Source organism: Impatiens glandulifera, chromosome 1 (assembly GCF_907164915.1).
Source record: "Impatiens glandulifera chromosome 1, dImpGla2.1, whole genome shotgun sequence".
NCBI lineage: Eukaryota > Viridiplantae > Streptophyta > Magnoliopsida > Ericales > Balsaminaceae > Impatiens > Impatiens glandulifera.
Window position 1 is genome coordinate 151,382,923 of NC_061862.1, and position 142,734 is coordinate 151,525,656.

The 142,734-nt window shown below is 32.1% G+C and overlaps 19 protein-coding genes across 25 annotated transcripts; 12 read left to right on the forward strand and 7 right to left on the reverse strand.

Moving 5' to 3' along the window:
• The first annotated feature begins 1,248 nt into the window (after positions 1-1,248).
• On the forward strand, positions 1,249-2,601 carry LOC124915342. The gene is made up of 4 exons (XM_047456043.1): positions 1,249-1,578; positions 1,861-2,067; positions 2,160-2,257; positions 2,333-2,601. Exons 1-4 carry the CDS (start codon positions 1,407-1,409, stop codon positions 2,441-2,443), a joined length of 588 nt encoding a protein of 195 aa, XP_047311999.1. The 5' UTR covers positions 1,249-1,406; the 3' UTR covers positions 2,444-2,601.
• A 6,398-nt stretch (positions 2,602-8,999) lies between these two features.
• On the forward strand, positions 9,000-10,676 carry LOC124920165 (UDP-glycosyltransferase 73C6-like). Its single transcript, XM_047460585.1, has one exon. It carries the CDS (start codon positions 9,045-9,047, stop codon positions 10,518-10,520), a length of 1,476 nt encoding a protein of 491 aa, XP_047316541.1. The 5' UTR covers positions 9,000-9,044; the 3' UTR covers positions 10,521-10,676.
• Positions 10,677-12,374: 1,698 nt separating this feature from the next.
• Positions 12,375-13,991, forward strand: LOC124915352 (UDP-glycosyltransferase 73C4-like). Its single transcript, XM_047456055.1, has one exon. It carries the CDS (start codon positions 12,393-12,395, stop codon positions 13,857-13,859), a length of 1,467 nt encoding a protein of 488 aa, XP_047312011.1. The 5' UTR covers positions 12,375-12,392; the 3' UTR covers positions 13,860-13,991.
• A 5,743-nt stretch (positions 13,992-19,734) lies between these two features.
• Positions 19,735-20,368, reverse strand: LOC124911109. Its single transcript, XM_047451556.1, has 4 exons — positions 20,340-20,368; positions 20,174-20,266; positions 19,852-20,063; positions 19,735-19,796 (listed from the first exon to the last, which is right to left on the reverse strand). The coding sequence occupies exons 1-4, from the start codon at positions 20,366-20,368 to the stop codon at positions 19,735-19,737; spliced, it is 396 nt and encodes a 131-aa protein (XP_047307512.1).
• Positions 20,369-26,976: 6,608 nt separating this feature from the next.
• LOC124915363 (UDP-glycosyltransferase 73C12-like) lies at positions 26,977-28,474 on the forward strand. Its single transcript, XM_047456067.1, has one exon. It carries the CDS (start codon positions 26,978-26,980, stop codon positions 28,418-28,420), a length of 1,443 nt encoding a protein of 480 aa, XP_047312023.1. The 5' UTR covers position 26,977; the 3' UTR covers positions 28,421-28,474.
• A 2,807-nt stretch (positions 28,475-31,281) lies between these two features.
• On the forward strand, positions 31,282-33,673 carry LOC124911118 (UDP-glycosyltransferase 73D1-like). Its single transcript, XM_047451565.1, has 2 exons — positions 31,282-32,015; positions 32,788-33,673. The coding sequence occupies exons 1-2, from the start codon at positions 31,423-31,425 to the stop codon at positions 33,671-33,673; spliced, it is 1,479 nt and encodes a 492-aa protein (XP_047307521.1). The 5' UTR covers positions 31,282-31,422.
• A 1,078-nt stretch (positions 33,674-34,751) lies between these two features.
• On the reverse strand, positions 34,752-41,160 carry LOC124920166 (girdin-like). The gene is made up of 7 exons (XM_047460587.1): positions 40,848-41,160; positions 39,795-39,992; positions 39,594-39,716; positions 39,310-39,347; positions 39,062-39,227; positions 35,228-38,358; positions 34,752-35,141 (listed from the first exon to the last, which is right to left on the reverse strand). The coding sequence occupies exons 1-7, from the start codon at positions 40,929-40,931 to the stop codon at positions 34,940-34,942; spliced, it is 3,942 nt and encodes a 1,313-aa protein (XP_047316543.1). The 5' UTR covers positions 40,932-41,160; the 3' UTR covers positions 34,752-34,939.
• A 12,816-nt stretch (positions 41,161-53,976) lies between these two features.
• Positions 53,977-56,966, forward strand: LOC124920168 (dnaJ homolog subfamily C member 28-like). Of its 2 annotated transcripts, XM_047460590.1 has the most exons (4): positions 53,977-54,255; positions 54,517-54,853; positions 55,045-55,166; positions 56,830-56,966. In XM_047460590.1, exons 1-3 carry the CDS (start codon positions 54,002-54,004, stop codon positions 55,144-55,146), a joined length of 693 nt encoding a protein of 230 aa, XP_047316546.1. In that variant the 5' UTR covers positions 53,977-54,001; the 3' UTR covers positions 55,147-55,166; positions 56,830-56,966. The 2 variants fall into 2 exon arrangements, with proteins under 2 accessions (XP_047316546.1, XP_047316545.1); XM_047460589.1 differs by lacking the exon at positions 56,830-56,966 and having other exon boundaries at positions 55,045-55,402.
• On the forward strand, positions 56,611-58,030 carry LOC124920167 (protein RGF1 INDUCIBLE TRANSCRIPTION FACTOR 1-like). Its single transcript, XM_047460588.1, has 3 exons — positions 56,611-57,009; positions 57,092-57,325; positions 57,397-58,030. The coding sequence occupies exons 1-3, from the start codon at positions 56,809-56,811 to the stop codon at positions 57,655-57,657; spliced, it is 696 nt and encodes a 231-aa protein (XP_047316544.1). The 5' UTR covers positions 56,611-56,808; the 3' UTR covers positions 57,658-58,030.
• Positions 58,031-58,223: 193 nt separating this feature from the next.
• LOC124911129 (pistil-specific extensin-like protein) lies at positions 58,224-58,833 on the reverse strand. Its single transcript, XM_047451573.1, has 2 exons — positions 58,656-58,833; positions 58,224-58,567 (listed from the first exon to the last, which is right to left on the reverse strand). Exons 1-2 carry the CDS (start codon positions 58,831-58,833, stop codon positions 58,224-58,226), a joined length of 522 nt encoding a protein of 173 aa, XP_047307529.1.
• A 3,856-nt stretch (positions 58,834-62,689) lies between these two features.
• LOC124911138 lies at positions 62,690-63,234 on the reverse strand. Its single transcript, XM_047451585.1, has 2 exons — positions 63,047-63,234; positions 62,690-62,999 (listed from the first exon to the last, which is right to left on the reverse strand). The coding sequence occupies exons 1-2, from the start codon at positions 63,232-63,234 to the stop codon at positions 62,690-62,692; spliced, it is 498 nt and encodes a 165-aa protein (XP_047307541.1).
• Positions 63,235-66,104: 2,870 nt separating this feature from the next.
• LOC124915379 (DEAD-box ATP-dependent RNA helicase 38-like) lies at positions 66,105-70,088 on the reverse strand. Its single transcript, XM_047456088.1, has 8 exons — positions 69,794-70,088; positions 69,415-69,708; positions 69,082-69,315; positions 68,441-68,506; positions 66,875-67,291; positions 66,686-66,797; positions 66,508-66,593; positions 66,105-66,412 (listed from the first exon to the last, which is right to left on the reverse strand). The coding sequence occupies exons 1-8, from the start codon at positions 70,040-70,042 to the stop codon at positions 66,344-66,346; spliced, it is 1,527 nt and encodes a 508-aa protein (XP_047312044.1). The 5' UTR covers positions 70,043-70,088; the 3' UTR covers positions 66,105-66,343.
• An 11,976-nt stretch (positions 70,089-82,064) lies between these two features.
• Positions 82,065-84,652, forward strand: LOC124920170 (aspartic proteinase 36-like). The gene is made up of 10 exons (XM_047460592.1): positions 82,065-82,463; positions 82,562-82,691; positions 82,771-83,021; positions 83,099-83,326; positions 83,523-83,685; positions 83,845-83,918; positions 84,003-84,099; positions 84,176-84,242; positions 84,329-84,400; positions 84,473-84,652. The coding sequence occupies exons 1-10, from the start codon at positions 82,216-82,218 to the stop codon at positions 84,628-84,630; spliced, it is 1,488 nt and encodes a 495-aa protein (XP_047316548.1). The 5' UTR covers positions 82,065-82,215; the 3' UTR covers positions 84,631-84,652.
• On the reverse strand, positions 84,623-85,644 carry LOC124920169 (protein CHUP1, chloroplastic). Its single transcript, XM_047460591.1, has 2 exons — positions 84,994-85,644; positions 84,623-84,920 (listed from the first exon to the last, which is right to left on the reverse strand). Exons 1-2 carry the CDS (start codon positions 85,594-85,596, stop codon positions 84,675-84,677), a joined length of 849 nt encoding a protein of 282 aa, XP_047316547.1. The 5' UTR covers positions 85,597-85,644; the 3' UTR covers positions 84,623-84,674.
• Positions 85,645-88,029: 2,385 nt separating this feature from the next.
• On the forward strand, positions 88,030-90,616 carry LOC124920173 (GDSL esterase/lipase At5g03820-like). The gene is made up of 5 exons (XM_047460596.1): positions 88,030-88,349; positions 88,539-88,669; positions 88,752-88,985; positions 89,176-89,431; positions 90,109-90,616. The coding sequence occupies exons 1-5, from the start codon at positions 88,106-88,108 to the stop codon at positions 90,300-90,302; spliced, it is 1,059 nt and encodes a 352-aa protein (XP_047316552.1). The 5' UTR covers positions 88,030-88,105; the 3' UTR covers positions 90,303-90,616.
• Positions 89,036-99,934, reverse strand: LOC124920171 (E3 ubiquitin-protein ligase UPL7). Of its 3 annotated transcripts, XM_047460593.1 has the most exons (15): positions 99,801-99,934; positions 99,482-99,604; positions 98,662-98,902; positions 97,687-98,270; positions 96,108-97,088; positions 95,677-96,011; positions 95,083-95,361; positions 94,747-94,999; positions 93,693-93,863; positions 93,381-93,473; positions 92,234-92,341; positions 91,790-91,906; positions 90,959-91,048; positions 90,752-90,858; positions 89,036-89,406 (listed from the first exon to the last, which is right to left on the reverse strand). In XM_047460593.1, the coding sequence occupies exons 1-14, from the start codon at positions 99,822-99,824 to the stop codon at positions 90,775-90,777; spliced, it is 3,483 nt and encodes a 1,160-aa protein (XP_047316549.1). In that variant the 5' UTR covers positions 99,825-99,934; the 3' UTR covers positions 89,036-89,406; positions 90,752-90,774. The 3 variants fall into 3 exon arrangements, with proteins under 3 accessions (XP_047316549.1, XP_047316550.1, XP_047316551.1); XM_047460594.1 differs by lacking the exons at positions 99,482-99,604; positions 99,801-99,934 and having other exon boundaries at positions 97,687-98,297; positions 98,662-98,802; XM_047460595.1 differs by lacking the exons at positions 99,482-99,604; positions 99,801-99,934 and having other exon boundaries at positions 97,687-98,288; positions 98,662-98,775.
• A 10,374-nt stretch (positions 99,935-110,308) lies between these two features.
• On the forward strand, positions 110,309-113,916 carry LOC124915389 (probable glycosyltransferase At5g03795). The gene is made up of 3 exons (XM_047456099.1): positions 110,309-110,728; positions 112,368-112,928; positions 113,035-113,916. Exons 1-3 carry the CDS (start codon positions 110,345-110,347, stop codon positions 113,698-113,700), a joined length of 1,611 nt encoding a protein of 536 aa, XP_047312055.1. The 5' UTR covers positions 110,309-110,344; the 3' UTR covers positions 113,701-113,916.
• A 2,745-nt stretch (positions 113,917-116,661) lies between these two features.
• On the forward strand, positions 116,662-117,481 carry LOC124911148 (photosystem I chlorophyll a/b-binding protein 6, chloroplastic-like). The gene has a single exon (XM_047451596.1). It carries the CDS (start codon positions 116,662-116,664, stop codon positions 117,241-117,243), a length of 582 nt encoding a protein of 193 aa, XP_047307552.1. The 3' UTR covers positions 117,244-117,481.
• A 9,021-nt stretch (positions 117,482-126,502) lies between these two features.
• Positions 126,503-127,760, forward strand: LOC124920174 (late embryogenesis abundant protein ECP63-like). Of its 4 annotated transcripts, none has more exons than XM_047460599.1 (3): positions 126,508-126,906; positions 126,940-127,139; positions 127,565-127,760. In XM_047460599.1, exons 1-3 carry the CDS (start codon positions 126,550-126,552, stop codon positions 127,575-127,577), a joined length of 570 nt encoding a protein of 189 aa, XP_047316555.1. In that variant the 5' UTR covers positions 126,508-126,549; the 3' UTR covers positions 127,578-127,760. The 4 variants fall into 4 exon arrangements, with proteins under 4 accessions (XP_047316553.1, XP_047316555.1, XP_047316556.1 ...); XM_047460600.1 differs by having other exon boundaries at positions 126,508-126,642; positions 126,676-127,139; XM_047460601.1 differs by having other exon boundaries at positions 126,535-126,642; positions 126,742-127,139.
• The last annotated feature ends 14,974 nt before the right edge of the window (positions 127,761-142,734 follow it).

The window sequence follows — 142,734 nt, forward strand, 5'->3', positions numbered from 1 at the left end:
AATAATTAATTTATTTGAATAAATAATAACTTTATTTTTAATTTTGAAATATAAATTTATTTTTTAAAACGTAAAATTGTATAAAATCGTAAAACTCGTAAAATCATAAAATCTTATTATTATAAATTTAAAATCTTAAGAGTTTACTTATTTAAGAGTTTACTTAAAATCGACTTGTTAATCTAATATGAAATCGTAAGATTTTAAGAGTTAACTCGAGATTTTAACAGGGAGCAAGAGGTAATATGTTACATTTGGCTTGAATTTTCAAGTTAAGTCTTCAACTAAAATTTTGAATCTCTTCTTTTAAATCTTAGAAATCTAAGCTACTTATTGTTAAAATTATATAAGATAAAATTTTGTCTTAATTTAACATTTCTAAATAAATGTTTAATGTCATCAATTTAATTATCAAACTTCAACATAAGTTTTGACTACCAAATTTAAAGAATTGATTAGGGATGACAATACGTCAGTTTTAGGTTGATGGGTTCGGGTTGACAGGTTAACTGGTTGAGCGATACTAGGTTTAGTAATTCATGTCAAAATCTCTAACATAAACACGGCCTGTTTATTTATGATTGACCCGAACACGACCTAATTGACCTAACTTAACTCAAACTCAACCCGATATAATTAATTCACATCTTTATTTCAAATTAAAATAGCATCTAAAAAACAAAAAATTGAAACTAAATCACAAATCTGTTTTAAAAATCCTACAAAGAAAAATAATTTAGTAGAAAAAAACACAAGAACTCAAAAAAATAACTCGTAAATAGTTTTATCGGGTCTACTTTGGGTCATTTCAGGTCAACCCGATTTGCCATGTTTATTAATGATCTGATTTTGACCTGAACAAAAAAATACATGACCTTAACCTAATTTTTTTGGTGTTCGGTCGTGTTTTTGTGTCTAGTTCAAAATTTTCGGCCTTAGAATTGGTAGTCAAAACTCTCGATTCGATAAAATTTATTAATTAAATTATATTACGTATACAATAAGTTAATCGCGTTTAAAGTTGTTAAAGACAAATTCTCGTTTTTGTATAATTTTAACCTTAAAAAAATACAAATTATGAGATTGAAAATTCCAAAATTGAACTTAGAAACTATGATGAGTTTTTAACAAAAGTATATGGAAAAAAAGAGATAAATTAATTGAAGTAAATATGAAACCACGGCTCTAATATGTGACTAGTCACTGTTAAGGAACAGGAAAATATATAAAGTGGGCAGCTGAAGCGGAAGGAATGGGGAATCAAATGCGGACTATTTCCATCAAATTTCACCATGAAATCGTCTCTCTTCTTCTCATTGCCATCGCCAATGTCTGTCTCTTATTAGGGCACTTTTCTTTTTCCCTCTTTATAAAACCTACGGCGCTCTCTTCCTCAATTTGAACTTATGGCCAAGAAGACTCAGATGGGGAACAAGAACAAGAACAAGAAGACACCCAAATTACATCAAATCGATCTCATACCTAAGTTTTCGCACCAACGGAGAAGCCCTGGTGGCCACAAACCTCGAACGGACTTTTCTTTTTTCTTCTGCTCATCCTCCTCCTCCTCTACTCTAGGTTTCTTATCTTCTTTCTCTATTGATTTTTGTTTTAATTCTCTTGTCTTAGATTGTATCTACCTCTGGCTTATATCTAGCTCTGAAAGTCTAAATCTTTGTCTGAATAATCAGCCAATTTAGACCCTGTTAAGGTTAATCTAGTACCCTTGATTGAATCCCATGAAACCCACCTCTTATGTTTCAAATTTATGAATGTGAATGATCAGCTTTTCTAGTTTTCTCAACTATCATTTTGTTTGTTCTACCTAGGCCATCAATTCTATTACTTTATATGTAACAGGTTTCTTACCAGATGCTTCCAATGAAGATAAGAAAGGAGAGAATGTGAACAAAATGGGAATCTCATCGAGTGATGAAGCTCCAGTTGAGAAAAAGGTTATGGGTCATCTTCAAAAGAAGAAAGTTAGAAGGAATTTTTATAAACAGACAAGTGATGATGATGTTGATTGCTTGAAGCTAACTCCTGAAAGGTCACACATTCAAGAGGGTAATGCTTCTTGAATGAATGTAATACATGCTTTATGGTTTTATGAATGAATGAATGAATGATGTATGTTGCCTTTGTTCATTTTACAACAGACAAATGGGATTCTTCGAGATCAAGCAGAATCGAAAGCGATGGTGGTCCTGACACGAGGAGAAGCAAGAGGGATAGAAAACCAAGAGTTCATTTTGATGTAAGAAGTTAATGGCTAATTTGTGTTGTTTATTCTCTTTGCCTTAAGATTTCTGATATTGTTGTTTGTGATCAGGAGTTGAGTTTGCCAGAGAAACCAACAAGGAAGGTTAGAAGGTACAGGATAATGCGGTTGCTTGGCCTTGCAGCACCTATAGGTTCGCCTTTTACTATACCTTCATTGTGAGGAAGAAGAAGAAGAAGAACACTAGATTGGGCAGAGATTGGTTGTCTTTTTCTTTCTTTCTTTTTGGTTTTTCTCATATGTTTTGTTGGAGATGTGAATCTGTAAAGAATAAACTGGATTTTCTAAATAATTCATACTATGGTGATCATTATACTCTATATATCAGTTTGTCCTAAATAGAACAAATTTTGGTCTGTTATAAAACACCAGTGATATTGATATTGAATTAAATTGATATGAACTTGTTTATACCCATCATAATTTTCACTTCAATTTAAGATATTCAACATGGAACCTAATAAAACTGAAGAAATCAAAATAGGGTTTCAAATTGTTAGCTTCTAAACTGTTAACCAATGTACTGATTTTATAAAAAAAAAATGATATATTATGTTCAGATATAGATTTGTTCAAATAATATGTTACAGTATAATGTATGATTTTTGTTAAAAGATATTTAAATTTGTTTTTTCTAACTATGTTTAATAAGACATTTTGTTTAAAATTATTATTGTGCTTTAGGTTATGTAGTTTAGTTTATTTAATTAACTTACCAAACTAATTTCAGAAAATTCAAATACATTTAATCCCTTAATCATTTCTTCTTGTACTCTTACAATCTAATACTTTTTTACAATTGATTATGATGTAATTCTCTTTCTATAATTGAGTTAGTGTTTCGTTTTGTTTGGCAAAATCTTATTAGTTAGATCGAATTTTTCATTTCAAATTTTTGTTGTTCAAATAATACTCTTAATCTTTGGTAGATCATTTGTTGCTTATATCATTTGATTGTGTTGATGATCATTTCTCGAGTCCGTATCGATCGCATTTGTTAGCCGCACAAGAGACGAAATTATAAGATTTAAAGTTATTTTTAATATTTTCAATAATAAGTTATTAGATTCCATCTTTTATATGGAGACTATTTGCATGTGTTTCGAATGAATTATACGTGTTTCTTACTATTTTGTCTATACATAAATATTGTTAATTATAATTTGGGATGACATTTTTTTGGTGTTATTTACAAATTTTTTGTTAATGATAATTTCAACCACAATCCAGAATATTTGTTAGAGAATTTTTCGAATTCAATGAGTTTCGTTATTGGAATGACCCCAACAAATTGTTTGATTATTGAATATTCTCTATTAAAAATTTTAGTTTTGTAAATTGTTTAAATAATTTGATATCTAAATAATAAATTGTTTGTATTAATTTGTATGTGTTATTTAATAATTAATTTATCATAATAACTCTAATAGAATTAATTGTTAAATTAAATCATAATTAATTTCATTTTAAAAAGTACTTAATAAATAATAAAATCTATACAAGTATTAATGGGGAATATGAAGAATAATCCCTAAATTTATCCTCCCCTTTCTCCTTTTGTTTTCTTTTTACTTTTTCATTTTCTGCTAATTAGTCACACAATTCAAATCCTCAAGATTTCTCTATAGCAAACATGACCACAAATTTCTAACACATTCAATCCACCGTAATAATTTTCTCCTTTCTAATATTCTTTTAACATTACTGTAACCTTAGAAATCGGTCCTTCCGTAGTTTAGCACGTGTCGTTGAGACAATACGAGAGAATGTTGCGGGATGACTCAATGTTCGATGCATTTCAACATTGGTTTGCGTGTCAGACATCTTTTAAAAGAAAATATTATTTAAAAAAATTGAATAATACCTAGGAGCTTTGGAATTAATCAAATAAAAATAATTAATTTTATTCAAATTTTAATAATATGGGGATAACAATTTGACTGAACCCGGTTTAAATTAATTAAACATAATTAATTTAAAAGATTATTTATTTGAAATCAGAGTCGCTAAATAATTTTATGAAAATCAATAATATGATACGTGTATAAACGTATTTATACCAGAATTTATATAAGGGGTTCGTTTTTTAATTACTCTCGGGAAAAGCTTTCACACTATGTCCTTCGCGTTCGTCAAAGGACGATTTAATTTTTTTTAAATAAACAATGTCTGATTATTTAAAATTTATTTATAATATTTATTTTATTTAATTAGTAGTCCAAGAGTCCTAAACAATGATAAATTTAGATTTCATAAATAATTGTACAAAATTATTTAGAATGGCGTAAATGCGATTGCGTTAATATAATACTACGTAAAACCTTGAAAAATATCAGAAAAGTGTTAGAATTTAAAAATAAATTTCAAACAAGGCCTTAACTAAAATATTGGGTTATGAAATATCCCGAAAATATAAAAATATAATTTTCTAATCTTTTAAGATTATTTGAAAATAAATTCGGGTTCCAAAATTACAAAAATAATTTTAGATTTTGAAAAGTGGAACCAAATAGGCCTTAGGACCAAAGTCCTAGGGTCTGGATTTGGTTTTGGTGATCTGGGCTCGGACGGGCTCGGTCTAAACTGGGGTGGTCTAGACTAGGGCTCGGACGCATGGGTCAAGGGACTGAAGGGCTCAGTCCTGGGTTCGGGATGCTTAATCCCAAACTCAGGTTGCTCAGTCCTAGGCCTGAGAGGCTCGATCCTAGGTCAAATTTATCGATCTAGGTCCTCGGTCCTAGGGTTAGGATGAAACTTAGTCCTAGATTAGAAAAATCGGTCCTAGGCTAAATGGAGTGCTCAGTCTTATGTTAGAAAAATCAGTTGGGTTTCTCGGTCCTAAGTCTCGGGTATCGGTCATGGGGCTCAGTCCTTCCTTAAGAACATCGATCGTCATCGTCGGTCCTAACTCAAGAACATCAGTCGTTATCGTCGGTCCTAGTTCAATAACACTGGTCATTGATCTCGGTCCTAACTCAAGAACACCGATCCTTAGTCTTGGTCAGGACCGAAGATTTTCAGTCCTGTTTCTCGGTCCTGGTCCTATAGGCTCGGTCCTAGGACCGAGTGTTCTTCATATAGTATGAAGAAATTGTATGTCTCATAACTTTTGATTTAGATCCTGGAATCATGATCTGTAAGTTACATTTAGTTCATATGATTATGAAGAACAAAAACTCTAACATAAATCACGATCATTGAATCTTTACAAAAATTAATTTCTAAAAACCATTTTTAGGTCAAAATTTGGGATTTTTTAAATTAGGCAATTTCAAAGTCTGATTTTTTTCCATTAACTTTAAAATAATGAATATGAACACAACCAAAACAAGAACATCATTACAACAATTTTGTAAGATGGAATCAAAACTAAAAAATTTCAAAAACACAATTTGATGAAACATGATCAAAACGATGTTATAGTTATTTGGAAATAATCCCAACATGTTTATAAACAAGTTTAACAACTATTTGAATCAAAAATCAAGAACATGAATTTTCAAAAATATAGATTTTGAAACTGATTTTTTGAAATTTTTGATTTAGGTTGATTTAATCTAATTTATTTCAACAGAAAGTTTAAACATGATATAGAGAATTATTCTAAATTAAGAAATCATATAATGAAGCCCTAGAACAGATCAAACCGATCAAACTTAAAATTTTTGAAAAAATGAAATCTTCAATCATGAATTCAATTACAAAGGTTTTGGATTCATATCAACAGCTGGAGAACACTCTTTAGATGTGTTAGAAGCTTTCCAGAAGCCTGGATTAGAACTGTGGTGGCCAAAGAAAGTTTTAAAAAAACTGTTCTTGGTCGGAATTTGAATTCCTTGATTGAGTGTGTAATATGTTGTGATTGTTTGATGATCTTGTAGAGAAACCCCTTAGGAACTATTTATACTAGCCTAACGTCGGTTGGGGAGGAGAAATTCAAGTTGAATTTTCTAATCTTGAAGCTTATCCCTAATTCTTATCCAAATTGTGGCAGTCTAGTTCTAGGGAGAGGTGTCTAACCTAGGTATAGGGCTATTGAAGTCGAAGATAAGGATGAAAATAGGGGATAAGGTTGATTATCAAAGGAACTAGAGCTTATAGAAGAAACGCGTCGATCAGTCATGATTCTGGCGAGCGTCTGACTTGGTGAAGAAGATGATCCAAAAACGGTGTTGTTTCATGGCGTCGTTAGGTGTTCCGTCCGACCCGTTAGCGTTTGGGCTAGGGGTGTTCAATATTTGGTCTGAACCGAATATCCGACCGAATTCGAATTCACCGAATTCGAATAAACCGAATTCGAAATACATTTTCGGTTTTCGAATCGAATTTTAAACCGATTCGAATTCAAATACGGTTTTCGGTTTGGTTTTCGAGTTTAGGTTTCAACTCGAAAACCAAACCGAAAACCGAATTCATTTTTATTATTTATTTTTATTATATATTATATAACTTATTACATATTTATATTAAATTATCATGCACCTCCTACTAGATCCCTACATTAAATCCATAATCCCTAATTCATTTTCCATTTCTCTAGTTGTCAACACGTCTCAACCGCCATATATTGTCGTCGGCGACACTATTTTACTTTCGTCGTTTAATTGTCGAATATATATTAGCGTTAAACTAAGTTTGCGTGATTTATATTTTTTATAATTTAAGTAGATAAGATCTCTTTAACAACTTATTTATTTTGTTAACTCTTTTAAAAAAAATTATCTTATGGGTAGGTGATGTTCTATATTTAGTCTAAACCGAATATCCGACCGAATTCGAACCGAATTCGAATTTACCGAATTCGAATAAACCGAATTCGAATTTATTCAAATCGGTTCGGTTTTCGAATTTGCTTAAAAAAAAAATAAAAATTCGAAGAACCCGAACCGAAAACTCGAAGAACCCGAAAACCGAACCGATGAACACTCCTAGTTTGGGCTAACGGGGTTAGTCCATTCCGTTAGTTAATCTAGTGGAGCGGGCGCGCATTAGCTCTGTTATAGGGGGTTGTATGACGCATTCTTGGGTGCTGGATGCAAAATCCAGTAATGATCTAATGGATCTAATGGCTGAGAGTTTTGTTGCAACCTATTAAATATAATTTCGGCTATACTAGATTATCAGTTTAATTTTTAATAAAAGAGTTATTTGAAATCGAATTTTAATTCCTTTCTTACATTTTTTTTCACCAAAAATTCCATTAAAAGTATTACTGGAAACATAATAAAAATTATGTTTATATTTTTATTTTTTTAGTATTTTTAGGAATTTTATAGTATTTATTTAATTGTTTTTAAGCAATAAATTAAACATAACTTATGTTTAAAATCTTAATTAAATAATTTCAACACCTTCTTGGGTTTAATTTGAGAGAAATAAATAAAATATTTTAACCTCAAAATATTTTGATTTGTTTTTAAATTTTCTAATTAAAGTTTACTTATCACAATAATTAATCCTTAATTTGATTTTAATTCCTATTTAGATTATTTTAAATTAAAAAATTCAAAATAATATTTTAATATTATTAAAAATAATAATGTTATTTATAAAATATGTATATCAAATTTTCATGCTTACAATTATATATTTTTTTTCCGTTCTACCAATCAAATTTGAGTTAGTATTCTGTTTTGTTAGGTATAACATCTTATTTAGTTGAATTAATTTTTTCATCTTAAAATTTTGTTATTCGAATAATACTCTCAATTATTGATGGTTTGTTTGCTACTTATACCCTATGATTGCATTGGTGACAATTTCTCGAGTTTGTGTTCGCCTCCTCCTTACAAACAATTAATGGAGACAAAATTATAAAATTTTGAGTTGTTTTTTCATATTTTCAATAACAAGTTATTTGATTTGATGTGATTTTTCATATAAAGACTCTCTTACAAGTATTCACTAATAATTTGTATGAGTTTTTCAATATTTTGGATATATATATATAGGGATGGATTCAGAAATTCGATTTGGGGTGGACTTAAAAAGATAACGAGAAAATTGTCGATAAAATGAGAGTGGATATAGGTAAGTTTCGTTTTTTAAATTATATAATAAAAATTAATGTATTTAATTAAAAATTTAAAAAATTAGGGGATAATATTATATTTGTACCGTAATTATTTTTGTTTTATTTTTTATTTTTCAGGGTGAGCATAAGATATATATATATATATATATATATATATATATATATATATATATATATATATATATATATATATATATATATATATATTATATTTTGTTTAGTATAACATTTTTAGCTTTTTTTTTAATTATTTTTAAAAATATTTGATAAAGATTTTTTGAATTCAAATGAGTTCATCTGGTTGAAATGAGTTAAATAAATTGAGTGAGAATTTTAGTTTCCATATTATTAATTGTTTGTATTAATTTTCTATTATTAATTAATTTAATATAGATAACTCTCCATAGAAAAATGGCTTAATAAATGATCTGAAAATAGAATCTAACAAGTATTAATTAGGGGATTTTGTCAATATCAAAAATAATCCCTAAATTTATCCTCTCCCTTTCTCAATTTTTGTTTTTTTTTTTACTTTTTCTTTTTCTACTCATAAGTCATAATTCAAATCCTCAAGATTTTTCTAAAGCAAGAAGCATGACCACATATTTTTTTTTATCAATGGTGGTTGTAGATAGGACTGAAACCCTTCTTTCCTTCCTTCCTTCCTTCCTTCCTTGTATATATGTCAAAGATTGACTCAAAAGCTTTCTCATAATCTCACTAACAACAATGGCTTCTAAATCTAAAACCCTTCACTTCATTCTATTCCCTCTAATGGCTCAAGGCCATATGATCCCAATGGTAGACATAGCTCAATCACTAGCCAAACGCAACATCCTCGTTACCATCATCACCACTCCAATCAACGCCAAACGATTCGAACCCACCTTTTCAAAAGCCAAACAATTAGGTCTCAAAATCCAAATCCAACTCCTCAATTTCCCATCTCAAGAAGCAGGATTACCAGAAGGATGCGAAAACATAGACATGCTTCCATCTCTAGCAAAGGAATGGTACAGTAAATTCTTCACCGCCACAGCCATGCTCAACGACCAATTCGAATCCACCATTGAAAAACTCAATCCCAAACCCAGTTGCATAATATCTGATATGGGTTTTCCTTGGACAGTAAACATAGCTCAAAAGTTCAGCATTCCGAGAATTATCTTCCATGGAACATGTCTTTTCTCTTTAGTTTGTTTCAACAAAATGATCCTTCATAGAGTTCGTGAAAGCGTTGAATCTGAATTCGATGTTTTCGTTATCCCTGATTTACCTCATAAAATCGAGCTGACCAAAGCTCAACTCCCCGGTCCACCGCCTCCTCCTGACGCCAATCTGACACCAGAAGCCCGGGAAGCAATCTTCACAGAATTCATAAAGAGCGAAAAGGGTACATATGGGACAATCGTCAATTCGTTTACCGAATTAGAACCGGATTATGTAACCGAGTACTCAAAAATCAAAGGGGATAAAGTCTGGTGCGTGGGTCCTGTTTCAATTGGAAACAGAACATCATCATCAACAGAGGAACACACCTGTCTGAAATGGCTAGACTTACAGAACCCAGGTTCCGTTATCTACGTTTGTTTAGGTTCGATATCCCGTTTGAATACAGCCCAAATGATAGAACTCAGCCTGGGGATAGAAGCTTCTAAGAGACCATTCATCTGGGTGGCAAGAACCCAATCGATTGAATTCGAGGAATGGATGATTGAACAAGGGTTTGAAGAAAGGAACAGGGAGAATGGTTTAGTGATTAAAGGATGGGCGCCACAAGTGTCAATACTATCACATAGTTCTGTTGGTGGATTCTTTACTCATTGCGGTTGGAATTCGATATTGGAGGGTGTTTGTGCGGGTTTGGCTATGATAACTTGGCCTATGTTTGCTGAACAGTTTCTTAATGAGAAGTTGGTTGTGCAGGTTTTGGAGATTGGATTGAGTGTTGGTGTTAAGATGGGGATTAAATGGGGAGATGAAGATAAAGTTGGGGTTTTGGTTGAAAAGGAGATTGTTGAGAAGAGGATAAATGAGTTGATGGATGAAGGGGAGGAAGGAGAGAAGAGGAGAGAAAGAGCTAGGGAACTTGGGGAAATGGCGAAGAAAGCTTTGGATGATGGTGGTTCTTCTCATTTACAGATGACTAAGTTCATTGAAGATATAATGGAATATGATGAGAAGAAGATGAACCAACCAATTTGAGAAAGAAAGAAACAACTGATTCCACCTCATAAACAGAATATCTAGAATTGAGACTATGTCTCATTGTAACAATGTTTATATATTTATCAATATGGAATAGTATCTTTTGTTTATGGGATATATTATGTATGGCAATGATATCCAAAAGATATGCATTAATATTTTATGGTTGAAGTCGTGTATTTTATATCGGGGATTGAAAATATACGAAACTGATAATATTATTTTTAAAAGACCAAAACAAATAAGGCCAAAGGCCTAAAGTCATCCTTTCGCTCCCTCTAGACGTAGCTCCAGTTGGTTGAGTTAGAGAGTTCTGAACCCTCTGGTCAACTTAATTACATCAACTCTGTTGCTGCGTGTTTTCATCCATTAAAGGGGTTCATTTCAGGAAGAACGCCCGATTAATGCTGCGTGTTTTCATCCATTAAAGGGGTTCATCTCAGGAAGAACTGCCGATTCTGGCTGCGTGTTTTCATCGTTAAAGGGGTTCATCTCAGGAAGAACGGTTGATTCGAGTTTTTCTTTTAACCAACAGAAAATGTCAAGTCAAATCTTCTTCATGAAAAACCATATATATAAATAAATAAATAAAGGCTAAAAACAATTTGTTGGACATTAACTTCATATATAATTTCACTGTTTTCTAATAAAGAAGTTGAATAGATATCTTATTTTTTTTAGCAAAATATTTTTATTTATTTTTTGTTTTTAAATTATTTATTTTATACATTTACATAGTGTAATAACTTGTTATTTTTTTTATAACATAAAAATTAGTAATTTGATAATAATTTTAAATAAAATTAATAATTATTTTTTATAATAATAGATATGAAATTCCATTTACATTTAACTTCAGTTTAAATTATCTTAATATTAAAAATTTTATTTTTAAATTGTTCTTTATAAATTTAATTTTTTGGTATGAAATTACTTTTTACACATTTACTTTTGTTTAAATTTTTTCTATATATATTTATTATTGTTTGAATTTATACGGTAAATATTCAAAATCGTTTAAATGTTGTAAAATCATTAATTTTGATTGAAAATATGTAAAGTTTATATGCATTTTTTTTAGTTTTACTGCAAACTAAGTTTTCACATTCATCTTGAAGTGACGTTTTTAACTTTATTTTCAAACGAAGACGCATCTACTTTATTCAATTTCTAGACATCGATGTTGCAGACAAAAACGATGACAATGTTGTTACTCATTCGTTTTTCCATATTTAAATATTGTATGTTTGTGTTGTGTTTTTAAAATTATCACAAAGTAATAAAGAATATTAATGTTGAAGTCGATGATATATTATATATATATATATATAGTCGATGATATTTTAATATTTTAATTAATAAATTGAGTAATATTATTATAGGAGTGATCAAGTGATTTTAAATAATTCATGAAGACCTAAAATATATTTTTTATTTAAAATTTATTAAAATAAATATGATATTTTAGAATTTTAATTAATCAAAAAGTGATTTGATAATGGATGAAAGTGATATAATATAATTTTTTTTTTTAATAAAATTCTAAAAAATCTATATCAAACGAGCTCAAGTCATTTTAGAATAATTTCCAATAAAACGAACGTAAGTTTTGTCTTATTAGCGCTTACGCATATGCATACGTATGATGCGAGAGATAAACGTTCGGCATACAATCTCTTGAAAAAGCTGTGTCTGTCTGTCTTGTACTCTTGTCGGATCTCAACAATGATTATTCTCGTCCTTATCAAAATATCATGATATAATCATTTACATAAATCATTTATTAATTAATTAATTAATTAATTAAAACTAACTTTTATATATAAATCCAATCCTAGCAATCTATACACATTTCAAATCTCACTTAACATGGTCCACTTCATCTTCATTCCCCTTTTGGCACCAGGCCATTTCATCCCAATGATAGACATGGCCAAACTAATCGCCGGCCGTGGCATTTCCGCCACCATTTTCGTCACGCCTCTCATAATCACTCGCTACGCCGGCAGAGCAATCCACCGCGCATCAAATTCCGGCCTCCCTATCCGTTTTATCGAAGTCCCTTTCCCATTTTCATCCGAAATCGGCCTACCACAAGGTTGTGAAACCGCGGATGCACTTCCCCCGAGCCTATGGTCCAACTTCTTCACCGCCCTAGATATATGGCTAGTCTCAGTTGAGAATTCCATCCAAAACGTCGAACCCTTTCCTACTTGCATGATTACGGATAGGTATCTTCCTGGCTTGGCCGAGACTTCGATGAAATTTGGAATCCCGAGAATTATCTTTGATGGAATGGGATGTTTTAATCTCGTGTTGAAGCACCATTTAGAACTATCGAAAGTTCAAGAAACGGTTAAGGATTCGGAATCTTTCGTGGTCCCTGGTTTGCCTGATAGGATCGAGCTAACCAAGGAACAACTACCCGCTATGCTAAAAGTGGACGCGGGCAAATGGGCGGAATATCGCGACCGGATAAAAGCGGCCGACGAACAAGCGTATGGGATCGTGATCAATAGTTTTCGGGAATTGGAGAATAACTACGTCGAGGAAGTGAGGACATTGAATAAAGGTAGAGCTTGGTGCGTCGGACCGCTATCTCTATTCAATAGAGAGACCCTGGACATAGTGGAGCGAGGAAACCGAGCTTCCATAGATGAAACAGAGTGCTCGAGATGGTTGAACGAGCGAGAACCGGGGTCTGTGATCTACGCTTGTTTTGGCAGTCTGAATAACTTAACCCTAACTCAGCTCGTGGAGCTAGGGTTAGGTCTAGAGGCGTCTAACCGTCCCTTTGTGTGGGTAATGAGGGACGGAGAGGGGAAGGAGGAGACAGAGAGATGGATTACGGAAAGTGGATACGAGGGGAGAATTCGAGGGAGGGGACTCTTAATCCGTGGATGGGCTCCGCAAGTGTTTATACTCTCGCACGAGGCTATTGGGGCCTTCTTGACGCATTGCGGTTGGAATTCGACGATGGAAGGAGTTTGCTCGGGGGTGCCAATGATAACATGGCCTTTGTTCGCGGAGCAATTCTTCAACGAGAAGTTGATAGTGCAAATCTTGAGAATTGGTGTGAGTGTGGGATCTCAAACGGCAAGGCAACCGAGTGAATTGAAAGATGGGGAAATATTGGTGGTGATAAAAAGGGAGACGATTATGAATACCATCGATAAGGTTATGGCCGGAGATGAGGAGGGGGATGCAAGGAGGAGACGTGCACGAGAGGTGGCGGAGAAGGCGAAGAAATCGGTTGAAGAGGGCGGTTCTTCTAACCTTAACTTGAGCCTCCTCATTGAAGAGGTCACCATTGAAAATCCAACTTGTTCTTCCTAATTCTTAATGCATGCATGAAGGATTCATTTATAATGTCATATGGTTTGGTTCATCATCAATTTTTCATACTTTCAATCTTTTGGTGTAACAAATAATTCAATTATTCTATCTAAGTTAGCTAACTTCTTTAAATATGTAGAAATAATAAGTTATTAATTGGATTTTGGCTCAATTGGGATGTTTTGTATTACTTTGGTTTTCATCTAGGGATTATAATTCAAGAAACCATTATATGATTTAAAAATAATTTGGATTATAATTAATAAATAAGTAATATTTTTGTATTGTAAAATGTCCATACAATGTATAATTGAAAATAGTATTTTAATATAATTTTGATATTTTAAAATTTCAACAGATTAATTTAGTTTGACACTATTTTTTTAAGATTTAAACTTTGAGGATTTATCAATCAAATTGTAGTTGCAACAAATTAAATACAAATTTCTAAATTGCCCTTTTAAATTATGTAAGTGTAATATATAAGAAAAAGAAAAAAAAAAGAAAAAGTAGTCATTCATTTCTCTTTCTCACATCAAAACTAGTTGTTTCATTTTGATTCCTCACTTTTTCAATCAGGTCTTGTTAATCCTTTCCAACATTGACGCAGTATTTATGGTGTACAACATTTACAAAAATAAAGTAAAAAAATAAACTCATTACCGAAAATGGTTGTAAGTGCTATAAAAGAAATAATTACACAAATATGAGTTACATTTATGTTTGGAGTACAAGTTAATACTTGAATTAATTAAACTACTCACATTTTTTACGGTTAAAAACAAAATAACAAAATTAACATAATCATATACAATTAATTATATAATACTTTTTTTTACCGAAGATATTGTTTATTACTCAACCATTACCCAACCATCTTCTCTTTATCGACATTTATCAACTCACTTATGTGAACAACAATCTTATTATCACACACTTAGCAATTGAGTGAAATTCGAATATTCGATCTTTATTATGTATAATGAACACTTAAGCATTACACCACTTAATATTGTTGATTTCTTTTTATAATTTTATATATGAATATATGATTAATATGACTAACAATTATATATATATATATATATATATATTTATATTTATATTTATATTTATGAGAAAATATATATAAAAAAGATTAAATTATATAAACGAATTTAAAAGTATTATTAGTTTAATTGTTTAAAATATTGAAGTTATATGGTTAGAAATGATATAAGTTCATCAATTTTAAAGTTATTAAAATATAAAGTGTTATTAGCCTAAGTGGATAAAAAGTTGAACGTATGTTTCGAGGTTGCAAGTTTGAAACTTGTGTATATCACATTTTAAATTTATTTTTGTATGTTTATGGGCGGGCGGGTCAACTCACGTCCCAACCCAAGTATCCATTACTCTCACATACATATCCAAATTAATCAAAAACTATTGACTCAACAATTCAGACACTTTGAAATTAAACATTATATATATATATTTTTTTTAAAAATGGTCAATGTATATTAAAAATGATAAGTATCGTTTAATCACACAACAAAACAAAATATATAAAGAAAAAAAATTACTCAATAGGTTATCGAACTTGTAAGTTATTAAGAAGAACGTTTAACTCATTGACCGATTTTAACGACTTTCCAGAACAAATATCATAAAACGTTATAATAATAACATTATTAATGATACTCATTTGACGAATTTAATCATTAAAAGTTCGACGATTTCTCTTTAACCAGATAGTTCACAAAAAATAATTGAAATGGTAACCCAATTATGTAGACAAGTATCAGTCGCATCAATCCAAACTTTTTAGCAACTAACCAAAGACTCAGTCATTACTCAATTAATCCCAATAATACTCCACAATAGACTCCAGATACTAGTCACACGTCGACAATGCAAAAAGTAAGTGAGTTGCCGATTCAACTTATTCATAACACATACGACAACGTTTAACCATAATACAACATTTTTCATTCACATATCATCTTTAAGATTTTCCACCATGAATAACACTTCATCCAAAAAAACAGATCTTAGATGGAATTTTAACTCCCAAAGTTTATTCCAATAAAATTAGATGGAATCATTTTAGCGAACAAATTGTAGCAATATCCCACATGGAAACTGTCTATATTTTGTCAACGCATAATGTCTTGTTCAGACGGGGACACTTGTTTGTGTCCTACTAAAAATAAAACTCTATTATGGGACGAACTCTCCTTAATGTTAATTATTTTCTATATATATTTCGGTTAGCGAAGCTATTAAACCGAGGATCAAACATATATTTAACTGTGACATTTCTACATATAACAATGAAAACAAGCTTAGAATACATCATAGCTAGACTTTTGACACTATACTAAATGTCTTCCCAAAAACTGATCAAAGAACAATCTCACATAATAAATCTAGACTGCTCACAAAAACCTTTTCACATAGAATAAATCTCCCTCAAATGTCACACTTCGATTCGAAAACCGAAAACCAATTTGAAAACCGTATTTGAATTCGAATTGGTTTGAAATTCGATTCGAAAACCGAAAATGAAATTCGAATTCAATTTATTCGAATTCGAATATTCGAATTCGGTCGGATATTCGGTTCAGACCAAATATTAAACACCCCTATTAATAGGATTGTACGTAAGCTACAAATATCATGTGATTCAAAATTGGAAATAATACTAAATTTGTATATGAACTTGGAAAGATGTCTTAAATATACCCATGTATTTTTGAAATATTCTATTTAAACCTATGAACATCTCTAAATTTATCATATTTAAAAAAAGTAACAAAAAAGTTAAAAATGTTAATATTTTTACATGTGTGTTTCACCACATAAAATTATTATTATTATTATAATTGTTACCTAGACTTGTACACATGTCATTCAAATTCAAACAAAATAAAAATATGTATCAACAAGATTCAAACACTAAACCTCACATAAAAATGAAAACTAGAATTAGAAAATATTTCACCAAGTCATCATATAATTAAATATATTTGTTTAAACTATATATTCAAATTTAACTTAAACTTTTTATAACGCAAAAAATTGACCCTTTCCGAGAAGGAGTTTTTGTTTCTCGATAACTGCGTCTCATAATTCACCTTCCTCTCGAATCTCGAGTGAGACGAGGAACCAAAATGGTAGACTTGACTGGAGTGCATTTAAAAATATCGATTTAGACTAACTTTGACTTTTTTAGAGTCGCCACCTAATTTACTACTTAAGAAATTATGAAAGAATATTTTTTGCGTTTTGAACACATTTTGTAGATTCCGTTATTGGTTCGGTACTTTGCTGCATGTGAGAATGGCTCTCACGATATGTCTCACGGTCCTGTCACATTACGGTCTATACTTTAAAGTTTTGGCCATTTAAAATAATATTATTTTACACCTTATTTATTTATCTAATACTAAGGCATGCATCTAAAAATAAGTCAAGTCTAAACATATGTATAGTTTTGTATCATTTTGTTCCTAGTGCATGCGTCTACTTCATGGTCCTAAATCTAAAGTGCAATGAAATAAAATAAAATGTTAATACTTGTGAGAAAAAAGGAGGCTCGAAAATTAAATGTACAAGTTTACTTTTCTAATCGCATGAGAATCTAATCTGTTTGTCCCTTGTACGAGCTGAGATCCCCACAATTTCCTAGAGCCGACCAAAGAAAATCTTTCATGCACCCAGATTGTGATATGTTCTTCTTCTGGTGTTTACCCTTGCATTTCCTTTTATATAATAAAGCGGAATAATCAAACTTGTGATAATAAACTATTCTCCACTTGATTGGATTTTTAGAAACGAGAAATAACAAACATAAAAGAAAATATAAATTAAACAAGAGTACCAAATGTTTAACGTGAAAACCTCATCAAATCAAGGAGTAAAAACTAAGAGACTTTTGTCGTAAAGAAGTTTCACTATAATCAAATTTAAACACGAAACAAATAAAGATAAGAGCTAAACAAATAAGAGATCTCACTATCTCTCTACAAGTGTAGATGACTTTCAGATGTGATTTGATAATTGATAAGGTCACTTCCTCCAACTTTTATAGCAAAACGAGAACAACTCAAAAGTCTTTTTCCAATAAAACAACCATGCCCCTATTTAACACAAAAGGACTCTTAGGTTTCTAAACTTCTAGGCTTCTGAGCTTCTGGACTTCTTAAACAAGCTGGGCTTATTCTTACATATAGTTGAGAGACCAAACAAATAACCAAACAAACTCTCCCATCACAACTATGGAAAGGTTGTTGTCAAACCCGTGGTTGAACAACAAAACTCGAACTTGTCTTTTGATAGTGCTTGGTCAGCATATCTGCGTCATTATCATTTGTATGCACTTTCTTTAAAACCAACAACTTTTCATCTAAAAGATCACGTATTCAATGATACCTCACATCAATGTGCTTCGATCTAGAATAAAATATTGAGTTTTTTGTAAGGTAAATCGCACTTTGACTATCACAAAAAGTACGTATTTATCCGGTAAAAAACCAAGTTCAGATAATAGTTTCTTAACCCACATTAATTCTTTACAAGCTTCAACTGCTGCAATAAGTTCAACTTCAACAGTTGACAACACAACACATTTTTGAAACTTGGATTGCAAAGCAATAACTCCCCCTGCAAAATTAATCAAATAATCAGAAGTAGATTTTCTCGAATCAACATTACCTGTCATATTAGAGTGGGTATAACCAACTAAATACGGACTCTCATTTCTAAGGTAGAGTCTCAAACTTGATGTACCTTAAAGATATCTCAATATCCACTTGACAATTTCCCAATATTTTTTTCCTGGATTGGAATGGAACCTACTCACAGTGCCAACGACATGAGCAATATCTGATCTTGTGCTAACCATGACATACATAAGACTTCCAATAGTAGTACCATAAGGAATATTCTTCATATCTTCTTTCTCATCATCGTTTGAAGGACAAAGTTCATAACTCAATTTAAAATGTCTCGCAAGAGGTGTGGAAACACTATTGGCCTTCTCCATATTGAATCTCTGCAACACTTTTTCAAAATATTATTTTTAAGACAACCATAATTTCTTTGTCTTTCTATAACGATTGATTCTAATTCCAAGAATCTGATTCGCTGGTCCAAGATCTTTCATCGCAAAAGACTCCCCTAAGTTTTGTTTCAGCCTATTAATTCTCACATCACTTTGACCAACAATAAAAATTTCATCAACATAAAGTAAGAGAATAATAAAGTCATTAAGAGAGAATTTTTGCACAAACACACAATAGTCAGAAATAGTCTTCTTTTATAGTCGTGTTCCTTAATGAACAACTCAAATATTTTGTACCATTGTCTTGGAGTTTGTTTCAAGTCATACAAGTTTTTTTTCAATCTGAAAACATAATTCTCTTTACCCTTGACCTTAAAGCCATCAGGTTGATTCATGTAAATCTCTTCTTCTAAATCACCGTAAAGAAAAGTCGTCTTCACGTTCATTTATTCAACTTTCAAATCAAGACTAGTTGACAAACTCAAGACAACTCTAATTGAAGTCATTTTACAACATGAGAAAATATTTCATCAAAATCAATACCCTTTTTTGACTAAACTCTTTGACAACCAAACGAGCTTTATGTCAAGGAGCTGAAATATGCTCATCTTGCTTCAGTCAATACACCCACCTTTTTTTCAAAGCTTTCTTTTCTTTTGGTAATTATACCAACTCAAATGTATTATTGTCATGTAAATATTCCAACTCATCTTTCATAGCATGAAAACATTCTTTGTTATCAATATCCTCTTCATATGACTTTGACTCCCCCCATCCGTCTCCAACGTATATTCATTATGAGAATATCTAGTTAAATGTGTTGATCTCTCATAGATCGTCTAAGTGGACATCATGTTCACCCTCAACATCATCTTCTTTCACCCGATTTTCTGTTGATAAAGGTGAATTAGATAAATGAACTTTATCTAAATTTTATCGGCTCACCTTTTTTCTTCAACTCATTGTCTTTAGCTTTATCACTTTTCCCATTAGTCTCATCTTCAAAGAAGATAACTTCACTACTTCTAACAAGCTTCTTTTCAACTAGATCATACAATTTGTAGCCTAACTCATCTTGAACATAACCCAAGAAGATGCACTCATAGCTTTTCACATCAAACTTTGATTTGTCACCCTGTGTAATGTGAACAAAGCACCTGCATCCAAATACTCGTAGGTGATCATAAGAAACATGCTTATTTTTCCATACTTTATTTGGAACTTCACCGTTCAAAGAAACTATAAGACTTAAATTAATAACATGTACCATCGTGTGTAATGCTTTACCCCAAAACGTTGGGGCAACTTTGTTTTTGAAAGCAGGCATCTAATCCTCTCAACAATTATTTTTTCATCCTTTCTGTAAAGTCATTCAAATCAAGAGTCTTTGGAGATGTCTTCTAGTGTCTGATCCCATATTGTTTGTAGTATACATCAAATGGACCACAATATTCATCACCATTATCACTATAAATACACTTGATCTTCTTTCTAGTCTCTCTTTCAATGAGAGGATGAAATCACATGAACTTGTTTAAAACTTTATCTTTAATTTTCAAAACATAGGTCCAAATCTTCATGGAATGATCATTAATAAACATTACAAAGTAAAGAGAACCACTAATAGTTTGTACCTTTAAAGATCCACAAACGTCTAAATGTACCAACTCTAAGAGATCTGACTTTCTTGAATGAGGATTATGCTTAAACGATGCCCGAGTTTGTTTCCCTACAAGACAATGAGAACAATTCTCCAAATTTGTCACACTTAAAACTTGAAATATCATTTTTCTTAACTAGTAAATCCAACCCCTTTTCACTTATGTGACCAAGTCTCTGATGCCATAACTTGGAAGCTTATTTACTTTGTACAACATTCACATTATCTTTATTTATCAAAGATTGCATTAAATATAAATTTAAAAACTTATCTCCTCAAGCTACAACGAGCCTACCTTTCAAAAGTTTCCATTTTCCAAAACCAAAAGAGCTTAAGAAACCATCATCATCAAGTTTTCTAGTTGAAATCAAATCAACCTCATGTTTGGAGCATGTCAAACATCTTTAAGCAACAACTTCGACTATTTGTTAGATTCTAAGCAACCGTCACCATTACCAATAACCTTACTTCCTGCATTATTATTTATCTTCGATACTTCAAAATTATCAGAAGTATAAGATTTAGAGAAATCTTTCTTTGGCGTAACATGTATGGAAGCTCCTGTGTCAAACACCTAAGTTGACTCATGGAATACAAGGTTAATTGTATTCTCGTCTTGAACAATGAAGAGATTATAGGCAGTTACTGATACATGATCATCACAATCATCTTTCTTTTTCCTAGATCCGATCGCTTCATTTTTAGCTTGTAATAATTCTTTTTCATGTGTCCACTTTTACCACAATGATAACATTCAGTTGACTTGTATTTTGACTTAGACTTGTTCCAACTCTTATGTCACAACTTATATTTCTCACCACTATTATCATGTATTTCTCGGTTTTCAACAACAAACACATTTGACTGTGATGAAGAATCTTAGATTTTCATCTCAATTCTTCATTCAAAATACCACTTTCGGCCATCTCCAATGTTACTATGCCATTAGAAATAAAGTTACAAAGAAAAACTTTAAAAGTCTCACATGAATTAGGCAAAGTAGTCAATAACCAAAGCCCTTGAACATCGTCTTTAAAGTTAATTCAAATTCATGACATTTGATTAAGAACGCCCTAAAACTCATTCAAGTAATCATCCATAGAAGCACTATCACTATATCTCAAATGAATAATATTTTAGAGCAAAAATAATTTGTTACTTCCTGTCTTTGAAGCAAACAAATTCTCAAGTTTACTACACAAAGTAGGTGCATTTGTCTCATATTGTAAGTGGTTATAAACATTCTCTTCAACAAATTGATGAATAAAACCACAATGTTCATACTAAAAATCCCAATCCACATCAGATTTAGAGATGAGTTTCTCACTACCAAAAATAGGTAAATACAAAGACTTCACAAAAATATAAGATCTTTCATTTTATCTTTCTAGATATGATAGTTTGAACCATTCAACAAAATCATTATGTTTGTTTTAATCTACATAAATCAATCAAAATAAAAACGTTTAGAACAAAGCTCTGATACCACTATGATGGGAATAAAGCGGAATCATCACACTTGTGATAATAAATTATTCACCACTTGATTGAATTTTTATAATCGAGAAACAAAAAACATAAATAGAAATATAAATGAAACAAGAACACCAAAAATTTAATGTTGAAAACCTCCTCAAACCAAGGAGTAAAAACCAAGGTACTTTTGTCCAAAAGAAGCTTCACTATAATAAAATGTTAAACACAAAACAAATTAAGATAAGAGCTTAAAAAAAGAAGAGATCTCACTATCTCTCTACAAGTGTATAATAGATGACTTCAAATGTGATTTGATAAGGCCACTTCCTTCGAATTTTATAGTTGAACGAGGATAACTTAAGAGTCTTTTTCTAATAAGACAATGATGCCCTATTTAACACAAAAGGACTCTTAGGTTTCTAGACTTTTGAGATTCTAGATTTCTAGGCTTCTGGACTTCTTAAACAGGCTGGGTTTTTTTATTACATAGTTGGGATCGTAAACAAATAACCCAACAATGTTTGCCCTTGATTTCTCCTTTTATATAATAGTTTCCTCGTGGGCCTCACGATCCTCGCACCTTTATCGTCATTTGTCTTCTTTCTTTTGTTCAAGAATTGGTAGATGAAGCTTTTCTAAATGAGTTTATGTCTTACCTTGTTTTATGGAGAGAGAAACATGCTAGAGAAGAAGGAAGGGAAAGGGGGTTCTGTTTTTGTTCTTCTCCAGTTGTCCATTCGGGAGGGAAATAGGGTTAGGTGTTGTTTTGTATTCCCCTTTTGGGGTCTAGGAATCTGCTCCTATGTCATATTGATCTTCACTTTGAAAATCAAAACAAAACAAGACAACAATACGTGTTCTTCAATACTTGGTATGCAAACAATCGCCATTTAATTCATACTTCTAGTTTGAATTTAAAATTTTTATATTTCAACTTTCATAAATTTGTATATTGTTTGGTTGTTGGATTTTAGGATTGTAAATCCATGCGAGGATGATTTCCAAGCTTTCTATTTATGTTAGAATCAATCAATCAATTTTAAACAAAATACCCAAATTTGAATTTTAAAAATACAAAAATGAGGTTTGTTGTTCTTGGGTTAATCCTCGAGAACAGGTACTTAGAAAGTATCCCAACATGTTTCTAATTATATTGGAAAACTATTTGGATCATGTTTTGATCAAAATCAAAATTTTAATAATAATTGAAAATTTTGAGTTCTAGACTTGGTCCAAACGAACAACCAATGTTCATGTTTTGGTAACAATCATAAATATGAAGTATAAGGAAGCTATTGGCTAACTCCTTACACTTCAAAACAACTTTAAAACCAAAAACCCGACTTTTGGCTACAAACTATTTTGAACGAATTGATCATCACCCAAGTCGAATATTGATACATTGGGATAATGTTCTAAATATTCCTATGAGCTTTGTGAATCTACCTAGGCCCTTGGATTGAAGAATCTAAGCTTCCATCAAAATTGAAAAACCTGTCATTTCGATGTTCTTGAGGACTGAGAATCTTCAATCCTGACTGAGAGCTCTAACTGATAAATCTAACCTAGGACCGATAAGTCCGACCGATGTTCTTCATCGAGAACCGAGAGGTCCAACCGATGTTCTTCAACTAGGACTAAGACGTCTGACCAATGATTTTTACATCCGACCAAGAAGTTAGACATAGGACCGAGGTGTCTCGCACCCGATCGAGAACTCCCGAACCTAGAACCGATGACTTCCACCTAGGACTGAGAGGCCCGACCGAGAAGTCTGACTTAGGACCGAGGAGTCTTGCACCTGACCGAGAACTCCCAAACCTTAGACCGATGACTTCCACCAAGGATCGACCGAGAATTCTAACCCAAGACCGAGAGTCATTAGCACCCATAACGAGACTTTTCAGCTAGGACCGATAGGTCCGACCGAAGATCATAAGCTCTGACCAAGAGGCTCCTGACCTAGGACCCATGGCTCTTAAGAACGGTTGCTCTTTTAGAGGATTTTATCTCGACCGATAAAATAAACCTAGGGCCTGGGACAGCGATCCTAAGGCTTGTTTGGTTCCCATTTTCATATTTCAAAATTATTTTTGTAATTTTGGAACCTCAAACAATTTCCTAAATCCCGAAAAATTAGAAAAATGACTTCAAAAATATTTTGACAAAATCTTATTTATGATTTATTTTTAAAACTCTAATGCTTTATAAATTGATGTTCTTCAGGTACTTTCTTACCTAGTCGTCATCAACAACATGTATAAGCATTTCAATAATTGTTGTTACAACTATTTAAATAACGCTAAAACCTACGCATGCCTAGGATCAGAAGAATAGTCGGTTAAAATAAAATATTATACAATCGATTTTCAAAAGCTAAATTTATAAATAGAGACCGTTTTTAAAACGAGTACGAATGATGAAGCGTGAAAGTCATTTCCCAAGTATCACCAAACTACGAACTTAAAAAACTCTAGCTAATATATTTGTACACGTATGCCATTTTTATTGATTTTTAAAAATCAATTGGTGACTCTGTTTCAAATAAATAATCTTTTAAATTAATTATTATCATAAATTTAAACAGCGGAATTCTAAAAACTCAAATTATATTTGATTACTGTAAATCCCCGGATTATTTAAAATTGAACCCAAATTAATTATTTTTAATTAATTTCAAAAGTTGTCAGAAATTATTTTAAATCATTTAAAATAATGTTTTAGTTTAAAAAGATTTCTGACATGCAAACCGATGTTGAAATTCTCGAACCTCAAGCTTCCACGGAACCAAAGGATTTTTCAGGGGTTACATTATGACATTGGGTGCTAAAATACGATTCAAGGTCTCTTGGAATCCGATTATCACTAAAATGTAATACAAATTGTCTAGATGGAAAAGTAAAATAAACTCGAAAGGGGGTCGATTAATCCTCATTAAGAGTATGCTGTAATTCATGCTTACATATATGATGTCGTTATTCATTTTTTCTAAGAGTGTAGCGGTGAAAATGGAGACAATGATGTGTAAATCTCTATGGGGGGTTCTTTAACTCATCAGTTTATCATTTAGTTAGTTGGGATAAATTTAATGTTTTAAGGATCAAGGAGGTTTGGATATTCGGGATCTTATTTTCTTTAATAAGCCTCTTTTATCAAAATTGTGTTATAGATTTGCAACGGAACTAAATAGTTTTTAGACATCGTTGATCAAATGTAAGTATGGTTACGATTGGTCCGGTTGGTTCACAAAAATGTATAATTATTCAGTATGGTATAGCATTTGGAGGGGAATTTATTCTATATGGAAAAGTTTTCGTGAACAATCAAAATTCACTGTGGGGGGTGGTTCTTCGATTTTGGGACGATAGTTGGTGTAGTATCAAAAGTCTAATTATGACGTATATTGAGATTGCTTCCATTGTTATATGAAGAAATGTCACGGTTAAGGACATGTTTGATCATTGATCTAGTGGTTTCGCTAGCTTAATTAGAATAGAAGGATATTAAACATTATGGAGAGTTTGTCTCATAAAAGAATTTTACTTTTGATAGGACGCAAACTCTGTCTGAAGATAATATTATGCGTTGACAAATGAATAGTTTTCATGTGGGGCATTGTTACAAGTTATTCCCTAAGTTTAATTCATATAATTTTTGTTGGAAGAAACTTTGAGAGTCAAATATTTCATCCAATATCTCGTTCTTTGGATGGAGCGTTATTCATGGTGGAATTCTTACGGATGATATATGTATGAAAAATGGTTTTATTATGATTAGTCGTTGTCATATGTGTCACGAGGAGGTTCCATTGGCAACTCACTTACTTTTGTATTATTGAGGGGTGGCTAATATCATGAGTCTTTTGTGGAGTGTCACTGAGATTCATTGGGTGATGCCCGAGTCTTTGAATAGTTGTTAGAAAATTTGGATTGATGCGGTTAGTATGACTGACCTACATAATTGGGTTAACATGCCAAATATTTTTTGGTACTATCTGGTTGGAGAGAAATCGTTGAACTTTTACTGATAGTAGTCGTCTGATGTGTATCATTCATAATGCTATTATAATGATATTTTCTGAAATTCATTGCGGAAAGTCACTAGAGTCCGTGAGGGAGTTAATTGTTTTTCTCGAAAACTTACAAGCTCAATTATATATTGAGTAACGTTTTTTATATTTTAGCTTCAGTTTTTATTTTTTTTATTTTATGTTAATATCATGTTTTTGTTGTTGTATTTAAACGTTTTTTTATTATTTTTAATATACATTTACTTTTTTTAAAATAAAATAAAAAATAATAGTCTTAAAATAAATATTAATATTTTAATTAATAAAAATAAAAATAAGTGATTTGATAAATACAATAAAAATTGAATAAAATTTTATAAAACCAATATGGAACAAGCTCTAAGTGATTTGAGAATAGTTTCAAATAATTTCAAGTTGTCATATTAACGCTTACGCATATGTATACGTATGTATGTGAGAGAACCGTGCAGCATACAACCTCTTGAAAAATTTGTCATGTCTCGAACTCTTGTCGGATCTCATGAATGAGTCCTTATCACAATATCATGTAAATAATTTATTAATTAATTAATTAATTAAAACTAACATTTAGGCCGTGTTATCTTTTGGTTATTTAAAAACCACACAAAATCTATTTTCCAATCAATCACTTCTCACCAATCACATCACTCATATCATTAATTAAAATACAAAAATACCTTATATTTTAAATTATTATTTTTTATTTTATTTATATATATCAATACCATTTAAATCTTTTTATCAAAAATAATCCTTACTTTCTCAAAATCATCACCCATCATCCAATTTTTCTCTCTCTTAGTTTTTTAAAAAACTCTCAACCCAACAAGGCCTTATATATAAATCCAATCCTAGCAATCTACACATTTCTAATCTCACTTAACATGGTCCACTTCATCTTCATTCCCGTTTTGGCAGCAGGCCACTTCATCCCAATGATAGACATGGCCAAACTAATCGCCGGCCGTGGCATTTCCGCCACCATTTTCGTCACACCTCTCATAAACACCCGCTACGCCGGCAAAGCAATCTATCGGGCTTCAAATTCCGGTCTACCTATCCGTTTAATCCAAGTCCCTTTCCCATTATCATCCGATGTCGGCCTACCCCAAGGTTGTGAAACCGCGGACGCACTTCCCCCGAGCTTATGGTCCAACTTCTCCACCGCCATCGATATCTGGCTAGTCTCCGTCGAGAATTCCATCCAAAACGTCGAACCCTTTCCTACTTGCATGATTACCGATAGGTATCTTCCTCGTTTGGCCGAGACTTCGAAGAAATTCGGAATCCCGAGAATTATCTTTGATGGAATGGGATGTTTTAATCTCGTGTTGAAGCACCATTTAGAACTCTCGAAAGTTCAAGAAACGGTTAAGGATTCGGAATCTTTCGTGGTCCCTGGTTTGCCCGATAGGATCGAGCTAACCAAGGAACAACTACCCGTTATGCTAAACGTGGACAGGATAAAGGCGGCTGACGAACAAGCTTATGGGATTGTGATCAATAGTTTTCGGGAATTGGAGAATAACTATGTCGAGGAAGTGAGGACATTGAATAAAGGTAGAGCTTGGTGTGTCGGACCGTTATCTCTATTCAATGGGGAGACCGTGGATAAGGTGGAGCGAGGAAACCGAGCCGCAATAGATGAAATGGAGTGCTCGAGATGGTTGAACGAGCGAGAGAAAGGGTCCGTGATCTACATTTGTTTCGGCAGTCTGAATAACTTAACCATAGCTCAGCTCGTGGAGCTAGGGTTAGGTCTAGAGGCGTCTAACCGTCCCTTTGTGTGGGTAATGAGGAACGGGGAGGGGAAGGAGGAGACAGAGAGATGGATTACGGAAAGTGGATACGAAGGGAGAATTCGAGGGAGGGGACTCTTAATCCGCGGATGGGCTCCGCAAGTGTTTATACTCTCTCACGAGGCTATTGGGGCCTTCTTGACGCATTGCGGTTGGAATTCGACGATGGAAGGAGTTTGCTCGGGGGTGCCAATGATAACATGGCCTTTGTTCGCGGAACAATTCTTCAACGAAAAGTTGATAGTGCAAATCTTGAGAATTGGGGTGAGTGTGGGATCTCGAACGGTAAGGCAACCGAGTGAATTGAAAGAAGGGGAAATATTGGTGGTGATAAAAAGGGAGACGATTACGGATGCCATCGATAAGGTTATGGCCGGAGACGAGGAGGGGGATGTGAGGAGGAGACGTGCACGAGAGGTGGCGGTGAAGGCGAAGAAATCGGTTGAAGAGGGCGGTTCTTCTAACCTTGACTTGAGCCTCCTCATTGAAGAGGTGGTCACCATTGAAAAACCAACTTGTTCTTCCTAATTCTTAATGCATGCATGAAGGATTCATTTATAAATTAATGTCATATGGTTTGGTTCATCATCTATGTCACTATGTGTAACAAATAATTTAATTATTCTATATAAGTTAACTAACTTCTTAAATATATAGAAATAAAAAAGTTATTAATCATTATAAATTATTGTTTGTGAAAAATAAAAATTTATGTCTCCTATATCAAATTTATTGTGTACTCTAGTTTCTTGTATATTTTAATGCACAAACGGAAAATATTAATTTTTGTATAGTGTTTTTATCTATCGTCGGACCAAGAATTTACACGTAGAAAAAACGTGGAAAAAATATTTAATTACTCTAAATTTAGTTATATTTAAACCAGTAACTACATAATAATAAAAAATCATCTTAAATTATGTACTAAACATTTTTTTGGGGTTATAAAATTAATAATTTTTTTAATTATTTTTAATAAATTAGTTGCCATAGTCAGAACCGCCTGTTTATCTATAAGTTCTTTTGTTTTAAAAAATAAAACTTAAGTTGGATATATATTTTTTTGTGTGCATATATATCACTAGCTAATATTCAATTTCAAAAATAAATTCATTATTAATAAATGGTTGGACCATGAAAAGAATTGACCAACCTGATTTTTGTTGGTTTAATTTGTGATACAAAAATTGTAGAATAAAGTTGTGTTTGATTGTACATAAGCTACAAACATCATGTGATTCAAAATTTATGTATAATATGACATTGGTAATAATTCAACTTAATATTCATATTAAATATTATATATCTTAGGAATAATAATCTCTTAATATGGGTTTGAGTCTTCACGTGACCATTTTTAAATGATTTAGATCGAAATTTAAACTTTTATTATTTCATTTGCAAGACTCAAAACAAAATAAATTTATAAAATTATTATTTAGTTTGTAAAATAAAAGGTGACCTCATTATTAAAATATATTAAAAATTATTATTTCATCTAAATTAATATTTAAATAAAATATTAAAAAAAATTAAACTATTTTTATTTGCCAGACAAATATCTAACTTCAAATCTTTACATTTCCAAATTGGGTATTATTTCTTTCTTAAAAAAAGATAGATCAAATTTCAATAAAGTTACACGCTAAGAGGAGTTTTTAGAATTTGTTTGAATTTTATAAAAAAATAATTATAAATTATTTTTGTATCATGTAATTATAACTCTAACTATCAAATCATTTATTTCATTAATTTACTTTATCTTTAAAAAAAATTAAATATAAAAATATATTATAACAATTTAACAAATTAAAACCTAAATAACTTATTTTTTCATCCAACAAAATCTTTAAAAAAAATTATGAAACAAACCCGAAATCCTACATAAAAAAAAATAAAAGAAAATGACAAATAATTTGATTTTGTTAGAAGACAAAAACCACTAATTTGGTATTGATGTTATCGACCAATCAAACAAGTTGCTTCGATAATTCTGATGGAAGGATGCTTTTTTTGGTGTAATTTTTTGTATTATTATATACATTTAAATTATAATTTATTGTATATAAATGTATCTTTTCTAAAATTTGAAAAAGGATAAATTCAAGCACAAAGTTTATCTGGGCTAATAGAAGATGTTCAAAGTTCAATGAATTATAAAATTTGTTTGTTTTGAGTAAAGTGAATTGACATTCAAATTGGAATTTGAACTGAATTCTGAAACTTAAATATAAAAATTATATTTTGATAAAATTAGGAATAGTGATATTTGAATTTTTTATTCTAAAATAGGTCTAATAGTAACTTTATTTTTTTAATTATAAATAACTCTTTATTTATTTTTTTCCTTCCACGTTTCCTTCTCAGTGTGTCTCAATTCTTTAGTAATTTTTATTTCTCAGTTTCTCAAATTTTAACTGTTAAAAACAAAATGTCGTTCGCCTTTTTCAGTTTTTATAAACTCCGAAGGAACATAATATTGAGAGAGGTTAATTGTTTTTTTTTTACCTCAAACAAGAACACCAATTCTTTTATCGTATTCTCTAAACACGTATTCACTATTTATATCACGCATTTCTAATTTTAAGAACATATTCTATTTATAATTTGTTTAGTAAAGTATGTTGGAAACTTAATGTTTCTCTTTATTAAAATCTGAAACAAGACATAATAATTATTTAATGGATAAATGAGATAATTAGGTGTTAATCATAATCTTTTTATAAATTATTTACATATGTATTTATTTACTCTGTTATTTTTCATATACTTAATTTATTTATAAAAAAGTCTTTATCATCTAAATATGAAAATTGAATTAGAGTTCTATAATTTTTTAATATATAAACTAAATTATAATTTAATGTCAAAAGGACGTCATTTATATTAAAAATAAGAAAATTGTTTAAATATAACGACAAATCATGACATTAAAAGAAAAAATAAGAAAAACTTAATGGGTTATCGAGCTCGTAAATCCTCGAAAAAAACGATAACTCCCCGACAAACTTTTCTGAACGATTACCAGAATTTGTCATAATAATAGTTAAATGAATGATACGTATCGGACGACTACTATCATTAAAAGTTCGACAATTTCTCTCAAATCAGATAATCTACCAGAAAATAATTTCGATAGTTATCCAAATATTTTAAGTCTCTTATATAACTATATAACTGCATACATCCAAACTTCCAATAATTCAATATAAATTATTATTAAATTGGAATTAGAATTCAAATGTTAATATATCCTAATTTAATATTTTCAAATTTACATGATTGTCTATGAAATTTAACCAAAATATTAATAGCTTTGATAAAGAAAAAAAACTTGTTAATCATAACTAAAATAAGTTTAGACAAAGATCAATTAAGGACATATAGTGAATAAAAAAGGGAATCCATTACTAAACCCTCCTTTGATCCCATAATCCAAACTTATCTTGACAATCCACACCCATATATTGTGAAGAAGATGATGATCTCCAAACACAAAAACAATCAAGAATCTCATCAATCCTCCATTAATGACAACCTCCCAATCTCAAGAACACCTTCACTTTGTTCTCATCCCCATGATGTCTCAAAGCTATCTAATTCCAATCATAGACTTCGCCAAACTACTATCAAAATCCAACTTAACCATCTCCATAATAACCACCCCAATCACTGCCCATCGTTACCAACCCACAATCGACCATGCCCGGAGCTCCGGCCACAAGATCCAACTCATCCCTCTTCCATTTCCTTCTAAAGAAGCTGGTCTACCCGAAGGATGTGAAAGCATGGACTCACTTACTTCTCTTGACCTAGTTCGTAATTTCTTTATAGCCACTTATATGCTTCAAAACCCAATTGAAAACTTAATTGCTTCCATGGATCCACCTGCAAGCTGCATAATTACAACAAATACCCTCCCATGGGTTGCGAAAATTGCTCAAAAATTCAATCTCCCTCGTTTCATCTTCCATCATATATCCTCATTTGCTCATCTTTGTTCTCATCAAATCTCTCTTACCAAAATTGACTTAAGTACCAAATCTGATACCGACCCGTTTCTTGTCCCGGGTTTACCTGATCCAATTCATTTGACTCGTGCTCAATTGCCTGATGCCGCCAGGTAAACAGATTAATTTGAAATTCAATCTGATATACTAATTAGAATTGAGTTGGAATTGAATTTGAAATTATTATTTTTTTTAATTTATTTAACATTTAAGTAATTAGTTTTTTTTTATTTCTTACAAATAATCAAATGCCTCATAATTTTAGTATCTCAAATAAATTTATTTTATTTTTATTAAGAATTAATTTTCAATAAAATAAATAGATATTTACATATAAAAAGAAATTATCTATAAAAAATCAAAATAATTGACAATTTATATATTAAATTGTATAAATACTTTACATAAATAAAATTCTCAATCCATAGATTGAAGGTCCAAAAGTTAACTATCAGAATAGAATACTTAGAGAGCTTCTAATTAGAACCGAATTATGTTTAATGGGAAAAAATTCCAAGAAAGAAAGTCCAAAAATTTGAGGGTGACTAGTTTTAAAAGAGTGGAAGGATAATTGAACTGAATTGTCCTGTTTGGGACGATTTTTCCCGGTTTGACCGATAATTGATTGGGAACGATATTTGTGTCTCAACTTTGAATTACCTCAATTTTATCTCGAACACTAAAAACACAATTAAATTAAATATAAAAAAATAGTTAGGATATAAACTGTTTCGCGAAATTCCTCTAAACTGAATAAGATGGTAACCATAAATGCACGAAATGATAAATGCATTCTCTGCCTTATCTCATTGATAGTCACCCTCGAACTATAGAATTAGATTAATATAATTCGTGTATTTAACCATTTGTTCACACTAACGACAGGAGCGAGATGACCGACATGAAGCGCGCCATGGACGAAATGAAGGCGGCGGAGATCTCCTCCGACGGAGTAATCATCAATAGCTTCGACGAATTGGAATTAAGATATGCTGAGGGATACAGTAAAGTCGTCAAGAAGGTTTGGTGCGTCGGACCGGTAGGCCGCGTCGCGGCCTCCTCCTCCGTCGCCGACGAAGAACACTATTGCTTGAAATGGCTAAATTCAAAACAAGATAGATCAGTTATCTACGTTTGTTTCGGAAGTTTATGTCATATAACAACAACTCAACTAATCGAACTAGGTTTAGGTCTCGAATCATCAAATAAACCATTTATATGGATCATAAGAAAAGAAAACAATTCAAACGATCTAAACAAATGGTTAAAACAATTCGAAGAAAGGAATACAGGAAGAGGATTAGTGATCAAAGAATGGGCACCTCAAGTAATGATACTAAACCACAAGGCGGTTGGAGGTTTCTTGACGCATTGTGGTTGGAATTCAGTAATGGAAGGTGTATGTGCTGGAGTTGTGATGATTACTTGGCCGATGTTTGCTGAGCAGTTTTATAATGAACAACTTTTGATTGAAGTTTTGAAGATTGGTGTGAGAGTTGGTGTGGATGTTAGTGTTAAATGGGGGGATGATCATGGATTAGGGTTGTTGGTGAAGAAGGGAGATGTGAAGAAGGGGGTGTTGGAGTTGATGGAGGATGGTGGTGAAGGGAGGGAGAGAAGGAGAAGGGCGGAATTGATTGGGGAAATGGCGAAAATGGCGATTGAAGAAGGTGGATCTTCTTTTTTGAATGTTCGGTTGTTTATTCAACATGCTATTATGGTGATTAATCAGAAGAAAATTTGCAGTGATTACAATGCATGTATTCATTAAGAAAGTTTTCAAATGAGTGGAATACAGGTAATGCATGTACTTTCGCATAAAAACACGTTGTAAGTTAATATATTGAAACTTGAAAGTATGTTAAATAAAGTTATAATATATAAAGAAATTTTATAAATATAATAATTTGATTTTTTATTTATTTAAAGTTTTGTTATAATAATGTTTTTTAATTAATTTTAATAATATATATTTAATTTTGACTCTATTTAAGAAGTTAATTTGTTTTCCAAAGACATTAACTTTGATTGAATTATTATGAAAACTTATGCACAAATATTTTCTGAAATATTATAGTGAGAATATAATAAGCTCATCAAATTTAATCTATATAATGCGAGTAATAATAATCCATATAAAAAAAGGTGTATTATAGCTACGTCGTGTATGTTTCTCACTTATTTTTGCATTGTCGTCTTTTGTAAAATATTATTGGGATTCATTGGTAATGTCCTAGTCTTATCTAGTTGAAGAAAAATTGTTGTATTATAATGTTTTTTTATGTTCGTTCAGGAAGGTCAATATGTAATAGAGTTATCGGCGATTTACAAACTCGATAACTTATTAAGTACTGATTTTTTTTCTTGTTATTTTCATTAATGATTTATCGTTGTGTTCTTAAACGATTTTTTTCAATATTAATATATATATACTTTTTTTAAAAAAATTATCTGTAGAAAAAAATTGATACCTTATCCCATAATAAATTTGACCCATAATAAAAATTATTATACAATTTAACCAAATAATTAAATTATTATTTTTTTAATTATATATTTTAAATACAATATAGAGTATAACCATTTAAATAAATACAAAATATGAACATCATTATTTTTTCCAACCAACAAAGTCAAGTGTAATTGAATGATCATGAGATTTGGGCTGCCCTAAACCAAAAAAAAATATACAAAATAAAAAATATTAACACATATTGTGATGTTAGGCACGAGCATAAATATACATAATTGAAGCTTTGGGAGAATATATTTTTTGAGATATTATATTGAACAACAAATGAGAAAAAAAATACTCACCAATTGATTTGAAGAGCAGTTGATGAATTATATTGGCTGAATTGGGTGTTTCTTTATTCCTGAAAATGATTACATAATATTCCAATCCTGCATATAATAATGCTCTTTTTCTCTCACACAGTGTCTAGTGAAATCTATATACAGTTTACTCATCATATAATATGGAAGTAAAAATTCATCTATGATTTAGATCATATAACTCAAAATGAAACAACCATCATCAGAACCATTTCTTTCCAGTCTTTGCTGCCTTTAGTTCCATCACAAGACCCTCTCGTTGGGACTCAACTTCTGCGTATTGAAGGCTCATATGAAGGTACCTATCTCGAAGATCCTTCAGTTCCGCCTCTAATGATGATTTTGATCGCTCAAATCGATCTTTACCTCCATTTCCATTTCCATTTCTTCCTTCAGATGAAAACCTGTATATATATATATATATGGTAGTACGAAACATTATGATAGCAGATAAAACAATAAAGATCTCCTAATTTATATTCGTAAATACCTTTGCAGCTGAAATTTGTACTTATTATTGTCCTCGATAGCTTGAGCTAGTTCACTTTCAACCTGCTGAATCTTTTCATGTAACCGTTCTTCCAAAGCAGCTTTCTTCTCTTTGCACTCTTCAAGTTCAGATGCCAAAGTACCCAACTGAGAAACTTTTTCAGTGTATGCAATTTGTTCTGCCTTAAGATCTTCGCAATCCTTTGACACCGAAAGAATTGACTTTTCCAGATTCTCCTTCTCCAGTTTGCATGAATCGAGCTCTGTTTTTAAAACCAAGTTTTCATCGGGAAGATGGGCTATCTTCTGTAGTTGAATCTTCAAGTTTGCGGCTTCTTCAAGGAGTTGTTGGCGTTCATTGTCAGAGACGGTAAACTTATGCTCGATTTCACTCAGAGCAGTCTTCAGTTTATGATGATTTTCTACAGTGTTGGAGAGCTCGATCATTAAGGCTTGAACCTTTAGCTCAGAATTTGCCCGTACATTGTGCAGCTCATCTTCAAGAGCCCGTTGCAGATCAGCTTTAGAAGTCTGTAAGCTTGTCACTGTAACTGCAGCTTCGGAAGCTATTTTCTCCTTTTCATCATTTATGGAAGATATTTGATTGTTGAGCTTTTCAATTTCCATTTTCAGATCCTCGACTTCAACTGTCTTCTGATTGAACAAGTTCTCTACCTGAATAAGTTTATGTGCATGTGCTGCATTTTCTTGAAGAAGTTGATTTATTTCTGAAGTAAACTTTTTCTCCCTTAAGTTGAAGTCATCTATCTTCAAAGAGAGATTTTCTTCTAAAGCAGTAAATCTGTCAGAATAATCAGAGACTTCCTTAACTGAATCTTTCAGTTCCATCTCAAGACGCGAAGAATGTTCCTGCATCTCCAACCTCTGTTTCGTCAAGTGTTCGTTTTCCTCCTGAATATTGTTGCACTTTTCAGTGAGATCGTCAATGCGCGATTGTAATGACTGATTCTCTATTTTCAAACTCTCACACTCTTCACGAGCCTTTGACCATCTATTTTGGTAATCTTGTGATTCTTTAATAAGATTTGTTACCTGAGTATCCGTCTCAGTTCCCAACATTCCTATCTGATCCTGAAGACCTGCAATTAGCATCTTTGCATTCTCTAGTTCCAAATAAGTGGATTCCCTTTCATCCATCAGCTGTCCTGCTTCTTTGTGTAGCTTAGATATGCGTTCTGATAACTGCACATTTTCATCTTCAAGCTCAACCAGATGGAGTTCTAATTCCTTCTTTTCGGTTTCAAGATTGTTTTCCCTCGGCACCGTTAATTCTCTTTGCAAATCATCCACTCGTTTGGAAGTCATACTGTTTTCTCTCATTACAGCTTCCATTTCCAGCTCCAGTTTTGCTTTCTCTTTTTCAAGTATGGCAATCTGAACCTCTACATCATCATTACACTTTTCTAGAAACTTAATTTCAACTTCCCTTGAATCCAAGACAGATTCAAGGTTCTTTATCTCAATCATTTTATCAGACATTTCTTTTTCCAGATTGACAAGATTTGCTGCAGCTTCTTCCTTTAAAACATAATTTTCTAGTTTAGTGATTTTCCCGTGTTGAAGAACAACCTCTACTTGAGTAATTCTCATTTCCAATAACCTGTTCAGCTTAATGAATAAGTCTAAGGCATAGTCAGCTAACCTCTTTGGATCAGACAAGTTTGATTTACTCAAGCTATCCAAATTAGTATCATCACTGTCGATACAAGTAATGGTAGACCATGGCTTTTTTATGTTGCAGAATGCTATATCAAGTTGTTCAATCAGATTGTTTAAAGAATTAGACACTTCAAGATAAGAAGGATAATCATCCTCGACATTTCCTTTATTGGGCTCTGCTTCAAGATCATGAACTTGGGATTTAGTTTCACAGGCTTCGGATTCAGAACTTACAGAACTTTCAGGTGGAAGTTCACCAGATAAAGAATAAACAGTTACACCTTCCCTTAAAGTTGTGTTCTTGAGCTTGAAAAGAAGTTCCAGGTTTTCATTGGCGAGTTCATCACAATCTCTCTCTAGTTCTTGCAATTTCTCTTTCAAGTCTTTGTTTTCTTTGAGCAGATCCGCTTCACTTTCATAATTCAATTCTGTTTCATCCAATTGTCTTTCCATCAGGAGGTTAGATAACTTTGATTCTAAACTGGCCATTTTATTTTGATATTTTGTTTCAATACCAAGAATGGTCTGCCTATTTGCACTCCGTTCATCCTCTATCTCATTTTCCTTTTGCTCCAATGTTTGTTCAAGCAATCGCAGGTCAAGATGCAACTTATTCTCAGATTCCTGAAACTGTTGAATCTGTAGAAGTAAGCTCTGATTTTCCTCCAACTGTACGCTGATAGAAGCTTCCGTGCCTGGAGATAAAAGATTCTCAATTTCAGCCTTCTGTTTTTCTATCGTCTCTTCTAGTTCTTGGAGGATGTCAACAAGTTCAATGTTGGATTCTTGACTCCTTTGCAACTGTTGAGCCAAGTTAGTATTGGACTCTTGTAGTAACCTTATCTCACTCTCCAATTCTTTTTGGATACCTATCATGCCTTTAGACTTAAATAAGGAATTCTCCAAGGCCAGTGAATTCAAAGTGGACTCCTTTTGCAAAATCTTCATCTGTTCAACTTCTTCCTTCAAACTGTCACGTTCAGTACGAGCCGCTGAAAGTTGCATCTCCGTTTCTGATTCGCTTTTTGACAGGTCAGAACATTGTTTTCTCAGTATATCCAAATCAACCTTTAGCTTTCGTGCGTTCCTCTCCCACATCCTGGCTTCAGAACGAAGCTCCTCTATGGTCTCTTCTGCAGATTCGAGCAAGTTCTTAGAGGAATCTGCATTTCTTAGGGATGAGGAAGGAATCCCAGGCGAATTTTGAGCATGCTCATTCCAGTATTTCTGAGAATGATTTCCTGTCGAAAATCTTGAATCATTTGATGGAGAATCTTCAGCGAAATAATTCCCATTTAGAGAACTATCGTGGGAGCTATTTGAATCACGTCTTCGCATCAGATTACTTCTGCCACCATTTAGGTCATACTTTGGAGATACATCTTCCTTTTGTAAAGATCCTTCGGCAGAGTCAAAGCTACGATTAGACCCAGATGCTGAATAGCTTGTTTGCTGTAAGAATAAACAATTGCATTAGTCAGACTTTGACTCGGAACAGCTAAAGCATGATGGTGGAATGTCCCCTAAGCAGCCAGGGAGCAGCATTTCAAAACAAAATTTATGTTCAGGCAACACAATATCATAGAAGTGAATAGAGGGTTGAAATTAAGTACATGAACAATGTAAATGTAAATATTTCAATGCCATAAATCTAGTCACAGTCAAATGATCAGCCAATTAGCTTCGATATAAGGAATAAACAGGCTATTTTGGTATCAAATATTTTCATTTGTATTTGTTATGCTTGCCAAAATTCACAATTATGTGAAAAATAATCATGTATGATTATCGTTGAGAAAAACAATCTTTATACCAAATGAAACGAAAGAAAGTACACTATAATTTGGATCATGATATTCCTTTCACAATCAAATGAAGCTACAAAAATCACACTATAATCTGGATCATATCCAAAAATCACTTTCTATTTTAACTTTGGCCATTTTCCAATGAAATCGTGATTGTGAAATACTAGTTTATGTTAAACTAATTGAAGCATCTGCATTGGGACTTTAAAATAAAACCACATGCAGGAAAGACAATTGGCTAAAATATCACATCTTTTTCTTAGGAAAAGAATCTTGCCCGACGTAATTAAGGTTGGGAATAGGGATAACAAAGAGGTAGTTAACAAGGACAAGTACTGCAGACTTACTCGGCTCTGAAGTTTTTCTGCATGTGTTGGGGAACCTAAATCTTTACTGGAAGGATATGTATTCTGGTTTAACATTTCGCTGGAGGCACTTGACTTATTATCTATCTCATGGTCTTCTGCATTTGGCTCTTGAAAATGAGAATTTGTATTTCTTGATGATTCATCCCTGTGAAAGATAAGAAGAAAATCAAACTCAGATGAAGGTAGAGAGACTAGACAAAAAGAAATTAAACTTCATCATAAATAACCTGAGTTTTGGTCTTGAATTTAGGCATTGAATTTTCACCTGAAAAAAAGACAATTGAAAATGTTATCATGCCACATTATGAAAAGCTTGGAATTGAAATTAAGGATGACAACCAGGGGAAAGGCAGATCTTTTAAGCTGACATTAACCATGGTAAAAATCGAACTAGTGAAATATAAATCAGTGTATGTGTAGCCAAAAATTATATAAAACATATTACTGTCAGACTTATACGAAATATAGAGAAATGTTAACCGAATTGGCTTAAAAAAAGCATAGGACTTACTTGCAGAATTGTATTATAATTACACTTCTTTAGTGGTAGTATAACCGGAGCTGAACCCTTTGAATTCACATAGCTAGCCATGTTTACAGTAGCCTCTCCAAGGATGCCAGATCTTGTATATGGCTGTAAGAGACATAATGTTTCTTAGTAATTTACTATATGAAAGAAACATTTAGACTATTCAATCGTCTTTCATCATACCATGGAAACCACGAATTTGAAAAGACTCTCTTCATGCTCTTTTGAAGAATCATCTTGTGAAAACCAAAAAGATTCTGAAACGGACTCTGACCATTGACAATTCCCACTTCGTACAGAGGATTTGCTAAGCTTTGCCAATGTCTTTCCTGTTTCCACCGATACTATGGAGACGTAGAGCTTATCCCATCCTTTTGGTACCTAAATCATGGCAAGTACCATTGTGAACTACCAACTTAAAACTGATATAGAAATTAAGGAAGATACATGATAGACCATAAAAAAAACTCAAAATGCCCTTCTTTGATTTGGCTACTTCTACTATTTCCTTATGCACATAATATGTATCCTGAAACTAGGGATTATTCCTTGATGGAGGAATTAAATCACATCGAACTCATTTAGTAGCTGAATACGAGTTGGCACTGTGGATATATTTTCTTCATTTAGAAATATCATTTATGTTAGATTTCTCGTTTGGATGTGGATCGAGATTCAGTTAAGAACGCGTAACTGTTTTAAAAAATGGCAACTACTATATGAAAACCTAGAATCACCTCAAAACACGAAATCCAGAACATAACAAACATTCATGTAAGATGTTCACAATTTCAGATACACTAACTGTCAGATCAATACTCAAGTAAATAATTCATCTTGACAGTCAATAGTTTCACTTCATGAAATACACCATTAGTTACAGAGTCCACACGAATTAACTTAAATTGAGAAACTTGCATGCTAATGAAGCCCTAAATGCAAGAAAATCTACAACAAATCATATAATCCATTTACTGTATAATTGTATTGACTAACTTTAAACCATATATCAAATTTTAAAATTCTAGAAACAAACATAATTTCCATTACAGCAGAATAACAATCAAAACTTCAGAAAAGAACAATAAATCAGCTGACAGGTTCTTGTGCGACTATTCAAGAATCAGTTATTATGAATCATTCATTACTATAGATCAATTATAGCTAATTCATCAATTTTCTTATATATTAACCGTAGAACAACTAAGAATTAGATAAAAATGAAGCTATATCTACCTGAATAGCCTGGAAATTGGAGAATTTGAAATCAAATCTCTCTCCTGATTTCGATTCCTTATTATGCCTGCTTAACCTGAACATTCTTCTCGGCTTTTCACTTCTTCGATTCAAAACCTCTGCAACTATCGCCTTCTTCTTCAGCTATTCATTTTGAACACAGTTAATTCCAGTTTACCGAGCTCGGTCTTTCGTTTTCCTATAGAGTAGGTGCATTGTATTCTCTTCTAGATTTGGCGTTTTCATCCACCACAACTATGGCGTTTATTCAGCCTAGAGATAGAAAGAGAGTCATCTGCACTTTTCGCCATTACCAAAGTTATGATTCGATACGGTCATGTCTAGTGTAAAATTATGTTATAGGTTTATCAGAACCACGTGTCGTTTATCTATTAGGTTTCATATTTTGTTTAAGGCTGCGGTGTCAGCGCATTGTTGTAGACGATTTCAACTTTGTATGTGTGCTTGATTATCACGTTTTAGGCTCTGTTTGGCAGTCGATATTTGGATAGATAATTGGGACCTAATTTCATAATCTCTCTTATTTATTTATTTTATAAACTTTTATTAAAAAAAAAATTGTTATCTGTTTATATAATAAGGCCTTATTTAAGGAAAGTGTTTTTTTAGTTTTATCTGGATTTTATTAAAAAAAAAAAAAAAAATTGATAAAATGTATAAAAAAACTTGTTTTAAAATTTGAAAATTAATTTACCCTTTGACTTTATGGTGTAGGTGAGAAAATGATGGTTTAGAGAGAGAATAAAAATTAGAGGGTAATTTTGGTATTTAAATGATAAAATTATTTGATTTGATGGTTGATAAGATGTTTGAGTTTTGGGATAAAAACTGGTTTTATCCCAAAAACCTTTTCATCAAACGAGGCTAACACTAATTAGGCTTGTTTGAGGAAATGAGTTTTTTGGTTTTATCTGAGTTTTCTCCTAAAAATCCTTATTTGATAAAAATTAGAAGAAAAAAAATTGTTTTTAAAATTTTAAGACTATTTTATCCCTGAGTTGAGAGGGTATAGTGAATGTGAAAGAATTGTGGATTAGAGAGAGAACTAAAAAGGTGGCTTAGAGAGAGGGGAGTAATTTTGGTATTTAAATGAATAAAATTGATGATTAGATTGTTGATAAGATGTTTAGATTTTGGGATAAAAATTGGGTTTTATCCCAATAACCAAACATCAAACAAGCCAATAGTGTTCCGATAAAAAAAACTTAAATTTTATTTTCGATCTCCTTTTCTAGTTTAGCGGTAATAAGAGTTAAGATATCTCTAACCTTTTTAATATCTGGGTTTGATTATGTCAAAAGGTAAGAACTTACTCGCTTGATAAATTGGCTAAGTATATTTGCGATCTAGATATTTAACACGCAGTAATTAGTCGTACTCCAAATAAAAAGAATAACCCAACCTTCTTAAAAAAAACTAACCCTCTTGATTTTTTTTTTCCACCTAAATGATGATTTTTTTTATGTTAATTTATTAAGTTAATACTTAACTATCGAAGTGTACTTGAATTCATAACAAAGAAGACTTCGTTTAATTTTAAATATTTACCATCTTCAAAAGTCCTTTTTTTAATAATGACTTACTAATCTTTATGTGTAAATAATAGTTGGGAGGAAGAAAATGACAATCTACATATTAGTAATTTTCATTAAATCTAACTTATCCGAACTAGAAAGCTATAATTCACTCATGATATTTGACTTAAGTAAATAAAAATTGAAATATGTTAATTTAATACCATTTAAATTCAAATTTGGTTAATTATTATTATATCCAGAGTTGGACATGAGTTTGAAAATATATATATATATATAATATATATATATATATATATATATTTATTTATTTGATTTTTTTTAAATATTAATTTTCATGAGATAATGTTTTGATATATACATTAATTATATATTTATATATATTAATTGTTTTTTTTAACTCAACTTCACTCTAATTTCATTTATAAAGCTTAAACTAAATATTGCAGTGGTTTAATAACAAGCACACATATAGACTTCTTTAAGATAAAAAAAAAAATGTTCAATTTTAGAAATATTGTAATGTTTATGTACTTTTTCAAAGTGTATGAGCTTTTTCATGTCTTAACAAACAAATCAAGAATTGGAAATAACTAGGGTTCAATTTTTTATTTTTTAAAACACTGGTTCCTCTGTTCCTATAGAGTGCGATTAATCCCCGCAGGTTAAGCACATAGTCCGCAAACACACTTAACCATTAAAACAGACGCAGAATTTATCGTCTGACGGGCTCGACCCAGGATCTCATGGAGGCCTGGGGAATATCCACATCTTGTTGTTGGCGCTATGAGTTGAATTTAATCTATAAGCGTTTTGAGTTAAATTGAGACATGCTCTCCATAATTAAAAAAAATAAAAAATGAAGATTTTTTTTTTTATTATCTTAAACTGCCTTTTGATTAAAAAAAATGATTGATGGGTAATGTTGAATTAGCAAAATAAAAAATAAATAATAAAAAAGGAATTGACATAGATCCAAACAACAAGATGAGGAAACTGCCAAAGACAACTTCTAGATACAACCAATGACGCACATTTGCCTTATCGGCACAGCTAATTTGTTTCATTGTAATTATATCCTTTAATTGGTTTCATCAATTAACAATTAATAAAACTTAATTATCCCAACTATGAATTAATATATTATATATTTAGAAACCCACTATTTTAAATGCAATTTTGATTATGCTCAAATATATATATTCATTACTTAATTAATCACTCAAAATTGAATAATTACAAATAATTATTGGTGCAATGCATAGTAAATGCAGCTCTAGTTTGTCTCGATGTTACATCACTTTGAAACATTCACTTATTCTCGGTATTTGTGAATAAAACAAGATCTATCTAAAGTTATAATTAAATATTCTAGGTTAAATAATGAATTTTAAGTATTAAATTAGACATTTAGATCAATGCCAGGAAATAATTGTTAAATAAGTTGAATGAAATAATTTAATTTTAAATACTTGACGTGCAATTTAAGATAATGTCTCTAATTTATCTTTTATAATGATGCAATTTAATTAATTTTTAAATAATTAAACTTGTTTTTATATTATCTATTATATGATTGAGTGATATGAAATTTATTTTTTTGTTGTTACTATTTTATCTTTAGTTAATTGTGTAAATGTTTTTGTTTATATGGATTTATATAACTCGAATGTACAATCAACTGTCGTTAACGTTGAATTGAAGATATCATTCATTATGTTTAATTATTTTATTTATTCCTCAAAAATTATTGCTAAATAATATAAATATATTAAATTTTTTTTTTTAAATAATAAATAAATTACATATAAATTGGATTATGTAAATATTTTTATTTTTAACAATAAATAAATAAATAAATATTATTATTATTAGGCGGATCCTTGGCCCAACCATTCTCATTCTCATGGGAGTTCATGGGCAGTTTTAACACTAAAAATATTTTTTTCCGTTTAGGATTGGGACAAATGGAATTGTTGGTTTTGTACAATTATTTAAAAAATTGTCTGGTTTTGTACAATTATTTAAAAAATTGTCATTTTCAATTTGGACCCATATGGTTTAACCGTTTGATCCGTTTAGATTACACCCCTATCCTATTACTAGTGGGGAAATTTGATGAAATGGCCCCCATAACAGGGGAAATTCCAAAAAGGGCCCCCGCCTACTAAAGTTGGCAAAAAGAGCCCTTTTGCCCTGCGAAATGTCTGAAATACCCCTTCGGCGCCAGTTTTTACGCTCATAGACGCGAATTACCAATCACGCGATTTAATCTAAATCGCGTGAGTTCATCACCGCGATTTAGATGAAACGCGTGATTCGTAATTCGCGTTTTTCAATGTACGCGATTTACCATGCACGCGATTTAATCTAAATCGCGGTGATGAACTCACGCGATTTAGATTAAATCGCGTCCATGGTAAATCGCGTCTTTAGTCTTATATATAATTTTCCGGCCCTAATTTAAAACAAAACCTCCCCGATTCTCCCTCCCACTCCGACTTCCAAAACCAGTCTTCTCAACTTCCAAATACCCTTCAACATAGATCAAGATCATCGTTCCTCAACATCGTTCCTCGTCCAACATCATCGACTTTCCACTCTATTCGACATCATCGTCTTTTTCCGCCGTCTATTCGACATATTCCGGTGAGTTTAGGGCTTTCAGTGTTAGGGTTAGGGTTTAGAAGTGTATTATGCCGTCTATATTAATTTATATTGATGTATTTAGGGTTTAGGGTTTGGTTCTGGTTTCGTTTATGTGTGTAAATGCTTTTAGTGTGTATATGACGAGTATTGTATCAATGTTCTTATTCTGCATGCATGCATTTCACGCTTATTCATTCATTTCTCGTTTAAGAAATGGCATTTACGTGTTTGTTATGTTCTTGTGAAGAAATGGTATTTCTGTGTTTTCTTTGACTGTGCAGGCTTAGGGTTTATCTGTTTTGTTGCTTTACTGCTTAATTTTCGTCTGTTCTTATTCTGCTTTACTGCTTTACGTTTAATAGAATGCCAATGAGACAGGATGAGTTGTTGATCTAAGAAATGACACAACATATGCTAATGTCTTTAGAACTAAAACAAAGTTGCTGCTCCTCGATAAGACAATAACAAAGTTGCTGCCCCTCGGCCAAGAAAGAAGACGATTGTTGTCGATCCTATGTCGACTTGTAATGAGCAACTGAGGAAAGAGTTCAAGAAAGAATTTGCGAAAGGGGCTACATTTAAAGAGGTTCAACTCCCTGATGGTGCTGGAGACCTTAAGTTCTTCACTACAATTCTGAGGTTACATAAGTGGCTAACTGATGTGGAGATGAATGCAGCAATTTGTCTGCTAAGAGCAAGAGCATTCGCCTACTCTAAGTCGTACCCGACGGATTTCACCATCTTAGATTGCCAGTTTAGCCCTTTGATTACTTCATACTATGACAATTTTGTTGCTGACTCGGTTGATCCAGAAAAACCAGAAGGCCATACTTTCGATCAAGTCATTTACCACTACTACTGGGGTAGAGAAGATAAACATATGCCCGGTTGGAGCAGTGTTGATGTTATTTACTTCCCCCTCAACCTCAACAACGTACACTGGGTACTGTGTGTTATTCGATTGCAAGAATGGAGAATTGATGTTTATGATTGCGATCAGACAATTTTCAAAGATGAAGAATTCGGAAAATACATGAAAGCCATTTGTGAGATGTTGCCGCCCTTCCTTCATAAAGCAATGTCTGAAGTTGAAATGGCCAGGTATCCTAACATGATAAATGAAACTTTTAGATTTCAGAGAATCCCACACCCTGAAGTACCAAAAGCAGAATGGAGTGGGGACTGTGGCGTTTTTGTATTAATGTATTTAGAGTACCTGACTGCTAAACTTGGTCTAGAAAATTGCATATCAAAGAATATGCAAGTATATAGAGAAAAGTGGGCAGTCAGGTTGTACCACCAGATTTTAGAGCCATGAAGTTGTTTGTAAACACTGAATTATTGTTGTATATTGTTTTGTAAACACTGAATTATTGTTGTAACATGTTTTGTAAACACTGAATTATTGTTGTATATTGTTTTGTAAACACTGAATTATTTCACGTGTATTGTAATATAATTCACGTGGTAATAGGTATCATATAATTCACGTGGTAATAGGTATCATAAAATTCACGTGTTTATATAATTCACGTGGTTGTAATAGGTATCATAAAATTCACGTGTATTGTAATATAATTCACGTGAATTATATAAACACGTGTATTACGTGTATTATGTTCTGGAATATCCCAATATAATTCACGTGGTTGTAATATAATTCACGTGTATTGTAATACGCGTGATTCATAACTCATGTGTATTACAATATGACTCACGCGTATTGTAATATTACAATACACGTGAATTATATTACAATACACGTGAATTATATTACAATACACGTGAATTAGCATTGTGCAATATATATGCGTGAGTCACTCACTGTATGGCCAACCTGTATGGAAATATCTGTATACAACTTTCAATCAGCATACAATATTCGAAAACCAACAACAATCAATCAGCATACAATATTCGAAAACCAACAACAATAATCAGTATACAATATTCAAAATTGCACAGACAATATTCATGTTTGTGGCTGAGATGATGGCGGCTGAGATGATGATGCTCTTGCAGCTCTTGCAGTAGAGGGTGCAGGCATTACTGATTTGCATGTTGCCCTGTTGTGACCCTGACCACCACATGAGCTACATCTTCTCGACACCTTACGAATTTCACCTTGGGATGACCTACGCTTTGTTTGAGGTCGCCCTTTCTTAACCTTAACAGGTGGTTTAAGGCACACTCGTTGCTTGATATGTTCTGGAATATCCCAATACTCTTCATGACAAACTGGATATATTGTTTCCGCATAAGCATTGACCCACATTTCACTTGAGTAATACCTGAAACATAACAATTGAACATGTGAGAAATAAAGTTAGTTAGATAAATTCAATAGCAAATAATCTAAAGTAAACCTTGAGCAGAACTCATAGGCATCCAATCTATGGGTACGGGAAGCAGCCAGGGCATGAGTGCAAGGAAGACCAGATACATCAAATACCCTACAACTACAACTCATTCCTCTCAAGTCAAATTTATAATCAGATTCACCGTCATGGACATAAAACTCGAAACGGTTAAGTGGATGAACGTTATATAATCTGGCCTTCTCAGCTTGATCACGTAAGAACTTTTTATAATAAAAAGATAAACGTTCATTGTGATTGGAAGCTTTTTCTCTTCGACTGTTAAACCAATCTTGTAATGTGAATCTTAAATAATCAGCTAAGATTGATATGGGATACTTTCTAGCTTCCATACTTTGACTATTGAAGCTCTCAGCGTAATTGCTTGTCATTTGATTGTATCGTTTACCCGGAAAAAATGCACGACTCCATCTCTCAAACCCAATATCTGCCAAATACATAGCAATACGAGGGTCCTTAGCATTGATCTTGTCAAAATGCTGATTAAACTTCAAGATTGTGTATGCTTGAGAAGCCAAACCAAACTCGGCGTGGCAGTGATCGGTTTTGAATTTGGCCATAATATTCATCTTGATGTGATATGTGCACGCACCGTGGTCAGCTTCTGGAAAAACAACACACAAGGCATTGGCGATGCTTGGGTGTCTATCAGATACAAACACGAGATCATCAACCAATCCAATTGCATCTCTAAGTTTTTGCATGAAATAAGTCCAGGAGTTGTTATTTTCAGAATCAACGCCGAATGCAACAGGATAGAGTTGTTCATTCGCATCTAATGCTATCGCCACCAATAGCTGACCTCCAACCTTGTGCTTAAGAAAACTGGCATCGACGCACAATACTGGACGACAACAGTTTTTGAAACCCCTAATTGAGCAGCCTAAGGACATGAACATATACCTGAAATGACCGTGCTCATCCGTCTGGATGTCTGTTATGGTACCCGGATTGTTCTTCTCCAACATGTACAGGTATGATGGCAATTTACCGTAAGAATCTTCTACAGTTCCTCGCACCGCCATTAGGGCCTTTTCTCTAGACCGCCAAGCCTTATTATAAGACAACTTTATTCCATAAGTGGTCTGTATGTCTTCCATTATTTTCTTGGGCATGTGGTCATGGTGATGGTCCATGTACTTGCTATTCATGCATTCCCCAAACACCCATGCTGGTGCTGGCCTTTGATTCTCTTGCCTCGTCACAATTGAACAGGTATGATCTTTTACGAATTTACGAATCTCAAACATTTCCGAGGAATTTACTCTGACAGCACGCAGTCTCCACTTGCAATTCTTATCCAAACATTTCACAACCCAAAGTTCTTTTTTTGACTTCAACACTTTGAATTCAAAATGATTAGTCATGGCATATTTATATAACCTCAGCTGAAGTTCTTTTTTATTCTCAAACAAAGAACTGACTTCCAATCCGATTCCGGTACTTACTGCCTCATGTAAAGGATTTTCACTACTTGGTATGTTACTAGCAACCCATTCACTGCAGCTTGGTTGAGTACGAACAACAACATTGTTTTGTTGTGTACTAGGAACCCAAGAACCGCTTGGATTTGGATTGGTACTAGGAACCCAATCAGAACTACTAGGTTGGGTAATAGGAACCCAATCATCATCAGCATCATCCCCCACATTCAGACGCAAATGTTCATCTTCAATGTCATTTTCAAAGAAAACCTCACGCTGCATCGGGAAGACGTCGGGGTCATCAATTTCTGGAACCGCTACACTTTCTTGAGTTGGTAGTGACTTCTCTACTAAGGATACACACAATGGAGTGTGGTTGTGGACTGAAACTGCTTCATGTAAAAAGAACTCCACATCCATATCTTTTTTTATATCAGTTATATAAGAAAATTTGGCAATCATGCCAGGAGCATTATACTTGGCTTGAAGCAATAAATCATATCTAGATTTGTCAACATCGGTAGCAGAATAAATTTGATCAACTAATTGGGCATAAGTAGAATTTTGGGGAACAATCATACCGCTGTTTGACTTTGCAGAAAAATGAGTAAGATCGTCCGTAGTTTTCCACTCTCCATCAAAGTAAAGAAGTACAGGTACTTGAGCTGCAATTGAAAACAGTTCAACAACATCACAAGAATTGAAAAAAGTTTAACAACATTACCATAACCGAGGAGAGTTTGCTCGTAGAGTTTCAGGAAATCCAATGCCACAACTTTTTACCATAAGTTTGCTTCAATGAATCTAATGGGATAATAGCTCCCTATCCAATAGGTCCATTGAAGCAAACTTGTGGTTAATTCTTGGAACATTGTATCTCCACGAAACATACCAGTAAACTCTACCTCAATACTAGAATAACAAGATAGTATTGAGTGAAATCAGCTACACTATGCCAGCATGCAAACCCTAAACCTTAATACTAGAATAACAAGATAACTCAAGAACTGTGAAACTTAAACAAAAAGGTCCTGTAACTATAAGAACTGTGGAACTTAAACAACATACTGATCAGCAAATTCCAAGACAATAACTCAATAAGACTTCAGGGTAAATAAAACAAAGCTGCTGCTCCTCGATAAGACAATAACTCTAAGAACTAAAACAAAGTTGCTGCTCCTCGATAAGACAATAACTCAATATTAAATAAACATACCCATTTTGAGAACGAAGAGTAGTGGGTAAGCTGCTGCTGCTCGTGGTCGAGTTCTTCAGGGTAACGTGGTGTCGTCGTAGTCGTCCGCTGCTGCTGCTCGTGGTCGAGTTCTTCAGGGGAGGGTCGAGTCGGAGTGGCGAAAGCGAGAGAAGAGAGAAGGGGAAATTAAGGATTCGGGGTTTTGTTATAAATTAGGGCACAAAAATAATATATACGATGAAAGACGTGAATTGTTATTCACGTGTTTCATTTAAAACACGTGAATAAACTCACGCGTTTTAACGTGAAATGCATTCACGCGTTTCATCTAAATCGCGTGAGTTTATTCACGCGTTTTAGATGAAATGCATTCACGCGTTTCATCTAAATCGCGTGAGTTTATTCACGCGTTTTAGATGAAACACGTGAATAACAACATTGTTCCTTGTTGTTTGAGTTATGTGGCGAATATGCGTGAATAACAACCTTTCAACCTTGTTCCTTGTTGTTTGAGTTATGTGGCGAATAACAACATTGTTCCTTGTTCCTTGTTGTTTGATTATACACAATACGCGTGAGTTATGAGGATAAGTTATGCTATTGTTAACATAAGTAATAAACCATAAATAGAAGAATATTCAGTAATATAAACCACCATAAATCATAAATATCCAAATTAAGTATTGTTATAAACCATAAATATCATAAATAAATCATAAATAGAAGAACGTTAAGTCTAAACAACTTCAAATTAAGTAAGCAAATGCTGCAAATCACAAGCAGCAACAGATTGAAGCAACTTTGTATGAGGAACAACATGTTCATCCAATATGCGTGACATAGCAGCCGCTGTCTCAAAAAGCCAATTGTCGAGGAGAACATCAAAATCCTTTTCAATTGGTCGATACCTGCTGTCTATCTCGAAATATACTATTATAGTTTTCGCATCCCTTGGCTCAGCAAATGGATAATCTGGATTATCCGATTCTTTAATACTACCACCTCCAGCAACTATTAACTCAATGAGATCCTGTTTGTAAAGTGTGTTGAAATTACCTATAAATATAAAAATGTAACCGTCGAACAGTTTCGACCGCTGAAAAACCAACAAAGAAGATAATTTCAGTTATCATGCAAAATAAGAAAAAGTAGAGATAGGAGGAATAAGACCAAACTCACATTATTCAACAACAGAAGTCTGCCTTTTCTAGGACCACCTTGGGCTCCATGATTATCATGTTTAACCTCATAAGGTTCCTCATCAACACAGTTTTGGGTTTTCAATGATGATTTTATCCCTAAACAAAACAATTTTTAAATTAATTTAACAGACATATGTATGAAAATAATCGTGTTAACAGAGACTCACAATCAATATTAAGGACCCATTTCCCGTTCAGAATTGCCTTCAATACTTTTTGAGTTCGGCCGCATGCACCATTGGGATCAGTGTAAGCAATAACATGGGTTACATCTTCTCTCCACTTCGGAGACACCCTTGCACCAAAAGTGCGAGCAAATTCAACTATCAACAACTGTGTAAAACAATAATATAATGGTTATTACATACAAAACTAGTTAATATGGACATAGTAGAGAGAATAGAACATACATTATTTTCAGGTGATAATTGATTGGGACATAAGGTCATAACAGTGTTTGTTGCCTGCATATTATAAAAGAAAAGAGTTGAACGAACTGAGAAAACAATTTTATTAACAACCATTTTAATACATACCATTTTGTTGAACGAACTGAGAAAACCACAACGGCAGCTCCTGATCTAAATACTACAATATCCATCATTATAAACAACAGAATATACATCAATAGCTAACCATACAATATTCATGTAATTGAAAATCAACAATCAATCAGTATATATAGGAAAACCAAACCTTAAACCCTAAATACAACAATATCCATGAATATAAATGGCAGAATATACATCGAAACCTAACCCTAAACATAAATACTATAATATCTATCAATATAAATGGCAAAATATACATCAAAACCTAACCCTAAACCTAAATACATCAATATCCATTATAAACAGCATAATATACATCAAAACCAAACCTTTACCCCTAAATACACCAATATCCATGAATATAAACGGTAAATATACATCAAAACCTAACCCTAAACCTAAATACTTCGATATACATAGGAAACGGCATAATATACATCAAAACCAAACCTTTACCCCTAAATACACCAATATCCATGAATATAAACGGTAAATATACATCAAAACCTAACCCTAAACCTAAATACTTCGATATACATAGGAAACGGCATAATATACATCAAAACCAATCCTTTAACCCTAAATACATCCATATCCATGAATATAAACGGTAAATATACATCAAAACCTAAGTCTAAACCTTAAGCCCTAAACTGACCTGATGATGTTGAAGAACGATGATGTTGGAAGGATCTCGATGATGTTGAGGAACGATGATGTTGAGGAACAATGATGTTGAGGAACGCTGATGTTGAGGAACGATGATCTTGATGGATGTGGGAATGGAAAGTCGGCCGCAGTCGGAGTGGGAGGGAGAATCGGGGAGGTTTTGTTTTAAATTAGGGCCGGAAAATTATATATAAGACTAAAGACGCGATTTAATCTAAATCGCGTGAGTTCATCACCGCGATTTAGATTAAATCGCGTGCATGGTAAATCGCGTACATTGAAAAACGCGAATTACGAATCACGCGTTTCATCTAAATCGCGGTGATGAACTCACGCGATTTAGATTAAATCGCGTGATTGGTAATTCGCGTCTATGAGCGTAAAAACTGGCGCCGAAAGGGTATTTCAGACATTTCGCAGGACAAAAGGGCCCTTTTTGCCAACTTTAGTAGGCGGGGGCCCTTTTTGGAATTTCCCCTGTTATGGGGGCCATTTCATCAAATTTCCCTACTAGTGAGAACCATATAGTTGCTTACTTGCTTCCTAACATATTTGGTCATAAATCACATAATTTCTTTTTGATATATTCTTCCAACACTTGGGAATATTATTTTCTCACTTATTTTTGTATGTCACCATTAAAAGTTAATTTTGTTATGGAGTGAAATTAACTTTGTTAAGCTTTTTGAGAAATGTAAAAAAATAAATCAAGCATACTTATTCTATATCAATATATGGATAATAAGATTGAAATATCCCTCTCAATGATGCAAAATATAATAATGGTTGGCTATCCACGTCTTAGATACAAATTAGTTTTCTTTTCTAACTTTTAATGAAATTGTTATATAGGCAACGGAGTTGGAAACAAAAATAATGTCACGAATTTGACATGTCTATTATTTGTATTATTTATGTAGAAAAGAGAAATATAAAAAATATTTAAAAAAACAGATATATTCAAGAAAATGACTATGTTCACCTATCACTGAACACTTCAAGCTTTTGTTATATTTTTGTTGGCTAGTTCATCCCCTTTTTAATGTTAGTTTGTTTTAATTGGGAAATTTGATGAAAGGACTGTAATGATGCTTTTATTTGGGAAAATGGCCAGCGTCCATAAATCTTGTAAAAATGACCATTCGGACGAAAATACTCCTTCGTGTGACGCGACGAAACCCTAATTCGTCGAGTGTGTCGTCTCGCGAGACGCGATCGCCATCGTGAGACTTCAACGAATTAGGGTTTTGTATTCGTTGAGAGTGTTGTCGCACGAATAACGTACCGTCAAGATATTTTCGTCCTAACACATGAGAAGTAGTCATTTTCACAAGTTTTATTGGGAAGATCTCCTTATCTTTCTAATTATTTTTTTTTTGAAAAAACAAAAATAAGTTAATTTGTAATCATCTACCTTTAACTGACGGTCCACACTGTGCCACGTCAAACATCTTCCCAGTAAATCATCTCCGAGCAGCAGTCGAACCGGCTAACAGAAACGGTCTATCTCTCGCTCGTACTCACCCACCCATGGCGGCCAACCGTTTATGGCGGGTAAGTGCAACCGTGTATTCATTCACCAAAAGGACCGGCGTTGTAATCTATGGAGCTCCCAGTCGCCGTTGTTCCTCGTCGTCTTCATCATCCTCACCGCCTCCTTCGTCTTCATCGGAAAATCCATCCAAGGTCAGTAAGAAGGTAACTGATCGTCTATCTTCCGTCATTGACTTAGTCAACGACCGTAAACTCCCGCCAGAGCTTCGCGGCCAACGAAACAACGTTAGGTACTCCTCTCTCCTCACTGTTTATTTCCAAGGAAAGACCTAATAGATGAAAATTCGAATTGGAGCTCGTAATGGTTTGGAAATTAGCTTAGGATTTAGGGCTGAAGTTTTGTAGATATTGCCTTTGCTAGGTCTTGAGCTGGATAGTAGATAGAAACTGAGATATCCATTCGATTAGATAATCAAAGAATCTATTGCTTAAGAGAGTACAGATGAATCTTGTTTTATATAATTAGTCTTGTGTCTGGATTATTTTCACAGGTCTGAAACTGATATAATGAACATTGTTGAACAAAGGATATATCATTCTATGGAAGAAGGTCAGTTTGAGAATTTATCAGGAAAAGGCAAACCGCAAGATCTAAGTACTAATCCTCATGCTGATCCAGCTGAAGATACTTTATACAGAATCCTTCATCGGAATAATTGTGCTCCGGAATGGGTTGAGTTAAACAAGGAGATAAGGAGCAACATTGATGAATGGAGATTGTTCTTGAAGAGAGCAATTGATCATAAGGATAGTGGAGTCGGCAATAGCGAGAAATTGATAGAGTGTTCAGAGGCTCTGAAATTGCAGCTAAGTGGGATCAATGATAAGGTCAGTAAATGGCTTTTCTTGTGCTCTACAGTTAGGCAGATAGTAACTTGTGTACCTGCAAAGCACATATGTTATGAATTTGGATAGAAGTTCATTTTTGCTTATTTTACTTATCCAACTTGCATCAAAGTCTCGATTTTTTCATCAACTTGTATCAAGCTCATCTTGTTTTTTACTTTTGATAATTGCAGGTGTTGAGATACAATCTCATTGTTCCATTTGGTCGTCAAATGCTTGGATTTAAATGGGAGAAAGAGATTGATCGTTTAAACAACGAGAAAAAACAAGAATGATTGACCTGTCTTTGAACCAGGTTTGGTTTCATTTGGAAATATTAGAATGCAATAGTAATGGATGTTGGGTCTTTTGTGTCATTGTTTATAGGTTGATTTGGTTTGTGCTCAATCGCATGTGATTTGTTTTACTTGCTGATAAATGTTTTGTTCGTCGCTTTTGTACTACTCCCGGTTTTCAGGATGTTTCTTTGAACGAAATATGGGCATGTCATGTCTCTATACTAAATAGATAATTAAACATTATCTTTCCCCACATGTCATGTGTCCTAAAGTTTGTGAAGACATAATGTATAGTTCCATCCCATGTTTCATTCACTTTTATATCTGTTAGCTCCTCCATTGAAATAAATGGGTCTTGGATAAGTTATCTACTATATATAATATATATATTTTAAATGTTAAAATTTCCTTTCCAAATTTTGAACATGTTACATAATGAATATCGAATATTCTAAGCTTTATTTGTAAATGTTAAAGTATTTTGTAATCATAATTTTTGTTTGTGTGTGACTTTATTTTAACCCCCGATTTGACTCATAAGGATCCCCTGTTACGGGTTTCCTCGTGTTCTGCCCATTCCCTTTATTGGGAGCGGCAAAATGATCATGTTTAAGAATAAATAAATAAGGAAACCGTAAAAGGGGATCCTCCTAATTTGACTAGCACAAACATCTTTTAATTAGAGTGTTCTTAGAAAATTGAACCTTGTTCTACTCATATGATCCATTGTCAATTTGAGCTCACTGGTGGGTCATAATTATCAATTCTTTAATATTAGTCTAATCAAAATTGAAGATTTTTAGGATTTTTTTAGTGAACTTGTGGGCAGGCTTAAGGGGAAATTTGACAAAATGACCTAATAATATCATTTTGAAAAATGATCCCTGATAAAGTTTACAAAAATAATAATTTCGGACGAAATTTATTCGCTACGCGAAGAGATGACCTGATAATGTTTGTAAAAATGACGTGCATCTCGTGACGTGAAGAGATGACCTGATAATGTTTGTAAAAATGACCTCGCGTCACGCAATAATGTTTGTAAAAATGATATCGCGTCACGCAACCCATACCTTCGCGTCATACGAGATCATTTTTGCAAACATTATCGCGTCACGCATTGCATACGTCATGTGACGCGAAGAGATATTTTTGTTTTTAAACAGGCCGAAAAAATCATTTTTGCAAACCTTAAATTAGAGTAATTTCGTCAAATTTTAAGCTTACTCAAATAAAAAACAAGAGAAGTTTGTATTTTTCTGGAATTTGGTTTTTCAAATAACATCCATATCCATTAGCTTATATTTGAAAAAAAACAAATGATTAATGCATCAGGCTTACGCAGAGAAAGCCAAGAAGATAGATCCAACGATTGACAATAGTTTCAGATTGACACTAACTTTAGGCCGTTGATCATGGTTATAGAAAAGCTTTAATAGTCCTCATGGGTCTTGTTTGTTTAGTCAAATTCCCCCACCCCTTCCCCCTTAACCTCTCTCTCTCTCTCTGTCTCTGTATGTAAACTTCCATCTGCAAATTCTCCGCCATTAAATTCAAGGGAATGTAAACAGTTAATCGAAACATATCCACTGTACCCATTAAAGCAAATCAAAGTTTGTCAACAATGGTAACATCTCTAGTAGAAGAAATGAGTAATTGATGTTTCTGATTCTGTCTCAGGGCACAATGTTGGTCCCTCCATGGCTAGAACCGTTACTAAAGACATCCTTCTTCTCAATCTGTCAGAACCACGGCAACAGTTGCCGGAGCGAGAAAAACATGTATTGTTTGGAATGCAATGACGGTTCATTCTGTTCAAATTGCCGAACATCCAACCACAAGGATCATCAAGTCATTCAGGTCTTGTTTTTCTTTCTTTTATGATAAGTTGATAACCGTTAATTAAAGTGATCTCATATCATATATACCATGATAATCACAGATAAGAAGATCATCATACCATGATGTGGTGAGAGTTTCAGAGATTCAGAAAGTATTAGACATAAATGGTGTTCAGAGCTATGTAATCAACAGTGCAAGAGTATTGTTTCTAAACGAGAGACCTCAACCAAAGACACAACCAATTTCATCAGTACATAACTATAACAACTATGCTTGTAATGTTTGCGGAAGGAGCCTCTTGGACACTTTTACATTCTGTTCACTCGGTTGTAAGGTAAAGATTCGATTTTTCAATGTTTTTTTTTTCTGGGTTTTAATCTTCTTATCTATGATTCTTGTTCCAAGGTTGTGGGAATGAAAAAGAATGGAAATGCAAGTGTTACCAGTAGTACTGATCAGATCAATGAAGTTCATAGTAATAGAAGAAGAATGACAAAGAAGAGAATGTCACAATCAAGAAGAGGAGAGAGAGAGGAATGGAGTGAAGGTTCACGACAAGAAATGGTGTACCCTCCTTCTTCCACACATGAGACTCCACTCCCTTCTTCTACCACAAAGAGAAGAAAAGGTACCCCTCATAGAGCCCCTTTTGGTTGTCCCATTTAAACTTTATTACTTAACATGAAAAATAATCATTTGCAATGAACACTTATCAACTCAACATATATGCAATGTGTTCAAGTCAAAAATAAATAAAAAACTCCCTTTCATTCAAAAACCCTAATGTCCCATGTCGGAAAATCACATTCTAATAGATTCTAAATATCTTCGGGGTACCTTTTGAGTTTGGGCTGTGGTGGCGAAGTGGTTTACTCGGAGTATTTGTAGTTTATTTTCTTGTGGAACGGTGCCCCGGGTGTTGAATTAATCTTTTTATTTTTTAGGTTATAGTTGTAAACATTAAGGACAATGTTAGGGCAATAATAAATATCCTTGATAATTACAAGGAATTAATGTCCATTGAGAAGGTCCTTTTGTTGATTTATTTAGTGTTAATATTGTTGAACTTGTGCCCACATCCCACATGGCCCTGTTGTGCACAAATGATACATACACCAACCACCTTTTAAATCTTTTAACATTATGTTAATACCACATTCAGAATTAGAATATTGTTGACAAATGATCAAATAAAACCAGAAATGACAATAATAATAAGTAGGGAAACAAAATTAAGAGTCCTCGTGATCATCTTTTCCATGGGTAGTGTCGGGCTCATCGCACATGGGAGTTGTGTAATAGAAAGGTTTAAGAACATGCTTCACGCTTCCCCTGTAGACAGCTGAAGGTCGCCCAAGTTTGATGCCAGATTTCCCTCCGTTGAAGTCGGTTGGAATGTTACAAACTTCGTCTGACGAAGAAACGAGCCTGGCGAAGCAGTTTTTGAGGTTTAACTTCTTTCCATTGACGAACTTGTTGAGTGTTAGATCGTAGGCCCCAACTCCATCGGTCGCATCGCTTCCGTAGTATATCACTCTGCTTCTATCGTCCATGCAAGTTATAGATACTTTCGCGCCTAATTAAAACCAAAACTCCAGTCCATAGATGATTATAAATATGTAGACTATATATAGGAAGAAAAAGGAATTGGTATATTATATTACCTTTGATGGGTTTACCGCCCTTAGCCCATTCATTGTAGCTTTGGGTGCAGTCTTGACAAAGTACTTTTCCGGTGACGTGAAGAACCTCGGCCTCTTGATAGAAGCTGGCTTGACACAAACTGATCATGGTGCAACCCAACATCACCATCCAAGCAGCCGTCATCATAATCTTTGTCATGTTTTTCTCTTTACACAAATCAAGAGGAGGAAATTTGTAAAACCATATATATAGTCAGAAAGAAATGTAATTAACTATAAATATATATATATATTTTTAAGTGTAGTGGTGTGCCACTACTGTTTACGTGCTAGCAAGTAATATTAAGTGTTGCTTCTCATATATATTAATAATATATGGTGGTCTAATATTCAAACGCTTGGTAGTACAATTATTTTTTTGGGCTGTTGGAGACAATGACCTTAGATTGTTGACTAACTTGTCTTACCCTAAGGCCGGCATCACGGCCTGTCAAATATACGAGTATGGATAGAAATGGGACGGTTCAGTTCGGAAAATCACCTTATCAACACGCCCGAATTTATTAACACTGCTCCGATCCCAACAAGAATTTTAAATATAAATAATAAAATAAAATAATTCATATATTTATAGTTATAAATTATCAAATACCAAAAAAAAAAAAAAATGCTTTCATAACAATAATTTTAAAATATTAAATACTCAAACAAATCAATATCTAATAACAAAAAATAATGTTTTATTAAAAATAAGAGAAGATAAATATTTTTTTTAAACATTAAATAAGTATATCTTAATTATTTTAAACAACTATCATTAAAAAAAATTGTTATAAACATACAAGATAAAGAACAAGAGAGATAACAACGAGACACTGTATTATTGTTTATCAAAGGGATGCAATTACAATATTCTTATGTGTCATATTTATAGGACTATATACATAGAAACCAAAAGTCTTCATAATGGTGGAATACGAAAACTAAGAGTCTTACATAATGACATCTATTAAATATATTGCATTATACTCCCCCTTGATGCCATTAGTATACTACCTCATTAAAAATCTTATAAGGAAATTCCACTGGGATAAAACCATGATTAAGGGAAAAGAGTGCAGTACATAAAATCCTCATTTTGCTACATCACTTTAAACCTTTGAGTCTCTGCATGCCAATATTATACCGTAGTTTTTCAAAGGTCGTAGTAGACAATGCTTTTGTAAATAGATCTACTAGATTATCCGATGAACGAATTTGATGAACATCAATATTACCTTTCTTTTGGAGATCATGAGTGAAAAAGAATTTTGGTGATATGTGTTTTGTTCTATCGCCTTTAATATATTCTCCCTTTAATTGTGCAATGCAAGCTGCATTATCCTCATATAAAATTGTTGGAGAATTCTTGTTTACAGATAAGCCACATGACTCTCGAATATGATGAATGATTGATCTCAATCATACACATTCTCGACTTGCCTCATGAATAGCGATGATCTCGGAATGGTTTGAAGATGTGGCAGTAAATCAGTAATTGATTGTTTCATAGATCTTCAAGATATAGTTGTACCACCATATGTGAATACTGTTGGGTTTTGCAACAGCAAAACTATGGATCTTCTTAGAAATCAAACCTGTAACAAATCAGTTTCCAAATCATCTATGACGAACAACAGATTTACCAAGAACTGAAATAGCACAAAACAATAAACGACAACACAATATACGTGGTTCAGTCAAAATCGACCTACGTCCACGAGAGGGATAAGTTTCACTAAATCAAACAAATGTCAATAGTAGAAACTTACATGCCCTGCTCTCAAATGAAAGAAGTGATTACACTATGAATGATTGAACTACTCCACAATCAAAAACTCCCCTAATTTTTCTCTCTGGATCAGCCAAAGAACAAGAAGAAGAAGGAAACCAGAAAACTCTAGATCTGTAATTCACTCTCTCTCAACTTACTGTATGTTATGAGAAAAATACCAAAAAAAGTATTTATACTCTAACCCGTTTTCATAACAGAAAACACTGACCCGTTTATCCGGAATTTAAAACCCGCCCGCAGTGGCAAGGAACACCTCAACAATTCTCTTCCTTCTGAGCCATGAGAGAATGTTGCTATAAACATTCATCATTGTGACGCTCCTGCCAGAACCATTCCAGCTTTGACACAACATATCTCATGCTTGCCTCTTGACAAGCCATTTGTCATCATATTTGACCCGTTCTCATCTGTATACATTTTCTCCAAATATAACTCATTCTTCTCGAGCACTTCACGGATCCAATGGTATCTTCTTTGGATATGTTTTGAACGTGAATGGAAACTTGGATTCTTGCTTACATGTATAGCATTTTGTGAGTCACTAAACACCACAAACATGTCTTGTGTAATGCCTATTTCTTTCAACAATTCTTTCATTCATCTCATTTCCTTACAACATTCAGTAATGACAATATATTCAGCTTCTATAATAGACAAAGTAACACATTTCTGTAGACGAGACTGCCATGATATAGCTCCTCCTCCAAAAGTAAACAAATACCCTGAAGTTGATCTCATTGTGTCAATATCACCACTCATATCTGAATCAGAAGATGTGGCAGTAATTGATTGTTTCATAGATCTTCAAGATATAGTTGTACCACCATATGTGAATACGTAACTCGTTTGAGACCTACCATTATGAGAATCAGATAAATACCATGCATCTGCGTACCCAATCAATTCGGCTTCACATATATATGTATAATATAATCCCATGTCCATAGTTCCTTGAAGGTATCGGAAAATATGCTTAACTCCATTCCAATGTCTCATTGTTGGTGAAGAACTATATCTCGCTAATAAATTTACTGCAAACGATATATCAGGTCTAGTATGAGTAGCCAGATACATTAGTGCTCCAATAGCACTAAGATATGGTACTTTAGGACCAATTAGTTCTTCATCACACATACGAGTTCGAAATGGATCTTTATTTACATCAAGCGATCTCACGATCATTGGACTACTCAGGGGATGCGCTTTATCCATAAAAATATTTTTAGTACTCTTGATGTATAAGCAGATTGATGGACAAGAATTCTATTATCTAAATGCTCAACTTGTAAGCCAAGACATAACTTTGTTTTTCCCACATCTTTCATCTCAAATTTTTTCTTAAGATAACTAATTGTTTCAGATTGTTCATCAGTAGTTCCAATAATATTCAAATCGTCCACATAAATTGCAATTATTACAAATTGTGATCCAGATCTCTTAATAAACACACATGAACATATTGGATCATTTTGAAATCCATTCTTTAATAAATATTCACTAAGAAGTTTATACCACATATGTCCAGATTGTTTCAATCCATATAGAGATCTGCATAATTTAACCGAGTAAAGGTCTCGACGATCTGAATTAAATGCTTCTGACATTTTAAATCTTTCAGGGAGTTTCATGTATATGTTGTTATCAAGGGAGCCATATAAATATGCCGTAACAACATCCATTAATCTCATCTGCAATTTCTCATGTATTGATAAACTTATTAGATATCTAAATGTTGTTGCATCCACCACAAGAGAATTTGTTTTCTCATAATCAATATCAAGTCACTGCAAGAATCCCTGGACAACAAGTCGTGCCTTATATCTGACAATTTCAATTTTCTCATTTCTTTTTCTTATAAATACCCATTTATAACCGATCGGTTTAATACCTTCAAGGGTACGAACGATAGGTCCAAAAACTTTATTATTTGCGAGTGATTTTAATTCAGCTTTAATCGCATCTTTCCAGTTTGACCAATCATTTCTCCGTCTGCATTCTTCTATAGACTTTGGTTCATGATCCTCATTTTCTTTAACAATATCGCATTCTATAGCATATGCAAAATTTTCATCAACATCAATTTCATATCGATTCCATCTTTTTCTAGTCAAAACATAGTTTATAGAGATCTCTTCATTTTCAGGTACCTGTGATTGTTCTGGAATCATTTTTTCAATGACTGAATACTCTTCTATAGTAATTTTTTCTTCAGTTTGAGCCATTACTTCTTTTCTTTTTCGAGGATTTTTATCTTTGGACCGACTGATCTACCACATTTCACTTGCATTTTAGGCTCGTTAGCAGTAGTAGGTTGTCCTTCAGGGACATGAATCCTAATTGGAGCATTTGCAACTGGAATATAAGATTTCGTAACCTTTTTAGGATCAGTAAACGCATCTGGCAATTGATTTGCTAAATTTTGCAAATGAATGATTTTCTGAACTTCAAGTTCAGATTGCTTTGTACGAGGATCGTAGTGAGCTAATGATAACTCACGCCAGATTATTTCCTTTTCCAACTGCTTATTTTCCCTTTCAATATTGGAAATATCATTTCATTAAATTGACAGTCGGCAAACTGTGCCGTGAATGAGTCTCCCGTCAATGGCTCAAGATATTTAATTATAGATGGTGATTCATATCCAATATATATCTCCAATCTTCTTTGAGGTTTCATCTTTGTGCGTTGTGGTAGAGCAATTGACACATATACCGCACATTCAAAAATTCTTAGATGGGAAATATTTGGTTCATGACCATAAACCATTTCTAAAGAGGAGACCTCATTATAATGTGTAAGTCTGATACGAATTAATGTTGCTGCATGTAAAATAGCATGTCCCCAAGCTTGTATCAAAAGTTTCGTTTTCATAAGCAACGGTTTTGCAGTTAGTTGAAGACGTTTTATCAATGACTCTGCAAAGCCATTTTGTGTCTGAACATGTGCTACTAGATGTTCACACTTATCCCAATTGACATAAAATAACTATTAAAAGTTTGGGAGGTAAATTCTCCAACATTATCAAAACGAATAGATTTAATTAAATAGTCCGGGAAGTGAACTCGTAATTTGATAATTTGAGCAAACAATCTTGCAAATGCTTGATTACGAGTTGATAATAAACACACATGTGACCATCTTGTTGATGCGTTAATTAATACCATAAAATATCTGAACGGTCCACATGGTGTATGAATAGGCCCACATATGTCACCTTGTATTCTTTCAAGAAATTTCAAGGGTTTAGTCCTAATTTTAGATGACGATGACCTTATTATTAACTTCCCTTGTGAACAAGCAGCACAAAAAAATTTATTGGGTAGAAAAATCTTTTGGTTTTTTAGTGAATGCCCACATAAATGATTAATTATTCTTCGTATCATAATAGTTCTAGGATGTCCCAATCTATCATGCCATGTAATAAAATTATTTTGACCGACAAACTTTTGGTTTGTAACTACATGTACTTCGCCAACACTTATGTTTGTGAGATATAATCAAGAGGAAACTGCAGGTAATTTTTCTAAATAATATTTTTTACTCGAGATTATACTTGTGATAGATAAATATTCTTTATTGTTTTCATTTGTAGTCTCAATGTGATATCCATTTCTGCGGATATCTTTAAAACTCAACAAGTTTCTTCGAGATTTGGACGAATACAATGCATTATCAATACAAATGTTTGTTCCTTTAGGTAATATAATATTTGCTCTTCCGGAGCCTTCAATAATTTTTGAACTACCTGATATTATATTTACATGTCTCTTTCATCGCTAAAGAAATAAAAAAATTTTTGCTTTTCAAAATGGTATGGGTTGATGCACGGTATACGAAAAAACTGCATTTTTCATTCATCACGTGTTTACTTCTAAGAATCTTCATTTTTTTCATTAAATATAATATTAATAATTAATAACGAACCAAAAATAATAATAATAATACAAAAACATCGTCAAACTAAATATAGATGAGGTATTAATTAATATTGCTTTTATTTATATTTATTATTATTATTTATTATTATTTTTTATTATTTTTTAATTTTAATTTTAATTTTTTTTTTCAAAATTTTTATTAAGAAAATACAAAATATCAAATGATCCCATTCTAATTTTCATGCTCGACAAGAAAGTCGGCTACATCCAACTGGGAGAAATCATCGAGACCAAAAGTTATTTTATCATCACCGGAAGCCAAAGCCAAGTTGGTCTCCATTATCATTTTTTCATTATTGAAATCAAAGTTGGTCTCAATGGACCTTTTCCCTTTTAACGATGCTTGATAAAGATCGATAAAATATTTTGGCGTACGACAGGCACGCGACCAATGATCATTCATACATAAAACAAAGTTGGTGTCGACGGACCCTTTTTCTTTTATCGATGCTTGATAAAGATCGATAAAATGTTTTGGCGTACGACAGTTACGCGATCAATGAACATTCATACCGCAACGATATCATTTGTTTTCCACAGTCTTATTGATTTGATCCCTTTTATTATTATGTATTTCTGTATTGTTCTTCCCCTTTATCATATGACCACCACCACGTCCACGGTTATTTTTGCTGGAATGACATGAAAAATGACCGCAACCATTACCACGATGTTGCCCTCTATAATTATATGATGTCACATTCACTTCAGGGAATGGAGTTGATCCAATTGGACGGGCCTCATTATTTTTCATCAAAATCTCATTATTCTTCAGCCAATAATATATATGACATCAATTCAGAATACTTCTCAAATCATCTTGCACGATATTGCTACTACATGAGCACATTCGATGCATGAAAAGTGGAGAATGTTTTCTCTAACATGTCTCTGTCAGAAATAGTTTATCCACATAGTTTGAGTTGAGACATGAAAAAAATAAAAATAAATAAGATTGAAAGTTTTCGAGAATATCGTTGTCGACTTCGATCGACTTGGCTTTCGTAAATGTGGCGCAAAACTTGGCTACCACGGACGAGGAAGGATCATTGACCTTTGCTTCGGAAACGAGAGACTCGTGCTGATAACGTGTTATAGACATACAAGATAAAGACAAGAGAGATAACAACGAGAGACTGTATTATTATTTATCAAAATGATGCAATTACAATATTTCTATGTGTCCTATTTATAGGACTAGATACATAGAAACCAAAGGTTTTCATAATGGTGAAATACGAAAATTAAGAGTCTTATCTAATTATATCCATTAAATATATTGCATTTATAATAAAGTTATATTTTTTCGGTTCGATAATCGATAAAAAAAAATATAAATATCATCTCCATCGGAACACATCATATTTCGGATTTTACCCAATCATAGCAGATAAAAACTACTTCAATAGTTCAAATCAATTAAGGAAGGGGTGGTTTTAAATTGCATGTTTACGTCAAGATAGAAACTTCTTAGGGATGGAAATGATGCAATAGGTAAATTAGAGGAAATGGTTAATTTTCACTTTTTACTAATTTTATAAACAGTCCTTCAAAATTTTATTATTTTCAATTTAACCTTAATACTTTTTATTCTTTTATAATTTCACCTACCTAATTTGCCTTATCCTACCCGTATCTGATTCTACTTGAGGGATAGCACAACTTTTAAGACTTTTTTTTGAAAATAAGCAAAGAATAAGAATCAATCAAAATATTTGTTTCAAATAAATTATCAACTTTGCATGTTATAAAAGACTAGACCAAACCATACAAAATGACTCAACCAACATAAAAACAATCCCGGTTGGATTCGATATCAATCAAAATGATATATAATTCTCTACCACATAATATTCTTCTATAGAACTCGTGAACAAAAATTCAAAAAACAGCAAAATAAAATAAAATTATGCAACAGAAAAACCCTAATCCTATCATCATCCATCTAGTAGTCCTGCCTTTTTTAGGGCTTCTTCAAAGTCTTGATTACTTGTCCAAGATGGTACCTGCAAATATTTAAGTTAACCTTCATCTTCTTAATTCCCAATAACCAAAAATGAAACAGCCAAAGCCAAGAAACAAGCCTATATTACAAACTCACCTCATGTACTGAACTATTGAAGTGTTTCTCAATTTTTCCCATTATCATAGAGTCTCTTTCCCCACATAACAAGTTGAAAACCGCTCCTGTAAAAATTCACGAAAAACCATATTTATAATATATTTATCGTTCTACCCAACAAAACAAAAAATTAAAAACCTATCACAAGCTTGCTTACCCTTGCGGCCAAAACGCCCAGCCCTACCAACCCGATGCAAGTATACCTCACAATCTGGCTCTGTTTGGATCTCATGCTTTACAGGAAGATCAAAATTGACAACCAAATTGACCTATATTCAAAACAATCAAAGTTATTTTACAAGAACGAGAATTAATAGAAAAATAATAAGAAGAAGAAGACACTGACTTGGGACTGGTCAAAACCCCTGGCAAGAACATCAGTTGCAATAAGTACTTGAGTTAACCCATCTTTAAATTCCTTCACAATCTTGTCTCTGTCTTCTTGATTAAGAGCACCCTGGATTGCTGTCACCTCATAACCAAATTCCGTAAGGGCTTTATGTAACATCTTTGTGCTATTTCTCGTGCGAACAAATATTATTGTCTGCCCAACCTTCTGCCCCAACTCGAGAAGTTTATCTTTTATGACCAGAATCTTGGAAAGCTCATCCGGACACCTGACCTTGTACTGTTTCACAGACTCCAAGGACAATTCTTCTTTTTTCACAAACATTTGGTTATAATCACCTTTGAACGTGTCTGTCACAATCTTTGAAACAAAATCCCTCACAACATCGTCAAAAGTCGCAGAAAAAAGAAGAACCTGTTACAGATTGTATGACAGTATTTGTCAAATGATTGTCAATCTCAAGGATAACAGAAGAAACTCTAAAGCAGGTGAGTCTTACAACATGAAAAACATTCAAGGGAGAATTAGAGATGATATTGCCAAGTCACCAACTAAGTCAACAGTCAATGTCAACTCAGCCATAAAATAAGGAATAGATTGTAACATATAGGGGATAACATATTGAAGCATATCAAAACTATATGGAAATCAAAATCCCTCTTATTTAGCATATATTGTTTCCTCATTATATTCCTAAAGTTATGCAATTAGTTACTTGATTTGATGTCAACATAGAAGATTATAAAATTTTCAATTATTCAATAAAATTTTACTTAACGACAATTTGTCCAAGTTTTCTTTTCAATTCCATTCTCTATTATACACACTTTTGTTGGTAACTGTGTTAGTAGCGACCATGGCCACTGACAGATGGCTTTGTTCTAAAATCTTATTAGGGACTACAAAACAGGAACTCAATGGGCATAAACTAGTCCATAACATGGAAAAAGAGGGAAAAAAAGATTTACATGCAATAAATTGCATCTCACTTAACTTATATATATATGGTCATGATAAAATTATCATCTCTAACTATGTGGATATATCCTTCTCCATTTGATGTAAAATAAGATGACCTCATAACTAGACTAGCAAATTTTGAAATACAATTAAATGTAGTTGGACTTGTAGAAAACAAACCACCCATGATCGAGCTCAATGAAAACTTGTGATAGTTGCATTAATACATCTTCCTTCATTAACTCAGACCCATATGGAAACACTTTTTGATCTAGTTCTTAATCTGGATTCAGATGAGAAACTGTTGATAAAATTGACGGTTTCTATCTCCAAGCTGGAACTATAGGGCCCATTTGGAAACTAAGTGCCAAAATAAAACCAAGATCTATATCTCCATGACGGAACCATGGGCTTATAATTAGGAAACACTTTAATGACGGTTTCTCATTTTTCCAAATGATGTAATGTGTGATACATGATGGTTTAATACTTTAATTTTCGCAAAGAACTAATGAGATGCATCCAAATAATAGTAGCCAGCATTTAAACGTCAACTAAAACAAACAAAATTATTGAATACAAGAATCAAAAGTGCAACAAAACCTGGCATTGAGGATTGGTAGACGCAATTGCCCTCATTATCCTAATTGAGTCATCTTTGAATCCTCTCTGCAAACCAAAAAACACATCTTATTTTGAGGGATAACAATCTTTTAATTAATCATGATCTAATAATAGATATTTCACAACAAATTATGAAGTACACAACAATTTGTTCACACAGCAAATAACACCAAGAACAAAAGATTGCAAACCATCGCACCACTCCATAAAATGTGAGTTTAAACTCTCATATCACCTGCATCTGCTCAAAGGAGGGAAAAGAGAAAGTGCAGAAAGAAAACCAATCTCATTAAGCAGATAAAAGCTGTAGAATATTCTTCTATATGGAATATGTATTAACAATATAGCAACAAGGCAAAATTGAGTAAATTCTGAAAGAATGTTCAACAGAAATCAAGCCAGGATGCCAACAATTCAATGTAAAAAGTCAAAGAGCTCCATAGAAGATAATAAATGAAGATAACTAGATAAATTTGAGCTGAAATCCATGTGAAACATCAATTTGCACTGATGAAACAATCATTTTTATGAACAGAAAATGTAATAAAATCAATGATATCAATATCAAACTTTTCTGCAATACCAAGAAAAAGGTTACCCTAGGGAAGAAAGTATGATACCTCGGCTAACATATGATCAGCCTCGTCGAAAACAAGAATCTTCAACGACGAAGTATGCAATTTTTTCAACCGGATATAGTTATTGATTGTGCCAGGTGTTCCAATTGCTATTTGTGCCGTCAATGGCGGTCTCTTAGCCACAGGTAAATAGCCAGCACTATCACCTGCTGGTGGTATTAGAAGATCATAAGTAATTCCAGTAAACTTGCCCATTTTTTGAAGAACTTCCATGTTCTGCATCATTATCAATTAGCTTCATTTTACTTACTTGTCCTTGAAATGTCATATGATATATAGAAAGAAAAAACAGATATTATAAACTTATAATTATACCTGGATAGCTAATTCTCTGGTTGGGCAAATACACAAGGCCTGGGGAGCACGGAAGGCAGGATCAACACGGCTCAACATACCCAGCACGAAACAAGTAGTCTTTCCGGAACCATTGTGGGCCTGAGCAATCAAGTGCTTATGGGGAGGAGTTAAGATCATGGGTAAACTTACAGCTTGAATCTTGCTCGGCCTAGTGAACTTCATCTCAACATATAAACCCTTAATCAACTCCGGCGATAGATTCAAGTCTTCGAACACCTTAGCCGAAGTATATGGCGTTTCCCCTACCGTAACCTAAAGAGAGAATTGCAATTGAGACTGGCGAAATCAAGATCGATATCCGAAATTGATAGTGAGGAGAAAAGGCAAATGGGCTTACAGCTTCGATGCTAGAGTCTTCAGGATCTTCTAGGAACATATTAACCTTCTTTGTCTCGTCGATGGCTAGAGGCCCCAGACTTGGTACTTCGATAGCTTTTTCTTTGGAGGCAGAGGATTTGTCTTCAGAGGAAGATAAAGGTTCTTCATTTTGAACTTCTTCCTCAGCCTCGTCGGCCCAGGAACGCTTTTCCGGCGGTTTCTCCTCCGGTAATGGCTTGTCGACGACAGGTGTTTCAGACGCCGACATTCTGAAAGAGAGAAACGGAGATGGCGGCAAGATAATCTTTTTATTCGCAGGTCACCAAATATATATATTAGGGATGATGGATTTTTCATTCAATTCAACTATGTTCTATTTTTAAATATGGGAAATTAACATTTTACAATTTATTTTTTTATTTAATTACTAAAATAAGTAATTAAATATTTATATACTAAAATATAATAAACATTTACAAAATTATCTAGATTCCTTCCCTTTTAACTCATTTTTTCTTCAATCTTTTATAAAATACTTACATTTTTATTCAATTTCTCAAAATATTCACATTTTCTATCTAATTCATTAATTAAATTAATTATATAATTTTTTATTAATCAATCCACTAATTTATATTGATATGTCTAAACTCATTAATTAGTTCATTTTATAAATATAAAATATATATAATTAAAATTAATAATATATAATAAATTATTATAATAAAATTTAAATATTATATATTAAAATAACACATATTTAATTTTATTTTAAATTATTTAAATTATAAATACAATATCTATAATTAATATTAAAGATATAATTTCTATCAACCTAATTAAGAATGTTATATTAAATCATTTAAATAAATATTATAAAATAAAATATTATATGTATTTTATTTTAACATTTATATAACTAATAAATTAAGAATTATTTGATATAAATTAAATTAAATAATTCAAATAAATATTACAAATTAAAATAAAATATGATATATTAAAATTTTAACGTTTATATAATATATTTTATTTTATTTTATAATATTTATTTGAATTATTTAATTTACTATGTTTATTTGAATTTTTAATTTTAATTATATATATTATATTTATAAAATTAAATAAAGATAAAATATATGTGTTATTTTAATATTATGTAATGTAATATATTTTATTTTAATATATAATATTATAATCATTTAATTAAACACTATTATTTTAATTATATATATTTTTTATATTCATAAATAAATAATTAATGAGTTTAGAAATAAAAATATATAATTAATGAATTGATTAATAAAAATTATATACTTAGTGAGTTAGTTAATGAATTTAGAGAATCTCAATCATTTGGATAAATAATAAAAAGATGAAATATATTAGGAAAGATTGAATTAAAAATGGCTAAGCTTCACCTTTAACATCACAAATAGCAAACTTAAATATTATTATGATTTGATAAAATATATTTTTTTTTCTTTCATATATATATTCATAAATAAACTATTTTTTCTTTCTTATATATATATAAAGAGATGTAACATACAAAATTAAACTAATTAAACTAACTGAATTTTTAACTTTTAAATTTTAAAATGGCTAATAAATTAAGGAATTGTTCAAAATAATTCATAATTTAAGAATTTATTTTAAAATATATTACATACTCTAAGATGTATCTACATAACTAGTTTTAAATTATCATAAATTGGGAGTTATTTTATTTATATTCATGTAAAATATAAATTAAAAAAAAAACTGAATAAGTTTTTTTTTTAATGTTTATACAAAACCTTTTGTTATAATGTTATTTATTTATATATATATTTTGACTAAATTATAAATGTTATGACTTTATAGGTCGAATCCTACCTTAAAAAAAATAAAAATTATTATAATAATAACCTTAAAGTTAAAGGTATAGACATCCGAATTTTCCATCCAATTTATAATTAAAATTTTGCACTTTATTTTAATAAATAAAAACATTATAATTAAACCAACAAATTAAAATAAAATTAAAATAAAATTAAAATAAATATTTATCTTTTTAATTTATTATATTGTGTTTTACAAATGGTAGAAAAAAAAATGTATGTTATCAATCAGGGTCTTGGCACAAGATGTCATTTTATGAACTGAACTAATTCTAGAAAGAAGAAAAAAAGGAAACTTGTGGAAAAAAATCAAAGCCTAAACTTAAAGCACGTGAATAATGGACAATGTTTTACTTCTTAAAATGAAAAAAAATATAGAAAATGACTCGAAACTCGAAGTTTGAAAAAATAATAATAATAAGTGAATCAAAGTAAGGTTGATGCTTTAAAATCACAACTACATGTTCATCTAGATTCTTGTATTTATTGCTCAAAGTCAAGAACGTTGGTGTATCGATTCTGCTAAATATACTCATTCTGCTAAAAAAATTTAAAAAAAGCTTACTTCATGGTTGAGATATTGAAATCACCACATATTTCTCACACAGACTCTCGTTATGATTTCTAAAAGCAAGTGCATATGTGTACCGATTCTATCAGATATACTAAGTCACCATAAAACAAAAATAAAATAATAATACTCAAAGTGGATGAGACATTAAACCATCGTTCAATGTTGTTAAGACTCGCGTCTTGATGTACCTCAAAAGCAACACAAGTCTACCGAGTCTGTCAGATAGTACCACGAGTATAATAAGAGCTCTTTCAAGTCGAGAATGACGAAGAATTATATCTCAAATTAAAAAATTAATAAAGGAAGCGAGACAAAATTCTAAAGCACGTGGCGCAAAATAAAATCTTGATTAAGACGTCATAAATGATGTTTGGGCATAAAATTTCCTTAAAAAAAATCAAAATAACCTTCAAATTGAACATGGATTCAAGTGCATTATTGATAACCTTCGCATTGAACAAAAAGATAAGGAAAATCAACATCATTTTGAGACGTCCAAAAGCGACACTCACTCCAAACATTTGTTTGATCCGGGATTTGTTTTAAAATGAGATAGACCAATGCACGCCTTAACTCACAATAAAAAAAGTGAAGAATCCTAGACAAGTACTAGGGGAATTTTTCACAACAAAAAAATTAAAAAAAACTAGAGAAGTGCTAGGGACATTTTCTGAAAATGAAAAAAAAAAACTTAAGTCATGGATTATGGACATTTTCCAAAAAATGAATGAAGCGTTGAAGTTTCAAACAAAAAGAGAAACCCCGAGTCATGATGAAAAGTGTTTTCTCAAAAATAAAAACAAAAAAAAAACAAAAAAAAATAAAGTGGTCATGACCTGAAAATTAAAAAAATTCAAAATAAAATGATGATACAATCTAAGAGTCTCCTTAGGATTATACCCTCTAGGTTCCCTAGGTAATATGCCTTTGTGAGATTTGTACGTCAACAACCAATGAAAGATGTTTTTGCATAGAAGCACCCAACTGAGGCATAAAGTAGTTTTAAAGATTAAGCAGTAAGTCGCTCATTGTGCAAATGACGCAACCCAAACCACCTTGTGTATCAAGTGTCTAACTCTCGAACTACGCAATCACAAGACCACTAAAATCGTTCAGACGTCAATCTACCTTTGGATATCTATCAAACTATGTCACGTAACTCGCACTAGTTAGACACATACACTTGGACTAATTAGATACACACTCAGGACTAGGATCGTAAGGTTAAAATGATGTAGTCGTCCACCTAAGGATGTGCACCAACCCTCTAGTTATCTATGTAGCTGGTCTACGGACTATAGTTCCGTAAGATTAATGTATTTGGATTTCCAATTGATTTGAAAGATGATGAAAACACATTGACTATCTCACGGAGCTGGTATACAGACTATGGTGAAATTAATGTATTTATAAGACGTACATCCGTACAAGGATGCCAACTCTTCGGTTATCTCTCATAGTTGGTCTTCGGGCCATAATAACTTGAGATCAATACATTGCGTTCATAATCTATAGAATAACGAAACTTTTGACTATCTCACATAGTTGATTTTAGACCATAATACCTTAAGATTAATACACCAATTTCATTAGTCCGAGAGATAATGCGAACCTCATATAACGTTTTGTAATGTCTCAACATCCATTCCCGGATGAGACACTTGGCCAAAGTTAAAAACCAATTCTACCACGTTTTACGGACGAAGCAAGGTACACATCTATCATGATCTGAATCTCTCAACAAGGCAGCCAACGAGTACCGGAATTGGGGTATCATCGATCATGTGATCGCCATGTTTATTTATCCATCTTTTAAATACTTTCTTGAATGAATGAATAAATATATATGAGTTTAAATAAGATTATAAATTAGGTTGTTTGCAAATGTGGTATTTATGGTGTCAAACTTGGACATTCGTTTTCTAAAACTTGATAATAATTTTCAAACTCTACTTAAAAGGGACCTTCTATTTCTATAAATACCCACATTTTACACCACATTTATAATTAAAATTTGGACTTTGTTTTAATAAAATAAAAACATCGTAAATAAATAAAATCAAACAATTAAAACAAACTTGAAATAAATATTTATCTTTTTAATGTGTTGTATTGTGTTTGCAGATTGCAGAAAAAGAAAAAATGTGTGTTGTCAAACAGAGCAAAGGCATAGATGTCCAAACCCAAAAATATCCTAAATCAAACAGGACTGAAGGGTGTCCTCTTCATGAGAAACTCACTTTCTCTCTCCCAACTATATCACAACGGACAGGAGCTCCTTTGGGAAGGCTCTAGCCTCTTATCCGCTAAACCAAATCAGTAGAGCAATAATGTCAAATAACCTCTAAGACACAAAGACCACAAGGTGCCAAGAAGAGAGCCTCCTATTTGAGCAAGAGATTGGAACACAAAAGAAAGGAGAAAGAAGACAGAAAGAAGCGAAGGGGATTGACAAATGCTCGGAAGAAAAAAATGAATTGAATGATTCTCGTCCTCAACAGCTAGAGAAAATAATTCCTACTTTGTTTCTCGAGCTTTCACTACTCGTCTAGAGGTGCTATCATATTTATTTTAGATTTAAGATCCAAGAAATAAACGCATTGTATATAAACAAAATTGATACAAAATTAGACACAAGTTTTGGATTTGATTATTATAAACCCGGGAATCCTGTAACTTAACACGTGTCCACGTGTGGTGGACACGTGGCAATATGAGCCCAGAGTGGCTCGAGGTTCGATGGTTCCAACTTTGGTTTGCATATGAGACATCTTTTATAATAAAACATTATTTTTAAAAAAATTTGTTAGTACCTAACAACTTTTAAAATTAATTATTTAAAAATAATTAATTTTATTCAAATTTTAAGAATCTGGGAATTTCCTATAATCAAATGACGGTTTGATTTTTTTTTTATAAAATCCGATTTAAATTAATTAAACATAATTAAATTAAGAAATGTTATTTATTTGAAGACAGAGTCGCCAGTTGATTTTAGAAAAATTAATAAAAAGGTGTACATATACAAACGTATTTTGCACTAGAGTTTCGTTTTGGTTCAAAGTTTGGTGATACTCGGTAAAGAGCTTTCACGTTATGTCCTCCGTACCCGTTTTAAAAACGGTATTTACTTATAAAGTTGGCTTTTTGAAAATCGGTTGTATCACGTTTCAGTTTTAACCGTTTAGTGTTCCGGTTATAGTCGTGCTTCTAGATTTAGTGTTATTTAAAGTATTGAAACATCAATATTTAAATGTTGGTACCTATTGCGGATGATAACTATGGTGAAAATACCTGAAGAATATCAGTCATTTTTAAAGACATTAAGGTTTAGAAATAAACAACAAACAAACCCTTGTGGAAATATCTCAAAAATATTTAAAATGAATTTTCTAATTTTTAGGGATTTTTAGAAAATGATTTGAAGTCCCAAATTTTTTTAAAAAAAATTGGATTTTGAAAAGTGAAACCAAATAGGACTTAGGACCGGAGTCCTAAGGTTGGTGTTCGTTTTTTTCCGTTGGGGTCCGAAGACCCTCAGTTTGGGCTCGAGAGCTCCCGGTCTGAGTACCGGAGTCTCTCGGTCGAGGTGTTAAGGACTTTTGGTCCTAGTTGATCTTACCGGTCTAGGTGTAAAAACCTATCGGTCTTGGACTAGCTTGGGACTAGGTTTCTCAATCGAGGTGTATAAACCTCTTGGTCCGGGACTAGCTCTAGACTAAGTTCCTCGGTCTTAGACCTAGAAGCTCTCGGTCTCGGGTCTGGGATTCTCGGTCCCAAGGTTATACCTCTCGATCTTAGGTCCTAGGAGTCTCGGTCCTAGGTTTAGATTTATCAGTCGTGAGTCCTAGGAGTCTCGGTCCCAAGTAAGACCTCTCGGTCCTAGGTCTAAATTTTATCGGTTCTAGGTGAGAATCTTCGGTCAGATTTCTTAGTCCTAGTTCAAGAACATCGGTCCTAGGTCTCGGTCCTAACTCAAGAACACTAGTTCTAGGTCTCAGTTCTAACTTATTTTTATCGGTCATTGGTCTCAGTCCGGACCGAGGATCCTCGGTCAGATTCCTCAGTCTTAGCTAACAAGCCTCGGTTCTCAAGAACACCAAGTGTAGTCTTTTAAATTAGTTTTTTTAGCTCTAATTCTTTGATCTAAGAGCTTTGGTAGATTCACAATGCTTCTAGGAACATGTTGAGCATCATCTCAATGTATTGATCGACCTAGATGATGATCAATTTGTTCAAAACAATTTGTGATTAAATTTTGAGTTTTTGATTTAAAAGTTATTTTGAAGTGAAATGAACTATCCAATAGCTTCCTTATATCACATATACTTGATTGGTACCAAAACAAGAACACTACCTGTTCGTTTTGACCAATTCAAAACTCAAAATTTTCATTTTATTTTGAAATTTTGATTTTGATCAAACATGATCCAAATGAGTGCCCAACATGTTTACAATCATGTTGGGAAGCTTTCTGGACTACGATTCGATCGAATTAATCCATGAGCAACAACCCCGTTTTTTTTTTGAAATTCAAAATTGGGTTTTTGTTTATTAGATCGATTGATCGGTTTTATCCTATCTAGATAGTTTATAAATCATCTAAGAATGATTTTTCAACCATAAAACATCATAAATAACAATCGTACAAGCTCATGCAATTTAAAATATAAAAATTTCAAATTGTAAATATGAATTAGAGGTTGATTGAAACCTTACTAAAGATTGAAGAACTTTTCTTGATCCTTAGGGAAGCTTTCTGAATGCACAGATCTGAGCTTCAAGGCCTTAAACATAAAATTAAATCTGAAGCTTTGAAGCTTTAATGACGGATTTTAATTTTCTTCAATTTAAGGATTGTGTGTTGGTTCCTTGGCTTCAGAATGACTTGAGGATGGTATTTATACTATTCCTAAGTCGGTTGGAGAAGCCAAGTGGACTGAGTCAGTCAATGGTTCTTGGCATGTAGTCACCGAAATAGGCCGTGACAAGACCTACAATTATAGGGAGAATGATCACCATCGTAGGGTGATCATTCTAAGCTTTGAATGAGTCGATTTAGTGGAGCAACGAGGGAGTTCAAAAATCCAAAATCAACACGGCTTCTTCATGCTTATCCTCGTCGCGTCGTGATGAAGAAGAAGACCGGAGCCAAAAACGACGTGTTTCGTCTGTTTTTGGAATTTTGTTGGCGATTCGTTAGTCGTTGAGCGTTCCTTTAACATTTTGGCTAACGGGGCTAACGTTCAGTTAGTTATTCTGATGTGACCCGAAGCGCGCTCCTTCAGTTACAACCGACTATGCGGAGCGTTCATGTGCGTTAGATGAAAATCAAGCGCTCATCCAATGACCACGAATCCTGCTACAGTGAATCCTTTGGGTTTCTGCTTCACTAGATTAATGATTTATTTATTTTATTAAATCCTTAAGAGTTTGTTTGAAATTGATTTTTCTTTCACACTTTAGCTTTAATTTTGATCTTTTTCAAATACATAAAATATTAAAATAAATATGACAAATATTTTTCCAATTGTTTTTTTTTTTATATTTTTAGCATTTAAATAAATAATTCTCTTTAGATGAAATGGATACAACAATTCATCAAAATTATCTATTTTTGTCCTTTAATTTTTCTAAGACTATTTTGAGACATTATGAGTACAACATTTATCCCAAGTAATTTTATTTTTTATTTTGACTTTAACTCTTAATTAATTTGATTAATTACCACAATAATTAATCATAGTTAATTGTTTTGAATAGATTTTTGGCCATAGGGGGTTAATTATTTTGATCTTATTTATTTACAAATAATTCAAAATAATTATTTTAATATTATAAATTGAAGTGTAGATTTTTAGTGTTTACAATTACCTTGATACTCTAGGGGAATGTGAGTTATGGATCGCAACTATCAAATATCAAAACCCCTTCTCATAAAGTGTCGATTTTTAGTGTTAAAAAGGAATTACAAAAAATTCAATTAGCAACAATGTTATTAATATAAACATCCAATTTTTTTATAAAGAAATGATTGGGAGAGGGAATTTGGGTGAGAAAATAAGAGAGGGCATGACGTGGCGCAATATGATTGGCTGAAAAAATCAAATAATTTCTCTCTTTTTTCTCTTTTCTCTTTCCTCCCACTTTTCCCTTTTTCCAACCAATGAGGTGATGCCAAGTCATTCCCTCCTTCAAATTCCATCTCTCTATCACTCCTCTTTTCTATAAGAGGGAAAAACACATAATTATATATAATACACTTTTTAGGAGATTTGATATTTGATGAGTTATTTCTATGGCCGACAATTCTGGACTAACACGAAAACACGAACCGAACCGAATCGAACACGGAAAATTTAAGTTATGGTCATATATTTTTTTGTTAGGTCCAAAATAAGGTCGACTTTTTAACCTGATTAATAAGAATGTCAAAATATAGTCGATCTGAAATGACCCAAACTAGACCCGATAACTAGTTTCTTTGTTGAGTTTTGTATTTTTTTTCTACTCACTCAAATTCTTTTGTATAATTTTTTATAGACAAATTTGTGATTTAACTTTATTTTTGTTTTCTTTTGTTAATATCATTTTAAATTGAAATAGATATATGTGAATTTATTATATCGGGTTGGGTTTGAATTGAGTTAGGTAAATCGAGTCGTATTCGGGTCAATAAAAAATAAATAGGTCAAGTTTATGTTAGAGATTTTGACACGAATTACTAAAATGTTAGATTCATATTAGAGATTTTAAAAAAAATATTAAACATGTTAAATTCAGGTTAGTATTAATAAATTTGTTAACCCGACAATCTATACTTAATCGAATTGCCAACTAGTTATTTTCCTTAAATGTCCAAAATAAACTGTTTTAATTACCTTGGAACTCGTTTCATGATGGGATTTTTTAGATAAAAATTTAGTTTAAAAAAATAGATTTGATATAATTTGGAAAAAAAATAGTTTTAAAGTATATATTACCTAAATACCTTTATATTTAGTAAATATTTTATTTATGTCCTCTTGAATAAAATTATAAAAGTATTTAAATAAAGGGTAATCTATATTTTGTTAATATATATACTAATTTGATTAAGGAAAAAAAAGGAGCCGAGTATGGTTATTTTTGATAAATATAGTGGATTACAAAATGAACATTTCTCAATATAGTGGATTACAAAATGAACATTTCTCAATGTAATTAAACCTGGTCCAAAAACGCAATCTTCATCATCATGAACATCATCATCCTATGGCAACCAAAAGTTTGCAATTTTAATTTGGAGTTGAGTTTATGAAATAAAACTTAATTTGGGAGTCTATAAAATATATTAAATTATGGAGAAACAAAAGTTAATTCATTATAATATGTATATATATATATATATATTAAAATTGACACTTATTTTCTAGAGATTAGCACAATATTTATAATTACATCCTACTTCAATTTAATAAGTTTTCTTTTGTTTGAATGGAAATTAAGATTTGTGTTAATATAATGAATTGAATGGGACTCTTGAACCACATGAAGCATAAATGCATTTAAAAACATAAAAATATTGCCTTGTATTGGAATAATTAATTTTTATTTGAATCTAGCTGTTAACTAGAAGATAACAAAAAGATGTTTGAACAAGAAAAGCAATGGCCTAATAGTCAAGTGGTGATGACTCCACCATATATATTTAACCATCACATTTCTTGTATCCATTACCTTAAATAAATATGACAGCGTTTAATAATTATTTTTAAAATTAAAATTCTCACATACAATTTGACTTAGATTTTTAAAGAATGAAATATATATGAAGGGGTCCTTAAGAAAACAAAAAATTACATGATACTAATGAGAAACTTAAATAAAAAACAATCTTTAAGGGTAAAATAATAAAACTCTAACCGATAACTTAATTAACTCCCCTTCGAAAATCCATAGAACACCAATCATGATGGTAGCAAATTTTAATTCCTTTCTATTTATATATATAAAACAAATACCGTGATAACTATTATTATGTTTTAAGTAGAAAAAAAAATGTTATATGTAATTTATACTAAAATCGTTTTAAGTTAATGTGAAAAATCATTATTCTCTTTAAAACAAAGAGTATCAATAATTATAAATAGACTAACTATTAAAATGCTCTTTATTTAGTACTCATATTTAGTTGCATACAGCATGATGAATGTTAAATTAGAAAAAAAAAAGTTAAAGTCAAGATAGATTTATTGAAGCTGCCCATTTCTCAAGTCATGGACTAATATTTTGCAAGAAATATGCAATTCTTTGTGGGAATTTAATTTTATACTACCCTCAAATTTGATGTGAAAAAGACCTAACAATTGTTTTGAAGAAAACAAGGAAATACTTGTCTTGATTCAAAAGATCACCTAAGTTGAAACTTTATTTATTCTTAATAAAAGTAGTATATTTCCCTAAAATTACAAATCATCTCAAATACTAAAGAATGAAACAACTTCAAAAATCACAAAATGACGAGTTATCATTAAATGTTAAGTTATATACTAAATTTAAAATATCTAGAGAGGATTCCAATGTTACTCAACTTGTACTAGTTCAGGCACAACATGGTTTCGTGTGTGGATTATTTGAATATCAAAAACAAAAAACATTATTTTACTTACTCTCCCTCTAATTATATAACTCAATTAATTAATTAAAATATTAGAATATATTTTATTATAAATTATTATTTTATTATTATATATTAATATTTTTATCAAAAAATCTTTCCTATCTCAAAATTATCATTAATCATTACATTTTAATAATTAGATTTATATGAAAAACTCAATCCTAATAAACAAACCAAAAAAACAAAAAAAACCCTCAAATTGAGGGATTTATTTATTTATCTTTTCACTCACCATGTCATTCGTTTTTTTGAAATTTAAATTTTATTTTATTATTAATAAATTTTGAACCCATTTTAAAAAAAATAAAATAAATTTAAAATCACTAATTTCTCAACATCATTACAAATAATTCCATTTCGAGTAAAAGAGCATTCACTCTCCATTTGGGACCATTTCCATTTCTAATGGAAGGGATCATGTCGAATTGCTTTATTTTATTTAATTACTTATTCGAAAGTATTATTGTTTTTACTATTGGATTAGTTCAATTTCCTTTTTAATTCGATTCAAAAAATTCAGACTCAGTCGCTTCGAAGAATTTGCGTAGCTCCAAAGGAGCATTTCTTTTTCTTTATACAGGGGTTCCGGATTTCTAACATGTCTCAAAGGAGATTTATCGGTTAAAAAAAAAGCTAAACTAATCCGACACACTGCTAATAGAAATCAAATTTAAATAATGGAATTTCAATTCTTAGAAAAGATACAAGTAATCTCAAAAGTAAAGAAAACAAAGTAAAATCTCTTATCTTCTTTTGTAGAAAGAATTTCCACCAAGAAATTTTTTAAATAACTCCAATTTGAACAAATCCAAATGTATATATAATTATTATTAGTATTCATTTTTAAATTATTGTCATATTAATCACTCTAACTTAAAATGTTAAAACGTGTTAAGTGATGAACTGTTACGCCCTCGCATATTATTCATTATTCTTCCTAATAGTAAATATAATTAAAAAGAGTCGAAAGTTAGTTCTTTCCTATTTGATGCTTAAAATTCATTTTTCCCCATGTATTGGTACCCATCCTTGTCTCTGAACTTCAAATTTGAGCTTTTATTAGTTCAATTCCACTAACCTTAAGCCAATTGGAGATTGTCTAAAAAAAATGGAAAATAAGATAAAACTGACATGTCCAAATGGAACCCAGTGTCAATTATCTATTAATTAGTAAACATCTGCCTCCTCTCCTTGTCCCTCTGTCTCTCTCAAACTCCATTCTTTGAAAAGAAATTGCAGAGAAGAGAAAGCAAAACATTGTCACTTATCACCATCTCAATAATTCTCCCTTATTTTCTTCCTGATATTGAAACGGAGCCGGAATGCCAGCAAACATCAGACCCTTGTTCAAAATATTAGCTTTCCTTGCCGCCGTTTTCCCGCCTGCAAACGCCGCCGGAATCACAGGGACGATTCTCACTCTAGAGAGAGCTTTTCCGGCGAACCATAATGTGGGTCTTGAGAAACTTATAGCTCGAGACCAAGCAAGACATGCCCGAATCTTACAAGGAGTTTCCGGTGGCATTGTTGATTTCTCTGTTACTGGAAACTCCGATCCCAATCTAGCTGGGTACTGTTGATCATCTCTTAATATGCATTTTCTGTTGAAATTAGTTGATTGATTCTTCATTCTAGTTAGTTAGAATCATGAATTTTGTTTTTTTATAGGCTTTACCTAACAAAAGTTAAACTGGGCTCTCCACCAAGAGAATTCAACGTACAAATTGATACTGGAAGTGATGTTTTGTGGGTTAATTGTAACTCTTGCAGTGACTGCCCTAGTTCAACCCAATTGGGTGTAAGTTTGTTCTTTCATGTTCATTGTTCAATATCAATTGATTTCATAATTTTGATTTCTCTTTTTGAATATTCATCAGATCGAGCTTAACCTCTTTAATCCTGCCAATTCATACACTTCTTCATTGATTTCTTGTTCGGATACATTATGTTCTTCAATGGTTCATACAACCGCAGCTCAATGCTTTACTGAGAGTAATCAATGTGGGTATTCTTTTCGCTATGGAGATGGAAGTGGAACATCAGGCTTCTATTTACAAGATTTGCTCTATTTCGATACAATTATGGGAACTTCTTTGATGGAAAACTCATCTGCTCCAATTATTTTCGGGTAAGGCTAGTTAGTTAGTTCTATGCTTCTTTTGTTTGTTTTTGGTCTTGGTAATGTTTTGGTGGTGTTCTAAACAGGTGTAGCACATCTGTTTCGGGGGATTTAACTAAGGAAGATCGAGCTATTGATGGGATTTTTGGATTTGGTCAACAGGATCTATCTGTCATGACACAATTATCATCTCGAGGGATTACTCCTAGAATTTTCTCTCATTGTTTGAGAGGAGAAGGTGATGGTGGTGGCATTCTAGTTCTCGGTGAAATTCTTGACTCAAGGATTGTGTATACTCCTCTCGTGCCATCACAGTGAGTAATTCGAGGTTTAAAAAAAACTTGTTTGACTTAAAAGGTGAATTATTTGGGTAAAATGACTAAAATGTCATTGATTTATGATTTGATGCATGAAATGAGTTATTTGAATTAAACCAAAATTACCCATCATCAAGCAAGACCTAACTTTTGATCTAACATTGATTTTGAACTGTATTTTAATTTTTAACAGGCCTCACTATAATTTGTATCTCGAAAGCATAAGCATCAATGGTCAACCATTACCCATCGATCAAGCTGTCTTTGAGACATCATATGATCGAGGAACCATTGTAGATTCTGGAACAACATTGTCATATCTTGTGGCAGAGGCGTATGATCTCTTTATAAGTGCAGTAAGCTTGTATATCCTTAATCTTTCCATTTTTCAATTTTACAAGAAACCATGAGAGTGATGTCTGTCTGTCTATTAATTAAATAGATGTTTATAACTTGTGAGATACCCTTTTGAGAAAACCACATTTTCAAGTTAACATATAAATTTGACTTTACAGGTAAACGATGTAATTTCACAATATGCTACGCTGGTTATCTCGAAAGGAAACCAGTGTTATAAATTATCGGACAGGTACATACCTAATGTGGCTATTTTTATTGTTTTTTTCAGTTATGGTACCGAATATGTTACTAAATTGTAAACCTTTTGGTGAAGTGGAATTGACATGTTTCCTCGAGTTGCTTTCAACTTTGCTGGTGGTGTGTCCATGGTTTTGACGCCAAAAGACTACCTTCTGAATTACGGTCCCATTGTGAGTTCTGAAATAAATAAAACAACGATACGCAACTTTTAATCTTCATTTTTTTTATATTTATTTTGTTACATAGGATGGCGTTCCATCGATGTGTATTGGGTTTCAGAAGGCTCAGGGTCAAGATATAACGATTTTAGGAGGTTGGGTTAAAAAATTTAAGATCTCTGTTTCCTTAACTGGAAAAGAAACTCTTTAAAAAGTTATTGTTTATTTTTATCATTTGCAGATCTTGTGTTGAAAGATAAGATCATTGTCTATGATTTGGCTAGACAGCAACTTGGTTGGGCCGATTATGACTGTAAGTTGAATTAGGTTAGTTTCTTTAGACTATTGCCTGATCAATCTTTGCATGATCATGTTGAAATTGTAGGCTCTATGTCGGTTAATGTCTCGATAACTTCTGGGAAAGATGAATTCGTTAGTGCCGGGGAGCTGACTGTAAACGCTTCTTCGCCAGGAAAGATCAAAACTTGGATCATTTCTTTCATCATGCAAGCTATACTCATATTTGCTTCTACTGTTAAATAAAAAGAGCTATGATTTTTATTAATGGTTTGTAGCTGCTGTATTCATTAAATCACTCTCATCTTCTCACCCCACTTCTTGAATCTATGAACAATCTTCTTCTTTTTGGAATCATGAGAAATCCCCATTTCATCGCGGTTCGTCGTCTGTTCATCCTTCTTCCTGCTCAACTGGTGCCTTAAACAAGCGTTGGCCCATCTCAACCTTACCACTTCTTTGGCTTCCTCTGCAGATTCCATCTGTAACTTATTGTAATCCTCCATTGATAATACCATCCTTCCTTCATCATCAACCTGAATTTTTTGTTTTATGGTTAGCATAAAATTCAAATAACCAATGTACAAAATCAATTCTTATTGAACTCACCTCTGAACAATTCTCGATTACTATCTTGAACTCTCTAATCTCTTCCTCTAGTGTTCTGATGATGTTTTCCTTCTCTTGTAACTCAACCTGATTTCTTGAAATCTCTGTTTTTCCAGCTTCAACCAGCAGCTTCTGCTCTCGAACAATAACAGAACATCTATTATGTTTTGTTGAAATCTTCGCGATCTTCATATGAAGAAACCCATTTTCAGTTTGCAAAGATTCAACCTCTTCTAATTTTTTCAAGTATTTAGACAATACTTGTTCCAATCTTTGAGCTTCAGCCTCCATATACAAGACTTCTCTGTTCAAGAACTCAACTTTAGCCATCTGTGATAACAAGGAATGTTTCATATCCATAAGTGCTGTTTCCTTTTCCTTCACGTTGCAGTATTGAAGAAATCTTATCTGAATATCTCCTTTCCCATTCTCTTCGCCTGATTCCGCCGGAGTTTCTTGGTGGGTAGCATCCAAGACTGTTTTTTTTTCGCAACAGTGTATCTTTGCGTAAATGAAGGCTCCAATAGAGACGGCTAATGGAATCCCAAGCTTAAGAATTGCCGTCTTCTCTCTTGAGCTCTGACCAAAATCCCATTTCGCCATGATCAAAAAGAAGTTTGAGTTGGTTGACCTGAAAGAAATGTTTGGTTTTTTTAAAAGTTTGTAAGTTTGAGAGATTCTTTGCCTTTTTATTTTGTTGGCTTTTGGTGGGAGAGAAAGTAATGGTTGCTGATTGCTTTTTGACTACGGCATGGCCATTGATGAAGAAGTCCAAGCCATAAAATCAACTACATTTTGGAATCTGGTTCCTTGTTTGATTGATTGCTTTTAGTTTCAGCATGCAAATTTGGTTGGAGAACTTGCAGCATTCATCAAAGTTGGAAATGGAATAGAGAACATTTGATCTTTTGTCCTTTAACTTACACCCAACTACTAAGTTTTTTAAAAGATATTAATATGAATTTTGCTATGAATTGAAAAAACAAAAACCTTTAACCGAAAAAAAAAAAGAATATAATAACATTTCAAGAGAAAAAATTTGAACTTAAAAGTTTTATATTTCATGCGTTTGGTAAAAAAAAAACAAATTTGTACGGGTTTTAATTTTTTTTTGTCTCATTGACATTTAAACTTCTTTTTCCCGTTTTTTTCCGTTCTTTTGTTTTATTTTTCTCTTCTGTAATTTATTAAAAACAAATAGATTTTCTTTTTGAAAATTTGTCTTTTTTACAAAGATAAAAAGTAATTATAGAGAGCTAAATATCAAAATGCTTCATAATATATGGGTTAGCTTTTCAAAAACACACTATCTATACATAATCAATATCATTTTGGAAAATCAGATGAAATAATATTACGAAATATAGTTCAATTACATATATATTAACCAATTTAATAATATATATTCATTCAACTACACTCCAGCACCATGTATATATATACCAATTTAATATGTTTGATTATTATTATGTTAGTGTTTTTGTTTGAAATTATTATTTTAAAATTAATTTATAATAGAGTAACGACATAGAGCGGAAAAAATGATAAGAAAGTCTAGAGAAATAATGTGTCATTTCTTGAGTAGTTTGAAAATCTTCAGGAAATGACACACAATTTTCCTAGACTTTCTTGTCACTTTTTTCCCGCTCTCTATCATTACTCTTTATAATATATTTAATATAAATTATTTGAAGTATCTTATCAAATATCAAAATGCTTCTTAATATAAAAATGATCGAACAGAGATTATTAATAGAATATAACTAAGTTATTATGGTCAAATTACAATTATCCAAAAACTAACTAATCCAATCCAGGTTACCCTAATTAGTGTTTAACTTGTTGTTTCTCCATTAGTCCATCTTTGAGGATAGATTTGGGTGATAAATAGACAAATAGATTTCTCTATTGGTAAGTAAAGGAAATGTGAATGAAACAACCAAGAAAGAAGAGAGTAAATGTCATATGGCATTAAATTGGCTTAAAAGAACAGTGAAAAAAAAAGAGATTTAATTACTTCCAATAACCAATCTGCAATTTTGCATCATAAAGCATGCAGGTCAGAGCTTTAATGTTTTACAGTTGTAAAAAAAGTAAAATATGTAAATAATCTCATTTTATCCTCCAATTTTCAATATATCAACCTCACTTTTTAAGTGTTATTTTATCCACCTTATTTGTTTCTTTTTAAACGTTACAAAGGTGAAGAAAAAATAAAAAAACAATAAATAAAATAAAAATAAAAAACAACGTAAAAATTTTAAATATCAATAAGATCAAAAAAATTTAGCCCCTTTTGTCTAGTGCCTCGCTCGATTATCCTGTATAAACCCCTTTTTTGAATGAAAGCGAACTCGTGTAACATAAATCCTTCGAAACGATCTAATTAACCGCCTCATTTGTAAATACATTTAGAAACAATGTGTATCCAAATTTTAACTCACAAATCTGTTTCCAAAACAAATGTCGTCAAATAGATTTGGGTGATAAATAGACTTAATTCAGGTAACCAATTCTCATCGTGTGGGAGAATAACATGAAAAGAAATAAATAAATAAAAATTCGAAGAAAAAAATCATGGATACGAGCGTCTCAAAGAATTTATGTTACACGCGTTCGCCTCAATCCAAAAAAAAATGAACTTGTATAAGATAATAATTTTTCGATCTTATTGACATTTAAAATTCTTATGTTGTTTTCCTATTTATTGTTTTGTTTTTTTTCTTCCCTTTTGTAACATTTAACGTATTTTACGTTTTTTTAATAAAAGTTAACATTTTTAAAAAAAATATACTAATCTACACACTATTTTGAAATATCCAAATAACCCAAGATCAAACAAACCCTAGTTACCCAAAACCAATGCAATTATTAATTTACCGTCTCTTTTTTCTTGTGAAGTTATGATGAATCAAATTTATTACATCTACCAATAAAAGCTGCATGCTCCCCAGACAGTAAATATAACACATTAAATGGAATCCCAACCCTCACCTGATATTTACAACTCAGTTTTGACCTAATATTTACTGCACCTTCCTTAAAGTTCTACTTCACCAGTCCTCTTTTCCATGCACAAACTCTCCATCTTTCTTTCTTGTGAAGGGAAAAAATGAAGTTTACAGGAAGCCTCCCTTTGAACTACTGCATTCTAATTTGTATGGGATTCTTACTGGTTCATGGGGATCCTATTGTTCCTATGATCTGCATATTTGGTGATTCTGTAGTTGATGCAGGGAACAACAACTACCTTAATACATTGATCAAATCAAACTTCCCTCCCTATGGAAGAGACTTGGTCGATAAGAAACCCACTGGGAGGTTCTGCAATGGAAAGCTAGCAACAGACTACACTGGTAAAAAAATCCTCAACTCCTTTTTTTTTTCCTAGACCCGAGTTTTTTCCATTATTCGATTCTCACTAAGAACGTCCTTATTTAAGTGGGGGCATGTTAGCCTAATCTGGAAAAAAGAAACCTCCTCTATATCCAACAAAACAACATTGCTTAGGGTTGTTTCTAAATAAATACTAACCTTTGTTTCAGTTGAGTACATGGGATTCAACTCTTATCCTCCACCTTACCTAAGTCAAGAAGCTCAAGGACAGAGACTCCTCACAGGCGTCAACTTCGCCTCAGGCGGTTGTGGATACTATGACAGAACATCTCAGTTCTATGTATGTTTAACCAACAAAATTCTAACTCTGGTTATGGTTTGACAATTAACTAGTGTGTACTGTGTGTGTGTTGTTTGTGCAGCATGCAATTTCACTGCCTCAGCAGCTTGTAAACTACATGGACTACCAAGACAAAGTCAAAAAAATGGTTGGGGAAGATAAAGCAAATGCTATTTTCTCAGGAGGAATTCATCTCTTGAGTGCAGGAAGCAGTGATTTCCTTCAAAACTACTATGTCAACCCACTAATCTATAGATCTTACTCACCTGATCAATTCTCCGACGTTCTCATGCAGTCCTACTCCGTCTTTATTCAGGTTTTCCCTTCCATCACCTTCATGTTACACACGGAAAAGAAAAAATACAAGCAATGACAAAATCCAATTTTCAAATAAATAAATAAAAATGATCCATGTATTTCATCATTATCTTACATATTTTGGTTTAACTCGCAAACACAACAAACGAATAAACTTTTTATGAACATAATTTGACCTTGTTATACAGAGTCTGTACAAGCTAGGAGCAAGAAGGATTGGAGTAACAGGCCTACCACCAACAGGATGCTTGCCAGCAGCTATCACCATGTTTGGTGCAGGAAGTAACCAATGTGTTGCGAGGTTGAACCAGGATGCTGTTTCCTTCAATAGTAAACTCAATAATACGTCCCAAGCTCTTCTGAATACGCTCCCCGGACTCAAACTCGTTGTGTTCAATATCTATCAACCTCTTCTAGACCTGATCTCAAAGCCTAATGAGAATGGTACAATGTTCTTCTTTCACTATTGAAATCATGATATAATCATTTAACTACTGAAATCAAAGAATGTGAAGGTTCTTGCTTAATGTGGGTTACTTGAGATTAATTTTAACAATAACTCACTATCCAATCAACAATATTTTTTTAAATAATATATTTTTTACATTATATATTTATAGCCCTAGAGATTTTTTTAGGCGGGGTTATTTGAAGGTTATGAAATCCAAATCTTGTTTGATGAAAAAGTGAGTTTTATATTTGGGTTAACTTACTAAAATGACCTTTTGAATTTAAAACTTAAGTTTTATAAAAAGTAAAGTAAGGGTATTTTAGTTGATAAATTAAGTGATTGAAATGATAGGTGATGTGATAGAGATTTTTTTTCTTTCGAAAAACCCAAATTACCCAAGATCAGATTAGCTCCTAATGTCTTTTAAGTTTTACCCAAATAACCTAATTTCCTAAAACCTAAATTTTTAAACAAGATTATTTGGAAATGTTAGTTTATGTGAGTTCTTTTGGTTTAGTACTGCTGAAAATCAAATGTTGTGATCTTCACCTTTCATTATATTTGAATAAACAATATTTTGAAGTTGTTAATTTACATGGAACAACATTCTTTAATGGTTTATCCACTAACTAGAAAATGCAATTTACTTTATCGTTACATTCTTTTCCAGGGTTCTTTGAGTCGAGGAGGGCTTGCTGTGGAACTGGTACCGTTGAAACATCGCTTCTTTGTAATGAAAGGTCCATAGGGACATGCTCTAATGCAACTGGATATGTGTTCTGGGATGGATTTCACCCCTCTGAAAATGCAAATAAAGTTTTGGCAGACAATCTTCTAGCACAAGGGATTTCTCTTATCGCTTAGCCTAGAATCATGCAGTTCAGAAATACTCTATTTTTCACGGTCTTAAATTGCTATATACATTAAATATAGCTGCTATCCAGAAATAAGGCCATTATCGAATGTTTGGGTATTTTATGACTTGTGGAATGACATTACATCCAAGCCATGAGAATGTATCAACTTATGTAATCTTTTCAGCTTATTTCGTTTTTACAAATATTATTATTGGAGCACAAAAGATCAGTATTTGTCTTTTAACAAGCTATTCTAGAAATGGTCATGTCTGCTTAAGTGCTACTTGCCAATTTGTCACAAATACTTCAAGGCCACCAATATGGTAAAGAGCAACTTATTTGAATATATATATATACATATCTATATGTGTTAAAGGAACCTTTCTAGAGAACATTAGAAAAAACCAAAGATATACTTTTTTGGAAAAAATAAAGTTTGTATAAATAGATATTTACCTTGTCATAATTGCAACAGGACATTATGAAAGCTCAAATCCAGCATTGGAATTGATAGCATATAGAAGTTTTGCTCTGAGTGTGTTAGATCGCTTGTATGTAGGCAGCTGCAATCAGTAATCATGACAAAGACTTCTTAGATATAGTTCTTGTTTTGAGTAGTTCTACCAAATTAATCCAACTAAGGAAAAAAGTTTTGATAAATACCTTTAATGTATTGTAACATGTGGAAGCCGATGGAAGTCGCTCCACATCTTGTCCAGCAACTGTTGCCCAGATTGGCATATCACAGACAACCTATTCATTTTAAAAACAAAGATGCAGATTCAGTTACAATTTATTAGAAAATAAGATTTGGACGATTATTACACTCAGAACCATTATCATCTTATACATAATCACCATAAGGTCCATAAAATTGAATCAAGAACTAAGTAAGTTATATGATAACACATATTTCTATTAAGTACCCAAGACTTATTCTAGTGGTTGGACTTTGGAGTCTCATTCCATATGGGAGGTCACTGTTTAAATCTAACATTGTAAAAAAAAATCTATGACAAATTCACATTTTAAGTGCTAATCTTAATTAGTCTACTTCTCTTAATCCCTTTACAATATAATCTTAATTTGTTTGCATAATAAGATGAATCTAACATAACATAGACCTTGTTTTGGTGTATCTAAATTATATTTCTCCATACACCACCTTATATATACTCACTTCAATTCTTACAAGTAATTGGACATTTTGGAGCCACACATTTTTTTAAAAAAAGATTAATATTTTGTACCTAATATCATGCAAATGACATGTTCAATTAATAAAAGAAGAAAACTTATAAATATCATTATTAATAAATATGTAGAGTTAGTCATAAGAACATTATGAATGAGTATGTTAAAGCATCAAAAAATTGCTTTAAATCATTCCATGGCACACAACCGCAGTAACAGTTACATCAAACCACTAAAAAACATATATTAAGAAGATTGAATCAGCCAGCATTCCTTTTTCCATTCTATACATTGAGGTACCTTATGAATGGTAAAGGCTGGCTGCAAGTATTTAAACCCAAGTAAAGGAGCACGAGAACAACTGGTAACAAACTTAAGAAGCATACAACGGTCTTTTGCTTCAAATCCTGCAAGTACCTGGGAGATCAAATGAAGAGGGAATTATTTATTAAATCTCACCCTTAAATCGTACATTAGAAGAGTGTCTTTGTAACAAGTATTATTATCGATACTCCAAATGGATGATGTTTTTGAACGAGGCAAAGTCTTAAAAGAAAGAAATAGGACAATATTATGCCTGGCATGTAAGCAGCTAGTCAATGTTACTGGATTAAAATGATGCAAGCTAATGATAGAAGGTCCAAACTAATTTTATGGCTAAGCAGCATAAACAGGACAGAGGAACCAATTAAACGAGCATCAGAACTTCACATAACCAGCAACCAAGATACTCCAGTACACTACCTCCCAGAAGATTTTAATGGTTCGATTTCCTTCAGTATAGCCACCGGTATACCTGGTGTTATTTCTTAAATCAACGACATCAATGTCATGCTTTCCACCAGAAAGTAACTGCACAGAATCAGGATATTCATCATCATTGCAGCAAGGGAAACTCATTATGACATGTGTATCAGTAAAAGCATTTAGTCTCAAAAAGATAAATAATTATGTTCAACAACATAAATAAAAGGAAAATAAGGCGACAATTAAGCTAGAGTTCTAAACTGCAATTGATTTGTTATATATTTTGATCTAAAAGTCTATCAATAATATGTGCAGAAACAATTATGCACTGAAAGAAACTGTATACATCCAACACTCAGTTTCCAAAGGTCACGGGGGAGTCTTCTTAGGCTAACTAATAACTAGTTAAAATCCCACTCTAGCAAGTCTTTTCTCAAACTATATGTGCCCTTCATGAAACTCAAGTCAGCAAAAGCTCAAACAAAGCATGTCTTGGTCCAACTACTTCCTAGAGTACTTTTCATTAATAAACCCCAAGTGAAATCAGATTCGACGATACCACTGTAAGACGCTCTTCCTAATTTTTGTAGGAAATAAACAATTCTCAACTATTTGTTTAGATGAGGGAATCGGATTGGAAGAATTTAGCTGTAATAGATGTCATCGAATAACATTTTATGGTGATGAGGTTGTGTGGATGGTTGAAATGATGTTAAATGGCAAGAAATATTTTTTTAAAAAAAAGAAGATAATAATTGGCATATAGCACTCCCCTAATTATTATGCCGGGATAACCGGAGAAGGTGGTTCTTTTCTGTGAAAAATGAAATGGAGCCTCCAACGATATGATATAGTAGTTCTGTTTGATCCTCCATTACAAGGTTTAATAACCAACGATATGCATTGCCAAACTTGCATCGGTTTCCTTAGTAACCACACGTGACAACTGAAATATGCATGTTATGCACTACAACCTTTTACATAATGCCCAAGATTTTGTGATAACCAAAGATGGTCAATTGTAAATACTTACTGAGTGTAAAGCTCAAATGCATACAAATAACTTGTGTAGGTGTGTGACCCATTTGTACATGGTAATAATTAGATACTCTACTAAGATTATTATCCACAAAAATGCAAGCACCTGATTAAATTCACTGGCATTGAACAACTTCAACCACGATGGGGATATAAGATCCATTAACCCCCTAAGGAAAGCATTTGACAGAGGCAATATCTGTGACATAAAAAACAAATTTAGCCACCAATATACAATAACAATGTACTCCTTCAATCACAAAATGAATGACAAAGTTTAAAAAGCAGGTGTATCCATGATGACCAACAATTCAAGGTCTTACACAAAATATTACAATCAATAAGGATTGGTCTTATTATCAATTGTGGATTTCGTCTCAAATTTGTACATCCACTTGGGGCAAGGAAAATTGTATACCTGCCGGTTAAGTTTGTAATCTGCCATTGCATGAATATATTGTAATTTGTTCTCATTTGTTACACAGATGTCCTTGCCACCAGGTTTTAGATCAATAACTTGTCTTTTTCCAAGTGATTCTTCTGTAACAGTAAAATCAAGACAAAGTTCTCTAACATCGCCATTGTAATGCTGCAATCAAAATGAAGGCAGATGTGAACCAGATTGAAATGAATAGTTCAAGCACCCAATATACAAAGACTGAGCACTTCAAAGCTTGTGCTACAATATGCGGATACTCAAACTTGTAACTCATTAAGTCAATTAATAGGTTATATTATAATTACAATAGCATCTGGGTTATTCACCATTTAACTGTTTAGACATGTCAACCCATCATAACCATCTACACCGCATAAACTTTAGATAGCTGATCATCCATGAAATTTATAATACATATAGATATATGGTCAGTTGAAGATTCTTTTCAAATAGTACAAATGGCTCAAATAAACAAATCAAAGGTGAAAACTGACAGCTCAATCCATCAGAACATTTTTAATCCTCATGACAATGGAGGCCTTCTTATGTATCCAAGCTTTTCACGAAGGAGAAAATATAATGGCTTGTATTTCTGGATGGTTTACCAACTTGTCAAAATGGTTCAAGATTAGTAAAGGTCTCTTCAACTAGTTAGTGAGATCCAATTGGTTAACTAATTCACATTAACAACTCCAACATAATTGATTCATATGGTGGATATAAGGAAAATCATTTAAAACTCTGGAACTAACTAGCATTATTCATAATGACAACAGTGAATCCACCCTAGCCAAGACTACATAATACTAAAATGGAAACAATTATCTATTGCTTATTAGAATTTTAGGAACTGGAAAATCAACCTGATGACCTTATCCATTGAAAAGAAAATGGTAAATTAATCATGAACTCAAATCAAGTTATGATAAACAAAAGAAAAATAGATGGCTCATAAAGAAGAGAATTCAATAACATATATACTAAATCATGCAGAATGAAAATCTATTGACTCCAGATCTCAACAAAGCCTTACCTTAACATACATGATATTCTTGTAGAGCTCAGAATCAAGAGTTGATAATTCATCAAGGAAACTATAGCGGCCCAACAACTTTTGCACAAAAACAAGGGAAAAGGAGTAATCGAGTAGTATGCCTTCATAAAGTGCTTTGCCTACAATTCTACCGAGAAACTCAATCATTTGGATACCATTATCTATGTGTCTTGCTGTTGTGTTGGGAATTATAAGCCTGTCCGAAGTTGAGGTCTGACAGAATAGTCCATACCTGAAACCATGAATGAGGCTACTGTCATTTGCAATGGAAAAAAAATGAACAGTTGAAAACATGTAAGCAAGAGTTAACCCTACTCAGGTGAAAATGCCGCTTTAGCTATATCTGTCAGGAACTCCTTGGATAATCCACCATAGTCTAAGCCAGCCTCTTGAAGGCCTGATTCGCCAACAAATGAGACATGAATGTTGGATTTTAACCTTGAACCTAGAGAATTTAACTGTTGAAATCCATCCTCAATGACATGAGAACGTCGAATGACGACCTCTACTGCACGTGAACCACTGCTAACCACTTCACCAGCCATTCTTCTTGATGTCTTGTCCATATTGATGAATTCTCTGAACATTTGAACTCTGCACAGAAGCAGGTGAAGTGGATAAAATATGTTAGACAAAGCTAACAATGCTCTCATCTTGAAAATATTCAAGGATTTTCACATTGAACAAGATGAGCAACTGCCGAATTTTTTTTAATGAAGTTACACCTGATTTATGCCTAAAGCTGAATGCAAGAAAAACTAAGTAATATCTGATAAAAACAATTACAGTGAGGAAATGGATAACTCATCCTCGCCAAAAATCATAAAGTTAAAGCATATTTGAGAAAACACATTGTTACCATAGGTTATACCATGTAGAGAAGACGGAACTGAGATAACTTAGACTCACCTTTCTTCAAATGGAAAGATGTGTGGAATATAAATAACAGCAGAACTCATGTTTGGAAGGGTTGAGGCATCCTCCAATCTTAAATTAGCTGATAAAGCTTCATGAGTTCTCGCAGCTACTGCAATTGTTGGTCTAGTCTTCATGGCAGGTGCAAGCCACAAAGCTGGAGGACAAAACTGGTGCCTGCAATCCCTCTCATACAGCAGATGCAAACACCGGATAGCAGCATCCACAAGAGGCCTAGTTTGCAGGCTAAAACTGTGGGACAAAGTATTATACACGAATGTATTAAGCATTGATGCAATTCCCTGTTGCTGCTCCAATTTGAAGGGAACCTAATTTAAATAAATAACACATACTAAGTCTTGTAATGATAAAAAAATCCAAACTTAAAGAAAAATTTACAGAATAAAATAAATCCCGATCTTCACCTGTTTCTCATAGAACTCTATGTCATCAAGGACTACCAACAGGTGTGAATAGGTTGAACAAAATAGATGGAGTAGACAAAATGCATCTTTCGACATCCCTTCTGCACCATGCTTCAGGGACTCAATGTTCCATATACCATAAGAATCATCATCGACCTGTTTCGACCGTGGTTGAATATCAGCTGACTCTATATTGGCTTGTGACTTGCCAGTAATTTTATGCAGAACACTTGCCCATTTTCTTCCTTCATCCTTCACAACACGTTTATGCTTACTAACATTACCATTCTTCTTTTCAGATAACGTATCTCCAGTATGACTACTGTCCTTGGTTAAGCGACTTCTCCCAGAAAAAATAGAGCTTTCTACTGTTTGCCACAAAGTAATAAGAAATCCAGGGGTAAAAGACAGCATATTGAGAACAGACATTGGGCCTGCTACTGGATTCAGTAACAAAAATATTCTAAGCATGCAAGAATAGTAATATGCCACATCAATTAAACCTCGCTTTCCCTGGCATTCTGAATTTGTTGGCAAGAGATTATGGGGCTCATCAGAAGAACTATCATTCTCCAAGGATAAAAGTTCCATAAGATGACACTGTTGATAAACCGGACTAAAGAAGTCGATGTATGACATTTTCACAGAACTAAGAGTTTGAGTCCCACAAAGCAGCGTAGTAGAGAATTCTTCAAATAGTTCAGTATACACCTCGACTCCATCACTGTCCTTTTTTATTGACCGAGCTTTCTCAAACCAAACTAATAAGTTTTCGGAAAGATTAATAATAACATGGACATAGGAGGTGAGGTCTATCCCTCTGATCAACTTCCCTGGCACTTCTGAGTTGTTATTGCTTCCTGTTGCCAGGCATATGATGTTTGCGAGAAGCCAACCAACTTTTGGCATCATTGATAGACATGATACAGTATATAACTGATCCTTCTCAGAAATCTTGTTTAGAATTTTCTCTTTGTATATCTACCGACACCTGCCAAAACCTAATTAGCTCCAAAAACTTTTGGAAAAAGATTTCCAAAATAAAAACAAAGGAAATACAAGAGAGGGAACACAGGAAACAGATTGAATCACATTAAGTGGAAAACCGAAAAATGAAAGAAACAGAATGACTCACATCAAGTGGAAAACAATAAAAAAGGAAGAAACTTATTGTTCTGCCTCTAAAATCCTGATATTGCCAAATTGTTCAGGACATATTCTTCACATAAAAAGACACATGAAGGGTCACGTGAATCGTTCAAAATCCCCTAACAAACTGGACTGGACTAATGGAATTTTGTTAATTAACTTTATTTGTTATTTCCTGTATTTCATTTAAATAGTGAGCATATAGGAGAATTAGGGTACGCATGTATGGACTGAATTGCTCTCTTCTTCCTAGCCGGTTGGCATTCTCTCTTCTCACTTAATGAACATCTATTTTCTCATCTAAATCTATCCTTTCACATCTTATTCTCTTGACCAATTTCTACCATGTATCAGAATCACATCAAAAGAAATTAAATAGAAGGAATACAATCACTTAAACTATGAAAAATATTGCTTAATGGAACCTTACCAGTAGCATCTTGAAGCAAAGCGACAGAACTGTTTTATGGCACAAAGCAGGCAAAAGGACTGGTGGTAACCGATGAGCAAGCCAAGGAATTGTCAATATAAATACACAGAACTGCTCAACAGAATACAGCATATCCAGAGAACCAGAGTCAGTTAACTTCGCAATGTGAAGAGGCCTTAAAGCTAATGTTATGGCACTAGCAGTAATCACAAGTCTCTCATCTGTCTGCCGAGGAACATTCAACTGGGCAGAAAAGGGGGCATGCAATTTATAAATGTATTGGTTTACATTCATGTACAATCTTCCTTCTTCACTTCCCATGAAGTGAATCAAATCTTCAACTTCCATTTTTCCATCCAAATGATTATCATCATTGATGCACCTCCATGCCTTCAGATCAGTCAAGACAACAGAAAGGCGCATTGCCAGAGAGGTAACAAGACTGTGATGAGCTGAAGAAGTAGATACATCATACTCTCCAAGGACAAATAAGCAAAGGGAAACAAGTTTTCGTGATTGATATCTCCAGATCTTCCTATTTTCCTGCGTACTTGTAGCCAAGGAACAAAAGTTTTTCTCTGGATCTACATATCAAGGGCATTCTGCCATCACTAGATGAGGAACTCAATCATAATGAAGATGATAAAATAGATAAAGCAAAAGGGAAGGTAATAAAAGACTAAGATTTATTAGATGACAAAAGAATATGGCATGTCAGACAAAGGCAACTCATCTATGATGGTAATCCATATCGATGACAAGGAAATTGTATGCACATTGTTATTATTTATAAACTCAAGTTTCATATCAGTTGAAAAAACAGAGACCATGTGATATTGACATCTAAGCATGATCACTGAATAATTGTTTACTAGGACACAAAGTGTTTGGAAAATGGGTTGCTAGTACTTGGTATGAAAGTTACATGTCCTGAAGAATAAATTAAAAAAACAGTTCAAAACAATAAGCGCATACCAGATGAGTTGATACTTTCCAATAGAACTCTGAAGCATCTCTGCATACAACGTAATTCACTTGGTTGAATCTTCTGAGACCGAACAGACAAAAATGTAACAAATAAGAGGAAAGGTCTCAGAAAACTGGTGGAAATCCAAGTTCTGTTTAAGGGAAGATCATGTCCGTCCATCATCTTTTCCCAATCTTGCTGAATCTGTCTGCATACAGTTTGTGTTTGCTTGTGTGCCCTCCAGACTTTCTGATAGTTTAACAATCATTACACAGTAAACAGACAAATGAATAAATTAAACCAATAACATGTCATTAAGATATATCGCTTATTGGAAGGATAGACTGGTACTGGAAACTCTGGATGTAAACAGTAAAATAGAAGACAGATCATTAAACAAATCTTAAGATTAGTCGTTCTGCCTCCTAGGTTCCAACAAATGCTATGTCTAGCAACAAAACATCTGCGTGAATGATTTGATGACTAGGAAACAAAAGAAAACAAACTTGACAAAGACTCTTACTATACCACTCATCTGTAGTATGATCTCTCAAGTCTCAATTGACATATGGAAGCTACCTAGCTAGCACTGTACATAACAGTGTCTAGTTTTGGTTCCCTTTAGTTTTTATTTTTGCTGTAATGTTTTCCCATAATTCTTCAATTTAAGAGTTTCTAAGTGAACATTCTTCCCTTGGCAAGAAGAACTCTTGAGTAAAAAAACGGGACAATTCCCACAGATCGAGCAATATAGCCAGAAGATAATGATAAAATTGTTCCCAAGCAAAGCAATAGAATTTTCGTGAAATGGTAGCTAAAAGTGATCACCTGGATGATGATTGCGGCGGCTGTAGCACGCCTTGTGTAATTACGAAGCTCCCTTTCTCTGGATACCTTCTCGAGAAGTGCATCCCTGGTTATCTCCTTGGCGCTCGCTCCACGCAGCGAGACCTGGCATCAAAAGATCCAAAGGAGAGTTAGTAAAATTAAACAAATAAACAAAACGATGGTAGCTAGCTTCCGGTCGTAGCCTTGAGTACGATTAACTAAAATGGCATTTCATTGAGAAACCCTTCGATCAATCCAGAAGGTTTAGGATTGCAGAGAATTGCGCGTGTGTGTGAGTGAGAAAGAGAGGTAGAGAGACCTGGTACTTGGTAGATTGGTCCATAAGATTGGAAATCAGAAGAACTTCAACTGAGAAAAATCTTCATCCATTCACTTTGACAGAGCCTGATAGAGATGATCATAATAACCCACGCATAGAAGAAGAAGATGAAGAACTCTTCACAGTTTCGAATCCACACACGCGCACGTTAGTCAGCTTGTACCCAATCGCGGCAGTTCCTAAGGCCAGACACGAATGAGTTATAAAAATGTAAATTGTAAATCAAAATAGTTACTTGAAATAAAAAATACTGCCCGATTCTCTTAAAACACATAAAGTTTAGCTATGTTTTTAGGGTTATTCTTATTTCTTAGTGATGACGGTTATATTTTAAAACTCTTATCAAATATAAATTTATTTATTTATTTTTGATAATTTTATATATTTAATTATTTTTATAGTGTTCAAGATAGAATAAGTATAAAGTTAGATCAAGACTCAAATATCATCCAATTTCCAAACCGAAAAATAATTGTCCATTACGGATAATTCAAATTAGAAATCTCGGAGCAGATTATAATTGGTTATTTAACATTTAAATAAACATTTATGTGTCATCTTCTTTATACGGTCGTCTTCATAATTCTTATATTAAATTTTTTTTAAATATTAAAATAATTTTTTTTTTTTTTTTGTTAAAAAAAATTGGTGGATCAACTTAGTTAAGGGTCTGCCCTTAAAAAAAACATATATTACATTCAAGAACAGGATCGGCGTAAGTCTAGCAAGCCCTCGGATTATTCAAAAACAGGATCGGCGTAAGCCCAGCAAACCCTCGGATTAGTACAGTCCACTCCCCATGACAGTCATCTCCTAACAAATTAAGATATATGTATTTTATTTTTAACAAGGTGTAATATAGTGGTTTAGGGATATTCTCTTTTTGAGAAAACTTAGTGAACTATAGATTTTAGGCAAGTAGGTAACAAAGAAGAGAGCTTAGGGCATCTCTTTCGGAAGATGGTCCAGTCTACATATTTTTTTGTTTTATTTGCAACTCTTTGAACTTATGAAGTCTTGTTCTTAGAATTTTATTTGGATTCAAATCTTATAAAAATAATTTTTTTTATCAAAATTTTAAACTAGACATAAGTAAACAAAAAAAAAAAATCTAATTTTTTTTTTTGTGGAACTATGAAGGCCCAAAATTCGAGAGACTTGGTCTATCAAGAGTTATAATAAGTTTATCATTAGTAGCTGAATTTACAACCACCACTCATACAAAAATAAAGAAATGTGACTAAGTAGAGATTGTACCAAATTGAAAAATACAAATAGAAGTGTGAATGCACGATATAAATAAATACCTTCATAGGAGGATTATGATACTTTTGTTGTTATTATGTATCTATATAGAATTATTTCTTAAGTATATTTAAATTTCAATGTGGTGGAATTAGAAAAGTCCTTTTGAGATACAAAACAAGTCTACCTTCGGATTTTATGACTAATTATTTATGTATTTTTGGTAAGGAACTAGCATGGAAAATGTTTATTTGTTCTTATTATTTTCTCTCTTCACAAATGATTTTTTTTTTATCAATTTCAAGATAAAATCAGACATTTGTAATGATTGTTTCTAATTTTCTAAGGATCACAATAATGGTCATTTAAATTGCATGTCCATATCCTGACTCCTGAGAAGTCCACTACTTCAAAGGATAAATGGGCTTTATAAGTTTAAATTGGGCTTTTTAAGTTTGCTATAATGTAAAAATATTCATTTAAAAATTAACGATAATAATTTATAAATTATTTCAATTTATAATTTTAAAAATAAGGTTTTATTAATTTAAAATATATATTAATTATTTAAATAAATAAACTCGTAATTGATTTTTTAACTCTAACGATCATTTATTTATTATTATTACTCAGACTAATTTATATTAATTTATATAAATAATAATAAAATTTAACTAATATTTTTTTAGATTAAATTTTATAATTTAAAATCATCTCTAGAATTTACTGGGACCTATTTAAAAAAAAAAAAAAGTTTGAACACTACTTTTAAATAAGCTCTCATTTTAATAAATTCAAAATATGAAAAAATAAGTCAACTAGGTTATTAAAATTCTTAATCAATTCTATTAAACAATTTTTTTATATTTAAACACTAAAATATATTTTTTTTTCCTTCAAACATGTGGAGAAATTAACAAAAACAAAAAAAAAATTAAAATTTGCTTAGTTCAGCCCAATTTTTGGAGCCTAACCATCATTGATGTAGGGTACCAAATTACCAAATGTCACTCTCAAATCATGAAAATTCCACACCTTTCAATCAATGCTAATAGAGATGTTTTTGAAAGGACTAAGTTAATTAATTCAGTCATTTGCTTAACAAATTGGAGAAGTTCGGTATCAAAACATGCCCCTTCTCGAAGCTTTTTAAAATCTTGCACCAAACAATTAAGAATAGTGTTGAGCTAGCAATTTTATTCAAATCTGTCTAAATTTATGACTTTTAATTATATGTCTAACATAATACCTTACATTAATCACCTCTTTCAACAAGATGTTCATATTGTCAGTCTATTGGAAGTACTGGATTTGAGCCTGCTAGACGACACGTTTGGCTTACCTAGTTAAACTAGGTTGAGTGTTTGCGAGTTATGTGTGTTTAACCCGCGGAAATTAGTTGCACTCGAAAGAAAGAGGAACTCAACGTTCTAAATAAATAAATAAAATATTTTAGTGAAATTGAATTTGAGATCCTGGATTCGAGACTGTCATGTGTCACGTTCTGCTCGACTAGTTAAATTGGGTTGAGTATTTACGAGTTATTAGTGTTTAATCTGCGGAAATTAGTCGTTTTCTTCTGAAAGAGAAACAGACCTAACGTTTAAAAAAATAAAAATAAAATGTATTTAGTGAAATTGAGTTTGAGGTCCAGCGTATGAGCTCGTCAGGCAGTACGTTCTGCTCGACTAGTTAAGTGAGGTTGCATATTTGCGGGCTATGTGTGTTTAAACTGCGAAAATTAGTGGTTCTAAAGGAGAATTAAAACCATTAAAAAAATTAAAAAAATAAAAAAGTTAATTGAATTTAAGACAATTGGTCACTCTGCTAATACTGTACCTTAAAGACATTCTTTAATAACTAGCATTTAGCCCGTGCATTTGCACGAGTAATAATATAAAAACCGTGAAAAAAAATTACGGATAACATTTTTTATTTTATTTTTAACCGTTTTAAGTTTATGGGTGAGTCAACCCACAATCCGACACAAGTATTAATTTACTCAACATCATTATATATTAGTTAGTTAAAAAGTTGAACTTATATTAATATTAAAACGTCCCGCGTTTATCAAATTTGGTGTTGAATTTAAAATATAAAGTCTTTGTAGCCTAGTTGGTTAAAGAGTTGTACTTGTTTTGTTAGGTTGCAAGTTCGAAACATACCTCTAGCATTTTTAATTTTATTTTTAACCGTTTTAAATTTAAAAACGGGTCAACCCACAATCCGACCCAAGTATCCAAATTAACCACAGCTCTCGACCCGGCAATCCGGACACTTTAAAAATTAAGCATCATTATATATATATAGATTAGTTAGTTAAAAAGTTGAACTTATATTAATATTAAAACGTCCCGCGTTTATCAAATTTGGTGTTGAATTTAAAATATAAAGTCTTTGTAGCCTAGTTGGTTAAAGAGTTGTACTTGTTTTGTTAGGTTGCAAGTTCGAAACATACCTCTAGCATTTTTAATTTTATTTTTAACCGTTTTAAATTTAAAAACGGGTCAACCCACAATCCGACCCAAGTATCCAAATTAACCACAGCTCTCGACCCGGCAATCCGGACACTTTAAAAATTAAGCATCATTATATATATATATAGATTAATTAGTTAAAAAGTTGAATTTATATTAATATTAAAACGTCCCGCGTTTATCAAATTTGGTGTTGAATTTAAAATATAAAGTCTTTGTAGCCTAGTTGGTTAAAGATTTGTACTTGTTTTGTTAGGTTGCAAGTTCGAAACATACCTCTAGCATTTTTAATTTTATTTTTAACCGTTTTAAATTTAAAAACGGGTCAACCCACAATCCGACCCAAGTATCCAAATTAACCACAGCTCTCGACCCGGCAATCCGGACACTTTAAAAATTAAGCATCATTATATATATATAGATTAGTTAGTTAAAAAGTTGAACTTATATTAATATTAAAACGTCCCGCGTTTATCAAATTTGGTGTTGAATTTAAAATATAAAGTCTTTGTAGCCTAGTTGGTTAAAGAGTTGTACTTGTTTTGTTAGGTTGCAATTCGAAACATACCTCTAGCATTTTTAATTTTATTTTTAACCGTTTTAAATTTAAAAACGGGTCAACCCACAATCCGACCCAAGTATCCAAATTAACCACAGCTCTCGACCCGGCAATCCGGACACTTTAAAAATTAAGCATCATTATATATATATATATATTAGTTAGTTAAAAAGTTGAACTTATATTAATATTAAAACGTCCCGCGTTTATCAAATTTGGTGTTGAATTTAAAATATAAAGTCTTTGTAGCTTAGTTGGTTAAAGAGTTGTACTTGTTTTGTTAGGTTGCAAGTTCGAAACATACCTCTAGCATTTTTAATTTTATTTTTAACCGTTTTAAATTTAAAAACGGGTCAACCCACAATCCGACCCAAGTATCCAAATTAACCACAGCTCTCGACCCGGCAATCCGGACACTTTAAAAATTAAGCATCATTATATATATATAGATTAGTTAGTTAAAAAGTTGAACTTATATTAATATTAAAACGTCCCGCGTTTATCAAATTTGGTGTTGAATTTAAAATATAAAGTGTTTGTAGCCTAGTTGGTTAAAGAGTTGTACTTGTTTTGTTAGGTTGCAAGTTCGAAACATACCTCTAGCATTTTTAATTTTATTTTTAACCGTTTTAAATTTAAAAACGGGTCAACCCACAATCCGACCCAAGTATCCAAATTAACCACAGCTCTCGACCCGGCAATCCGGACACTATAAAAATTAAGCATCATTATATATATATAGATTAGTTAGTTAAAAAGTTGAACTTATATTAATATTAAAACGTCCCGCGTTTATCAAATTTGGTGTTGAATTTAAAATATAAAGTCTTTGTAGCCTAGTTGGTTAAAGAGTTGTACTTGTTTTGTTAGGTTGCAATTCGAAACATACCTCTAGCATTTTTAATTTTATTTTTAACCGTTTTAAATTTAAAAACGGGTCAACCCACAATCCGACCCAAGTATCCAAATTAACCACAGCTCTCGACCCGGCAATCCGGACACTTTAAAAATTAAGCATCATTATATATATATATATATTAGTTAGTTAAAAAGTTGAACTTATATTAATATTAAAACGTCCCGCGTTTATCAAATTTGGTGTTGAATTTAAAATATAAAGTCTTTGTAGCTTAGTTGGTTAAAGAGTTGTACTTGTTTTGTTAGGTTGCAAGTTCGAAACATACCGATAGCATTTTTAATTTTATTTTTAACCGTTTTAAATTTAAAAACGGGTCAACCCACAATCCGACCCAAGTATCCAAATTAACCACAGCTCTCGACCCGGCAATCCGGACACTTTAAAAATTAAGCATCATTATATATATATAGATTAGGTAAACAAATCAAAATATTACAGTCATTAATTTTGGTTAGGTGTTCATATTAAAAGCTTTCAACCATTATTTTAAAGAAATTAATCTAATATTTTTCAGTTGAAAAATATTAGATTAAATGAAATTGTAAGAATAACAAGAGGTGGATATCCCGGCCTCTCCGAAATTCTGGGTTCGAACCCGTCAAACAACAAATTCTGCGTCTAGTTAAATGGTTAAGTGTATTTGTGGGTTATGTGTTTAACCCGCAATAATTAGTCGTACTCGCACTCTAAATAAGAAGTGGAACAACTATCTAAATTTATATATTTCATTCGGAACTGATTGACCTTTCCTCAAGTCTATTTATTTGATATATGTCCTTATATATAGTTTATCCCTTTGAAATAACAACTCTGAAAACACCATTTATGGTTTGAATTTAATGAGATATTTAAAAATTAAATATATCTAAACTAGTCTAACCCATATTTAAATAGGTCTAAAAGAAAGGTTTGTACAAAATATTTGCTTTTAAGTAAAAAAAAATATCTAAGGCAAAGAAATTAAAAATCAATCATAATTGTGTTTTCTTTTCAAATACAAACCATAACCAACTAAATTTAACTGAAAAAGTATTAAGGAGATCGGACTAAAAGTGTATTTGATTCCTTCCTACACTAAAAGTTCTAATTGTGAAGTACATGCTAGTTTATTTTATAGAATAAATTCTCTTGAAAAAAAAAAGAGTAATATAAATTATATAATAAGTTATAGGGAATTTTTTTGGATACTAATATTTGTGAACAAGTTATGCATATGATAATTTGTTATGAACTAAAAAAAGTAGGATAATTTTGTACAACAAGATGTGCATGTTAGAGTATTTTTCAACTCAACTATAGTTACTCTTATATGTTAGATTTGTATAATTGAAATTAGGATTATAATTCAAAATTTATAAGAATTGAAATTTAATTATAACTTAATTATTATATTGAGATAACTTATTTAATTACAATTTTAAAGTTGAAACGGTAGAAATGAAACATAAAAAATTATATATATTCAACTTCATATATTAATACTGATATATGAAAATAGATTATAATTTAAATAAAACATAAGTTACAGTAATTATAAACTGAAACTTATGAATGTGATTAATGTATCCCTAATTTTGATCAAGAAAGTATATATTTGAATTTATGAGGTAACTGAAATTTCTGTAAATGTGTAGTAAAATACATTAATATATATGAATTTAATGTCATAGGGTAATTAATATGTCAATGTGACAGTAAAAAATACTGACAGTAACTCATCAAAGTAAATACACACTTTTGGCTAATAGGAATTAATACTTTGAAGTTATTATTTGAGTTGTTTGACTTTTATTTTATTTTTTCTTTTGAAACAAATTTTTTATTTTAAGAAATTAATACTATTCCAGACTTATGATTTTCAAATCTGTTATTTTTCTAAGTATAATTATTGAGCTTTTAAAATATAATTTGAATTATTAATTATTCATCCCAATATGGTATGAGTTACACTGAGTTTTTATTTGTATTATAGGAAGTCACGAAAATTATTCACCTTTCATATTAATTTCTCGCTCTAATTTTAAGCGTTTTTAAATGAAAATTGAACATAAAATTTTTAATTTTAAAACCAGACTTATAATTTAAAGTATTATATTGTACTTCTAGTTTATAAGTTAATAATTATAACTAAACAATTAAGAATGGAATCATATATAAAGTAAATAAAGGTTAAAAAAAGTAGAATGAGTAAAAGGTGCATTACAAAGAATCCATAAAAGAGAAATATAGGAAAGCAAGACAACTAAAATTAGATAGTTATTTCAAGATAGGTATATTCTCACTTTGTATAGCAATCTCAATCAATTCTCAAAGCTTCATAATCCATTTTTGCACCAATTCCAATTATATTTAACCAAACATGGAACTGTTTCATACTTTTTGTTTTTCAATTTTAGTATAATACATTACATATATATATTAGAAAAACATTATAATATTGATGATTCAAACTTATTATGTCACATGATTGAAATTTAGGGAGGATTGTGGATAAGTTTGCTCAATTTTTTAAATATTTAAATATGGTTTTCCTATATCGGTCATATCTTATCATCATGACAGTTACATACAATTTTATATTTAGCGGATTGAATTTATTAAATATTAAATCGGGGGATAAGTTTTTGTTTATTCAACTCTATACACTTAATCATTAATATTCCCTTTTTTAAAATAGTTAATTAAAAAAAATAAAGTAAAAGACATGACTTTAATAATAAATTTAAACAATTTTTTTATTAAATAAAGATCATAAAAATTAAATATATAAGTAATAATTAAACTTTTCTCATGAGAATAAATAAACAATAAGTCTTCAATTTAATATCTTAATAAATATAATATTCAACAATTTAATAAAAAAAATTATATTCAATGAGTTAAATATTATGAATGTTTAACTAAAAAATTGAACTTATTAACTTCAGAATATAATTGGTATTTTGTTTAAAGTAAACCGTTTTGTTAGCTCCCTCACTTCAAATTGAATGCAAACAAGTTTTCAAGAGACAATTGAATTTCTAATCTAATTCTATTAATCTTTTGAAAAAAATATTTCTCAATTAAATTTGGCAATCAATCTTATATGTTTGAACTAAAAGTAAAAGCTAAAAGGAAATAGTTAAGGGAAAATTAAAATATTTTTCAATCTTATATATTTGACCTAAAGGTAAAACTAAAAGTAAATAAATAGTGGAAAATGTGTATCTTTTTATTTTATTATTTTATTTCCTTCTATTTTTTAACCTTTTACCTCAAACATGCATATTAGATTGAAATGTTATATATTGTCAAATTTAAATAGAAATAGGCTATTTCACAAGATTTATTTGATATTATATATATATATATATATATATATATATATATATAAATATTTAACAATAAAATTAAAAAAAGTTTAAAAACAATTTAAATAGGTCCAATTATTTAAGAGTTAATGTTATTGTTAAAAGTTAAGTACGAGTTCCAAGTTAAATCTAATTAAACTAATCAAATTTTGTTATCTTACTTAAATGAGTTTGATTAATTTATTTTGGTTATAATAAAATAATTACATTTTTATAAATTTTAGACTTTCAGTGCCAACTTTTATACCATTAATATTTAGGAGTACTAACTTCTATGTATTCACAAGTTACAAAAATCCACTAAAACAATAAATTCATAGAAAATGAAACTCATCCATAAAAATAATTATGGTCCATATCATTAGTCATAATTTTAAATATTCAAACTTATATAATTTAAAATAAATAAAATCGTTAAATAAATCAAAGAAAATTCCATCATTTCAGTCCTGATTTTCTATTTATAGTTTATTGTGTTTAAAAAAAATGAAATATGAAACATTTAATTGACCACAAATTCTATGTGTAGGTAGGTGTGTTTGCGTGATAGTGTTTAACTTTTTCTGACCATATTTTTTTTAAAGAAAAGATGTTAATATTTAAAATTTTCAATTAAAATTATTAAGTAGCCTTTTTCTTGATTAAAAATTTGAAATTAAATTAATTAATCATAAAACTATAATTATCTTCTTAAAATAATTTGTGTAGTATTTTATTTTTAAATTTCAGATATTGAAAAATTCAATCTAAAAAGTATTATTTCATTCTACTCCTGAACCATTACAACAATTAATTTATTAATTTTTTTAAAATTTTATCATTATATATTAATATATTTTAAGTTTTTTTTATCAAAAATAAATATACCCTTTTGCAATCAAAACAAAGTATATTAGATTTTCACTCAATTTTAATTTTTACAAATTGAAGTGATATAATAAGATAACAGTAAAAATTGTGCTAATTTACTTTAAAAAAATAATTTTTTTTACTTAAAATAAAAAGAACAAATTAGTGGAATACATCTTATATTAATATTATATCACTTTTTCTTTTATCTCATAGTTAATTATTTTCACAAAATAATGAAATTAAATTAAAGTCATAAAAAGTTAAAAAATAAAATAAAACCTTCTAATCTCCCAACCATAAAATTCAAAATTTAAGGAAAAATAATTAAATGCAATTAAATTTTTTGTGCTTTATTCTTTACAGGCTGTTTATCAGTGATCAGAACTCAGAATCCCACACGTGGATTTTCACCGCTTTTATTAACCAAAATTATTTATTACTAATTTACACAGAAATATGGGGGGCTAAATTTGTCATTACATAAATTTACTTTGACCGATAAGATTAAGAAAATCACAAAAAATAACGTATGCATTAATTAGGTTCAAAATCCCAGTCTCAAAAATCAATACTCGAGGCTACTCGCTTTCATATTCCACCACCTGTCTTTATTAATTTATTAAATAAAATAGTCCAGTCAATTTACAGAGTAAGGTAAGGATATAAATGTACTTTAATTTAATTTTTGTTTTGTCTTTCTTTCTTAGGCCTTGTTTGTTTTTTTTTTAAATTTTTTCAATTTCTTACCTAAAACTCAAACATTTTATATATATTTTTTTAAATTAAGAAGAACTAGAACGACATTCTATCGACCAGCTACAACTCAAATCACTCTCGGTTGGAAACGAGTTTTAAGTCGACTACTACCACTGAACTACCTCGGTAAATAAGGGTATTTTCGTCAATAAACCTCTGAAAAATCAAAAGATCAAACAAGGTGTAAGTAGATCATCTTTTTGCATGAAGGGCGCTTGAAGACAGAGGAAACAGAGATGGACGCTTGGCATGGTTTCTCAACAATCTCTCACCAATTGTTCATCTTCTCTCTCTAATTCTTAAATTTCTTTTTTTTTTTTTTATTAAAGAGAAAATCACACTCCCTACCCTATTCACACCTGACCATGAACACGAATTCATCATTAGATACAGATTTAGTGAGAGAGAAGAGAAATTACAGAGTATTTTGTGATATGGGTGGAGAGAAATTTCTATGTTCATCAGCTTCTTCTTCATTTAAACTATTCCTCTTTGTTGTTCCATTGATTCTTATATCTGGGTTTGTTGGTTCAAGGACCAATTTGCTATTTACTTCAAGTTATAATTATTATCCATGGATATCAAGCTCTGTGTCTATTTCCCCTGCTTTATCACCTTCTTCAACAGATAATGGATCAAGTAATTTTGATTGGAATTCAACCCTTGTCAGCATAACATCGCCGCCGCCGTCACCGACATCGCCGCCGCCGCCGCTTTCTGTGGAAGAAATGACAGGAGCACCACCGCCAGTATGAAAATCTTTCTCTCCCTCTCTCTCATCTACTCTCTATATGATATTGTTTGAAGAATAAAACATTTCTTAGGTTCTTGGAAGATTGATATGAATTTGGAAATCTTTTCCTACTTTCCACTTACTTAAATTGAAGGTGTTTATAAGTTGAAATCGAATAAATTTGTTAAAGTAAACGGGGTTAGGATACAAATACAGTTAATAAAATTTTATAAGTAATTTGGTATTTTGATTGATATGTAAGTATAAGATTGGGCATATTGGTGTTTTTAGTGGAAATCGAAGGTTCTTAGAAGATTGATATGAATTGAGGAATCTTTTCTAACTTTTTAATTACTTTAATTGAAGGTGTTTTCAAGTTGAAATCGAAGAAACTATTTAAAATGAACCGGGGTTAAGATACAAATACAAATAATATTTAAATTTTGTATTTTGATTAATGTGTAATTGATTAGTATAAGATTGAGCATATTAAGTGTTTTTTTAGTGGAAATTGAAGCTAAAGGAAACGAGGTGGGAGAATGATTATTTAGGTTTTTAGAAGATTGATATGGATTTGGAATCTTTTTCATCTTTCTAATTGCTAAAATTTAAGGTGTTTTGAAGTTGAAATCGAATACATTGTTTAAAATATACGGTTTTAGGATACAATACAATTAGTATTTAAACTTTATAAGTAATTTATAATTTTGATTAATGTGTAATTGATTGGTATAAGATTGAGCATATTGGTGTTTTTAGTGGAATTCGAAGTTAAAGGAAACCAGGTCAGGGTATGAATACAATGAAGAAATGATTACAAGGTTTTTAGAAGATTGATATTTGTTCGGAGATATCTTCTATTTACTTAAATTTAATGTGTTATTGTTAAAATAAATGGGGTTAGGGTAAGATTACAATTGAAAATTCGATTATTTAGGTTAAATGGATAAATATTATTGTCTTTAATATTTAAATTTTATAAGTAATTTGGTATTTTTGATTGACCGTAATTGATTAATATAAGATTAAGCATATTGGTGTTTTAGTGAAGATCAAACTTCGAAGGTAAAAGAACTCAGAGTTAGAATATGAATAATATGAATACAATGCAAAACTGATTATTTGGGTTGTTCGGAGATTGATATGAATTTAAAATCTATTCTTACTTTCTTTTTACTTAAATTTAAGGTGTTATTGTTTAAAATAAATGGGCTTAGAGTACGAATACAATTGAAGATTTGATTGTTTAGGTTAATTGGATAAATATTATTGTCTATAATATTTAAATTTTATAAGCAATCTGTTGTTTTGATTGATGTGTAATTGATTAGTGATTGGGGGCTCCTAATTGGTGTTTTTGGTGAAGATCGAAACTTGAAAAAACCGGGTTTGGATATGAATACAATGGAAACTGGATTATTTAGGATAAATTGATAAACATTATTGTCTTTAATATTTAAATTTTACAAGTAATTTGGTATTATTATGATTGATGGGTAACTTGATTAGTGTAAGAGTGGGCAAGTAGTCACTTTCACATATATGAATAAAAGTCATGATTAATTATAGAAACAGAACTTTATTAAGAGTTCTTCTCTTAATTTGATTCTTGATTACCTTTAATTAGATTCCATTTTGATGAATTTGAAATGTAGGTGGAGAATTTCAGTAACAATCTGTCAAATGTTGCTCCATCCCCCGTGATTTCGGATTCATCGCGAAAATGGAGTGAAATTGAGTTGATTGAAGCTGGCCTTGCCCGAGTTCGGTCTTCGGTAATGGAAGCTAAGAACAGCAGTTATAAAAATGTTCAAGATCCAGATTTTATTCCTAAAGGTCCTATGTATTGGAATGCTAATGCTTTTCTAAAGAGCTATCAAGAAATGGAGAAACAATTCAAGATATTTGTATATGAAGAAGGACAAATCCCAATATTTCATAATGGTCCTTGTGGAAGTATATATGCAATGGAAGGTAATTTCATCAATAACATGGAAGTTAGCAAGTTTAGGACAAGAAATCCCGAGAAAGCTCAAGCCTTTTTCCTTCCGTTTAGCGTCGCTTCAATTGTTCACTTTGTTTACGAGCCCAATTCGCATAATTGGGCTCCTTTAAAGCGGTTAGTCAAGGATTATGGTCATTTTATCGCCACAAAGCATCCACATTGGAACCGTAGTCGTGGGGCTGATCACTTCATGCTCGCTTGCCATGATTGGGTACGTCTCAAACTAACATTACTCTCACTTACATAATCAAGGTGTTCTTAGCGAAAATTAGTATTTGAGTTTTTTTTAAGGTTTTAGTGAAACTTTGTGTTTTCAGGGACCCGAGCTTTCGAAATCCTACCCGGGCATGTTTGAGAATTCAATTCGTGCGTTATGCAATGCTAATACATCGGAAGGGTTCAAACCGATTAAAGATGTGTCTATTCCGGAAATCAATCTTCCGGGTGGCAAGATTGATCGTTTGCTCGGTGGTCCATCTCCATCCAAACGTCCAATACTAGTTTTCTTTGCAGGCGGGGTCCATGGACCGGTTAGACCGATTCTTCTAGAGCATTGGGAGAATAAAGACCCCGATGTACAAGTCTATCGTTACCTTAAAAAGGGTATTTCTTATCACGACATGTTAAGAAAGAGTAGATTTTGTATTTGCGCTAGCGGATACGAGGTAGCAAGTCCGAGGATGGTTGAGGCGCTCTACACGGGTTGTGTCCCTGTAATTATTAAGGATAATTATGTTGCTCCATTTAGCGATGTTTTGAATTGGAATGCATTCTCGGTTGAGATCCCGGTGAAGGACATACCAAACTTGAAGAATATTTTGATGGGGATATCTCAAAGACGATACATAAGACTTCAAACAAGGGGAGTACAAGTGAGAAGACATTTCATTGTAAACGTGCCTCCTAAAAGATTCGATGTCTTTCACATGACACTTCACTCGATCTGGCTAAGAAGACTTAATGTTCGAGTTCAAGACATGTGATCTTTGGTCTTGACCGATTGAGGCTAAACCTAAAACAATGCACTAATTTGTTCATAGGGAAGATAAGAACATAATTAGAAAAGAGCAAAATGTGCTTTTTGTTGCTTAATAGTGTTTGTTTTCTCTTTGTAAGTGCTGAATATTTTTGTCCCCTTCCATGTAATTGTAATTTTTTTTAGCAAGTTAAGCTAATAATGTTAGATTTACTTAATATATATATATATTTTTAATTAACTAAGGTGTTTTAGATTTACTTATTATAATAAGATTTTTTACTGTTAGCAGTTCAATTAGATAATATTATATATGTTGTCTATCTCTAGCTGTTTATACGGCCTTGGGGTAAGCTTAAATAAAAAGTGTTTAGTTTAGTGTTTATTAAATTTGTTATAATTTTAAATAAAGAGTGTTTAACTTAGTGGTGAAAATAAATATTTAAAATGTTTAGTTGATTGTTGGTTTAAATTTTATTTAAAAGCTATTTTTTTAATTCATTTTTAAAATAGACTTAGGGCAACAATATTTTCAATCTTTTTTTTTACCCGAGGCTGAGGCAGCCCAAATTTCAGAGCCGACACTGCCTATTGGTCTCCTAAACCGACTCTTACTACTGAGCTACCTTGGTGGAATACATCTCATATTTTTTATACAACTTATGAACACATTCATCCATTCACATTCTATTTTATACTTACAGAGGAGTAAGTAATATGTTTAATTTTTTTTTTTTATGAAAATACCAAATTGAAGTGAAAATAAATAATAGATTAATTTCTTAAATTTGAATTAACTGATCTATGGGTTAATAGAACTAGCTGCCCAAATTTTGATAGAAAAATCTATTTGTTATTAGAATTTTTTCAAATTTTGGTTTAATTAAATGATTCAGACAAATTTATAAGATATTATTCTCTATCCCTAATTAGTAAAACAAGGTTTGTGTGTACATTTAATAAAAATAATGGAACTATATATTTTCCTTTATTTATTGGACATTTTTCTGTTACATTTTTCCTTGTTTGGGCTTAATTAGTTTTGATAAGACAATAATGAAGGGAGGACATGTCAAAGGATGTAAGGTATTTTGATTCAATAGTTTAGACATCTTATTTAAGACTATGCTATTTATGTGAAGACGACTAATTTAGAGCGTCATAAAACAAATATAATATTGTCATAAATTATTTTTATATCTCTATATATATTTGGCTATATATATTGAGAGAAAAGATAGAGATATTATATTTTTTTTAGTGAAATAATAAGTAAAATATTTTGGGCATAATAAAAATATCGTATCGCAAAATTCATATAAGTATCATATCTTACTATATCAAAATTATCGGTACAATAAATAAATAAAATTTTAATTTTTTTACATATTATATATATAATTACTTATAAGCAAAGACGATCTAAAAAGAAATTTAAGTGAGCTTGAATTTTGTATATATAATCCTGAACTCAGCCTTGTCATTCATTTGAGAATGACTAAGAACTTCATTAGATTAATAGAAGAAAATTGAAATATTTTTGTTAAATTAGTTTCTGGATTGTAAAGAAAATACTTATAGATGTGGATAGTTTATATAGTTTATAAAATTAGCTGAAAATTATTTGCTTGTAAAGGAAATTAGAAGGGAAATTTGATAATATAACCCTTAAAAGAAGGGTATTTTGATTTTTAACTTTACTAATAAAGTTTTTGTTTTTTAACTTTTTTTTTAAATTTTTTCCAATTTTACCCTTAATAACCTTTTTACTTTTTTTTTTTTTTTTTTCTTTTTTTTTCTTCCTTTTCCTTTCCCCTTCTCCTTCCCGTTTTCCCTTTACTCCCCGTCTCTTCCTCTTCCTGGCGACACGGCGACACCGTCCCTCTCTCTTCCCCGGCGACACAGCCCCGCGCCACCGTCCCTCTCTCTTCCTCGGCGACACAGCCCCACGCTCAACCCCTCTCTTTCCTTTGCTCAACCCTTCTCTCACTATGACCGCATTCTTCGAAACATGGTACTTTTTGCGTTTTCTAGTTGATAGTTTGTTAAAGTGAAAGTTCTTGATATACTTTGGTTGTTCCACTAATTCTTGCTTTTCATAAGTTATTAAGTAGTATTTAGTTAGAGTTAAAATGCTTAGTTTAGGGTTTGGGCTTTGGGCGTGGCTCTTGGGCGTGGGGCGTGGCCCTAGGGCGTGGGTCGTGGCCCTTGGACGTGAGTCGTGGCCCTTGGGCGTGGGTCGTGGCCCTTGGGCGTGGGGCGTGGCCCTTGGGCGTGGGGCGTGGCCCTTGGGCGTGGGGCGTGGCCCTTGGGCGTGGGGCGTGGCCCTTGGGCGTGGGGCGTGGCCCTTGGGCGTGGGGCGTGGCCCTTGGGCGTGGGGCGTGGCCCTTGGGCGTGGGGCGTGGCCCTTGGGCGTGGGGAGTGGCCCTTGGGCTTGGGGCGTGGCCCTTGGGCGTGGGTCGCGGCCCTTGGGCGTGGGGCGTGGCCCTTGGGCGTGGGTCGTGGCCCTTGGGCGTGGGGCGTGACCCTTGGGCGTGGGGCGTGACCCTTGGGCGTGGGGCGTGGCCCTTGGGCCTTACTTCCCTACCCTGTTTCTGTTTTCATTATCTTCCTTCACTACTAGCTAGATACCAGTACTAATATCTGATTTGGTCTGTAAAAATAGGGAAATACCCAGAAAGTTATCGAGAAAGATGTCACATTTTTCTTCTGTAAAGACTCTCCTCCTCCCTGGTTCGATGGCAGATATCCACATTTACTCTTTAATCTCTATTAATCTTGATCATAATACTGTTTGATATACTCAATAATAAAAAAACTTGTATTTATTCTTCTACACATACTGCATCACTAAATTCCTTGTCATTTTTTGTTCTCGTAGTATTTTAAGAGATTTTGGATTCGACCCACTTGGATTAGGTAAGCGTGCATTTGTTTGATAGATTGAAGAAAACCAATCATATGTTAAATGGATGGTTTGATCTCAGGATCTGATTCGGAACTGCTGAAATGGTTTGCACAAGCTGAGCTAATACACAGCAGATGGGCAATGCTTGCTGTGTCTGGAATTCTGATTCCAGAATGGCTAGAAAGTCTGGGGTTTATTGAGAAGTTCTCTTGGTACGATGCAGGAGCACAAGAATACTTCGCAGATTCCACAACTCTGTTTGTGGTGCAATTGGGGCTAATGGGTTGGGTTGAAGGACGGAGATGGGCAGACATAATAAAACCAGGGTGCGTGAATATAGAACCGAGTTTTCCACATAAGAAGAAGCCAGAGGTCGATGTTGGCTATCCAGGCGGGCTTTGGTTCGACCCTTTGATGTGGGGTAGAGGGTCACCGGAGCCAGTGATGGTTCTTAGGACTAAAGAGATCAAGAATGGTCGGCTTGCCATGCTTGCATTCATTGGGTTTGTTTTTCAGGCAATTTATACAGGACAAGGCCCTTTAGAGAATCTTTCAGCTCATATTGTTGATCTAGGACACTACAATGTCTTCTCGGTACTGCAACTTTCATGCTTCGATCATATTCTTAATTTTCCAGATTGAAACATCAAATTTTGTACTAATTTTGAAAACATTTGGTTTGCAGGCTTTCACATCGCACTAGTGCTTGCTCTGCAGTAAGGAAGGAGCGCCAAGAATTTACATGCCAACGATGCTGTGTTTCTTCTTGTCTTCTTGATTTTGTCCATTTGCAAATGTAAATATTATTTGAAAATGACCATTCGGATTATTTGTTGGTCAAATCTCGATGTGCTCTTAATGAAAAGATACGAAATTCATGCTATATTTCTATAAGTTTAAACATGGTGAAAGTTAAGCTTAAACATGGTGAAAGTGAAAACCATGATCCAACTTCAGAATTGAGCTCAAATAACATGCCTGAAATTCCTACCTAAGTCAAGTGAATTAGATGCAACTGAATAGAAACTTGACATGAGTTAGGTTACTCAAAAAAAGGATTTCTATTTGACAGAATTCAAACCACTAAATCAAAGATGAGACAAAATTATAATAAATAAAAAGATACTATGTATTATGTAACCCCTGAACTAAGGCATTGCTTGATGTTTTAATGATACTTTTCTATGAATATCTTGTTTTATATAAAAAAAAATATGAAAATTAATCCAACTAAAAAATCAAAAAGTAATAAGTAATGACAAAATATATACTTCCCCTTGAAGTAAGAATCATTTTGTAGATTGTATGATATGTATATACATTATACAATATACATAGGTCCAACTTTAACAATAAATGGCTATATATGACAGGTCGTCCTCATGTTTTTCATGCCTAAACCCGAGCAAATAAATAAATGATTAATTATAGGAGGGAGATCTCTAAAACGACAAGTACAAAATATCACACAACATTGAATCTACATAAAGAATTAACAAAATCTGAATGACTGACAGTAATTATAGCATAATAGATTATTAGTGTAGAGAGAAAGGTGGATTTAATTTGATCATCCTCCCTATCGTTTCACACGCATATCTTTCACACATGAAATGATATGGGGTTTTCCATTTTCAGAATATATATAAAGGTGTGGAATCTGCGAAGTATTCTTGTGCTCCTGCATCGTACCAAGAGAACTTCTCAATAAACCCCAGACTTTCTAGCCATTCTGGAATCAGAATTCCAGACACAGCAAGCATTGCCCATCTGCTGTGTATTAGCTCAGCTTGTGCAAACCATTTCAGCAGTTCCGAATTAGATCCTGAGATCAAACCATCCATTTAACATATGATTGGTTTTCTTCAATCTATCAAACAAATGCACGCTTACCTAATCCAAGTGGGTCGAATCCAAAATCTCCTGAAATACTACGAGAACAAAAAATGACAAGGAATTTAGTGATGCAGTATGTGTAGAAGAATAAATACAAGTTTTTTTATTATTGAGAATATCAAACTGTATTATGATCAAGATTAATAGAGATTAAAGAGTAAATGTGGATACCTGCCATCGAACCAGGGAGGAGGAGAGTCTTTACAGAAGAAAAATGTGACATCTTTCTCGATAACTTTCTGGGTATTTCCCTATTTTTACAGACCAAATCAGATATTAGTACTGGTATCTAGCTAGTAGTGAAGGAAGATAATGAAAACAGAAACAGGGTAGGGAAGTAAGGCCCAAGGGCCACGCCCCACGCCCAAGGGTCACGCCCCACGCCCAAGGGCCACGACCCACGCCCAAGGGCCACGCCCCACGCCCAAGGGCCACGCCCCACGCCCAAGGGCCACTCCCCACGCCCAAGGGCCACGCCCCACGCCCAAGGGCCACTCCCCACGCCCAAGGGCCACGCCCCACGCCCAAGGGCCACGACCCACGCCCAAGGGCCACGACCCACGCCCAAGGGCCACACCCCACGCCCAAGGGCCACGACCCACGCCCAAGGGCCACGACCCACGCCCAAGGGCCACGCCCCACGCCCAAGAGCCACGCCCAAAGCCCAAACCCTAAACTAAGCATTTTAACTCTAACTAAATACTACTTAATAACTTATGAAAAGCAATAATTAGAGGAACAACCAAAGTATATCAAGAACTTTCACTTTAACAAACTATCAACTAGAAAACGCAAAAAGTACCATGTTTCGAAGAATGCGGTCATAGTGAGAGAAGGGTTGAGCAAAGGAAAGAGAGGGGTTGAGCGTGGGGCTGTGTCGCCGAGGAAGAGAGAGGGACGGTGGCGCGGGGCTGTGTCGCCGGGGAAGAGAGAGGGACGGTGTCGCCGTGTCGCCAGGAAGAGGAAGAGACGGGGAGTAAAGGGAAAACGGGAAGGAGAAGGGGAAAGGAAAAGGAAGAAAAAAAAAGAAAAAAGAAAAAAGAAAAAGTAAAAAGGTTATTAAGGGTAAAATTGGAAAAAATTTAAAAAAAAGGTTAAAAAACAAAAACTTTATTAGTAAGGTTAAAAATCAAAATACCCTTCTTTTAAGGGTTATATTATCAAATTTCTCAATTAGAAATGAAATAAGCGGTGAAATCAGGAAAGAATTAGATTATTTTTACAGATTTTTTTATTTTTTTACATTTAAATAAATAATGACTAATAAAATTATAAATAATTAAATTTTAATTTATTTTTTTTCTTTGAAGAGTTTTTAAGCTTAATTCTCGCGTATATCTATATTTTGTCTATAATTTTAACAGATTTCTTTCATTCTTCAAACAAATTTAATTTGACTTAAATTTATTAAGTTTTGAAAATTAAATCAAAATATAATTAAATTTTAATATTATTTAATATATCTAAATCATAGATATTTTATTTTATAATATATGAAACTAATTTAATTCCACTTTAAAATGCTTAATTTTTTCTTATAGAATCAATATAATAAAGTCTAAATAGATTTTTTAGGTATAAACGTTAAAATATTGATATCGTATCGTAACTTACGAAAATCTTAATTAACGACAATATTCTATATGAACGATTTGTATTTACGAATGATTTTCCTAAGATAATTAAGGTTTATTTGTGGAATATAAGTAATAAATAATTAATTAATTTTAAAAATTAATACAGGTAATTAAATATATATTTTATTATTTGATTTTTCAGCTTTATATATATATATATATATATATATATATATATATATATATATATGAAAACAAGTTATTCTACTCTTTATTTCAACTTTTTTATTTTAAAATAATTAATTTAACTATTTTTATTTTAACAATTATTAGTTATTAGTTTATCTTATCTTATTATATGGGAAGATATTTTATAATAAAACCTAAATATGCATAATAATTTATTTTTAACTGGATACAAAATAAATATTTAAAATATTAAAATAAAAAACTAATATATTCAATAAATATTTTTTATATTAATATTTTTATAAATATATATATATATATATATATATATATATATATATATATATATATATATATATATATATAATCTTTACACCAAAAATAATTAATGTATTTAACAATAAATTGTAAATTATATTTAACCGGAGTTTAGACTTTGTTTGATTTAAAAACATGACAAATATAAAGAATGATATTTTTTTTGTTTGATCAAATAATTTTTTATTATGACAAGAATTTGCAAGGATATATTCATAGACATCTTGGAGCTCCTTTGATTTTTAATTTTTTTTTGGGTGTTTCTTAGAATTTTATCTCATTTTTTTTTATAAATTTTATCTCTAACACGTCATTATAATTATAACCCTTAAATCACTTATTTCATAATTTAAAATATCAAAAATACTCTTACTTTATTTAAAAAAATTAAATTTTAAATACAAAAATACATGATAATAATTTAATAAATTAAGAACTTAAATAACTTATATTTTTCGTTAAACAATTTTTTTTTTGTTTTGTTTTGAAAAATTCATTAAAAAAAACCAAATTGTGACAACCCCAAATGACAAGAAGGAAGATCTCAAAGCCCATCTCATAATCCTTTAATATAAATACTATCCACAGAGATGGACTATAGTAGTTAATGTATTTTGACTAAAAGTCTCACAAATGATTTATATAATATGAAACAGATTATACTTATTTTGATGATAATTTAATTTTAATTTTATTATTAGATCCAATAAAAATAAGACTTGAACATTGAGAGGCACAAATCCAATTAAAGACATTCTTACATATATGATTTTAACTAGGTTCTTTACAAGTCATTTATCTATTATGACATTATAACACATTTTTAACAATAATAGTCAAAAATACCTTTTATTTTTTAACAAAAAAAATTAGTTAAATTTTATAACATACATTTATTACAACTAATAAAATTATAATGAAGATTTTGATTTCGTACTTTATTTACACTAATTAATAAGATTAGTCAAAACTCATTAATAGATTGAAAAAAGTATCAATTGACTATTAAAAGTAATCAAATCTCATTAATAAAATCCCATATTTATTAATATTAAAAAATATATTATTGACTATTATATTATATTTCAATAAAATATTATTAATATTTTTTACCCAAAATGTTGATAGAGGAAATTACCTTATGTGAAATATCAACATTATAAATAGTTTGTTTCCCTTAAATATTCATTCACAAATACAAAATATTAACTAAAAGATAATCTATTTGGCAATGAAGGGTTCTTTCAGCATTGTTTGCTTCTTATTTTTCTTTATTGGTGTTGCTTTGATCATCTCCACTACAGGTGTGAAATTTACTAATTAGCTTCACTTATAAATAATTTGCTAATTTTATGTTAATTATATATTGATTTAATTTGATTTTAAGTTTTAGGATTGCAAATTGATCAAAAAATCACGAGAAACACAAGCGATGAAATAATTTGCCAAGAATATCCTATTTGCAATCGAGTTTGCCGTATGTTAGGGTTTCCAAAAGGTGGAATATGTGTTGTGAATAAGAGTTTACCAGATTGTCTTTGTACTCCCAGTTAATGAATTTTATTTATAAAAATTGTGATTGTATTAACTTCAATTTCAATTTGTTAATGTGGTTGAGTAAGATCATATTTATATTGTTAAATGTAAATGTGATTGGATTGTGATCCCATTGTTTTAGAGAAATCAATTATGTTTAATAAAAAAATTTATGCAGGTATGAAATAGTTGTATGTGATTTAAAAAGATTGATCAAAGAAGTTTAAAATAAAATCTCAAAAGAAAATGGTAAATTACAAAAATAAGGATATCGATACTTCCAGGGTCATCAATTTTTTTATATCATAATTAACCTCTAAATAGTTTTTATTTTTATTTTTATAGATTTTAATAAATATAATACTATATTTACTGTTCACATTAATTATCCCGCTATTTCAATTTAGATTACATGTCTTTTTAAAATGTAAATTGAAGTTTTTTATTTTATAACTTTAGTACTTATTACTTAATTTAATATATAAAAGACTTATTATAATCACTTATTTGTATATATTTAAGTAAAAATATGATAAAAGTAATAAATTAAAATATCAAATTTATTTTAAAAAGAAAAAATAAATCTAAACCTTACTTAAAAAAAAAAAATCAAAAGTCTATTTTTATCTGTATTAGGTTTTTCATTTTTTTTACAAACTTCTTTCTTTTACTGTTTGATCATAATTTATCAAAATTTTAATGTTTTAAAATAAATTTCAAATATTATAAAATAAAAATGTTAAACTAATTATAAAATTGAGAGTGAGTGAGAATATATATATATATATATATATATATATATATATATATATATATATATATATATATATATATATATATATATATATATATATATATATTATTTCTCATACATTCTCTCTAATTTAACAAATTATAACTCAATATAAAAGTTAAAAAAATAATAATATTTATTTTAATTATTTTTTATTTAATTCAATATATTAAATTATATAATTTAATATAATTAATATATAAGAATATAATAGTGTATTTTTTTTCTTAATTATCATATCTATTTAATTAATTAAGTATTTAAAATTGTGCTTTCATTCAACATTCAAATTTTAATTTTATGAGTTTTATCAAATATTGTTGTAGTTAGAATTTAAAAATAAATAAAATTTATAGAACAGTTTAGAATAAAATTTTGTTGATAAAGAGAATGTGCTGTAATAATGTTAAAAAAAAATGTTTCTGAGAGATATCTTAAAACTTATCAAAGTCATATAAAATAAAAAAATATGTGTTAGGGTTGAAGTAAGGGTGTGAGTGGGTTCAGTCAATTTTTTTATCGAAAAATTCATCTCAATCGTTAGTGTCGATTTTTCAAAATCTTCATCCGTCGGTTGGAGGTTAAAGATATGTTCGATTTAGTCGGTTATAAATCGGTTCAATCGGTATATCACTTTAATAGTTTGAAAAATAAAAAATATATATAATATAATAAACCAAAATATGAAAAAGTTAGTTTAGCTTTATAAAAAAATTAAAATATATAATATAATAAATATATGTATGCCAAGATTCAAATCTGAAAAAAAAAAAATTAAGTTAATCATTTACCACTAGACTAAAATGACATATATATTTATAAATATATCTAAAACAGGTATACATCGATTACTTGGTTAAACCGTAAAAAAAATAATAGGATATATTCGATTGATCGGTTAAGCCATCGAGTTTTATTATATAAATCGAAAAAATAGGTTAATCATTTACGACTAAAATATAAGGATATATATATATTTATAAGAAAAAAACTCATTTACACATATGTATTTTTATAACTAAATAATTTAACGTATAAACTAATAAATTTTTTTCTTTAAACGTATTATCAAAAATTGGTTCATTTAGCTTCTTTTAATAATCAAAGTTAATTTTTTATATGATTAACGCATTTTCACACGTTTTATACATTTTTGGCACTTTTAACACGTTTTAAACATATTTAACACATTTTAAACCTATTTAACACGTTTTTCACATTTTTGGCACGTTTAACACGTTTTTGAGATGTTTAACACGTTTAACACATTTTTCGCACGTTTAACATGTTTTTCACACCTTAAACACGTTTTCACACGTTTAACACGTTTTTCACATTTGTGGCATGTTTCACACGTTTAATACGTTTTTCACATATTTAACATTTTTTTACGTTTTTTGGCACGTTTAACACGTTTTGACATGGTTAACACATTTTTCATACGTTTTACACATTTTGGCACGTTTAACACGTTTTTAACATGTTTAACACGTTTTTGGCACGTTTAACACATTTTTGATAAAATTAACACATTTTCACGTTTTTGACACGTTTAACACATTTTTGACATGTTTAACACGTTTTTAACATGTTTAACATGTTTTTCACGTTTTTGGCACGTGCGAAAAACGTAAAAAACATGTTAAATATGTTAATAACATGTTAAACATGTAAAAAACGTATTAAATGTGCTAATACATGGAAAATTTTAAACATATTAAATGGGTCAAAAACGTGTTACACGGGTCAAACACGTGTTAAACGTGCCAAAAATATGATAAACGTGTTTAATGTGTGAAAAACGTGTTAAACGTGTCAAAAACGTGAAAATGTGTTAAACATGCAAAATATATGAAAATTTGTTAACTGTGCCAAAATGTGTGAAAATGTGTTAAACATGTCAAAAATGTAAAAATCGTGTTAAATGTGTCAAAAACGTGTTAAACGTGTTCAATATATAAAAAAACATGTTAAACGTGCCAAAATGTGAAAACATGTTAAACGTGTGAAAAATGTGTTAACATGTGAAAAACGTGTTACATGTGATATAAACGTGATAAACGTGTTTAATGTATGAAAAACGTGTTAAACGTGTCAAAAACGTGAAAAATGTGTTAAACGTGAAAAACGCGTTCAACATGTAAAAAACATGTTAAACGTATCAAAAACGTGAAAAACATGTTAAACGTGTCAAAAACGTGAAAACATGTTAAATGTGTGAAAAACGTGTTAAACGTGTGTATTGTATGAAAAACGTGTTAAATATATCAAAAACGTGAAAAACGTGTCAAAAACGTGTTAAACTTCTTACCCAACTAACAAAATATCGGTTCAATATTTTAAATCTTAAATTCCAAAAACAAAATATTATCGATTGAAACTTTAATAATGTTTTAAATAATAAAAAATAAATTATTTTGTTAAAAAAATATAAAAAAAGGTTGGAATTAAAATTCCGACCTAAAAAGATTGGAATTGAAAACTATAAAATTACACTATATTAAATTTTGGAATTCTAATTTCAATTTCAATTCTTAATATTAAAGTATTTATCAAACATAAGATTTGAATTAAACTTGTGTCCAATTCCAATGTCAATTCCAAAATTACCAAATACACACTTATAAAAAAATGTGATTTTATTATTAACTTCAATTTCAATTGTGTACTAAGATCATATCTATGTTGTTAAATATAAATGTGATTGATTTTGATCTCATCATTTTAGAGATGGATAAATTATTGTATTATGTTAAATTTATTTTTTTCTATGATCATAATTCAACAATTTTTTAATATTACTAAATTAATTTTAAACTGTATTTAAAAAAGTTAAAATGTGATTGTATCTAATATATCTAATTTAATTATAAAATAAAAAAGGAAAGATATGAGAAATATATATTGTTTAATAGATTAAAAATTAATAATTTAATATAAAAGTTTAAAAAATATTTATTTTAATTATTTTTTATTTAATAAAATATATCAAATTAGATAATTCAATATATTAAATAATATGTTTGATTAATTCAATTTTTTTATATGAACATATTTAAATTATTATGTATTTAGAATTTTCTATTTAAATTCAAATTTTTATAAATATATATATATATATATTTAAATGAAGGACATAAACATTTCTTATTATATAAGTTTTCATAGTTTGATTAGAATTTAAGAATTATGGAATTTATTTTATAATTTAAAATAAAATAAAAATTGATAGAGCAATTTTGAAATTTTCATTAAAGAAGAGAAAGTGCTGGAATCATGTCCAAAAACAGTGTTTCTACATATATCTCGAAACTCATGGAAAGTGAAATAAAATAAAATAAAATAAAATAAAATAAAAGACAAGTGTTTCATTAAAAACAAAAAAAACATATGGGTGAAGCAGAAAAGGCCACCAATGACCACTAGTTATAATCCACACATCATACTACCGACATACCGACCAAAAGATGGGCCTATCAACAACTATTCATGTCAAACGGTTACACGTGTCTTTCTTCTTATGTCGGTATCCATCGCTCATCATGCACAAACTTCTTCTAATTATATATATAAATATACATATACACTCTCACTTTAATTTACAACAACATCATTAACCGCACAAACAAGAAGATAGAAATGACTTCCAAACAAACCCCACAGGCCGGTGAGTCGAAGGATTACACTATTGTCAACAAGGCCGTCGAGGCGAAGGACTTCACGGTGAATAAGGCCGGCGAGTATATGGACTTCACGGTGAATAAGGCCGTCGAGGCGAAGGACTTCACGGTGAATACGGCCGGCGAGTATAAGGACTTCACGGTGAATAAGGCCGTCGAGGCGAAGGACTTCACGGTGAATAAGGCCGTCGAGGCCAAGGACCTTACGGTGAATAAGGCAGGAGAGTATAAGGACTTCACGGTGAATAAGGCCGGCGAGGCCATGGACTTCACGGTGAATAAGGCCGTCGAGGCGAAGGACTTCACGGTGAATAAGGCCGGCGAGGCCATGGACTTCACAGTGAATAAGGCCGGCGAGTATAAGGACTTCACGGTGAATAAGGCCGTCGAGGCGAAGGACTTCACGGTGAATAAGGCAGGCGAGGCCAAGGACTTAACGGTGAATAAAGCCGTTGAGGCGAAGGACTTCACGGTGAATAAGGCCGGCGAGGCGAAGGACTTCACGGTGAATAAGGCCGGCGAGGCAAAGGATTACACGATGAATATTGGGTATGATTTTTCTTATACCAAAATTTATTTTTCAGCTTTATATATATATATATAAAAATAATCAAATCTCATTAATAAATTTCATATTATTAATATTAAAAAATTGACTATTCTATTATATCTCATTAAAATATTATTATTATTTTTTACCCAAAATGTTAATAGAGGAAATTACCTTATGAAATATCAACATTATAAAATAGTTAAACAAATACAAAATATTAACTCAAAGATAATCTAGAGAGAAAAATTTGGCAATGAAGGGTTTCTTTTAGCATTGTTTGCTTCTTCTTTTTTTTTATTATTGTATTGCTTTGATCATCTTCACTACAGGTGTGAAATTTACTAATTGGGTAATTAACTTATACATAATTTACTAATTTTATGTTGATTATATATTGATTTCATCTTATTTTGATTTTTAGGAACGCAAATTGATGACAAAATCACGATAAACTCAAGAGTTATCGACTAATGTTAGGGAGTACACCAGATTGTCTGTACTTCTAGTTAATAAATGATTGTATTAACTTCCATTTCAATTTCAAATTTAATCTTATCATATTTATATTGTTAAATGCATGCAAATGTGATTGGATTATGAACCTATTATTCCAGAGATGATTAAATTATGTTTAATAAAAAAAATAGAGCTAAAATTTATGCAGGTATAAAATAATTGTGTGTGATTTAAAAAGATTTGAGCCTTTAAATTAAGATTTTCTAAAATATAATTTCAAAAGAAAATGATAAATTACAAAAATAGGGTTATCAATTGTTTTAGTTCTTTAGAGTTAGAGATAATTGATATAGTTTGAGTTTATTTATTTATGATAAATTATATCATAATTTACTCTAAATAGTTTATTTTTATTTTTATAAATTTGTATAAGAGAAAAAAAATCATCAAAAGTCTATTTTATTTGTATTAGGTTTTTTTTTCCTTACTCGTGTTACAAACTTCTTTCCGTAATTAAATTTTTAATGTTACAAAATTAATTTTAAATATTATAAAATAAAAATGTTAAAATTTATAAACTAATTATAAAATAGGAAGAGAGTGAGTAGGATATATATATATATATATATATATAATATTAGTTTTAAATATTAATTATCATACCTATTCATTAAGTATTTAAAGTTTAATAAGTGGTTAAGTATTTAAAATTGAAGGTTCATAATTCATATATTAATTTTGATAGTAGAATTTAAAATAAATGACATTTAATTTATAATTCAAAATAAAATAAAATTTATAGAGTGATTTAGAATAAAATTTTCTTCATAGAAGAGAATGTGCTGTAATAATTTTTGAAAAAAATGTTTAGAAGATAAACTTATCGAAAGTCATATAAAATATAAGATAATAATTAAAAACACGTGGTTAAAATTAGGGGTGTTCAATATTTTGTTGAAATGAATATCTGACTGAATTTCATTTTCAGTTTTTAAATCGAATTTCAAATCAATTCGAATTTAAATACGGTTTTCGAATTGATTTTCGAGTTTGAGTTTCAACTCGAAAATCAAACCGAAAACCGAGTTATAATTTAAAATAGAGGGCCAATATCAGTATTCCATCGATCACTGGTTATAATTTTTGGTCAAAATTTGTTTTATCCAACTCAAACCAATTGCTTAATATACAAAATAAATACTATGGGCAGAAAAATTTGAAAATCAAATCCATTTTAAATTAATTGACAAAGAATGTAAAGAAATTCAGACCATTTAAGTAATTCTCGGTCAGGAGGATTTTATTCACTTTAAAATAAGATTTAATTAGCCTCAAATATTTTATATGTAAAATAAATATAATGAGTGCACATAGATTTGACAAAAAAAAAATAAAATAAATAAAAACTGTTTTAAAATGAAATGTCTGAGAAGCAAAGAAAAGTCCAATTTAGGGTTCGGTTTTTGTTGTTTTTAAACATTCTCCTTCAATTGTTCTTGTTTATTTTTAAACATAAATCATTTTAGACTCAAATGTTCAAAACACAATATAAACACAATGAGTGCAAAAAAATTCAAGATTAAATCAAACTTAGATAAAATTGACCGATCATGATTTAAGATTACCCTTTTAGGATCGATTTGTTTTTTAGGTCAGATGGTTTTGATTCGTTAAAGTTTATGTTATTGTTTTATTTAGCATGTTATACCATATTTAGGGACGGACAAACTATTCGATATTTCGGATCGGATATCACATCTTTTTTCTAAAAAAATTTGTGATCTGTATCCGATCCGGTATCCGACCCGAAAACACCGTATCGGATCAGATCAGCCAGCTAGATACCCGCCTATTCGATTTTTTTTTCATATTTCTATTTTTTTTCTTAGGCTAGAAAATAGGAACTGGTCCATTAAGAATCACAATTATGAATTCAACTCATAACTTACGTATCAAAAATATAATTCAAATTCTAAAATGAAATCAATATTTTTTTAAAATAAAAAAACATTGGTTAATCCAAGTGTCCCAACATTTTATAATACTTGCAGGCTTGCAGCCCTTACTAAGGCGGACATTTTAAACTTCACTCTAGTATTTAGGGTTTGTAATTTATAAAAATATGTTAAAAACTATCTTCATAATTAAAAACTTACTACAATAATGAAACTAGCAAGCCCCTACAACTAACCAACTACTTAATTATCTGTCTTATCATTTCTGTAACCTCTGACAGCTCTTCCGGCGATCTTTTTAGTCCACAAGATAAATCTTACCTAGCTAAGTTTTTTCAATGCCTTCATCATCTTCTTATTCGTCTGATGCGATCTAAACTTTTTTTTATTGTTGTTATCGGATCAGGTTAATATCCAAATTCGATTCAGATTTTTTCGGACCAGATCAACAGGATCAACAGTTCCCTAATATAAAATAGGGCTGAACTTTTCATCCTTGTTTTTTAGTATGTATGTTTGTGTCGTACATAGAAAAATAACATCCATCGCCTTTTACGATAGATTCATTTTTAATACTTTACTCTACTCCTCCTTCATCTAAACAATCGCTTTTTCTTTAAATATTATTAACAATAAAATTAACACTAATAATATAAATATATATTTATAGTAATTTTGTTTCTTCGTTAAAAACTAACAATTTTTTCTTAATACATCATTAATAATTATATAACAATCTTCATAATTAAAAACATACTACAATAATGAAACCAACAAGTCCCTACAACCAACTAGCTACTTAATTATCTGTCATATAGTTTCTGCCACCTCCGGCAGCTCTTCCGGCGATCTTTTCAGTCCACTAGATATATCTTCTCCGGCTAAGATTTTTCAACGTCTCATTTAGGTCTCATTTAGGGGGGTTCAATATTTGGTTTGACATGAATATTCGACCGAATTCGAATTCACCGAATTCGAATAAACCGAATTCGAATTTCATTTTCGGTTTTCGAATCGAATTTCAAACCAATTCGAATTCAAATACGCTTTTCAAATTGGTTTTCGAGTTTGAGTTTCAACTCGAAAACCAAACCGAAAACCGAATTCATTTTTTATTAGTTATTCTTCCAAACTTAACTTAAGAATAAGTTCAAAATAATCAAACTAGAATATTTTGAATCAAGATTTATAATAAAAGAAAAAAATGAAACAAAAACACTAGTGGTCTAGTGATAGAATCGTACCCTACCATTGTATAGACTCGGGTTTAATTCTTGGTTGGTACATTTTATTTTGAGTTTAAAATAAAAGAAAATTGAATTCGGTTTGAATTCGAATTATTCGAAGTTCAAACCGAATATAAAATTCGAATTCGGTTCGGTTTTCGAATTGATGAAAAAAAACAAAAAATTCGAAGAAACTGAATTGAGGAACTCGAATAACCCGAAACCGAACCGATGAACACCCCTAATCTCATCATCTTTTTATTTGTCTGATGCAATCTAAACTTTTCTATTGCTGTTATCAGATTGGATCAATATCCGAATCCGATTCATTGAATTCGGATTTTTTCGGGTCGGATCGTCCATATCAACCAACAGTGTCTTTCGGGTCGGATTTTTTGGCCACCCCTAATATAAAGTAGGTGTTAACTTTTCATCTTTGTTTTTTTTTGTTTGTATGTATATTTGTGTCTTACATAGAAAAATAACATCCATCACCTTTTACAAATTAGTCAGTTACCAAAACTATGATATATATATATATATAGAATTATGTTTAATTTTTAAAGTTTTCGAATTGCCGTGTTGAGAGTTGTGCTTAATTTGGATATATGTGAGAACAAATGGATACTTGGGAAAGATTGTGGGTTGACCTGCCCATAAACTTAAAACGGTTAAAAATAAAATTAAAAATGCTATAGATATGGTTCGAACTTGCAACCTAACAAAAACAAGTACAACCTTTTAACCAACTAGACTAATAACACTTTATATTTTAAATTCAACCCAAAATTTGATAAACGCGTGACATTTTAACAATATAAGTTAACTTTTTAACTAACTAATCTATATATATAATGATGCTTAATTTTTAAAGTGTCCGGATTGACGGGTCGAAAGCTGTGATTAATTTGGATATATGTGAGAGTAAATGGATACTTGAGTCGGATAGTGGGTTGACACGCCCATAAACTTAAAACGGTTAAAAATAAAATTAAAAATGCTATAGGTATGGTTTGAACTTGCAACCTGACAAAACAAGTACAATTTTTTAACCAACTAAGCTAATAACACTTTATATTTTAAATTCAACCCAAAATTTGATAAACGCGTGACATTTTAACAATATAAGTTAACTTTTTAACTAACTAATCTATATATATATAATGATGCTTAATTTTTAAAATGTCCGGATTGCCGGGTCGAGAGCTGTGGTTAATTTGGATATATGTGAGAGTAAATGAATACTTGTGTCGGATTTTGGGTTGACCCGCCCATAAAAATTTTACCGTAATTTTTTTTCAAGATTTTTATATTATTATTACTCGTACAAATGCACGGGATTCATGCTAGTTCATTTTTAATAACTTACTCTTCTTCCTCCTTTATCTAAACAATCACCTTTTCTTTAAAAATTATTAACAATAAAATTAACACTAATAATATAAATATATATTTATAGTACTTTTGCTTCTTCGTTAAAAACTAACAATTTTTTCTTAATACATCATTAATAATTATATAACTATCTTCATAATTAAAAACATACTACAATAATGAAATCAACAAGCCCCTACAACCAACTAGCTACTTAATTATCTGTCTTATCATCTCTGCCACCTCCGGCAGCTCTTTCTCTTTCGGTGATCTTTTCAGTCTATTAGATAAATCTTTCCCGGCTACGATTTTTCAATGCCTTCATCATCTTTTTATTCGTCTGATGCAATCTACAATATATATATTTGACACACACCCATGCATTTTATGTTCTCAATTGCCTATAAAGAAAAGACAAGTAGGGCATGGACTTAATTTACACACACATATATATATATATATATATATATATATATATATATATATATATATATATATATATGACTTATGTCAAATAATAAAATAAATAAATATAAAGAATACACTACACATGCATTTCTTTCTCAAGTACATATTTTTATAGACTAGTCTATAGATCTATATAAAGTAGGGGCAGACAAACCTTTCGATTCGAACGCTATTTCGGATCGGATAACCGCATCTTTTTAAAAAAAAATTGCAATCCATATCCGATCTGGTATCCGATCACTAGCCGATCTGAAAATACTAGATCAGATTGGATCAGCCATTCGGATACCCGCCAATTCATTTCTTTTCTTCATATTCTAATTTTTTTTTTCTCATGTTAGGAAATAGAAACTAGTCCATTAAAAATTACAATTATAAATTCAACTCATCATAACCGTAATACATGTAAAAAAATATAATTCAAATGATAAAATAAAATTAATATTTTTTTTAAAATAAAAAGACATTAGTTCACACGAGTGAACTAACATTTTATAATACTTGCAGTCTTGTAGGAAATTTAGCAGTGACTAGAGCGAACATTTTAAACTTCACTTTAGTTCGGGTTTGTAATTTTTATATATATTTTATTTTATTTTTAAATTTTAAAAATTACCCGATCGACTTCGGGTATCCGAAATTTTTTTTGCCCGATCCATATCCGGTTCAAAAATCCGGTAAAAATATTGGATCGGCCGGATCAACGAATCGGGTCTTTTGGGTTGGATTTATTTGCAACCCTAACCATATTTACAAGAAATTAAGAAGAAACTAAATTAAAAGATCAAGAATCATAAAAGAATTAAAGAAGTGAAATCATACAACATGTAACCATTAATTTAATTTTTTTTTTATTGAATAGCAAAATGCAATAGACAAAATCAGTAAAGGTCAAAAATCCTTACATTAAGAATGGAGTTCTTGAATTGAAATTGAGGCCGGAAGTTCTTGAACAAGAATCTTGTGAAACCAACTTTACTAAGTTGGTGTTCTTGTTCAAGAGAAAATGATGTGACCTAAGCTTTGGTGTAAAGCAATCACTTGGGCAGCCTAGGGGCGTGATTAATGAAAAATTCGGTAGAGTTTGGCAGCCTAGTGTCACGGGCTAACTTTCGAATGCTTGATTTTCCTCGATCCCGTGCGGTCCTAGATTAGTATTGCCACAATGCTAACTAGTCAACCTGTTTGAAAGTGCAAGAAGGAAACTTTAGAGTGAGAGTGAGAGCTTGGAGAATAAGATTGAATTGTATTACTTGGTGCTTGGCTAAATGACCAAGGCTTGTTTATATACAAGGGAGGAGATCATTCTAGATACTCCTTTATCCTAGGTCTTTCTAGAGCCTTCTAATATTTAATTACATTTAACAAGTCCTAGAGAATTCTAGAGACATCTTTAAGATATTTACATTAAGTACTTCCTAGAGAATTCTAGAGAAATCCTTGGAAGGAAGGACCTGGGCACTTCTAGAATGTTCTAGAGAACTTTCTAGATATTTCTCTTTTGTGGGCTGATTTTTCCATCCAACTTAAGTGGGCCGTGACATGCTCCCCCACCTAAGTCGTGGACGTCCTCGTCTCGACCTTGGACCGATACTCTTCGATCTTCTGCTTGAATTGCCATAAGTGATCTTCACTTTCCCAGCTACTCTCGGCATCTGGTAGACCTTTCCATCGTACGAAGTACTCGGTGTAAGGTGGAACGCCCCTCCTTCTAACCTCCCTATGGGATATGATTTCTTCGATGTCTTTGTCGAAGGAGATGGTGACTGCAGTTGCTGCCCGATTCGATTCTCCCCGTCCGGCATCCTCTTCGTCTTTGTGGAATGGCTTGAGTTTGCTCACATGGAATACCGGATGGATTTTTAGTTTGGGTGGCAAATCCAACTGATAGGAGACATTACCTACACGCCGCACAATTTCAAACGGCCCCTCGTATCTTCGCACTAGCCCCTTGTGCATAGAACGGAGAGACTTAAATTGTTGCGGAAGTAATTTCACCATTACTCGGTCTCCCTCCTTGAACTCGACTGCGCGCCTTTTTAGATCTGCCCATTTCTTCATCTTCTTTGTTGCTTTATCTAAAGACGCTCGAGCAAGATCCGCTTCCTCCTCGAAGGATTTAGCGAAAGTGAAGGCAGCCGGACTTTGACCCACGTATCTGGTGGCCAAATTATGTGGAGTGGATGGCTGTCTCCCCATCACGAGTTCGAACGGACTTCTTCCGGTCGATTCACTTTTCTGTAAGTTGTATGAGAATTGCGCCGTGTCCAAGAGTTTTGCCCAGTCTCTTTGGTTGGCGCTCACGTAGTGCCTCAAGTACAACTCCAGCAAGGCATTGACTCTCTCGGTCTGCCCATCAGTTTGGGGGTGGAAGCTGGTCGAGAATGCTAGATTGGTCCCCAATAACTTGAACAGCTCGGACCAAAACTTCCCCGTGAAGCGGGGGTCCCGGTCGCTCACGATCGTCTTTGGGACTCCCCAATATTTCACCACGTTCTTTAGGAACAGCTTGGCCGTCTCGACGGCTGTGACATCGGGTGGTGCCGGAATGAATGTGCCATACTTTGAGAATCGATCTACCACCACTATGATGGAACTGAACCCCTCCGACTTTGGCAATGTTGTGATATAATCTATTGAAACGCTTTCGAATGGATATTCCGGCACTGGTAGTGGTTGGAGTAACCCGCCCGGTTGTTGCTGCTCCACATTGTCTTGTTGGCACACAAGACACGTTCGCACGTATGCCTCCACGTCCTCTCGCATCCTGGGCCAGTAGTATGAATCCTCCATGAGAGCCATAGTGCGATGCATTCCAGGGTGTCCAGCCCATCTTGAATCGTGACACTCCTTCAAAACATCACGTCGCAAGCTTCCCCATTTGGGCACGAACGCCCGTTTCCCTTTTGTAAGGAGCAACCCGTCTTCGACCCAAAACCTTCGGGTCTTGCCACTTTGAGCAAATTCCATCATGTCCTTCGCATGGGGATCTTTCTCCAGGCCTTCACGTATGCGTTCCCTTAGGTTGGTCTCGGGTTGGCTTATGGCGGCCAGCTCCGCCTTGCGGCTTAGTGCATCGGCTACACGATTGGTGACCCCAGGCCTGTACTACAATGTGTAGTCGAACTCCGCTAGAAATTCTTGCCACCTAGCCTGCTTTGGTGTGAGCTTCTTCTGCGTTTGGAAGTAGCTAGTGGCAATGATGTCCGTCCTGACCTTGAACTTGCTCCCGAGCAAGTAGTGCCTCCATGTGCGTAGGCAATGCACGACCGCGGTCATTTCTTTCTCATGGACAGTGTATCGACGCTCTGTGTCATTCAGCTTCCGGCTCTCGAATGCAATAGGGTGCCCCTCTTGCATCAATACACCTCCAATGGCGAAGTCTGATGCATCGGTCTGGACTTCGTATTCCTTAGTGTGGTCGGGCAGTGCTAGCACAGGTTGTTTTGTAACTTCGGCCTTGAGCCCCTCGAAGGCCTCCACGCACCGCTCGTCCCAGCTCCATGCTCGGTCCTTCTTCAAAAGGTCGGTCAGGGGTGCAGCAATCTTGGAGTACCCTTTTATAAACTTTCGGTAGTAGTTGGCCAGGCCAAGGAACGACCGAAGTTGGGGTACAGTTTTGGGCGGCCCCCATTCTCGAATGGCCTTGACCTTGGCCTCATCCATCATGATGCACCTGGACTTCACTCGATGACCCAGGAACATCACCTCATCTTGGGCGAAGGAGCACTTTTCCAGCTTTGCGTATAGCTCGTTCTCGCGCAAGGCCTGGAAAACCAATCTCAAATGTTCCACGTGCTCATGCAACGTGGGTGAGTATACCACAATATCGTCGAGATAGACCACCACAAACTTATCTAAGTAAGGGTGGAAAACCTTGTTCATTAGAGTGCAAAACGTGGCCGGTGCATTCGTAAGGCCGAAAGGCATAACAAGGAATTCATACGATCCGTACCTGGTTACCATAGCGGTCTTGGGCTCGTCTCCCTTGGCAATTCTCACTTGCCAATAACCGGATCGTAAGTCTATCTTCGAGAACCACTTGGCTTCTCCAAGTTGGTCGAACAACTCACCAATGAGAGGAATCGGGTACTTGTTCCGAACGGTGAGTTTGTTGAGTGCTCTATAGTCCACGCACATCCTCAGCGACCCATCATGTTTCTTCTGGAACAGCACCGGGGCACCATAGGGCGATTTGGATAGCTGGATCATGCCGGCATCGAGCAACTCCTTCAACTGCCTTTGCAGCTCCTTCAACTCGGGCGGTGCCATCCTATAGGGCGTGCGAGATGGCGGCATAGCATCGGTCACCAACTCGATCTTGTGGTCCACGTCCCGTTCTGGTGGTAATCTCCTTGGGAGTTCATTGGGCATCACATCTTTGAACTCCTCCAGCACCGCCTGGACCTCCTTGGGTATCTCCCCTTTTCCTTTGGGCTCATCCTCATCATCCACCATGGGAAAAGCCGCAAACGTTTCTTCACAACGTTTCAGACCTCGGCTGAATTGCATCGCCGAGAGCATTCCCTTCCCCTCGGATTCTCTCTTTGTTGGTATGGCACTAGTCTTCTCGTGGTCCAAGATAATTAGAGAATCAGAGTAAGGAATGATACAAGCACGTACCTGGTCGAACCATCGCAGCCCCAACACTATGTCGTAATCATCCATAGGGACTACGGTGAAAGAGACCACTCCTTTCCAGTCCCCGATCTGAGTTGGTACGCTCTTCGCCTCCCCGGCCATCGGCTTGGCTGTTGTGTTGACGGCCTTGATGGTCCCCTTTGTTGGGTTGATGTTGAGACCCAACGTTTTGGCCACACCTTCATGCATGAAGTTGTGGGTGGCACCCGTGTCGACTAGTGCTTTGACGCGCTTTCCTCCGATCAAGGCCTCCACGAACATCGAGCCCCTCTTTGTTCCCTTGACCGGTTGCACCACACTAGCCTTGACCGCATTAAGCAATTTTAGGGATCCCATTTGAGTCCCTTCTTCTTCATCGGCTGGCTCGGTCCCTTGCACAGCCGCAACCTTCTTTCCTTTGAACGGGCACATAAATTTCAAATGGTTAGTAGCACCGCAAATATGACAAGCTCGCTTACCCGATTCTTCGGTTTGCTTCCCCGAGTTGTTGTTTGGATGCCACTTCTTGGGTGGGCGGTCTCCCCCACCTTTTTCCTTGTTCTCCTTGCTAGACTTCGGCCTATCCGTGGACACTTTCAGCTCGATCAGTCTTTCCGCGACCGCAATGGCTTCGGAAACATTCTGCACTTTGGCTCTCTGGAGCTCTAGTTGCGCCCATGTCTTCAGACCGTTGACGAATGTGAACAGGGCCTCCTGTTCGGTGAGACTTGGCAACTCGAGCATCAGTTCTTGGAACTCCTTCACGTACTCCTTGATGGACTTGTTGTGCACGAGTTGGCTTAGTCGTTTCCGAGCTTCAAAATCCGCATTTTCTGGGAAAAATTGGCGTTTGAACTCGGCCTTGAAATCTTCCCAAGTCTCCATTCGTAATGTGCCTCGTTCGATGTCTGTTTCACGCCTCCTCCACCATAGAAGCGCCATGTCTACTAGGAAGAAAGGTGCTGTATCCAACTTAGTTCGATCGTCGAGTATGTTGGATGCCCGAAAGTACCTTTCCACGTTCCAAAGGAAGTCTTCAACTTCCCTTGCACTCCTTAAACCCTTAAATGGAGTCGGCTTGGGAACATCCACACGATGAGGTGCCGCACCTCGAATTTTCCCTCCATTTAAGCCAATCCGGGCTTCGACCGCCTCTAGCCTTCCCATCATCTCCCTCCGGAAGGCGTTGATCATCGTTTGGAGTTCACCCCGGACTGTTTGTAGTTCACCTCGGACTGTTTGTAGTTCACCTCGGACTGTTGCGAGGATCTCGTTCTGAATAGCATTGACATCACCTCGAACCATTCCAAGCACTTCGTCCCGAATGCTACGATTTGAGTTGTTGATGATGCCCATGACTTCATTCTCCAATTTTTCACTTGCCTCGTCCAACTCCGCCACCTTATCGGCCACCGTGCTGAACTCCTCGAGAGCTTCTTGATGCTCGCTCATGCTTTCCTCAAGCCGGGTCACCCGCGCTTCCATGGCAGCATTCCTCTCAACGGACCTTCCCCTCTTGGGCGCCTTGTCCTTTTGTTCGCCGGTCGGAACCTTTGTGACGTTCGATCCTGAATCCATTTCTTGCAGCGTGAGTGCGGAAGTACAAAATGCTTGCTCTGATACCACTTGTCACGGGCTAACTTTCGAATGCTTGATTTTCCTCGATCCCGTGCGGTCCTAGATTAGTATTGCCACAATGCTAACTAGTCAACCTGTTTGAAAGTGCAAGAAGGAAACTTTAGAGTGAGAGTGAGAGCTTGGAGAATAAGATTAAATTGTATTACTTGGTGCTTGGCTAAATGACCAAGGCTTGTTTATATACAAGGGAGGAGATCATTCTAGATACTCCTTTATCCTAGGTCTTTCTAGAGCCTTATAATATTTAATTACATTTAACAAGTCCTAGAGAATTCTAGAGACATCTTTAAGATATTTACATTAAGTACTTCCTAGAGAATTCTAGAGAAATCTTTGGAAGGAAGGACCTGGGCACTTCTAGAATGTTCTAGAGAACTTTCTAGATATTTCTCTTTTGTGGGCTGATTTTTCCATCCAACTTAAGTGGGCCGTGACACTAGGGACGTGATCCAAGTATTAAAGGATCTCTAGAATGATCCTAAGGTCAAAGCCCATCAATAACTACTTATCTAGTGAAATGGGGAGCTTTTGTCCTTAGATTTTCTTTAAGTAACCCATGTGGCAACTTAAAGAAAATTTTATGTTTTAGCAAGGTGCCATTGCTCTCCATTTGGAACATCACCAAAATGAGGTGTGGTGACATAATTCGGCCATTAGGAATTAAGAACTCCTGGGTTATGACACGCTATTTGAATTTGAATTCAAAATGTCTTGATTTACACTTCATTTGAGCATTCCCATCCCTGTACCCATACATTAGGTATAAATATGTGCCCCATCAAAAAAATAAATAAATTATACCTATTAATTTATACCTCTATTCTCCAACCATCTCAGGTACAAGTGTTACTATTTCAGGGTCCTACCATCCACATCATCTAATTCATACCATATTTTTTTATTCAAGTAAATCTTGTTTCATTTTTAATTATATTAATTTGTTTAAATAAATAAAACTAATATTTATAAATTATATTAAAAAATTAAAAAAATCAATAATTTTTAAAAATAATTTTGGACATTAAATTGTCAATAATTTGTGTATTAAATTTTGAAAAATAAAAAATTTTAATTAAGAAATGAAAAACGAGTACAATGTTAAACTAAATCACAATAATACATGAAAAAATACACCACTAAATCATATTTTGTTACTAATTCTGGTAACGCTCCCAAACATGCTCAATCAAGTCCGATCCAAGTTGTTGATGCATTTGCTTGTCATGTAGTGCAGCCCGTCTCTTGCTATACTCATTAAATCCTCCGACGGGACCTTGAAATATCTCTGGAGTTGTATTGTTTTATTATTTTCAAATTTTTTTCTTCAGATTTCAAGTAGATACAATTTTAAAAAGAATATGAGATAAAATTAGATAGTGTGTGAGCATCTATTTATAGATTTTATCTAAATAAAAAAAACCTGATCATATGTATAAAAAAACTGTAATAAAACGGTCATATTTTCAATGGTCATTTTTTTCAAATAAAAGAGATCCACATTTTATCAATTAAAAAAAATTAAAAATCAACAATTTTATATTTTTAATTAAAAAGTAAACAACATGTCAGGTGGGGACCACTTTTTGGCTTACTTTTCTTCATTTGTACCAGTAGTAAATATTTGCTCTTCTCATTTATCTCTCCACAATTATATCCATACTCCCATTCATGTATCCAGGTACAATTTGTCTCCACATCATATTTCCACCCACCGATGGGATGCTCTTACTTAGCAATTTGAATTTGAATTCACTTTTGCCAAGTATTTCCATGCTTGGTCGGTTACACAGTCGGATCACCGATTGGGTCCATAGGTTAAATATATCGACTTGACCTTAACTTTGACATTGAAATGGATCTTAAATTGGAGATTTACACGGTCGGACTCGGTGGGACTCAGTCGAACCCTTGGTCGACGGCCTCTAGTCGGCCTCGGTCGGATTCCCCAATCCCTCGATTTTCCAAGAACTCCTACAAAATGCTAGATTAGTTAGTTAACTTGTTATTTTGTGTCTTATACCCTTTACGATTATAATTAAGAAAACCTAATTAAACTAATCTAATTAAAGAAAATAAAAAATTATAAAAAAATATTTTCATTCTTTTTTATTTATTTATTTTATTTAAGACAATTAAAACACCTAAAATATATTAAGTATAATAATTTTAATTTAAACTAATTTTCAGTTTAACTTATTACAAATCTGAAATCCATTATCTTTGTAATACCAGTTGCTCCAAAAATAATTTATCGTTTAATCTGTGCAATGAACCCGTATATGAATTTTGAATAACAATAAACTCAGAATTTATTAAAAAGATTAACTATAAAATTGGGACTAAAAAATTAGTGTCTACACAATGATCGTAGTTGTCTGATATTGTCTGATATGTATAATTCATAATGTTATTATAACGACGTTTTATGAGATTCATTTGTTGAAATTTGTCGGTATAGGCTATGTACCGACAAATAAGTTTATACATGTCGGTAAAGAAGCTTTGTCGACATATTTCATCAAATCTTTTGATATTTCCCCAAAATAACGATTAAATAACCTATTCGGCTTTTACATATCCAAACTGTGATCAGCCAAATTAGAATAAATACAATATATGCTAAAATTTCATTAAATAGTTTATGTCGACAGATCTAATCAAATTTGTCGGAAAATGTTATGCCGATAGATATGTTTAAATTTGTCGATATAACATATACCGAAATGTTTATACATTTGTCGACCAAGAATCAAATACCTTTACCGACAAGAGCTATACTGATAGATGCCGATAGGTTCAGTAATTGTTGGTAAATGTGTATTCTCAACAGATTTAGGAGTTTTACCGACATAATAAACTTTTGGTAAACTCTCATTTTTACAAGTGTGTATCATTTATAATGTTATTATTATGACGCCTTTTAAGATTCGTTCCAGAAAACCGGTGGAACGGTCGAGGAGTTGATCGTTTTGTTGAATTCTTACTAGTTCGATAACGTATTGAGTAACTTGATTATATTATATTTGTATTTATTTTTTATGTCATTTTTTTTGTTATTCTTAAACTATTTTTATCATTTTTAATATATATATATATATATATGAATTATTTAATATATATATAAATTAAAAATTAATATATTTAACACAATATTTAGTAATTATTAATTATTATATATATATATATATATATATATATATATATATATATATAAATCCATAAGATATAACATAATCTATATATTTTATGTTTTCAACCAAATTAATTAATATATGTACCATGAGTTTAGCTTTTTTTATATATATATAAAATGATAAATATAAAGCATGATATTCTTGATCGAAATATTAATTTTGTTTATAACAAGTAAAATATCAATTTATACTCGCTCAAATAGATTTAGAAGAAATACTTTTAGAATTTGAAATGCCTAATTCAAATGACAAGAATGAGGAAGAAGGATCTCAAACCTGAACCAATTCCCAAACTAATCTAGTTTGGCGTTCAACTTCCCAAACTAACCTCCGTTCATTCCCAAATTAACATAATTTACTATTCAAACTCAGTTTTTTTTAATTTAATTAATTAATTTATTACATTTAAATTCATTATATATATATTTAATTTTTTTATAAATTTGATGTATTTAAATTATTATTCGTACATATCACAATCTAACAATACTTTCAAAGATGTAGCAATATGATTTTCACCCCATACCTAATGAATCATATTAATGTTCCCAATAGCACATGATTGAGAAAAATATATTAATCTTGTTCCCAATGAAAATTTGAAAAATTTGAGAAAAAAGAAAAACCTACGAGGTCAAAGTCAACGTATTCGAACCGAAA

Excerpts from the sequence above, each read along its gene's own strand:
- LOC124915342 (XM_047456043.1), top strand. The coding sequence starts at position 1,407 with ATGGCCAAGAAGACTCAGATGGGGAACAAGAACAAGAACAAGAAGACA. Across the intron at positions 2,068-2,159 it reads AAGGTCACACATTCAAGAGG|ACAAATGGGATTCTTCGAGA; the intron begins GTAATGCTTCTT and ends ATTTTACAACAG. Across the intron at positions 2,258-2,332 it reads AACCAAGAGTTCATTTTGAT|GAGTTGAGTTTGCCAGAGAA; the intron begins GTAAGAAGTTAA and ends GTTTGTGATCAG.
- LOC124920165 (XM_047460585.1), top strand. The coding sequence starts at position 9,045 with ATGGCTTCTAAATCTAAAACCCTTCACTTCATTCTATTCCCTCTAATG.
- LOC124915352 (XM_047456055.1), top strand. The coding sequence starts at position 12,393 with ATGGTCCACTTCATCTTCATTCCCCTTTTGGCACCAGGCCATTTCATC.
- LOC124911109 (XM_047451556.1), bottom strand. The coding sequence starts at position 20,368 with ATGGTGATGAATATTGTGGTCCATTTGAT. Across the intron at positions 20,064-20,173 it reads GTAAAGCATTACACACGATG|GTGCTTTGTTCACATTACAC; the intron begins GTACATGTTATT and ends ATTTGGATGCAG. Across the intron at positions 19,797-19,851 it reads CAATGAGTTGAAGAAAAAAG|AAAATCGGGTGAAAGAAGAT; the intron begins GTGAGCCGATAA and ends CTTTATCAACAG.
- LOC124915363 (XM_047456067.1), top strand. The coding sequence starts at position 26,978 with ATGGTCCACTTCATCTTCATTCCCGTTTTGGCAGCAGGCCACTTCATC.
- LOC124911118 (XM_047451565.1), top strand. The coding sequence starts at position 31,423 with ATGACAACCTCCCAATCTCAAGAACACCTTCACTTTGTTCTCATCCCC. Across the intron at positions 32,016-32,787 it reads CAATTGCCTGATGCCGCCAG|GAGCGAGATGACCGACATGA; the intron begins GTAAACAGATTA and ends CACTAACGACAG.
- LOC124920166 (XM_047460587.1), bottom strand. The coding sequence starts at position 40,931 with ATGTTCAGGTTAAGCAGGCATAATAAGGAATCGAAATCAGGAGAGAGA. Across the intron at positions 39,348-39,593 it reads ATTATAATACAATTCTGCAA|GTGAAAATTCAATGCCTAAA; the intron begins GTAAGTCCTATG and ends TCTTTTTTTCAG. Across the intron at positions 39,228-39,309 it reads AATTCAAGACCAAAACTCAG|GGATGAATCATCAAGAAATA; the intron begins GTTATTTATGAT and ends TATCTTTCACAG.
- LOC124920168 (XM_047460590.1), top strand. The coding sequence starts at position 54,002 with ATGGCGGCCAACCGTTTATGGCGGGTAAGTGCAACCGTGTATTCATTC. Across the intron at positions 54,256-54,516 it reads GGCCAACGAAACAACGTTAG|GTCTGAAACTGATATAATGA; the intron begins GTACTCCTCTCT and ends TTATTTTCACAG. Across the intron at positions 54,854-55,044 it reads TAAGTGGGATCAATGATAAG|GTGTTGAGATACAATCTCAT; the intron begins GTCAGTAAATGG and ends TGATAATTGCAG.
- LOC124920167 (XM_047460588.1), top strand. The coding sequence starts at position 56,809 with ATGTTTCTGATTCTGTCTCAGGGCACAATGTTGGTCCCTCCATGGCTA. Across the intron at positions 57,010-57,091 it reads AGGATCATCAAGTCATTCAG|ATAAGAAGATCATCATACCA; the intron begins GTCTTGTTTTTC and ends TGATAATCACAG. Across the intron at positions 57,326-57,396 it reads TCTGTTCACTCGGTTGTAAG|GTTGTGGGAATGAAAAAGAA; the intron begins GTAAAGATTCGA and ends TCTTGTTCCAAG.
- LOC124911129 (XM_047451573.1), bottom strand. The coding sequence starts at position 58,833 with ATGACAAAGATTATGATGACGGCTGCTTGGATGGTGATGTTGGGTTGC. Across the intron at positions 58,568-58,655 it reads GGGCGGTAAACCCATCAAAG|GCGCGAAAGTATCTATAACT; the intron begins GTAATATAATAT and ends GGTTTTAATTAG.
- LOC124911138 (XM_047451585.1), bottom strand. The coding sequence starts at position 63,234 with ATGGTTTATGGTCATGAACCAAATATTTCCCATCTAAGAATTTTTGAA. Across the intron at positions 63,000-63,046 it reads GGAGACTCATTCACGGCACA|GGAAAATAAGCAGTTGGAAA; the intron begins GTTTGCCGACTG and ends CAATATTGAAAG.
- LOC124915379 (XM_047456088.1), bottom strand. The coding sequence starts at position 70,042 with ATGTCGGCGTCTGAAACACCTGTCGTCGACAAGCCATTACCGGAGGAG. Across the intron at positions 68,507-69,081 it reads CTGATCATATGTTAGCCGAG|AGAGGATTCAAAGATGACTC; the intron begins GTATCATACTTT and ends TTTGGTTTGCAG. Across the intron at positions 66,798-66,874 it reads GGGGTTTTGACCAGTCCCAA|GTCAATTTGGTTGTCAATTT; the intron begins GTCAGTGTCTTC and ends TTTTGAATATAG.
- LOC124920170 (XM_047460592.1), top strand. The coding sequence starts at position 82,216 with ATGCCAGCAAACATCAGACCCTTGTTCAAAATATTAGCTTTCCTTGCC. Across the intron at positions 82,692-82,770 it reads CTAGTTCAACCCAATTGGGT|ATCGAGCTTAACCTCTTTAA; the intron begins GTAAGTTTGTTC and ends AATATTCATCAG. Across the intron at positions 83,022-83,098 it reads TCTGCTCCAATTATTTTCGG|GTGTAGCACATCTGTTTCGG; the intron begins GTAAGGCTAGTT and ends TGTTCTAAACAG.
- LOC124920169 (XM_047460591.1), bottom strand. The coding sequence starts at position 85,596 with ATGGCGAAATGGGATTTTGGTCAGAGCTCAAGAGAGAAGACGGCAATT. Across the intron at positions 84,921-84,993 it reads TAATCGAGAATTGTTCAGAG|GTTGATGATGAAGGAAGGAT; the intron begins GTGAGTTCAATA and ends CAAAAAATTCAG.
- LOC124920173 (XM_047460596.1), top strand. The coding sequence starts at position 88,106 with ATGAAGTTTACAGGAAGCCTCCCTTTGAACTACTGCATTCTAATTTGT. Across the intron at positions 88,986-89,175 it reads CCTACTCCGTCTTTATTCAG|AGTCTGTACAAGCTAGGAGC; the intron begins GTTTTCCCTTCC and ends CTTGTTATACAG. Across the intron at positions 89,432-90,108 it reads CTCAAAGCCTAATGAGAATG|GGTTCTTTGAGTCGAGGAGG; the intron begins GTACAATGTTCT and ends ATTCTTTTCCAG.
- LOC124920171 (XM_047460593.1), bottom strand. The coding sequence starts at position 99,824 with ATGGACCAATCTACCAAGTACCAG. Across the intron at positions 99,605-99,800 it reads ACCAATCTACCAAGTACCAG|GTCTCGCTGCGTGGAGCGAG; the intron begins GTCTCTCTACCT and ends TTTTGATGCCAG. Across the intron at positions 97,089-97,686 it reads TTTGCTTCAAGATGCTACTG|ATATACAAAGAGAAAATTCT; the intron begins GTAAGGTTCCAT and ends AGGTGTCGGTAG.
- LOC124915389 (XM_047456099.1), top strand. The coding sequence starts at position 110,345 with ATGAACACGAATTCATCATTAGATACAGATTTAGTGAGAGAGAAGAGA. Across the intron at positions 110,729-112,367 it reads TGACAGGAGCACCACCGCCA|GTGGAGAATTTCAGTAACAA; the intron begins GTATGAAAATCT and ends TTTGAAATGTAG. Across the intron at positions 112,929-113,034 it reads TGCTCGCTTGCCATGATTGG|GGACCCGAGCTTTCGAAATC; the intron begins GTACGTCTCAAA and ends TTGTGTTTTCAG.
- LOC124911148 (XM_047451596.1), top strand. The coding sequence starts at position 116,662 with ATGGATGGTTTGATCTCAGGATCTGATTCGGAACTGCTGAAATGGTTT.
- LOC124920174 (XM_047460597.1), top strand. The coding sequence starts at position 126,550 with ATGACTTCCAAACAAACCCCACAGGCCGGTGAGTCGAAGGATTACACT.